We start from the raw sequence: 121,200 nt of genomic DNA, 5'->3' as shown, positions 1-121,200 counted from the left end.
CATTATAAGTCAGCGGTCCCCAACCTTTTTTGCGCCACGGACCGTTTTATGTCCGACAATATTTTCGCGGACCGGCCTTTAAGGTGTCGCGGGTAAATACAACAAAATAAAACCATTACCGGTACCAACCAAAAGAAAATTTACTTATAATTCATGGGAAAAGACCCAGGGAAACAGATTTAACGATAAAAACTGACAAAACCCTTGAAAAACATAAGTTTCACAGCTAAGCCTCAACTCTATCGGCCCGGTACCAAACGACTTACGGAACCGACCGCTGTTATAAGTGCCTTGAGCTGACGACTGTTTTAAGTTGGCGCTATATAACAATAGGGGAATTTGAATGTTTCTATTCAAATTTATATGAATACATTTTAATTGAAAAGACAGTTTATAGTTTAGTGAGTAAATTCTTAATGTATATTTGTATGACACCATTAGATATAAATTATATAAAATATCTGACCGTGATGAAAGGATAATTAAAGCTGGACCATGAAAATGTATACATAACTGATAAGTGGCAGGACTTCTTTTCAAACCAAATATCCAATACTTTGTCACCACTTTTTCCTCCATTGTTTTTCCACACTAACCCTTCCCAAAATACTGAGCTATAAACAAATAATTAAAAAAAAAAAGTGAATTCTAATTAAATAAATGCAAATCAAGTTTGTAACTTCAACTTTGTTGATATAATTACACATTACAGTTTAGATACAGTATGAGATTTTAGGTCTACGCTTTTACAGTATTTGTGTGTGAGGTTATGCTGTTTTAATGTTAAACCCAATTTTGAAAATGTTTTTTAGCCTTAGATAGAAGCTTCTATAATGAAGAATCAGCTGTTAAATAATGATTGTGGCATCAATATCATCGATCACTAACATCTTTGCATCAAAAATGTCTACAAGCTTACACAAACCGTAAATAAAATATCCATAGTCATACATTTTATTTCATATCCTTTGAAACAAATACAATGATCAGAAAAACAAAATAAAAACCACGTGGCCCACAGTAAATAAGACAAATAAGTTTGCATACCGACCACAGAACATTTTTGAGAGGAAGAAGAAAAAAAAAAAAAAAAGCTGGTGTGCTGTATGTGTAAACCTGTTCCGTGTCCACATAATGGTTACGACATTTAAAAACCTAAGAAAATCTAATTTCTGACAACTGTTTTAATGGCTACATCCTTGCCTCCCCTCCTTTAGCCTTCAATTTGGCAACACATATATTTATAATATCTTTTCATCATCCTCTAAATCATGTTTTTTGTTTTAACTCGAGTAAGGCTTTTAATAACACGTTCTGGCAAAGGCATTTAAGTGTTAAATGCTTTGAAGATGCCCATTTCTTATCTGCATCAGATTCTCATCCTCAAAAGTAAAATCTGAAGTTTCCTGTGTTCCATTAAAATCCACAGTTGTGACAGTTACACACTTCCAGCACGAGTGAACATTTTCTCTGAGCTCCCGCCTCCAAAAAACATAATTACAATGAAAATCTGTGACAAACCAGACCACAAGCGAATTCCATCAACTGAGAGCAAGTAAAATACACTTAGTGTCAACACACACAGAGCAACGTGTATTGCTTGATTCCCTGACTTTCTGTCTCAGCTGGTGATTGTTACAAAGCAAATGAAACTAAAGTTCAAAAGGATGCTGGTTTAACTTCAGTTTTATATTCGACCAGGAAGTCACTGTAAGTATCTTACACTTTTACCTACCTAGTATCAGACTTGAAAGTTATAACCCTTAAGCTTTTCAGGAAATTGAACTCTTTTGGTTTTTACACTTTTAGCATTTTTGGACAACATTTTGACATCCAGTTTATTTACGTTCTCTAACTGCTTTTCTACATAGCCACCTTATTAGGTAGTCTAATGTAATTAAACACAGCTCTGCCATAAAATTCTACACAGCTATTCAATTATAATCCAATCAGTCACAACATTAAAATCACTGAGAGACCAAGTAATTAGCATTGCTCATTTTATTAACGTGAGATGATCTGCTGGGCACCCGGGAAGATTGGCATTCACATGGCTGTTACTTTCCCATGTACCACCCACTTAAATGTTACAGCAAAACAGCCTCCACAAACATGCCAACGTGCCCGAGCCCTCTGTAAAAACCATTCAGGAACAGCTTGATGAACACAACAAAGAGCCCAAAGCATTGACCTGGAGTCCAAGCTCCCCAGATCAGAAGTGGATCAAGCATCCAATCATGTGACTGGAACAAGCCCAATCCATGGAGGCCACACCCTGAAACCCAACAGGACCCAAATGCTGTCCTGCCAGACGCCACAAGATCCACCTTAAAGGTCATGTATTAATTCCTCAATGGGTCAGAGCATTTTTGGCAACACGAGGAGGACCTTCACAATATTAGAAGGTGATCTGAATGTTTAGTTTAAACTTTCGGCATTCATTACTTGTTCAAAGAAAGGGGGGGAAAAGTATTTAAAAACATAAATTTCCCAATATTCCTCCTTTAAATCTCATCTCTGTAAGACACATATTGATGATTTCTATGAAGGTCATCAAAAAACAAAAGGCTTGAAAGGTTAAGGTAATATTTACGGCAGAGCTGCAGATTTTTTGTTAGTCTTAGATTACGCAATTAATCATGCACAATTTAAACTGCCAGCATAAGCAAGTGGAAGTGCTTAATTCAGTCAGTGCTAGCATCTGTACCAGCTGTTTAAGATGCATCTAATGCAACATTTCTTACATGCTCTGCTGGCCAAACACAAAGGAAGTTTTATTGTGAAGCTAACGCAAAGTGATTGTCAGAGTTTAATCTTCAAATTGCCTTTGGCTTAGCATTTTATGATCTAACCTTCACGACCCGATCAGACTTTTTCTAGATGTTGTGACGCTGGATTGGTTTTAAATTTAAAAAAAAAAAAAAAATCATAAGAAGATAGGCGCTGCAAGACTCGGGTTACTTGTGGAAAATGAAAAGAAACCTTGTTTTACCTGGATGCTCTGTGGGCACATACAAACACTGCTCAGTGAGCGTTTAGTGCAATATAAACTGACCAAGTAGCACAGAAATCTTAAGGGTTATAACTTTAACCAGCCACCGTGAGGTTATTGCTGTTCTCCATTTTCAGAGTCCTCTTGAAAAACACTTAAAACTTTTCCAAAATGTGATTTCTTGCCAGAAAGGTTAGGCGTTACATTTGTCTTTTGATTGCAGTAATGCAAGAAAAAGAAAAATGAAATGGACAAACCTACTTTTCTCTGGCATCAAAAAGAGGAAACAAGTAGCATTAACAAGTGTGAGCCTGAACTGTCACATTAAGGCAAATAAATAGAAATAGCTTTACAAAAAGCAGATTCCACTGCTCGCTAATGCTCTGTTCTAAGGCAAATCATCCGCAGCATTCAGCAAAAAGACTACCGCGACTACATTAATAAAGCAAATGAAGGAAAAAGGATCATTTTTTACAGGAAGACAAAACCAGGTGTTCATTGTGGCAACCATGCTGCGCTTCTTTGAGTAGAAACATTCAGGACTTGAGTTCACATTGTGTAGTCTTAGAAGTAGGAGATGATTGAAGATACTGCAGGCATATTCACTCCAGCGAATGCAAAACTTAGTCTCTTGTTGTGTTTTGCCAGAGTCTCATTAGATGCTTCTTGTCAAGATGCTGCTGCATAGCTTAAGAGTGCTGTATTGTGCAGCTACACCTCGTTAATCTCAGTCAGCACCAAAACAGGGAAAGGGCAACGGCAAAATTTAAAAAGGAAAAACACGTTTTACAGCAAAACACCCTGAAATATCAATAGTTCCTAGAAGAAAGAAAATTTAGAAGTGGTTAAGAGAAGTTTGTGCTCCAGGCAAGAGTGATCAGTCTATGTCCACAGACACTTAGAATCCAGCTTTCACACTATATACTGATACACATCTGCCTTTCCATGGTCAGGTGTTGCAAAGGGGCTCAGCCAGGCTATAGAGAATGGGTGGCCAAACACCACCTTCATGTTCATCCATTTAGACTTTTTGGCCCATCTCCTCTCCTCCTTCTTCAGCTGCTCGATACCCTGCAAAAAAGGTAAAGCAACGCAGTGCGAGTTAAATTCAGCCCTGATACAAAACATCAAAACATGCAGCTGCTGAATGAGGGATTAAAAATGAATCACAATTTGTATTCTTTTGTTTTCCTTTCACAGGTCTTAGGTGACTCACTCTCAGTGGTTCCTGACGATTAAGAAAGCTCCCAGGATAAACCAACACAGTCAACAAATGGAGGCCATATAACACTACAATTGACAGTTCTTTGTAGTGATAAGTCTGAGTCAGAGCTGTGGGTGTCTTGAGCAGAAAATGCATTACTCTGAACCCACCTGGAGGACGAACAGGTTTAGTTTATTTTGGTTCAAGGTTCTTTATTTGTCAAATGCATAGTTATAGGAAGAGGGGGTAGAGGAAGAACATTATATACATAATATATACATTGGGAAATCTTATGGAGGCTCGACCCCAAACTGCAAACTAAAACACCCGAGTCTGGTGCTGGTCTTCATACTGTTAAGAAACATTTTTTCTTTAAAGGACCAGACATGCTTTTCCTTATTTTCTGTACTCTTAAGAGTGACGGATATCAAACATGGCCAGAGTTTCAAATAATGAGGTCAGTTTACGCTCAGAGTTGAGACTGCTCTAAATCTCTGGTTTTAGTAATTTCTTTAAACTCTCATATCATGTCAGTGAGAGCAGATCTCCTCGTACAGTCCCTCAAGCACACAGGTCTGACTTTAAATTTTCTGTTTGCAAGGAGCAACCAATCACAAGAAAGTTAGCTTAAAGGGAAAAAAACTAAAAAAAACAACTGTTTCACAGAGGATGAACTGAGGGGCTAAACTAAGGTCCAGTATATGACAAAATAAACTTTGTATCATGAATTTATGGGGGTTTTTAAGACTAGTGTACAGTATTTTTCTAATTTCTAATATTACATTTTACAGATTGAGAAAATACTTCCTTTTTTAAGAGTATGGACAATAAAACCTTTTCTCTCTTCTTGAGAGTAAATGTACTGATCATAAGTAGCTTTAGAGAGCACAATCAATAAATATAATCTCATGCAATAAACGGTTGCTGTTTTTCTTCTAAAACATTACAATTGATAAAAAATATTCATGTTTCCTTAATAACAAAGATGTGGTCAATGAGGTCGCCTACACTTACATCAGTTGCGACTGATGTAATGATTACTTCCACTTAACTTTGTGAAGACAAACAACAAAATGTTTCTGGTTGAGTCAAACTTTAAAAAGAGTCTAACTGCAGTTTTATACAGAGAAATGTTCTCTGTGAGGTGAAGTAGAAACTGCAGAAACAAGGGTCAGAGCCAGGCCAGCACTTTCTCCACATCAAGCTGAAAAGGATCTAGTATCTTTCTTTTTAAAGGCTCTTCAGCAAGGTGGGAAGTTTCTGACATGAGAACTTAACCTCATGTCAGACTGCTGACACGGCAGTAGCTGAAATTCAGTTTTCAAGAGGTGTGCAGAGGAGAGGTAAGGTGGTGAAATTCCCTGCTGGATTTACTCACCGTTTCATCAGTGCAGATGGAGTGGACCTGAGTCCCAAACATGACTGCAGTGAAGATCAGAAAGAGGAGACCTTCAAAGCAGAGGAGGATGAGGAGGATGACAGTTGCTGGTGGAGAGAAGTTGCTGCACTCTGGAAAGAAAGGGAGTTTTTTTTTTATGTTAAACCAAGTAAATAACCTAAAATTTGGAAACCAGAAAGGATATTAAACAGACTTAAAGACTTAAGCGTCAAGGTTCCCTGTTCCCTCACTTAGCCCAATCAGAGGCTTGCCCCTCACATTTTGCATAAAAATAGAGAAGTCATAGCTTGTCAGTGCAGAGAATGTGTCAAGTTTGCTTATACAATAAATCAACTATGAAAAGAGTTCCACATTAGTCTTCTAATGCATAACATTTTACATCTTAGTCACAAGCTTTACTGATTGGATTGGTTCCTATACTAAACTACTATATTACAGGACACACACTTACTCGCCCAGTCTTCTTCAATGCAGAAAACGAAATGGAAGGCCGCCATGAATAACGCATGGAAAGATATTAGTGCAATGTACATCTGAAAACAAACACAAATGTAATGTCAGTCATCTCATTTTTATAATCTTCATATTCATTTATGGTCTTAATTTGGAAAGCCAAAATAAAATGCATTTAGGCGTACAGGCAAATTGGGGGAAGAAGAAGAAGAAAAAAAATCAAACTATGTTCAAAAAAAAAAAAAAAAAACCTGCCACAAATTCGTCTAAACAAAATTACGCAGTCAGTGTGAACAGCTGGATTAAGAAAAAGGGAGTCTGGATTTTCCGATGTCTAAAGGTCTTTAACTCAAATAACCACAAATGGACACCGATTGGTTACAACCAAGTTGTACAGAAGAGCATTTCTGAATGCACAACATGGGTTACAGCAGTTGAAGACCACACCGGGTGCCACTTTTATTAAAAACAGGAAACTAAGATTACAATTTACATGTCTTCATCAAAATTGGACAGACAGATTGGAAAGACTTTGCTTAGTCTTGGTCTCAATTTCTGCTGTCATATATGGATGGTAGGCTTAGAGCAGAGTTAACAATGTGACCATGTCACAAAGCTCATATCACCTCAAACTGGTTTCTTGAACATGACAATGAGTTACAGTGTGCTCAAATGGCCTTCAGTGCCATTTCCCACTCCAATAGATTACCTTTGGGGTGTGGTGGAGCAAGAGATACACATCACTGATGTGAAGCCAACAAATCTGCAGTAACAATGTGATGCTATCATGTCAATATAGACCAAAATTTCTATCCAATGTTTCCTATGTTTGCTGAATATGTGCAATGAAAAATTAGGCCAGTTCTGATGGCAAAACTGGGTCCAAGCCAGTGTACCTACTAAAGTAGCCGGTGGGTGCACCCTATATATTATGACATTCGACCCAAGAGCAAGTATAAGTGTGAGCATGATAATGAAAGAGGGAGTTATTATGAATATTTCCAAGTGGATTCTAATATTCGTTTTGCTGTTAAAGACTCACTGTGAAAAGGACAAAGTATTTCTGGTTGCTTTCTCCGACACAGTTATTCACCCAGGGGCAGTGATGGTCCATCTTCTTGATGCAGCGTTTACACACACTGTGGAGACAAAATAAATTAATCATAGGCACACCTGAGGGAGTCATGCAATAAACAAATGTGGGTGTTGGTATGTCACAACAACTGTCACTAAAAGACACACACACAAACACCTTAAGGAGCATAATTCAGTCAACTGTGAGAAAATGAACAGGCTGCTCTCAGTCATAGCAGCTGCAGACTGGGGGTTATTTATCTGTCAAAACTGCAGCAGGCTGACAACTCAAGTAAAAGCCAGAAACTCATAATTTATCATAAGACAAAGCAGAGAGTCACACTCGAGCTGCCTGGGCGCTTTGTTTTATGGGGAAATCGCTTTTTAAAAAGCTGCCATTCTGTGTGTAAGATACTGTTTGTTTGGGTTGTTAGAGATAACTGTGTCACTGCACTGTATCATCTGAAGCACCCTCAAGAATGACTCATAATATTCAGCTTGAAAAGAATCAAACTGACTGCCATTTTTGCTTCTGAGACGGGCTGACTCACTGGCTTCACAATTCAATTAATCGGAGGTGTTTTTGCACTTTTCATGCCTTGAGATCCCAGAGAAACCACTGAGCAACCACAGAGGGAAGTCCTTATTATTATCAACTTGCAGAGTCTGCAGGGAAATGCGACACAGCTGAAAGACGCAGGAGAGCCAGTCTAGGCACAAACACAGAGGAGGAGTGGCGTTCCCAGCCGGAGAGTCGCATCAGGACTTTCCTCTGTGAGGTGCAGACTTCAGCAGATTCCTGTTTGTTTTGTTCCCAAAATGTGCAGTCTGCAATGAGAAGTGTACCCTTTCTTATACTACACAGATTCATACAGTGCTGTACCTGCAGTGGTGAGCTCTGTCTGGCTTGATGCTGCAGCACTTGGGGCATTTGTACACCACCTGTCCTGGTTTGAGCTGCAAACTTTCAATGAACTCTTTGGTTGCGTTTCCTTTAGGCACAGCACCCTGAGGAGGAGTGGGATGAAAAGAGAAGTCAGCTCTGCTCTGTCACTCTACATGTGGTACATGATTTCTTTCGGGGGTACATGATTTCCTTTGACGGCAAGATGGCTTTTATTTTATAAAGTGCATTTAAAAAGTGCTTCTCCAGCCAAACGCACACTCTCTTTTATGTGACCGCACTTATAGCTAGATTGGGAAACCCTGGGCTGACTTATCGAGTTGGTAATCACCTTCATGTGACCCGCTTAGCCTGTCTGCGGATTTTAGGGGAAGTGAAACCAGATAAGGAATAGATATTGTGGCTATGTTGAACTTTCTTTGTATTACAAATGCTGGAGTTGACTCAAGAGGCTTCCAAGCCCAGGATAGACAAAACATGACAAACACAAAAGTATTTTTAAAAAACCAAAAAAACAAACAAAGCACATAGAGAAAACAAATCCAAATCTATGTAACAATTAGAAGTAAATTAAGAGTATGCTAAAAAAAAAGGTTTGCAGAAATAGTAAAGCTAGACTGAAAGGGATAAACAAAAAAAGCTGCTGAATCCATAAAGAAGAGTACAAATAAAAAATTACTAAAACACAGTAACGGAAGATTAAAAATGAGATTAGACTTAAAACAAAGCCCACCCCAGACTAAAGTGCATGCAAGCCCTCACGGGTGGGGCCTTAAACTCATTTTAAAGTGTCAAATTTTTCAGTAGGGCTTTATGGGTTATGTGAGACTATCCAAGAGCCTAATAAGGGAAACAAAGAAGAGTTTCCTCAGAGTCAAAAACTAGGAGAGAACCCAAGATAATTTATTTTGCACCTGATATCCAAGAAAGTCAATGGACTGTGATACAACTAAGCCAGATGGGCAACAAAAAAAAAAAGGAGAGAAAAAAAAAGGTAATGTTTGTGGGATGTTATAAGAAAAATGTATCTAATGACATTTTAGACATGAATGACGTGAATGACATTTTTATTATATCTGATATGACTACAGTTTAAATTCTGTTGAATAATTAAGGGGCTCACAACCTAAGGATCAGGGATCCACTGAGGGGATGATTAATGTGGTGGAAAATAAGAATTAAATTGGTTCTATAACAGAAATCTGATCAATTTTTTATTTTATTTTTTACTTCTATTTCTGCTGCAAGTTACAGGTAGTTTAGATTTTTTTTTTTTTTTTTTTTTTTTTTAAATAAAAGCATGTGAGTCATACCATAGGCTCCAGCTATACATTAAAGGATACAAAACCACAAAGTTTGGAGAGCGCTGCATTTCATAAGCATATATTATAAACTCCTAGCTGCCAGTGTACCTAATAAAATGTAGATATAATTTGCAAAGTACGTGTCAGAGAAGTGTGGAGGAATTTGTGGAAGTTTAAAGTAAAAGAGCACAGAAATAAAAGTTTAGTACCCCATGCAACTGTTGCAAGTCAAATATTTACTATGAGCACACCAACAGGAACACATTCTTAAATTATTGTAGTAATAAATCGAGAGAGGATAAATAGTGCTAGTCAGACAGTCAGTATCGCATCCTACAAGCAAATAAAGTGGACCAATAAAGCTCTGACTGACCGGGTCTGTGCACATCGCCTTGGCATGGGAAGCAAGGGCGAGGAAGGCGAGGCCGTTGAACAGCACCCCGTTGAAGAGGCTATAGGCCACGTTCTTGGCAGGCAGCAGCATGACGAACACCACCACAAACTCGGCGTAGAAGACCAGGAGCCAGGTGATGATGCCACACACGATGCCGCAGCTGTCGCGGATGAACCACATGGTGTCGGAGCCGGTGCGCGGTGGAGGAGGGGTGCAGTGCTCGCGCTTCAGGTAGCCAGCTTGGCGCTCAATGTCCCTGGTGCGGTGCGCCGGGCTCTTCATCCTAAAGCGCCTGTGGCTCCAACCACATACTGCGAGGAGTGACGAGACAGATGGTGAGGAAGAGGGGGGGACAGAGCGGTGGGAAGAAAATGAAAGAAGAGGAGGAATTAGGGACTTATGCGAGGGATGGTACACAGTTGCCATACAGTTATTTTCACTTTGTTGATTCATTTTCTATCAAACAACTATTTTTTTCTGCTCTGACTGTATTACTTTGATACTTCGCTGTAACAGTGGTGTCCCACAGCAATTAAGAGTCAGTGTAAACAGACTAATAACAGAATCTGCATGGTCCTCGAGGAATATAAATAAAGGCAGGAGCCATTAAGGCACAGTGAATCAGCAAATAATGTTGGAGTAAACGCTCAAGAGGATGCATTAACTGGAGGAGGAACAAACACTAACCGCTCTGATCCCACAACGCCAAGAAAATCCATGCATCCTCTCACAGCAAAGTTTCAGCATTTGGCCTTAAAGGTAACACAAAACAATGCTTCACCACAAAACAGACTACACTGCTGTCCTGCTCTGCTTGGGGCTTAAGCGTGTGTGTATCCAGATCCGTCTGGAGACGAGGCTCATAAATAAGTCATCAAGCAGGTTTGTGTGTGTGTGTAGACAAAAATCTGATGTGACTTGAAAGGGGCCAAACTGTCAAAAATAACTAGATCTCAGTATTACATGAAGGCTAAAATAAAACAGCTGATTCCTGTAGGATACAGGAACCTTGATGCCCTTCTCCTCACTGAAACTTAAGATTAAAATTAGAGCAATCAAACTGCTTGGGTGTAACTAAGGATTCGATCTATCCATTAGACTTAACTGAATGATAGTCTAATCTCACTTTTATGTCCACATTAATTAAGGCTTGTCCAATGATCCTGACAGTTACACAGGCTTCCCAGAGGACAGAAATTTAATCAGAATAAAAACATACAGCACATCTGGGACAAAATCTCAGATTCCATCACTGTCCAGAAGGAAAGCAAAATTAAATCAAAACCAAAATGGATTTATGATTTTTAACCTTTTAATAGGATCAGTTTTTACTACATTTTGGTGCCAAAGTTTCTTCTCCTATGCTCGTTGTTTCACCATGTCTATGTGTGAGGGAGGGTCCAGACAGAGCAGATCACCGTTTTCCCCAGTGTGACTGTAGCATTAGTTCTGTTTACATACCAAAAATGACCTAGTTCAGTTTAGGAAAGAAAACTATTTGATTAGGTTTAGAAAAAGATCACATCTGGGTTAAAGTACACAAGTCGGACGTTTCAAAAGGATGCTCAGTTTTCTAGGTTGGCATGGCGACACATGCTACTCAGGACGCTCAAAAACAGAGGCAGCACAAATGTGAAACATACTGGTTTCAAAGTTGATCCCGCTTACTCAGGACTGGCCAAAGTCTTGCTGACTGCAACATAAAGTAAAGTGGACAGTTTGTCTCCGTGCATGTGAGAAGAAAAAGAAAAACACTTACCAAAAAAAAAACAAAAAACAAAAAACCCCACACAAAATCATTTTCATGACCATTTTGCAATGAGCCCAGGCTAGAATTTAACATCACTCAAGTTGACAACAAGTCATTACATTACTGCAAGTGAAATAAAAGCTTCTTGGAAGGATCAATCCGTCTAAAGCCAAAGTTGGACAGATGTCAAGCGGCATAGATGGCATGGTGACAAACAAAACTCTGTACCCAACATTCACCACCATGTCAAGCTGTGGATCACAATAAAGGAAAGAATCCCAGCACATCTACATTTCCCAAGAATGTCACACAGCATCTATCAGCAGTGACATTTTTAAGCAGCACCAAGTATTTAAAACAGTTTTGTGCGCTCATTTGGGCTATTCTAATTTTTACTCTTTATTTGAATAAATAATTTTTTGAGCGATTCATTTCAACGTGGTCATCAGATAATACTAATCTGTCACCGTAAACTACCAGTCAAAAGAAGTCAATTTTTGTTCCAGCTGTTACTGAAAATTTATTCAATTTGATTTATATAGTGTCAAATCACAACTTTAAATTTTAAGGTAAAGACCCCACAATAATACAGAGAAAACCCCAACAATCAGACAACCCCCTTGTAAGAAAGCACTTGGTGACAGTGGAAGGGAAAACTCCTTTTTAGCAGCAAGAAACCAGTAACAGGAAGAACCAGGTTCAGGGAGGGGTGTCCATCTGCTGCAACTGGCTGGGGGTGAAATGACGAATACAGGACAAAAGACACAAAGTGTACACTGAAACTGGTAAATAATACAACTTTGTTCCGAAAAATAAATGAATTAATAAAATGAAATCACAGAATCTAAAAAGACTCATTCAGTAGCCAAATACACTTGTTGTATTTTTTCTATAATGCTACAAAAATTATGTTTAGCAGATTTATTCCCAGGGCTCTTGAGGTCAGCAAGAATTGACACAAATATGCCGTTCACGACAAACTGGCCCGATGTTCACTTAAAACCTACCATTCAGGTATTTCCTAATGTTCTGGGTCTTTAGCTTGCTCCAGAAACAACTCCAGACCAACCACTTGCTTTTTTCTCATGATTTATATTCAATATTCAACTTCCTATATTACAGTATGTTGTAACTGTGGCTGCAAAGGTGTAGCAACACAGTTTGTTCCAAAGTGACACACACAAAAAAAGCTGAAGCATTTTTGGGAACTGTTTGCTTTAAAGTTCAAGTTTCAGATTACTTCCCCCGCTGCAAATAAGCTGTAAGTTCACCTACTTCACTCTGGTTAGATGAACGATTGTTTTTAAGTGTTCTATTGGAGTACTAAATGAATTTTGAGTACACATGCTAGTGTCCCTGTAATAACCACGTGTTGTTTACTCGTGTGACTCACTTGACGCGTATTTGGCTCGACGGGTGGAGGAAGTCCACCTGTCGAGTTTCAAGTAAAACTTGCTTCAGGATGCAGGAAGCTTACACATGGCCGGTGTGTCACTGAAAACGACTCCCTTCATTAGAAACAACAGCTAGAAACAGCAATGAAACCAGTGTTGAGTGAAAATGGAGATGATGAAAAAAGACAGAAACTCAAGACAATGAAATAGGCAAGAAAGCCCTGGAGTGAAACTAACTACTGATGCTGAGTTCATTAACAATTAAGCAAATAGTTCCTCCTGCAGAATGAGTCTATAGATTTCTGTCAGTGAATAGCTGCTTGTATAGAGAGGAAAACCAACATGAATGGAACAGAAACACTTTACACAACAAAATCTTGTCTAAGATGATCCGGAAGATACAGTAGATACAGTATGTGAAAATGTTTAACACGGTAAAGGTAAGTTCATTTAAAATGCATGCAGCACACTAAAACACTCCACGATTCACAGGCATTTTTGATACCCTGCTGTAAAATAAATTACACCACCGAGTGAAGGAGGCAGCTGAGCGGGCAGGCGGCACGAGGACCTCCTGCTGCGATAAACAGCCAGTTAACATGTTGATGTTGTTCCACTTTACTGATAGTCTCATCGGGCCACTTAAAAAACTGAAAATGGTTGTTTCACTCAAGACTAATGTGATGCTTCAGGGATTATTATTGCAAAAACAAACATGACCTGAATATGACACCGATACACATTGTTTTATTTATCATCACATAGATACTGCTGTCCCTGTATTGAAGCAGAGTGGCAGAAGAGACACATTAGACACGACAAACTGCTCACGGAGTAGCTGTTGATGGTCTTTAAACTGACAGAGCGAACTCTCTACTGGCTAAAGCAGGTCCAGGGTCCAGTCTGGCCCACTAGATGGCTTTACAAAGAGTGAAAATTGCACAGAAGCCATTAATTTGTCCAGTTTTTTCAGTAAAAAATGAATTGTTAATCATTTTACTGATGTCATGTTTATTGTACAGGTGTGAAACGAATGGTGAGTTGAAAGTATTTCGAGATCTAGACATGGTTTAAACATAAAAACGTAGAACACTACACCCGTTTTTCTCAAGTTCACCTCAGGTTGTTTATTTGTTTCACGTGTGAATTTTTAACATGAAATGACCCCCTGTGTTGTAGGCTTATTTTTAAGGGAGTGGGGTAAAAGGGTGCCTTTCAATTTAGCTTATCATTTCAGATTTTTTGAAATATTGAATTCAGCTAAGGTGAACGCTTTAAAATGGACTTCTTTACACTAAAGAAACACTTTATTACACTTAAGAATTTAATTTTAATTACATTTGTAAACTGAATATGTGGCATGTTCACATCTACATTCATTAACACACACTGTTTGTGTTTAATAAAACATCTCTCCTTTGCACTGTAGTCCTATACTAACACTCAGGTGTTTGTGGCCACAGATCAGGATGCACTCTGTATTCTTTCAACTTTCTATCACAGCCCTCATTACGCTTGAGCACCTATCACTTGTTGTCCTGTTTTTGGACCACTTTTGGTAGGTAAAAGTCTCAAAACCTGCCCTCTTTGGATCTGGTGTGACCCAACTGCTTCAGAGCAAGAGGCTCCTGGGTTCAAGACTTCCTGGATGCTCTCTGTGTGGAGTTAACCTGCTCTTTCTGTTGTTGTGTATTTTTATTTAGCTGCTCTCATTTATACCTAATGTATGTTTAATTGGTGACTCTAAATACATCAAAGGCGAGGATGTGAGCTACGAAAAGAGTTAAAGGTGGAACAGAATAAGACCCTGGGTGAATGCGAGTTGTCAGTAGGAGTATAAAATCTCAAACATTTAAGTCAATCCTCCTTCCAATAAATCATCAAGAACAGATTGTTCACCAATATATCTGACTCCACGACAAAGTGCAACTCTGAGGAGATGATCACCTTTTTTCATTTCAGTCACCTGTCTTTGGTTTCACTCTTATATTATATCATTAATTTCTTATCTAACTGTGTTTTTTTGTATCTTATTGAGCTATCTTGTTTTATCATATGACATTGATTTTATTAAGCCATTCATAATGAAATAAGCTATTTTAATAATGGTTGCATTTAATGTTATGGCAACTGCAAGACAGCAGTTTCATTACTTGTTTATCCACAACAAGATTCACTGACTGGTCCTTCCAGCTCGTCTTTGGCCGATTTGATTTCGAGGATAAAAAACAGACATCTGCTAAAATATGTTGAATAACCTGAGAGGCACTAAGGAGGAAAAAAAAATAAGCGTGTGTTCTGGGCTCATGTATACGGCTGAAGTGCTTTTGAGCACGGTTTGCTGTATTTCAGGTAAACTAACCACCACAAAGATATGATGAGTATCGTATATGGTAACATATATGATGTATAGGACATAACTACTCATCTTTTGGAAAGTGCAGTAATAAACCAAACCAGGAAGTTAACTGGTAGCTGAAACAGAGCGGGATGACTGGTTTTCCAGTAGTTGATAAATGGAAACACTTAAAATCTACAAAACCATTTTCCAGAGTGAAACTGGGTTTTCACAGCCTACCTCGCACTCTCTTGCCTTTCTCGACGGACGCTTCTTGAACTCTTTGTGTAGTTTAGAGGCTTGTAGAGTTCAGACACCCCAAACTATCCACACACGCCTGTCTGCCCCTCCGCTGCGTCCGTTAGCTCAATCCCAGCTAACCTCACCGATCTTCGGACAGTTGCCCTCCACGGCCCCAGCGACTCGGCTCCCGCTCTCGTTGCTGTCTCGTTTTCAAAGAAGTGTTAATTATCCTCACTAACAGTCAGCTAAACGTGACCTGACACAAGGTGCTGTCGAACTGCCGCTCCTCCCGTCAGATCCAGAAAGCTCTGCGGGCAGCGGGACAACAAAATGCAGATCCAACCAGGAAGTCAGACACCCTCTCCTGTCTGTTATGGGCCGCTTAACCCTGAGCGTTGACTTCTAGGTGGTACTTTCACCCGGGCTGAGATCAAAACCTTGCAAAATCCTACCACCCCCCTTACGATGGTGAGGGCTGCTGAAGGTTAAAGTGAGTAAGTCTGTAAGGAAAATAGATAAATGAATGAATGAATAAATAAATAAATAAATAAATAAATAAATAAGGGATTGTACTAGGGGAGAAAAATTTCCAAAAAAAGTTACAAGGAAAAAATGAGAGGAAAAAAAGTGGCAAATAACCCCAAAAAATTACAATATTTTAAGCAACAAACAAAAACAAAAAAATGTCAGTCTATGACACAAAAAGTAAATTTACACGCAAAAATGGGCAGCTGTTGAGAAAACACTCATCTATTTATTAAAAAAATACCAAATTTCTTTAATAAAATAGGAAATAGAAACTTAATAATATAAAACAACAAATTTACAAGTAAAATACATAGGGTACAAAATTCACAGATTTCGTGGAAAAAAATCACAAGAAAAAAATTACCAAAAATACGTGGCATAAGTTAAAGCACGTGCAGAAAAATTGTTGTAAAGGGTTGTTCAAAGTTGCTTTTCGTGTCAACATCAGTGGAATATCTTTGTTTTTAGGAGGTCACTGTCTTGTGTTTGTTGGGTGGGGCGTTTACCTGTAAAGATTATTAGAAAACTCAAACAACCAGCATGCCCTTCGGATTTTTCCCCCATTGTCGTCTTCTGATGACGCAGGGGTAAAGCGACAGACATACACACACATGCTGAAAGTGTTTCTGAAAAATGGCAACAGTGCAAGTTAGTGAGGCTGAAAAAGTGTACATACTACACGGCATACGAGTAAGTTGTTAACAAACATGTTAAAAAAATACAGCACCAGACTTTTGTTTATTCTGTTAAAATCATTTTAAATGTATTTATGAGCTTTAGCGATAGGAAGCTAGCTGCATTAGCACTGTCTCTGTTGACATGTTTCTTCCTGGTCTTCAGGATGACTTAAGGGTGGATGGACGAGGCTGCGAGGACTACAGACACATGGAAATAGAGACCGATGTGGTTTCCAACACAGACGGATCCGCCAAAGTCACGCTGGTAATTAAATCAGGCAGCATGTGTGAACAGCTGAAAGACTGAAATTTAATGATCATTAAACGATTTACGCAAAAACGAATTCTTAAAATCACATCTAAATTTGACTTGGAGCCAGTGTAAGGAAGCCACAATGGCTGATATGTGATCTCACTTGTCACTTAAGAGGCTTCCCACAGGGTTTTAGTCCAGCTACAGTCAGCAAAGCAAAACCTGAATGACTTGGCAGATGAATGAAAACTGTTAGTAGTAAAGCTGAGATGAAGTGAAGGCATGAGTACGCTTTTCAGAAGTCAGAGTGCTGTTGAAGCTCATTTCCAGGTTCCACTGTCAGACCAACCTTTTTATATCACCCCATGGTTTGTCTCTCTTTCAGGGGCACACAGCGGTTCTTGTGGGTGTTAAGGCAGAGATTGGAAAACCAAGGCCAACGGTGCCAGCCGAGGGCTATTTGGAGTTCTTTGTTGATTGGTATGTATGCTGCTAAATGATATTTCTGTTTATGAGGGGTATAACAATTCTGAAACTGTGGCCAAAATAGGGATACAAACATCCACAATATGATTTCACTATTCCACTTGAAGCTGGTAATTCCACGTTAAAGCACATGTGTCTGGTGAGAGCTGTAATCAAGTGTGTGTTTGAGCCCAGAGGTGCCACTATGGATTTAACAGAGGGGGGAAAAGGTCCCACGGCATTTTCTACAATCTTCACAGTGATTATCGAAATTTGCTTTCTGTGTTAATCACAGAATTATTTTATTTTTATTTTTACGTATTATTGACGGGCACAAACTGTATAGTGTAGCAGCAGAGTTGGTGCTAAAACATGTACTGATTTTGATTACTTCTGATTTGATTAATTATTATTATTACAGTTATTATTCTCATTATTCTCATTATTTGCTGTAAGATTTATTTGGCAGCGTGAGAATAGGTAAAAGTGCAACAGCTGCTGTTATATAAAAAGAACTAGAAATACCCCAGAATAAAAACAAAAAAAAATACCCCAGAATAATTAAGTGTATTTTTTCTCTATTCATGAATGTGGTTTAAAAAAAACAACTGTTTTTTTGTTTTGTTTTTTGTTTTGTGGGGAGTTGAAAGGTAAGCCAGGCTGTGGCTCGGAAGAGTTGTTACACCCCGTTGGTTTAAACGTGGGTACGCGTCATTTTTTACAGTGTTTAGGTGAAAAATCTTGAATTCAAATCAAAATTTTTGCATCAGCAATTAAAGATTTTAAAGACATTGAAAGTAAAAAAAATCACTTGAAGTTAAGTGAGTGTTTTAATGGATGTGCTGCCACCAGGAGGTAGTGTTGCATTATCTGTTCCCTGGATTTCCACCATAGTCCACTAAAGAAAGTATTATCATATGACCATACATAACGTGTTTGTGTGAAGAGAGGTAGCAAGATTAGCAAGCTTTACTCTGGGATAAGCTCCTGCTGTACGACATAGCTGGGTTGTTTCTTCTTCAGTTCGGCCAATGCGACCCCCGAGTTTGAGGGCAGAGGGGGTGAGGAGCTGGGCACGAAGCTGAGTAACACCCTCTACAAAGTCTTCAACAACAAACGCAGCATCGATCTGAAGAGCCTCTGCATATGTGCTGGAGAACACTCCTGGGTGCTCTATGTGGATGTGCTGGTGAGTCGTAGTATCCAACGCTGCCTTTTGCTTCCTAAAATTTTTTTTCTTTTTTAATATTTATTTTTTCTAGTGTGCAAAAATAAAGAAAACGTGCACTGTACACTGCAGCTCCCTTTCTCCATGACTGCAGTTTTTTTTGCCCTCCATTTGAGCGTCATTGAATTTTGACTAGTGATCCAGCCAAAATCCTCTCCTCTGCTGCTCCACAGTTGTTTTCTGCAATAATAAATTTATTGTTTTTAGACAGAACAAGTTATTTTTGGACAATAATTTGACTGAGAACTTACTACACCAGTCATTTTCACAATTTTCTGACATATTTTAGCACAAAAAACTAATAAATAATTACAATTATTCCATCACAACCCTACATGTGATTCTTATGGGCTGTGCTTCTGCTTTTATCCTCAAAATGACAAGGCTGTTTTCCTGCATTTACGTTTTTCTTCCTGTTTGTATAGTAAGAGTTGTTAGCAGTGTAGAGGTGTTAAGATTTGCTTGAACATTTCCAAATAAATCCAAACAACTTGGGTCAAATCTCATGTTTTTATGCTTCCACAGCTCCTGCAGTGTGATGGAAACTTGTACGATGCCATATCAGTAGCTATCAAGGCGGCTCTCTTCAACACAAAGTGAGTCTCCGTTTGAGATTTTTTGGCATCTTACAGTTTATTTAATATTGCACAAATGAAATCTTACTAAAAGTCTTGATTACTCCACCGACAGAATTCCCAAAGTTCACATATCATCCGATGAAGAAGGAGGAAAAGAAATTGAGCTGTCTGACGACCCCTACGACTGTATGAGACTCAACGTAGAAAACGTTCCCTGTATAGTGACTTTGTGCAAGGTGAGCTCACTTGCTGATGCTCAGAGGTGATGACTGTCACCACACCATAGTGCTACATGCGGCTCACTGTGTTTCTGCAGGTGGGACACAGACATGTGGTGGATGCAACACTGCAGGAGAAGGCCTGCTCTGTGGCAAGCCTCATAATCTCCGTCACGCACAAGGGCACCATCACCTGTATGAGGAAGGTGGGCGGAGGCAGTCTGGACCCAGAGAGCATCTTTGAAATGACAGAGGTGAGCCCAGCTTCGCTCCTCAGCCATCTGGCCTCCTCTCAGCACAGCTGAAGAATTAACAAATTGTGCTTTTAACCTTATTTACATTTTAAAGCAGCAACATTTGACCTTCAGTTAAAAGGAATCCTTTATATTCTCACGTGGAGTTGGAGCTGCAGGTTGAACTTGAACCTGGGCTGCTGCATTTCAACCATAAGTCAATGGGCACCTGCTCACCCACCTAACTAAAGGAGTTCACTACTTTTATAGACAGAATTTCTAGGCAGAGCCAAGTGTCATCTTTGCTTACACTGCTGCCCCGTGCCCAAACCTGGATAAGTGGCAGAAAAATAGGTGGATTGTTTATTTCCTTTCTTTCTTTCTTTCTTTCTTTCTTTGCTTGTTTTCTGCAGGCGGGCAAAAGAGTTGGGAAAGCCCTCCACGCTCCTCTCATGAAGCTGCTGGAACAGGAAGAGAGTCTCGGAAAAAAGAGACAGAAAGTTGGTTTTTTGGGCTAAAAATCCGCTCCTGTTTCCAAGTTTGTGTTTACATGTATACATAATTTTCTAATAAAGTGTTTATTTGTACTCTGCTTATATTTGTTTTTTCAGATACGTTTTTGTTGTTGTTTTGTTTGCACACAGATTGATAGAGGAATTGTTTTATGTGGCATCTGAATCACAACAGATGAAGCTTTGTAGAAGATATGTCTGGTTGAAAGCTGAAGCTAGTGAAGGATTATTATTATTATTATTAGTATTATTATTATTATTATTTCACATTTATACCATACGTGCATATAGTAGGAGGCTCAGGGGAAGCACTTGCGGCCACCAGTATTCTTTTGCCCAAAACCAAATATATTCAAGTTGCTGTCAATAAAGACTGAATTTTTGGCATTTTGCTTAAAATAATTAATTGATTATCAAAATATTTTCTATGGGCTAATTGTTTGTCTGTTTTAGTTCTAGTCTGATTTCAAGCTGTTACAAAGTCAGGAAGAAGATGAAGTGCAGATTATTTAAAATACTTATTATGATGCAAATGGTTGGAAAAATGGCCTAATATGAACCTTGAACAATACTTAGTGTTTGTGTTCATTTATCTTTAAAGTTTGCTCCGCATCAGTGAATGGGTTGTTGTTTTTTAACTCCCCACAAATGCAAAACTTTCCATTCTTGAAATCTGCACTGCCCTCTCTCAGCAGACCTGCACTGGAACTGTCCAGTCTTTCTGCATCCTTTTGTGTTTGCCACGTGTCAGCTGAGGAATAAGTGTAGTGGAATCTTACAGAAGGACCAGATGTGACTCTGGATGATTTCCACTTTGTCCTCAGACAGGGTGAGGGTGTGTGCACAGGCAGGCAACAGACTGATCCAAAACAAGCTCTTGCTTTGGATCCGTCTGACATTTGGGCAAAGTTTGAGCCATTGCCTAAATCTTTCAGTGCGAAGTCTGAAACTAAAAAAAAGAAAATATCCTGCATCTCATCTACTAAAGGATCATAATGCACCTTCACTGCTGTCAAAACATCTGCAGTAATAAAACTTACAGGTCAAATTTTAGCCATATGCTGTGGATGAAACTATAATAATTTGAGCCAGTAAAACTACAGCTGAGTTATGCAGGGTCTTATGCAACAGAAGAGTCGCTCTTTGTTTGTCTTTTTTATACACCTTCATGAAAGCTGCAGAGGGCTTATGTAATAGCTGCTTCACACTGTCTGGCCTCAGTCTGCAGGTCTACACCTGCTTTCCAGGCCTGGCTCTGGTTAGCCCTCAACCTCCACGTGAAGAGTCTGGAGCCAAAAGAAACGCACACACGCCATCCTTAAAGGCTTCTGAGGTTGGACTGTTATTCCTACAAACAGCACTTTCAGACTACATAATTTTTCCATCTTCTGGGGGATGAGAGGGAGTGTGTGAGAGGGACAAATAGAAAGAGAGAGGGAGGGAGATGGATAAATTGCAAGCGTCCACGTTGATTCAGCCTCATTCGACAGGTCTAACCATGGAGTTCAAAGGAGTGTGTTTGCTCCTAGGAGTGCTGCTGCTCGTAAGCTCCTCGCTTCAGCAGATTCCAACAAAGAAGAAGCCCATGAAAAAAGGTAGAGAGTCTTAAGAGTCTCCTCTTACTTAAAACACTCTAAAGCTGTTTGATCACTGAGTTTGCACAATTAACCTTTTCTAAAAAAATTTCTTGTATGTCTGGAATCAGATACAACAAAGGATGCTGCTATTGTGCAATTACAGAAACAGATCGATGACATCGTCCAGGAGCTCAACCTACTGAAGGAGCAGCAGGCTCTGCAAAGAGGTAAACCTGGTGTTTAAAACAGTTCATAGTTAAAACAGTCATCAAGAGAAGGCACTACCTGCACCATCATGTGATAAAACCCTTAAGTGTACGAGTGTATGCAAGTTAACAGTGTATAACAGTCCTTGCTTACCTTGCTTTGGGGCCAGTTGTTAAATCTACCTTAAGACATTTGATATTTTATTTAAAAAATATGCATGCACTATAAACTAGCTGTCACATATTATTAATAAGACACAAAATATCAGAATTCTTGTTTTTAATCATTGTTTGATTTTTTTAGTGTGCATGCATCTTATATGTTTTCAGTCAAGTCAGAGTAAGAATTTCCAGTACACACTTTCACTCACTCTACCCATTTAGATTATTCAACACAATTTCTCACAGTTATTCATGCAACATCAACTTATTTTATCCATTTTAGCCCGTTTATCTATATAACACTTGTTGACGTGTCCTCCTTCATAAACTGTGCTTGGGCTGATCCTAGTCACTGGTGATTGAAGGTGAATGCCTTTAATATCACACCAGCAGAGTGGAGACAGACGCACTTCTTAGTCTCACTTCTGTCTGATATGGATTACAGTTGAGAGAACAAAATATGTATTTAAGTTGGATCCAATATCCTGAAGCATGCTTCAGTTAAACATAAGTGCAGATTAGATACATGTGGAGTCTTTAAAATGCCATATTTTAATCTGGAAAACACGTTTGCCCCACTGTTCTGAACAGAAAATCATATTGTTTCTGGAAAACAAACACATACATTCTTTTTTTAAAGTTGTGTTCGCCATGATAACAAAGCTAAATTTTTCCTGCATATCATTATCAAAAAAAGTCCTCACAAAAACAAGAAACATTAAAAAAAAAAAAAGCATTTTACTGTTCTTATTTAACCATCAGTTCCTTTTTTTCTCCCCTCTGCAGTCTGTTTAAAAGGCAAAAAGATCAATGGCAAGTGTTTCTTGAGTGACCCTGTGAGGAAACGTTATCACACCGCCAGCGAAGACTGCAACGCCCTGGGCGGTGTCCTTGGCACACCTACATCCAAGGATGAGAACGATGAGCTCAGAGACTACGTCCGCCAAAGCATCGGCCCAGATGAGCAGGCGTGGCTGGGCATCAACGATATGGTAACTGAGGGCACCTGGATCGACCAGACCAGCAGCAGCATCACCTACAAAAACTGGGACACGTCCAACTTTAGGTCCCCCCAGCCAGACGGGAGCATGTCCCAGAACTGCGCTGTGCTCTCTGCAGCCTCCCAGGGGAAGTGGTTTGACGAGAACTGCCGCGACGAGAAGCCATCCGTGTGCCAGTTCAACATCGTTTGACCACATTTATCTCACCAGTGACTCTGCGTTTGCTTGGTTATAGCTGCTTTGTGTGTGTGTGTTTACTCTCACTGCAATGCTGCTTTTTTTTGCTATCCTAAAAGGGGTTCAAGCCAGTGGTTCCCAACTGGCTTTGCATCAGAACCAAAGTCTGATGTAGAAGTCACAATCAGTTGCATAAGATGATGTTATTTTAGACAAATGTGATGCTGCTGGTATGTAATTTTGCAGCGTTCCTGGTGTTTGGAATAAAAACAAGAAGAAGACCACAGTCCAGTTTGGAGTAAGCGAGAGATTGTGTGGCTGTACAAAGAAATGGCAAAGAAAACTGCATATCATTTTAGAAAAACATAAGTTGAAATAACAATGTTCATGTGATTAAAAATAGTGTTTGGGTGCTGGCACCATCCACAAATTAAAAACTGCGTGTAACTCTCTGTTGTCCTCACACCGATCAACAGCAGTTCTGTGACTCACTGGCTGAGAACCACTGTTTTAAACTTCTTTTTAAATAGGACTTTAAAAAAGCCATAATTATGACTGATATAACTTTTTTATTTTTATAATAACTCAGTCTTCACTCGTTCCAGTTTGCTAGTCTTGTAGCCTGCGACCTGTAAAATTACCATCAATAAACTACAATGTCTATCCCTGTTTTTCTTTTTCCTGTTTTTCAGAAATTTGCTTTCCACAAAAAAAATTTGAAGATTAATTCTACAAAACTTGCAAGTCAGAAGACGTGCAGACTTTATTTAAAAATCGTCTGCAGTTTAGAAATGTCACATAAACCTGGCCTCTGCATTTGTTATTTCCGCTATGCTCCTTGGTAAACAGTAGCTGCGAATCTTCAGCGGTTCTTCCACACCCTCCTTCTCCTCACACTGTTTTTATAGTTGGAGTTCCTGCGCTGAAACAGCTTTTTTTAGTGTCCAGCATGCAAAGAAGCCCATGTTTAAGCACAAGAGGGAAAATGAAACATCACTTCAGATGAGGTAATGAGGTAAGGTCACGTAAGGCTACACCGCTTCCCCATCATACACTGACAATTTATTGCAAGTCAAAACAAAAACAAAACAATTCTGGTATGTACAGGCTAAGAAAAGGCAAATCTTAAAAAAATAAAATAAAAAAAATACTAGTCAACAAGATAAAAAACATTTACAAACAACAATAACGGATAATTTTCCATTTTCCATACTTTAAACAAGTTAAAAAAAAACAAACAAACAAACAAACATTCAAGAAATAGTAGTTGCTGCTTTTTCTGTCTGGGAGTAAGATGAAAAGATTGTGAGCCATATCTCTGGGATCAAGGATCCTTAATAAAAAGCTATGGGACAATTACATAAAGCAGCTAAAAAAAAAAAAGAACCAATCAACAGCTCATGTTGGAACTACATGAGCCAATCGTGTGCTTTCACACTGAGGTTCATGGCTGCCTCAACACTGCAGTAAGTACACTTTTTGCTTTTCTCTACTAACTGCATTTGTCTAGAGCTGCGATGGGTCGAGCCAGATGTGTTCCTTATGTCTGAGCCATTAGTGAGACCACAATGTTATGAAACGTTGCACAAGCATAAAGGAAAAGCTTTTGTACATGCACTCTTTGTATCCCAGGGACGTTATTTTCCAGACTTTTAAAAACAGGGCTCACTGCTTTCACTCTTGGATCTCTAGAGCAGACTGAGTTCTACCAAATACCGCTTAGACATATAAGCTCAGACTCCCTGAGTATAGTCACAGCACAGACACGTGCATGAGTACCCCTTGGCAGATACTTGGTGCTGTAAGGAGGATTTTGTAATAGCAGTTCATTGGATGGCTGTGGTCCTGACACACTACAAATAGTCATCCGGTATGGGCTCCATATCAGCAGCAGAGAGTCGGATGGTGTTTATGTCCCCTGTGGTCTTGAATGTGTATAGCTCATTGTCAATCATCCTGCGGTCCTGGAAGCCGAGGCTGTCCTGTCGGTTGATGGGAGTACGTGGACGGGATGGTATGAAAGTCTCAGAGGGATCCATAAACATTTTGTCCCCGGGCTGTGGATCTGGTTCTTTAATGACAGGCAGCGCTCCATCAGCGGGGCCTGTGAAAGTGCGGTAGGTGTCTGTCTGAATGCCGTTATACTGGTCTGGAAACGCCTCGCCGTGGCTGGAGTTACTCAGCAGATGGCCATAGACCATCGTTTCATCTATGGAGTCATAGACGTGAGATTCATTTTCAGATCTGGTTTTGGTGAAGTGCATGTCAGATGGCCGGAAGATATTCCCTTTGGGCATGTATATGGACGATCCCCTGTTCCTTTTTTGATTTTTCTTTTTCCTGTTTGAAAAGATGAAGACAAACCAAAGGTTTATGGTCTAATAATGCCACTATGAGAGACTATGCATAAAAATGTCTGTAAATTTTTTTGTTTGTTTGTTTAAACTTAAATTCACTGGTTTTGCACAGAGGCAAAATTATAAAATGTGTCCATATACTTTGGACTTAACTGTGTGTATATATCAGCAGAAACAGCAAATCAATGGTTTATCTTACAGCAGCTACATTGTTCATATTTATTTTACACTAATATGTCATGACTGCAAAAATAAAAGTTGGTATTAAAAATGGTTTGTGTTCCAATTTGGGCAAAAACAACTTTAAAAAATATATAAAGAAAATATAAAGTAGATAAAAAAGGATGAAAAACTAGGTAATTTTAAGTATGGCTCAGTATCTACTCTGAGATTAAGCACATCGTTACTGATAAATGTAATCACAATGAGAAAAAGTAGAACAAAAAAAATTGGGGTAGTGGATGTGGTTTATGTAAAAAAAAAAAAAAAAAAAAAAAAAAAGGGTCATTTTAGACAATGGTGGTTGCCAGGCAACAGGATGGCCATGCATAATTCAGCTTTTGTGGATTTAAATGACATGTTACTGTTATGAAGTAAAAGTGATATAATGCTTTTATGATGTGTTTTTTGCATAATTGCAAAAAAAAAGTAGTACTTTTAGCCATTTTGCAAGGTGGTTTCTAGGCAACATGATAACTGTGTAAAATCTGATGTAGATAAGAACCTTCAGCGGCCGAAGATGTACCTGTATGCTAAGTTTGGCTGCTCAACTCCTGATGGTCTAGAAGGAGTTTGCAGCCAAAGAAACGAACAAACAAACAAACAAAAAACCAGACACACAGACAGAGATTTCTTTCTAACTAACACAGCCTAGTCTCAGGCATTTTTTAGGCTACCAGTGTTTTGCTGCAGGTGTACTCACTTTGTGACAATGCATACAACAGCTAGCACTAGAAGCAAAAACAAAATAGCTCCTGATATCCCAAGGACGATGGGTAAGAAATCTGTGGAGGAACAAAGCAAACACTGATTAGATTTATGCCCCTAAGATGTTTTGTGTATGTGAATGTGCAACAGTGATAACTGCTTACTCTGCTTCCTCTGCAGATTGATTGTGGTCAGTGCACTAAATTGACGAGTCTCTGGTTCACAGTTGGACATGTTGAGATAGAAACTTTCACCCACCAACTGTTCCACCACCAGCGGATCATTTTCTGAAATACTTAGTTTCAGCTCTCTGTTCTCTATAGTCCTCACATCGATTCCTGTGTGTCCCTCTTTACATTGAGGCTGTGTGACGTTAAAATTGAGCTGTGCTTTGTACTGGTTGGGCAGCGTGACGATCCAGCTTAGGGTGCGGTAAGATTTCATACCCTGAGGCCAGTTGGGGGTCGCCAGCAGTGTTGGAGACATCGTGTCAGGACTGACCGTGTAAATAATGGTCTCTGAAAGAGGGAAGGAATTCATATCAAGTCTAAATCCTGGGTGTTTTATAAATGAAAATAAATAAATAAAAACCCATCTGTGGTGCAACACTGCCTCTGCGTGGAATTTTAAAGTACAATAGCCGCGTACTGCAGCATGTTGTTGTTTAGTCTCTCAAATAAATTATTTTGTTCATTAACTAATTATTGATTCAAATTTCCTTCATCTTAAGGTAATTCTTTAAAATGACTTCTTTAACCAAACTCAAACAACAGAAGACTACAGAACATACTGGATGATAAAACTAGTCACTTTTTACAGATTAGCTCATGATTCAGGTCATTCTCACTTTTGAGTCCTTTTAAATGTTGAATTTGGCTTCTATTATATTTACCAAGCACGAATGCAATGTTTTAAAACAGTCAGACAACAAATAAATGAAGCCATTATCGGGGGAAAAAATCATAATGACCAGTTATCAGCATTTCTTCTAAATAATATAACTGATACAATTAATGAGTAAATATGTCTGGGCCTGGGTTTTTAGTAAAAAAGAAAAAGAAAAAAAAACCCAGGCAGGAGCCCAACAATACATATTGACATTTTACCTGTGATCTCCTCGCTGACGCTGATATTGAGGAAAGACCCCGTCATCCTGCTTAACTGCTGTCCCGGAGCTGTGATGGAGATGTTGGCGTGCACTTGGATTTTTTGGATTACGCCATCAAAGCAGAAATTTCCAACAAAATTGCTACCCTCTTCTTCTGCCAAGTGCAGAGAAAAAGGCTCTTTACACTCCTGGCTGGGCAGGGACTGCCGCAAACTTCCTTTTGGTGACACCAGGTCCCACGTTTTGTTTTCGGGGATGTTGAGGTGCCAGGTGAAGCTGTTGAGGGGCATTGGCAGGCAAGGCTCCATTGTGGACACAGAAAGTGTAGTCACCGGGCACGACTCTGTGTTCTTGCAGTCTGTCATCCAAAAGCATGAAGTGAGATCCATGATATTAAGTTTCCAAATAAAGCACAACTTAAATAGTAAACTTTTTTGTTGTTGTTGCAAAAGTTCTTATTTAAACCAACAGAAGGACTCTTGATGAGCTTTTCTTTGAAGTCTCAGAAATAAAGCTAATAAACATTTTTCTCAAAATATCAGTCTATCCTTTTAGACTTTAAATTGACTATTTAACTTAGATTTAATCTTTTCTATACCCAGGAAACAGAGATAGATCTACTGTCATGTATAAGAAAACACATTTCAGGAATGAGAACTCTCACCAATAACTTTTTTGGCAGTCAGGCGTATGTCTTCATTTGGGCAGTCGAGGAAGGACAGTTTGGCTATTGATCCCGCAGTCACATTTATCTTCTCTTTAACCTCAGAGTTGATGCTGATCTCACAGTAGGAGTCAGAATTTAGATTCTCAATCTGCAGGGACACTCCCGGGTCTTTGGTTAGATCCACAGTGCACAAAACTAAAATGCAAATAAAAATAATACATATAGATAAAGATAAAGGTAATATATTCAATAAAAATAAATACAAATAAATAAAAACAAAACATGAAAAAAAATAATTTTTCCCCATCTAGATGTGAAAATAATGTGGGACATGACAAAGCAGAGACACCATACTTCATCTATTTTTCTTTGGCTTATCTGTGGTCACAGCAGGAGTTGGAGCTCATCAGAGCTGTCATAAGGTCAGATATGGGCTACATCTTGGACAGGGTAGCAGTCTATATGGCTAACATGGAGACAACCATTCACTCTCGCATTCACACCAATTTAGAATCACTAATTCACCTAAGACACATGCCTTTGGAGGCTGGAGTGCCCAGAGAGAACCACACAGAAAGTGCTCAGCTGACCGGCGGATTCAAAACCTCCTTGCTGTGAGGCGTCTATCAAATGGACACTAAAATTTGTTCTCTTCACATCCTCATAGGCATCGTAACATTTTGCCACATTGTCTCCAGACTCGTTTACGCTCATCTCATGTCATCTGTTGATGACACATATGAATGTACCATCGTGAAGGACTACACTGCACTACCTGTGTAAACCTGAACAGGCTGCAGATTTGCTGAAGAATTTTGTTCCCAAATTCACAATGAAAACATTCAGTGTGCAAACAAAATGCCTGTTTAGATTCGGACCCTTTCTACTATGACTTCACTGTAATGGGTTGTTGATAAAAGTGTTACACAGTCTCCATTTTATCTGTATTTTGGTGTTAACATGATACTTGCATAATGTAATGAACTTAAGTTTAAATAAATGGAATTTTTGCCCATACAAATTCCATAAACTCATCGAAAAACATAAATAATTACATTACAATATCTACCATAGTTAAAGGAAATGACAGTAGTGTGATAGACACATAAAATAGCTTGATGTTTAGAAAAACAAAACTGTGTGCAAGTCCCAGCTGTTTATGTTTTAACACTGTACCTGGACGGCCGCTCCTCACCACAGAGACGCTGTAGTTCAGCGTGAGACCTGGCAGCGTCGTGTTGGTTTGACAATTTGTCAGCACCATGTTGAAGTTGCCCTGTTGATGCTCTGGCTGAGGATCCTTTAGAGCTTTGGTTACCGTCTTGGCCCCTGCCTGATACTCCACCGTCACCTCTCCATTGTTGAGGCACTCGGGGGGTGTGACGTGATCAAAGAGCACGGTGTAGTTGTGCATCCCGGGCACCGTGAAGCTCCACTGCATCTGCATGTTGTTAGGGAAGTCTCGAGGAAAGTTAGCTGTCACGAGTGTTGTGTCCGATACACCTCGTGGTAGGTTGACCCCCACTATCGCGATCACTAAGAGTAAAAAAAAGAAAAAAGAAAAAAAAAAAGCAGTGGACACTGAAGTTAGAAAAATCAAGATTTCATAATATTTCATAAAATTTTAGAACACAAAAACTCAAAACATTAATTCTAACCTTTTCATTAATTTTTGCTGTTGTAGTTATGCATTCTTTATGATTAAACAATTCTTTATGGTTGTGAAGTAAAACAGCGAGCAACTGACACCTGAACTAAAACAAATCTCTATACAACACCAGGTCAGTGTTATAAATCCCCATTGCTTTGCAAGTTATTTGGACACTCCTGTGATTCACCTGGTAGAACAGGCAACCTGAATGCTTAAGGCCTTGCAGCAGTATTTTGGATTCATCCCAGACCATGCTGCATTTTTTTGTCTACTCTGTGCTGCCCTATATGAATTAATCTATAAACAAAAAAAATAAAAGCAATCCATTTAATAAATAAAAGCCCAGATTTTCATGGAAAACATAACATTTTACAAGTGGCAATATGAGACTATTAACTATGGTAATGTTTCTAAAAAGTGCTTCATTATAAGTTCTCTACTCAATGATTTATTGTGCTCTGTCTTGTCTGAGGTTTTTTTTGTAGATATAAAATGACTCACTGTTTGTCTCAGGCCCACCACTGAGTTTGAATTCAAAAGGATCCATCTTTGCATTCGCCGGCACCTTTAGAGACACGCGGCCCTTGTAGCGAACCTGGATGGTGGTCACAGATCCTCCTCTGCAGAAGGTACCAATATTTGCCTGCCCGCGTAAATAGATAATAAAAGAGTACTTGTGCTCATCCGGGCATGTCTCCTCACTGGAAATCTGTCTCAGTCCCTGTTCTGGGAAGTCCAGTTGGAATGTGTGAGTGAAATTAGTTTTCAAGTCCCACTTGAAGGTCCGGTTGAACTCTGGGAGCACCGAGGACTCGGCCTGAACCGGGTCACCAGAGAACGGGCCGTCTGTCCAGATACAGAAAAAACAAAAGAGATGGTGAGTTTCCAATGGCTTTTCCCCCTCACTCTCCAACCTTTCTCCAGGTATCTCAGGCTCTGGAGGTTAAGTTGATTCTACTACACGCTCCCAGTCTTTACCATTTCCATTGTACACTAGTTCTATTCTGATAAGCACACAGCAATGTTTAAATGTCTAATGCGACATATGTCAGTCATAGCACAAAGTCCATCCATCCATCTTCATCCGCTTTATCCGAGGCCGGGTCGCGGGGGCAGCAGCCTAAGCAAAGAGGCCCAGACCTCCCTCTCCCCAGCCACCTCCTCCAGCTTATCCGGGGGAACACCAAGGCGTTCCCAGGCCAGCCGAGAGATATAATCTCTCCAGCGTGTCCTGGGTCTGCCCCGGGGCCTCCTCCTGGTGGGACATGCCCGGAACACCTCACCCAGGAGGCGCCCAGGGGGCATCCTTGTCAGATGCCCGAACCACCTCAGCTGGCTTCTTTCGATGCGGAGCAGCAGCTGCTCTACTCTGAGCCCCTCCTGGATGGCCGAACTTCTCACCCTATCTCTAAGGGAGAGGCCAGCCACCCTTCGGAGGAAGCTCATTTCTGCCGCTTGTATCCGCGATCTCGTTCTTTCGGTCACTACCCATAGCTCGTGGCCATAGGTGAGGGTAGGGACGTAGATCGACCGGTAAATTGAGAGCTTCGCTTTTACACTCAGCTCCCTCTTCACCACGACGGACCGGTACAGCGTCCGCATCACTGCAGCTGCAGCCCCAATCCGTCTGTCGATCTCCGGCTCCCTTCTCCCATCACTCGCGAACAAGACCCCGAGATACTTGAACTCCTCCACTTGGGGCAGGAACTCATCCCCGACCCGGAGTGGGTACTCCACCCTTTTCCGGCTGAGAACCATGGCCTCAGATTTGGAGGTGCTGATCCTCATTCCCGCTGCTTCACACTCGGCTGCGAACCGTTCCAGTGCGAGCTGGAGGCCCTCACCCGATGAAGCCAACAGAACCACATCATCCGCAAAAATCAGAGATGAGATTCTGAGGCCACCAAAGCGAAAGCCCTCCGCCACTTGGCTGCGCCTAGAAATCCTGTCCATAAAAATTATGAACAGAACCGGAGACAAAGGGCAGCCCTGGCGGAGCCCATCACCCACCGGGAACGAGTCTGACTTATTGCCGGTGTTGTGCCAAAAAGTGATTGTCTGCCAAAAACTGATTTCCGGTATTTGCCAAAAACTGATTGCTCGTATTTAAACTGCTATAAGTAACTTGTTGGCCTATAATATATGAAACATATGTCAAATGCATCACTCATGGATGACACAAAGTCATATTGAGCCACAAACAACATTCGTGTAACAAGGTAGAAGCCGCAATCAGTTTTTGGCAGCAACTTTTATAGAACCTTTATTTATGCAGTTAAAAAAAATCTCATTAACATTAAAAATGTCTTTTGTAAGAGTAAGACATCAGAAATGGCAGCAAATATTACAATAGTTCTGTAAAAATATTGTAAGTGGGGAAAAAGGACCGGATTGGTTATAATGTGAGTACAATAACACAGAGTTATAAAGATACTTGAAAAAACAGATAATCTTTTAATTCTATATATAACCCCTTTGTAAACGCTGTTCACCGAAGTCTATTTACCAACATACATAAAGGTATTACACATAAAAAATACACGGAAACATTGGAAATCAGTTTTTGGCAGGCAATCACTTTTTGGCACAACACCGCCAATGCGAACCAAGCTCTTGCAACAAAGTCCACTTGCATTAATTTTTTTTAAACCTTCAGCTTTGTCTTTACCTGCAATCACTGTTAGCTTTAGCACCTCTTCATGTGTAAATTATGTCTAATCAGCTTATGACCGCTTTAAAAATTTAAACATGCATTTACTTTCTGTCATGTACATTTCTAGGCCACTTCATTAGATACACCTACAACTGCTCTTTAATGCAAATATCTAATAAGTCAATCACATGGCAGCAACTCAATGAATTTGGGCAAGTAGACCTAAACGATGATCAAAACGACTTGCTGAAGTTCAAACTGAACAGAATGGGGAGGAAAGGTAATTTAAGTGGCTTTGAATGTGGTATTATTTTTGTGTCAGATAGGCTGGTCTGAATATTTTCGAAACTGCTAATCTGCTGGGATTTTCCCACAAAACCATCGAAAAACAGATAATATACGGTGAGTATCAATGTCTTTTCGGTGCCAGAGGTCAGATAAAAATGACCAGCTTCAGTTAAAACGAATGCAGAAATATGCAGCAACTGTGTGATGTTATCACACAAATCAACTATGACACATCAATTTTGGGACTAAATCTGTTAGGAATGTTTCCAGCACTATGTTTCAGAAAAGCTAATAAGCTAATCAGCTCATCATGTATTTTGTTCACATGGTCATTTACAGGTGCAGAATGCTCCTTAGGCATCTCATGAAAACTAGATGATACCCCCATGGAGGCTTCCCCAAGCTGGCCAATCATGAGAAAGTGTCCTTTTAGATAGGAGATGTTAAAGAAAACAAAGCTAAACTGATGGATTGCACAAATTTACAGTCTTAGACAAATTAGACCTTAAGACCTGACTTCACATATTTTAACTCTACATACCAATTTCTCTGTTGACCTCCACACTGAAGACATCTTGAGGTCGAGGGCAGGTAAACTCTACTGAGACGTTGCAAGGAGCAAACAGTTCTAGGGTTTCAGGGTAGCATTTCTGGTAAGGCGCCATCTGACACACGTTGCAGTGGAGCTCTTGATTCACCTTCGTGATGATAATTTTGGTTTTCTTGATTTCAGAGGCCACAGACATCATTCTGCTAGCTAAAAACAAAAGGTGCACAAGATGGTGAGATGCTGATCCAGCTGAAGAGAATTCAGCTCTATACTAGTCTGATGAAATATTCATATTAGACAGACATGAAATAATTTACGGATGGTTTATAGTTGTGACCAGGAGTTTATATGCTCTCATGAGCATAAATGCACTGGCAATTTGGGGTTTTAATGATTTCTTGGAACAGTTCCTTTTCTAGGGTGGAATAATTGGACAACATACATCTTTAATTACTTTAAAAAAGAAGAATTGGGTGCACAAGTTTGAATTTATTTTGGATTTTCTCTCATCCACACAGGGTCAAAAGTATACTTATAAGATCAAATGTATACATACACTCCCACTAATATTTGGTTAAATTACTCCTTTCATCTTTAACCTAAACCAGATGCTTTTGGTTTCCATCAATAAGCTTCTGGCACAAATCTGTCTGGATATCTGACCACTGTTCATGGCAGAATTGGTAGAAGTGTGTTGGAGTGCATGAAAACTCCTAATCACAACTTTACATCATTAACACCTTTAAGTCAAATCAGTTCAAGAAAACACTGCTGGTCAAATATTCTTATAAAACGAAACATTTCCAACAGCCTCAGCAGACCTTTAACGAAATAAAATAGAAAACTAATATTATGCTATTTGTGGTTCAATTAAGAAGGGAGACATAAATATATTTATAGTTGATTTTTCATAAAAACATAATTAACATTCTACTTATTATTTATTTATTTGTTTTCACACAAAATTTAATCAGGTATAGCATATAATTTATTTTAGTATAACTTTTTAACATTTGGCTGGGGACAAGAAACAAAGCTTAGCTTTGCTTTCCCTATTAATCAATGTCCAAGTCAAATATATACAGATTAAAGTAACTACATTTGAGTTATAGGTCCTTAGCTGCAACTGTATAAAGAGGCCATGATTGAATCATTACCATTTTAAAGGATTTATCAGCCATTGTTAAGGATATGTCTCCATAAATATGTGCTATGATGTTTTTTCTTTATGTAAAATGAATAAAACATCTTCCTCTACGGGTTCTAGAAAGTGTTCAAACTTGCCTCTCTCTGTTGCTTTGACATTAAATGCTGCCGACTCCAGTTTTTCTCCTTTGGGCACTTCAATAGTCACAGTCGTTGCTCCAAGCAGATTCAGATCAGACACTGTTCCGCCTTTGCAGTACTTGTTACTTTGAATTTCGCCACTGCGTTTAATTGTACTCACTGAGTACTGATAGACATCTGGGCAGGTCACCCCTGCAGAAATCTCCTTCAAACCACCACCAGGAAAGTCCAGCGTTAATACAGTACTCTCTGGGACACTGATGTCCCACGTCAAGGATCTTTTGAAGGCATTAAGTTGGTCGGGAACAATTTCTGCTGTAGAAGGTTTGCAGGAAGTCTTGGTGCATTCTGGATGAAGAAATTAGGAAATATTTTAATTTCACGTGATGGCTGAGGAGGATGAAATGTGAAGTTTTCCATCAATGAGAGCGATGCCAAAGTAAATGTAGAAATACATGCAGAAAAAACATTATAGATAAATGCGCAAAAGTAGTATTTTTGCAACAAGCTGATTCCTAAAGTGCTATTAGTCAAAAACTTGGCAGCATGCTGCACAGTGTGTTCTAAAGAAATGTGAGGAAACTGGGTAACTTGGGATAAAATAAGTGGAAGTGGAAGGTCTAAAAAAAACCCCAATCAAACAAACAAACAAAAAACTACAGTGGATGAATAGTATCTGAAGGTCATGTCCAGCAAAGACCTGAAACAAGATTTGAGAGATCTGGCTCTCCGGTTGATCCGTCTACTGTTCAGAAATGGCCTCAGTGGAAGAGTAGCTATCAAGAAGCCATTCTTAAAGCAGCGATACAGGGATAAAAGGCTGAGGAATAACAAATTACACAAGCACTTGATTGACAATCATTGTAGGTCTTACGGAGTGATGAATCCAGATTTGAAAATTTTAGTTTAAATCGCTGTCAATATGTACGGAGGAGGTCATGAGGGCGGTACAACAGTGAGCATCTACAGCCATCTGTAAAACACGGCGGAGGCTCTGTCATGGCTCGGGGCTGGATTTCAGCCAGTGGTGTTGGAGATGTTGTCAACATTGATAGAATTATTAAGAGAACAAATGTTGATCCACCATGCAATACCTTTTGGAAAGCAACTGATTGGCTTGATTTTTTAACCTTTATTAGTATATTAATTTATTTGTCACAGCTCCAGCAGCTCTCACCTATTGTCTTTTTTATCTTCACATTGAACCCGTCTTGTGGTTTCGGGCAGCTGAACACCACTGACAGTTTCTCAACATTGTTCAGCGTCTTTTCCGTGCTGCAGGTGAGAGTGGGGCCTTCAGCGGTGCACACTTCACACACCGATTCCTTCGGGTCCCTGCTGAGGACCATGGTCGTGCTGGAATCAACGCTTATGACCTCAGTTTCTAAACAGAGTGAAACGCAGAGTGAGACAGAGGCCAGGGTTGAGTTGCACCAGCTGTTAGCCAATCCCTTCACAGGGTCCTTGTAATAGAGTCCACCATTAAAGCTTTAATTAAATTACTCACTTTTGCCTTTAGTGATGGATGGAAAAACTATGAAGTGTGTTGCCACCACTGGCCAGCTTGGCTCTGTCTACCAGCACCATTAAACCCCACTATAATCTAATATCTTCAGACCCACAAATGGCAAATTACAGGCTTTATCTTCTTTGTTCACACAAATCATCTGCAAGTAGCAAGAAACCTATTTCTATGAAAGACTGAATGCAAATAGGAAATAGTAAATATTTAGAGCAAATGCACACAGTTAAATCATTTTTTAAAATCTGACTGATTTTTGGTGACTCATTTTAAAAGTTTTAAGCTATAATTGGGTTACTTAACAGGTGGTGCAGCTCCAGTTAAACCCAGCATTAATCCTGTGGAGCTTCTAATTAAAAGAGAGTCTATATTTAGCAAACAGTTCTTACTCAGTTGTGTGACGGAGGTCTGAAACAGCTCACTGACCACCTGAGCCTTTGGTTTCACTTGCAGAGACACGACAGCTGGATTGATCAGATACAAACTTTTCACAGAACCGCCTCGACAGTATTGAGTTTGGGCCTTGCTGCTGGCTATGGATGTGGACACAGAGAACTGATGTCCATCTGAGCATGGCTGTGATGTGCCCGTCAGCCCTCCTTCGATGATGCTCAGGCGCACGACTGTGTCCTGAGCTGCATTCAGATCCCAGGTGAAGATTCTGGCAAAGTTAGTCAGGATGGATGGTTGAGTTTGCAGAGTTGGTGGGCTGCAGGCATTCTCAGTGCATTCTGGATTTCAGTCGAAGACAAGAAAAGATGCACAGATGGGTTAAAAAAAAAAAAAAAAAAAAAGGTACTCACACCTTAATTATGTTTAATCTGCATAACACTGAAAATGTCTTTAGAAAAATTAGTAAATGAAAACCCGAAGATGCCACTGCTATATCTAAGTGGATTTGCATACGAGCTTTGAGCTTCTATCACAATAGAAATAACCACCAATTGACTTGACTGGGGGAAAAGAAATTGTTTTCTGAGGATTAATTAGAAAATTAAAAAAAATAAAAAATAATAATGGAAAGTCTCAATGCAATAAAATGTCAGGGTAGGAAAAAGCTGTGAAAGTAGAGGCTCCTGAAGCTATGATTAGACCAAATGAATACTTACTCTACATTTGCCTTCAAAGGGATAAAACGCTTTAAACGAGGTCTAATCGAAGCTGAACGTGAGTAAACTCACCGATGGAGTGAGCAATCGTCACAGTGTAAGACTGCTCGACAGGCTGGGGGCAGGAAAACTCCAGTGTGGTCTCAACTTCAGGTACCAGAGAGAGAGAGGAGTGGCAGGGAAGCGGTGTGCTGTTCACCTTGCTGACGATGCACACAAAACATTTTGGCTGCTCGGTGGACACTGTCACATTCAAGCCTTTGTCTGGTCGAACGACCTCCTGCTGGGATTCTGGAAATCAGATCCAATAATGTGAATATGCTGTAAACTAATCTTAAGAGAAGATCAACAAATGCATAGCTCTACAGGGATAATTATATCAGACTTTAGTCACTTTGGTTCACCCTGAAAGATAAGATCCCATAAAATGTACACATTCATGTCCACCAGAAGATGTATTTTTACCTAAAAAGCCACAGTCAGATTCAGATTAGTTTATTTTTTATACCTGTGACCAAATACTTGTGGTCTTAATGATATATAAAAGAAACAAACACATCCTTAAACAGTCCAGCTGATTTTTCTGTTCATGCCTGAGCAAACACAGCAGCTCCAGGCACACCTATTCCCATGCACTGAAGTAGCAGACAAGCGCAAATTAACTGAATTTCAATAAACGTGAGTCACCTAGTGAGTAAAGAGAGGGTGAACCAGTTTTAAAAAGCATAATGAGGTGACTCTCCCGTTGTTTTCTCCTGAGAATGTTTTTCTAACTCTGGGAGAAGCAGTTTTTCTCCACAGTAGCAAGGCTTTTAAACCAGATGTGGTTACAGGTGTTGTTTTTGGTGGTCTTTTCTATTTAATCATCCTGTTTCCACAAACTTCTGTGCCATTTCTACAGTTCCTGACGTCAACATTGCATAATTTTGGCACATTCTTTGCCTGCACGTTCATGCTAGTCTATCCCAGAGGTTACTCTACTCTGCTGGAATTAGATCTGGTGACTGAGGATGCCACTTCATCATGACTGCTTTCATGATCGTGCTCAGAAGCTACTTTTTGTTGGTGACTTGGTGTGTTAACATGATGCAAGCAGCTACTGGAATATTGTAACCAGCAGCCATTCTGGTATGAACACAGTTGGCAAAAATACCATAAATGATCAAAGTGCATCAAAAACACCATCCCCACATCACCAGCCCGGACTGGTGACTAAAGGCAGGCTGGGTCACTGGATTCACGCTGCTGATGCCAAATAGTGACCTTACCATCAGCCATGTAAAGAGTAAAATCTGGAGACTGTGGTGCTGAAAGCCCCTGGAGATCAGTGAGCCCAGATGGACTCAAACCAGCTCGTTAGGCACCAACAATACTCTCTCATTATAAATGTTTTCCCCATTCTGATGTTTAAAGTTAACTGCAGCTCATGACCTACACTGAGGTGCAGCTACATGACTAGCTGGTTGATTAGATAAGAGTATGAATAGGAAGGTGTACAAGTAACACACTCCATGTGAATATTTTGTAACGTATGCAAATAATCAGGGAAGTTCACACACCCTCATATATTACAAAGCACACTTATTCCTACAGTTACAAACTTACTGCCCTGCTTCCCATCCTCTGCAAATATCAGAACTCTTCTCTTAACTTCTTTATTTTCTGCCTGTTATTTACTTTCACCAAACTCTGCGAAATGCGGATTGACCTACTTCCTGATTTATCCTTATTTCACATCAGTTCTATGAATGGAATTCAAGAAATTCCACATTTACTCACATACCCTCCTACTCTGAATGAGGTGAAACCCTCACATGTGCAATCACATAATAATCCCTGCCTGGACCATATCTGCTAAAAATATCAAGAAACCTAATACTAAACATACAATCTAGGATTTAAAACCAAAACAAGCGACAAAATAAATATATTTAATTAATCCTCACTCTCAAAGCAGTGAGCATAATGTTACCTCTTCCTCTCTCTCAAGCTAAAGCAAAATAAAGTCCTTCTTTAACCTGAACCTGTAACAACTAGTCCACAAAGGGCTTCTTGCAACCGTAAACAGTGGGTGTGTTGAGAACGTCACACCGTCCAAAGTTATTTAGAAGTCATTTTATAAATATGATAAAAACCCTTTTTTAAAGTTAAACTTGCTGATGATGATTTCAACCCACAAAACCGGGAAGTTTACATCTAGCATAAAACGATTATTTAAAAACAAAAAAACGAGCAACAGATTGTTGGTCAATCATTAATGAAGTCGTGATGAATTCATGCCTCCAGGAAGCTCCATAAATGCCTCATAAACCTTTTTGAAAATGGAGGTCTGGAAGTGGGAGCTATGAGTGGAAACGCGCTCCAGCCTCAGTCATGTCTGAGCTGCCTTTAATGCTCGTTATTATCCTATCATTTATTGACACGGAGCTTTAAGCACAGCTTCGCTTGAGTGCATCTTTACAGCAGCTCAGCGCGCGCTCCTCTCAGCTGTGTTTTTGACCCATTTGGCGCACGAACGCGAAAAGAAGCCACGCTTTTGACACGAGGACGTTTCGTGTTTTGTTTTGAAGATGCACGTAGATTCAACAAACAACACAAAATACTGAATGAGGTCGTTTTTTCCCCTCACCTGATGAATCCAAGACTGCCAGAAACAGAAGCGCCAGGAGAGCGCAGGTCCTGCAGAGCCGCATGTCCTCAAAAAAAAAAATAATAAAAATAAATAAAATAAAAGCAAAATAATTTTAAATGATTGTTTTTGTAAGTTAAAAAGATAATCTAAAATCGCCGCCTCTCTTTCAGATACAGCTTACAGCTGCATTTCCAAACGTTACAACAACAGCAGCAGCGTCGCTGACAGCCACTTCCTGCTCACGAACACTTGCGCGCAGCGGCACAGAAGAGGGCGTGGACCGCAGGTAGAGTACCTGTCCAAACTTGACAGGAAGAGCAGGCCCTGCCGCTGTGCCTTTAAGCAGGAACACTGCAGCGATAGCGCACGCAGTCCGGACTCTTAGATTAAGACGCGGGTCCTCTTCTGACTTCCCTTGCACTGTGTGGGACAATGAGCGCCCTATTTATAAGCAGCCAAACATGCCAAAGATTGTTGGCATCGTGCTGTGTAACCCCCCAAAATGTGGCAGACGAAGGGTGTGGAAGCAGAGCCCAGAGCATAAGCAAACCTCGTTGCATCATAGCTGATAAATATACTGATAGACGTCTGAATGATTAGAAATATTAAAGCTTCAGAAGGAATATTAGTGAGAAGCAAAACAGGCATAAATCAGGTTGTTCCTGGTCAGCTGGAATTTCCATTTTGTAAAATGGAGATGGAAATGTGATTAACTGTGCGTAAGACAGCTTCTGCACAGCACTCCCGCAGTTGCAGAGACTGCCTCCTGCCTCCACACGCCTCGTGACGCAGACATTCCTGCACAGAAACATACCTGAGGGCTAGACAGCTCACAAACACACATCCAGGTACTGCTATTTGAGTCAAAATGCCTGAATTCAACCTTCAGGCATTTTTGACGTATATGAACCCAAACCTCTACATCATGACAACACACTGGATTACACAAAGTTTTTAAAAAAAACAGTACACACGCGCGCGCGCAACCAACATACAAACGACATGCAAGTTTTTTGGTGAACCAGTCTGACAGCTAGGAGAGTGGGCGTTGTGATGGAAACAGACAGCTTCACAAGAGGACCTCAGTGAGGAATCAGCAGCTGTCAGACGCCCCCTCCCTCCATCCCTCCCCTGCTCCAACTGTAACCGTAGATCCAAAACACGAGCTGCATGAGTTTCTGTTCTTTATCCTCTCTGCGTGGAAGCTAATGGAGACACGCAAGCAACTTTAAATGACCTGCTGTAATACACTTACAATATAATAACAAGCTGTCATTGTCAATTGGAAAGATTAAAGACTTTAAAATAAAAGAGGAGGATTAAGGACCAAATATTAAAGGTTAATAAGTGTAAAGAGCCACTTAAAAAACAAACAAACAGATCTCTATTGTTCAGTTACAACCAGTCGGTGTTTACCTGGTGCAGGTATTTCTGGCTCTTTGGGCGTGTCTGGTTTTAGTGACCGACTTATGAGAGGAAGGTCCTAAGGCTTCCACATGAGGGCAGTATCACAAGACAGATGATCCCAGAAAAGGCTTCACTGCTCCTCCTCAATATTTAAAAATGCACATTTAGGCTGCCAAAATATAAGACTCAGGCATGTACTGTAGTACTTTATTCTTTTGGATTCACTTAAAAGTTGAGCTCTGAAGTTGTTTCTGAAGATATTTGTATTTTTTCCAGTTTCTAAATATTTAGATTACTCATATAAAAACATTCTTATTTATTTCTTTTCTTATTTTCAGTTTTTGATTAAAAAGGAAATCCATTAAGAAGTGCTGAAACTCTCAGCTTTCCTTTAACATCCTTAAAGGGTCATCTTACCATCACCAGCTTGTTTGTTCACTGCACATTTTATACATGTTTTTTATATTTTATACATATTTCTGTACATTGTTACCTGTATATACGAACTTCAGTTGCTTATGTATATAGGTCCACTTTGTGTCTTCCTTCTATATCTTGTGTTCCCCTTGCTATAAAAGCTGTGTAACACCGAAATCTTCTCATCTGTGGGATAATAAAGGTTTATTCTATTCTATTCTATTCTATTCTATTCTATTCTATTCTATTCTATCAAAATCTTATCTGAGTAAAAGTGGAGATTTTTTAACCAGCAGGTTTAAAGTAAAAGGAGTTCCTGTGAGTGTTAAATAATAATAATAATAATTATAATTATCAATAAGACTGATGGGAATTTTGCCTACCCTCACATCCTACAATAACACCAACTCTTTGCATGTCCTCCTTCACTCCATATTCAACATCCATTATCCAGTATTCACACATTGTTAGTATGAATGGCTGTTTTTATCTTGTAGCTTATAGTTTTTACCGTATAAACACGTAGGAGTCAGGTGTTTAAACCAGCGTCCTCACAATGTGAGTGCTGTGGTAGGCTGAATGTGCTGCAGGTTCTTTTTCACCTTCAGGCTCCTTCCTCTGCTGCTCTGACACATTTCATCTCTTAGCTTACCCGAGAATACAGTTTTCAAATAGAAAGCTGCTTAGAGCTGAAAGTTCTCACAGTAGCTGCAACAGAAAAACCTAAAAAACCTAAAAAACGGCACTTATTCTTTTTCTAATATGTACTCCACCATTAGACACTTTTAAAAACATTAAACAGCTACTTAAATACTGTATAAGTACAAAATTGAAGTACTTTTACTCGTTTATTTGTGTTTTCGTTCACACAAAACTACTTTCTGTCTAAAGTTTTTCAGCCGCCTCGGAGGAGTCATTTCTTAAGATTTTGCCCTTCAGAGAGCAAAGGCAGAGAGCAAATTCTCATAAACCCAACGAGCAGCTCCTCTTACAGCTGTCTGCACTGCACATAAAATTAGACCTCCAGACAGCCGTGCTGCAGACTCAGAGCAGTGGGCAAACTGGTGCTGAGATGAATCCCAGTTACAGTGACAGTGTTTACTTTGGTAAGAATGGAAAAGACTTAATATTCACCTTTTTTTGGCGGATTAGCCTTTTATTATTCAGACGTGCTGCCAGTTGTTCCATTTATTCTTCATGTTTATTCAGGAACTTGTACGAGATGCAATCAAGCTGTCTACAGAGCAGGTCGAGCGTGTCAGGCGATGGGACGTTTATTCCACAGCGCGTGCTTCATCTGCAGCGTTTGCAGTGAGCTCTCCTCGTGTGAATGCTTCTCTGATAGTACAGTGTGATGTATAACGGTCTACATATTTAAGCTTTTGCATGTTTTCAGGTAAAACGCTCAGTGGCAAGCCTTTCTACACAGTGTCAGGGATGATATACTGTGAGGATGACTTTTTGGTAAGTATGTTCTTTTAATAGGTTGTAAAATGACAGATTAACTTTATTGCCTAATCTATTTGGGTGGTGGTGTTTTCCTGGTACTCGTGGTATTTTCTGCAGTTCTCTGGAGTTCATCCATCCCCTGAAGTGTGTAACAGCTGTGGCTTTTTAATCACAGATGTGGTAACTATTAATTTATTTACTTAAACAGTACTGTGAAAAAGCATTTCCCCCCTTCCTGATCTTAGGTTTTTTTTCTATATTTGTCACGCACACATGTTTCAGATCATCAAATACATTTTAATATTAGAAAACGATACACCAAATAAATATGCAGTTTTTAAATTACCTTTTCATTTATTAACGGATTAAAAGCTGTTCAACCTTGCCTGCCCTACATTTGACAACATTTATTTGGGAAAACTAAGTTCATTTAATTTTTTTACACTCAGGCACACGCAGGCACACACATAGAAATGTTTTACTCAGGTTATCTTTGGCTAATATTAGAATTTGTTCGATGATCTGAAACATGTAAATGTGACAAATGTGCAAAGAAAATTAAGAAACCAGGAAGGGGTCAAATACTTTTTCTAAGCACTGTGAGTATATGTGTGGTGTCACATGCAAGAAACTGACATTACATTGGATGATCAGATCCTGCAGGCTCGTGGGAAACCCTACCACCCATCCTGCTTTCGCTGTGTCGTCTGCAGACAGAGCCTGGAGGATCAGCCTTTCGCTGTCGACTCACACCGCAGGATCTACTGTGTCAGCGACTACCACAGGTGGGTGTTTTATGTAGCAACAATAGTCCTTTTCAAGAGCAAAGGGGGAAACCCTGCCAGACAGGCTGAACAGGAGAAAACTCACACCTTTGTTGACTTCATGTTTTAACCTCTGTGAACTTTCACTGAAACTTCTTCTCGGTTTCAGGGTCCAGGCTCCCCACTGTGCTGCCTGCAGGTTGCCGATACTCCCAACAGAAGTGAGCTTCACAGAAACTATGCAAAATATTTGATAATTCAATTCACAGCAAATGATTTCACAAAGAAGCACTCTGAGTGCTTTGTTATCTCTTTTTTTTCAGGGATCCACAGAGTCTATTCGAGTGACATCCTGTGACAGAAACTACCATGTAGAGTGCTACAGGCCTGGTGTTAACCTCATTTAACAAAGACAGATTCTGTGATACTTAATAAGATACTCTAATAAAGTCATCCACTCCTGCTATTTGTTTCTCCTTAGTTTTGTGTGTGGATCTGTGTCTCCTCTGATGCACCTCCACCTGTAGGCAGCATTCGCCGCACACTAGCACCACCTTGTGTCTACATCGGGTACTACAACCACCTCCCATCTCCCGGAACTGTTCGCGATAAGCACTGATAATGGCGTCAGTCACGGTACGTGGCTTGGCTCTCTGCACTACGTCTTTGCTAAACTTTGCGTTTGTTTTCATATCCGGTGCAGATCTCATTCGGTTTGTCTCGTTTCGAGCCATTTACCATAACATCACGGGGGAGACGACACTCTGTCGAGGTAAGTTCCCGTAAGCGGCAGGCGGCCAGGAGCGATTACCAAACACTGGTGGAGGCGATATCTGTAAAACCGTTAAATACCTCATATACTTTTTGGCTATGGAAAAAATTACTGTATAGGTTTATATAAGTATAATTTAACGAATGTTAAATTCATATACGTCATATAGTTCAATTATTACGTTCTCCATATGTGCTGTAAATACCACTGGGCGGCTGTTTAGAACCAGCGCCCGGCTAGCTCAGTCGGTAGAGCATGAGACTCTTAATCTCAGGGTCGTGGGTTCGAGCCCCACGTTGGGCGGTGAGATTTTTTTTTCCTTATGTTTTTTTTAGGGCTGTTTTTATTATTAGGGCTATTTTATTCTGTTTACTAAAACAAAAATTATCATTACGGGCTTAAAAGCATAATTTGCTTATCGCCAATATCAAATATCGACCAAATGGCGAGTGTTTGAAAGCTGATTTCGGGTGAGCAGGAATACTGGGTTTGTTAATTAGATTAATTAGCTATTCGTGGTAACGTTCGATTTTCTGTTTTGTTTTTTGTTTTTTTGTGGCATTTTCAATGAGTGCTTAGGATTAGGATTGCCGTCAATGTTAAAGTGACGTTTTTTCCTCTGATTCCCCATGGCTAAGACTCCATACCATGGTCGGTGGCCCTGCGGGACAGCTCTGTTCTGAGGGCTCTTGCTGTGGATCTGGGGCTCCTGGCCCTCTTCATCGTGCAGCACAGCCTGCTGGCCTGGCTGCCTGTCAAACAGGCCCTGCAGTCAGTGCTGGGGCCCCTCAACAGGACAGCATATTGCTTCACCACAGCACTCGCCCTCCAGGTACAGCAGCGCCCTTTCTCTGAGTGTTTACTGTCACATAGAAGCATAACTTACTCCTACCTTAGTGTTAATCACACCTTTCAGTGTGCATCATTGCTCTGTTTCCTGTGTTAGATCTTGATGCAGTACTGGCAGCCTGTGACTAACGCCCCCTGCCTGTGGTCAGTGCGTCAGGCACCCTGGAGTGTCTGGTTCCCCCTGCTCTGCTTCTCGCTGCACTTCCTCTGTTGGGCCATCATCTGCAGCATCCTCATGATCTTTGATTACCCAGAACTACTGGGCATCAAGCAGGTAGGGATCAAAAACAAATGCACATGTTTGTGCTTTCAGATGCTGGAAAATCAGAGGTTGCTCAACTAAAAATACTAAAAAAAATCTATGATTACAGTTTGCTTTATTTGTGGTTGTTGATTACTGCTTGGTTAGTTGGTGTTCCTTAAAAGAATTAATTAACACCACTTTAAAATATCGTGCTGTTAAACAACAAGAAGCAAATGGATATTTACTGCACATATGCTCCCTGGCCGTTTCATTAGGTACAGCTTTTCAACTGGTCAATAACAAAAATATCTAATCAGCCAATCACATGGCAGCTCAGTGCTTGTAAGCATGTAGACATGAGCAGCTGACCTGCTGAAGTTCAAACTGAGCATCACATGGGGAGGAATTTCAAGGTTTTAATTTTCAGCACCCATCAGTATGAATCACAACCCTAATCAGAGTTTTCACTGTTGTGGCTGAGCAGGACTGAAAGATTTTACTGCAGTGAGAACTGAACCTCCGTCCCCAAATGTAAAGGCTCTCCTCCAGTAAAGCAGTGCTAGTGTGGTGCCAGTATTGCCTTGGTGCACACATTTTGATAATTTTTGAAAACCAGCGGTTATTAACATCTATATGTTTCACCTGTCACCTGGTGCTCTGGGCCTAACTCCGTATTTAATGACTCTGACCCTTTCCACCACCATCTTATAATTACATTTTAATGAAATGCCCTTTTAATAAATCAATAGAGATTACAATACTGACCCAAGTAATCTGCATTACTTAGATCAGTAACTTCGGTGCTCCCGGAGGAGAGTGTGTGTATGGGCATGAATAAACTCCATTTACTGACTAACCTCCTCCCTCAGGTGTATTACGACTGTCTCGGATTGGGGGACCCCCTCTCTCACAAGTCGCCCCGTGCTCAGCGCCTCCTGTCCCACCTGCGCCACCCGGTGTGCCTGGAGCTGGGTGTGGTGCTGTGGCTCCTGCCGGCCTTATCCCTGGACAGGCTCCTGCTGGCGGGGGCTCTGTCGGCCTACCTGGCTCTGGCGCACTCTCTGGACAAACAGGATTTAGCCTACCTGTGTGTGCAGCTCAACAGTAAGATGCAGCTCTTTGCGCAGCCACACGGAGGCAGCATCGACGCCATGCCCAACGAGGACACTGACGACCACAAGAAGAAGTGAAGCAGAGGTCTTCCCAGTGCTTTGATCTGAATCTGTCATAAATAATGTTTTAAAACTGACTACAAAAGAGTTTCTGTAGGCCTCTTGAGCCTGATGTCTGCTGATTTTGTCATTTCAAATGTATTTTATTACAGTTTATGCCATCGTGTGAAAACACAGCCGCCCCCCTGCTCGTACAGAGGTGTCACTTTTCTTAAAACTACTAATTTTGATACAATTAGGTTGAAACATTTTTATACTGAATATTTTTTAATACATGAAATTGTTTTACTGTATAGTCTTACTGGCTGTTACAGTGCCCAAGACAAGTACATTAACACTGTGTTTCTCTGGAAGCTAATTTCAGGTTTATCTTTCCTTTGAAAACCGACGTTTCACTGAGATTTTACACTGGTAAAAGCTTTTTTCTTTTTCTGCTCTGTGACAGAACAAAGTGACAATGTTTCTGCTACAATGAATGTATCTCCTTCAAAGCTTTTCCTCGATGGTGAGATCAAACCGATTGTTTAAAGACGTGAAGCTGAACGTATCGAACAAACTACTTTTAACGTTTATCATGCTTGATAAATAAGGTATTATCAAGGCAGCCAGTATTAGTATTAGTGGATTCTGTAATGTCTCATTTGGTATGTTTTTTTACACTAATGTTTTCCCCATGTGTGCCTTACTGTAATTACCGTGACAGCTTTCAGTATTTTTAAAAACATGTTCAATAAAAGTGGAAAGTTCACTTGTCCTGGTAAATTGTGTCTGTTTTTTAGGTTTATTTTTTATTTTTATGAGTCAAGTTTTAAGAGTTTAAGGAGCAGATGTTTGATTTAAATTGTTGTTTGTTTGTTTTTATTTAATTTTAAAGCTGATATATCACAGATGAACTACAGCTTTAATAACCGAGCCAGAAGATGTTTTTTTGTTGTTGTTTTTATTTTATTTTACAGGGTATAGATCGATATATATGCTCACTGGCCAACTTATTGGGTACACCTGAGGGATTTTTGTAATTAGGGGAAAGTTTCATATCCATCTAAACGCTCTCGTGTTGATGAATATGAATAAACATGAATAACATTTTTGACTGTATGTTTTCTATCAGAGACGCTAGAAAATAATTTTTAAAAATAAAAATGCGAATAATCAGCAATGAAGATATTCCGGTAGTTTGGGGTACACACCTCTGTCAGTGGAGCTGATCGTGTTTGATCTGCTTCAATCAAGTCCCGCTGCAGCTCTGCATGCTGACACCACATCCCGTTTCACCGCCCTCCACCTCCACCGCTTTACCAATTAACCCTGCGGGACGCGGGGGTGAGCAAAGGCGGGGGAGGGCTGGTTGGTGGCCGGGCAGACGGCTGTGTGCTTTAAACGCCTTTTCTTAGGTCCGACAATATGGTGTGTGCCACTAAACTCTCCAGAGGGAATTGAATGTAATTATCGGATTAGAGCGCTGCAGCTCTCGAGCTGGAAATATTTACAACCGCACGGAGGACGGAGGTTTTTCTGCTCTGATGTCCACTCAGGTCCCGATATCGTTTGACTGGGTCACTGATCATTTTTAAAAGTTGGGTTTTGACAGGACAGATTAATCTGTTCGTTACAGGCAAAGGAGGTTTTCCATGGTGGAGTAGACCGCTTTACGCACAAGTGGAGATGTAAAGTCGGGGTGGATGCAGTGATATTTTTGCCAAAACAAGAGTTTGGGTGAGTTATATTCCGAATTTTCATTAAATATGTTACAACTGAGGTTATGCATTATGTGCTGCGAGTTAATTCGATTACATGTGCTCTTTTATTATCCTTTAACATGAACAGATAAATAGACTGCACTGTCAAACGTGTGCTTTAATGCCTACTTGGATGTAAATTAAACCTGCTAACATGTTACCATGAGGTGTAGTTGTTCCTCGGCTTTATGTGGCAAAACTTCCATTTTTGCATGTTTATTAGAAAGAAAATTGATAATATTTTATTCTTTGCAGAGGATTCCCAGAGGCTCTGAAGAGGAACCGTTTTATCCAAAAGTGGGCACCTTTTCTGTTATGTCTGTTTCCTCTCTGCCAGAATGGAAACAACTCCTTCTGGAGAAAAAGAGGAGAGAAGAGGAGGAGCGAGAGAGGAGGGAAAAAGAGGAGGAGGAGAAGTTTGCCAGCATGCCAGCTTGGAAGCGAGGGATCATCCAGAGAAGGAAGGCGAAGCAGGAGTATGTGGGTGACAGGGAGAAGGAGAGAGACGGCTGTCTGCTGCAAGTGGATGTCAGATCTCCTTCTGATGGTCTGAGTGACACAGACAGCTTCGTAACAGTTAATCTGGGAAGCGAACTGTCGCTCAGTCCAGATCCAGGCCAGTGGCTGGATGCAGATCCCAAACTAGTGAGCCAGGTGTCTGTAGAAACAATAGTTCCAGTCCATGAAAATCCATTTATTCTCACGCAGAGTGCATGGAGGAAGAGCAGGGATGGAGAAACAGGGAACGAGCCAGAAGTTAAGGAGAGAGATAAATTAAGCCCCAGGAGTCAAGATGGGGAGCTGGGGAGAGGACGAGATATAGAGCTGAAAAAAGAGAGGTTTAGGGACTTGAGTGAGGGGAGGGAAAAAGACAGGAGCAGGGATAGGAGTCAAGGAAGAGAAAGAGAGAATAGCAGGGAGGGGTGTGAAAAGGAAAAAAGCCAGCTGAAGGAGTTGGTTAAGGATGCAGTCAGGGAGCAGGAATTTCTTAAAGTTAGAAAAGACACAGAGGAAAAAGAAACCCCTTCACCCACTTCTTCGCTTTCCCCTCTTATTCCGTGTCTTCGGACCATCAGAGCTGACAATATCATCATCATCGAGCAGGACAGGAAGGGCAGCGATGAGAGAAAGGGTAGATGGAGGGAGGCAGAGCGGGAGAAGCTCGAGGAGGACCAGCCGGGGAAGAAAGGGGTGAAGATGGACCTAAGGGAGATTCTGGCTGGAGGAGGGAGTGTCACTGAGATCCGAGCCTCTGAAGTTCTTATTATACAGCCCTCAACCTGCCCTGAAGAAAGGAGTGCAGGGGGGAAAGGGAGAGAGGATGGGGAGATGAAGGGCAGCATGGATGCAAGAAGGGAGAGCATAGGCAGGGAGCTGAGAACAGATGTGTCCTGGCTGAGAGAGAAAGAAAAGGAGAAACCATGGGGCCAGGCAACAGTTATTAATAAAGACAGCAGAAAGGACAGCTTGGATGATAATGTTTTTGTGGAGAGAGGAGGGAGGGTCAGTCAGCTGCTGAGTAAATTTGGAGAGCACCCCAAGCCTCCATCCCGATCCAAAAGCTCCGATAATTTCCTTGAGCCAGGGAGGAGAAAATACTCAGGAGATCAGGATGAGCAGCAGTCCGAGGAGAGGAAGGCAGATGGAAAGAATACGCTGCTAAAAGGTGTCCCAAAACGCTCGTTTAGCTTCTCCGATCGAGTCATCTGCGCTAAGGAGAATGGGATAGGTGACGAAGGGTTTTACGAGAGAAAAATTCGTGAGAGGATTCACTCAGAGAGCATGGCGCCATGGGTAGATGTAGCTGCCTTAAGGAGGGAAACCACATCGAAGATGGGGTGTGCACGACTTCTAGAGAGAGACAGATTGGGAAAGCACAGAGTAAAAACCGAAGACTTTGGTATACAGCTTAAGAAAGTCGAATTTGTTGACAGGAGGGCCGCGGAGAAGGTCGGCGATGCAGACGGGGATGTGGGGTTCACGGTGGCCTCAGTTAAAAACACGGAGGGAATATCATTTGCTAGGAGAGTGCCGATTAGGCAGGATGGGAAAGCAAGAGCTGACAGAGAGGTGAAGCGACCGGCAGGTGAGAAGAGTTTAGAAAGGGAGGTGAATGTAGACAAAGATTCAGAGGGAGGGGGAGAGATTGAGGTGAAAGTTTGTGAGAAAACAGATTCTCAAAGAGAGGATGGACTAGAGAGCTCACCCGAAACAAGCAACGTTGATGCTGAGAGTCACTGCAGACATGATTTGGCTTTTACTGAGTGCTCCAGTTTAGGCTCTACAATTCCAGACAGGGCCCTCCATAAAGGTGCAGACTGGAGACTACAAGGACCTTACCTAACACAGTCTGTTTTATCCCCACATACTGAGGATCTAATAAGTAAAATAGAAAAAATAGGAGACACAACCTTTTATAGCAACAAAGACAGCAAAGAGGAGGTGCAAGCAGCAGGATCAGAAAACCTCAGTTATGATTCGACCCCCAGATCTCCGAAAAGGAGCGCACTCACCGGGAACCCTCCAGGCCCCGTGGAGATTCAGATTCCCAGGACTGTGTTTTATGTTGCAGAAGAAGTGGTGGAGAAAATAAAGCCCGGGTGTCAACGCAGCGAGGGGCAAGACTGTCATGGAGGTCGACAGGTCGAGAGGAGGGATAGCTGGAGGATTGGGAAGCCCTTAAGCCGCATAGAGTCTCTGCGAGAGAAAATCAGACAGAGAGAGCTGGAGAAACAGCGACAGGGTGAAGCTGCAGAGATTAATGCTACTCAGACAGCGGGGGACAGGTACGAGGAGAGGGGAACTGAAATAGAAAAACAGTGGGAAGCTACAGCACACATGCAGAAGAGGCCGGCCGAAACAGAGCAGGGACAGGAAGAAGCAGCGGCGCAGACATCCGCGGCTGCGTTTGACGTCACGCAGGAAGTCGGCGTGTTGAAAACCTGCCCTCAGCTTCCTGTTTCTGTCCTACTGTCACAAACTGTCAGAGGAGAGGAAGTGACAAGCGAGTGTACCGCCAGGGCCTCCGAAGCTACCTCCGAAGCCCTCCAGATATCTGAGGATGAGGACGACCCAGTGAAACATGTAGAAGAGCCACAAAGGCGCGACTGGGGCCGAAACGCAAGCACAGAAGAAGAACAGGAGGAGGAGGAAGGAAAGGAGCTCTCCGAGGAGGAGGTAGAGGAATACACATCACCTCTCGATTCTACACAATCTCTCTCTCCTTCGCCGCCTCTTCCCAACTCTCTCGCAGCCATGAGTCGGATCTACAACTTGGAAACCGTGGGTTCGAGGTCGGGCTTGTATTTGAGGGACAGGACAGTGGACATCTCATCGTCTGTGCACCTTGTTAAAGTGAAGCCAATCATATCGAACTCACAGCAGGGGGACAACAAAGCATTTACAGGCGATGACATTAGTGGGGTTCAGACAATACAGCAGCAGATTGAGCAGTTTCAGCTGAAAGAGCAGGAAGCGCAAAACTCTTCGTCAAATACCTCCCTGAAGGACAGAGAGACGAAGGGGCAACAAAGAGTGTTAAAGCAACAGAGAAAGGACGATTTTCGGACCCAGCAGATAAAGGACGACCTCAAAGCACATCAGATAAAGGACGATGTTAAAACCCAGGAGAAGGATCAGGAAACACCAGACCTCAACCCCAAAGTGTCTTCTCATCACGCTTGTTCTCCCACACCTCAGGCCAAACAAACTATCACAGTCACCCCCTCATATCTCAGGACCCAATCCCCAGACAACTCCCTGAAAGCCACAGATTGTGCCCCGACCCCGGCTTCTTCCCCAAGCTCGCCATCTCCTGCCCAGTCTCCGAGTGTGTCTCCGTCACCCACCCAGACACCTGTGCTCTTTTCTATCAGGAGTGCCTCCGGGGGCCAAGTGAAGCGAGGCGCCACCATCACAGTCACACCAAAAAGGGCAACGGGAGCCGCAGCACGGCCCTCGGCGTCCACATCAACCCCAGCGAAGACCCCACACCAGCAGCAGCAGACTCAGACGGTGTCAACCCCCGCAAAGACACCACCACAGCAGCAGCAGGGCCAGACAGTGTCAACCTCCACGAAGACAACACCACAGCAGCAGACCCAGACAGCCCCCGCTGTGACTGAGCCGGGGAAGAAGAAGTATCCAACTGTGGAGGAAATTGTGGTGATCGGTGGATATCAGAACCTGGAGAAGTCGTGTCTGGTCAAGAATAGAGGGACCCCAAAAAAGGTGAGTGGAAACTGTGTTGTTACTTTGTTACTTTGTTTTAACATGTCCCCACATGCTTTCTAAAGTTTATCAGACATACACCAACGTTTATCACCTGCTGTCACCTGCACGATGGGCCTCGCCATCAAGCCTTTTCACCGAGAGAACATCCCTTTCCACTGAGTACAGTTGCAGAGACCGACCTAAGCTGGTTAAGGCTTTATCAAGCACGACATCTTGATTCTTAGCCATGAAGTCCTCAAGTGATCTCCTTTGCCATTTGCTTATGCGGTCTCGTGCTGTGCAGATTTTTGACTTTCATCCTGTGATAACGGTTTCTACATATCACACTTTACACACTTAAGTAAAATTGTATTTGGGTGATTTATTATCATTAAAAAGAAGCATGCAAACCCACAGATGGATAAAGGAAAGTGCTTGATGATTGGTGTTAACTGGACTCACTCATATGCTTCATAGTCATCTGCAGAGACGGTTGACAGTAATGTTGCAGGATTCACTGGAGAGAAAAAAAAAGCTAAATAGGAAGCCGCAGTGACAGACATCCTCTCTCTATATAATTTTTTTTTTTGCATTTTCTCTACCTACATAACATGACCTTTTATCTCTGTGAATACATGCGATACCACACCTGCGTCCACAGTGGACCTGTAAATTAATTTTCCTGGAGTTCATGTTAAATGTTCTGTTTCCTCTTTTTAACTTCTGTGAATCCGAGCAGGAGGGGGAAGGCAGAGTTGCTAAGCAGGGCAGCAAATTTTTTTTTTTTTTCACCATCCTGTAATGATAAATCTGGCTGTATTGACAGTTTTCACTGCCTATTAGAAGAATGTGATTGGTGGTAACCCCCTTCAGTCTGCTTCCTCGTTCCCTTGTACCAGTTCAGTTGTTTCTGTTGAGTCAGCTTCTCACACAAATCTCCCTTTGTGTTTTCTTGGCTGTGTCCTAGCAGGGGTTTGGTAGTTAGACCAGAGTCTTGGCAGACAGTTTTTGACCACGCTGCCCTCCCACTGTATACAGCTGACAGCAGGCTGCCAACTACGAGCTCGATGTGCGTGAGATGGGAAAGAAAGCGAGGCAGGGTTTTGCAGACAGATCAAAGGGCGGCTCACTGGCAGAGAAGTCGCAAGGAAGGAAAACTGACATTTTTGACAGTCATACTGAGAGGATTAAAGTCTTGTTATTTGGTCTGATAGAAACTCCCTGTCACGCTGCATGTTTTTGCTCACTTCCTCTTTTAAGACTTCCTCCAAGCACGACAAAGAGCCTGACACAGGGAAGTGACGCGGTGCCCATTTTTAAATTGCCAAATGCGACTCTGATGCTCAACTGTTACATTACCGGACCACCTGTAACCTAAAGCATGAAAATGAAAGTTCCCAAATAGCATTACTGTGGCCTTTAATTAGATAAATAATCATGCATTCTCTGCATGCATCTCTATAATAAGTTGTGTAATCCCTGCCTGCATGTGTAAGCACCGCCCTCCTTAGCCTCTGTGAGTGATGACCACTGAGTGATTCTCTGACCACCTGTCGCTCTCACGTTGATGCCCTACAGACAGTTTGACGTCAGGCTTCCTTCCCTTCCCCCCTCCAAGCCACGCCATCATGTCACAGGGCAAGAGGCTCATCTGCTATCTCATCTAAGTTTTCTTTTCATATGTGCACTTTTTTTTTGTTTTCTAGCATAAAATATGTCCAGAAGTGGTAGATATCCTTCTTTATGCTGCTAAGATGTGGCCTTAAACATGGCTGTCACATGTTATCAAATGGAGCAGTGCACTTTTGAGAATCTGAAGTCAAGTATTACTTGATAAACTTTCTTCTTTATGGCTCTTTTTTTTGCTCTTTTCCCATCCCTGTGTCGCCGGGTGCCTCTGCTGTCCCGCTGTGCCTGGGTTAATCGGGTTCAGGGAGGAAGGATTAGCCTACTGTGCCTCAGCATGCCAGCTTCTCTAACCCAGAGCTGTTTTGTGCTCCGTCCACATTTAGTGCAAAGCCGTTATCGTGCACATCACGTCTGCGCTTCTGGGTGTGTTTGCTGCACGTTCAGGCTTCAGAGCTGAGATGCTGTCGTTATAAAACGTGCTGTGTGGGGATGCGCTGGCGTTTTACACCACACCGGCCTTCGAATAAACAAACTCAAACACCCGTCAGGCCAGGCGGGGGCCTTGTTCTCCTTTTCAGCAGTTTAAGAGAAGTGGCAAACCAAAACTTCAGTTTCAGCTTCTTAGGCTGAATATGCATCAGAATTAGTTATCAATGAGTGCACGAAGGGTTCAGCCAGTAAGTCCTTCTACAGACGGTGTATTTCTGCTGTGTTAAGCCCCGTGCTGTCACTTAAAATTACACTGACAGCATCAAAACCTCGCTGACACTGAAACCTTCTCCAGATCTGCAGTGTGTTTACATGACGAACAAACAGCTTGCTAAAGGAACACCAACATTTTCCCTGTAATAACCCCACTTTTACTGCAGCATTACTGCAAATCCGTAATGTGAAGGTTTTTGCTACAATACTATATTTTTTAACAAGCATGTAAAACCGTAAATATTAGCTTAAATGTAATTCATCAAAAGCATAACCACGCCTTTCTGTATTCACTTTTGCAGGGGAAGGTGTGTTTTAATGAGGTCAAGCTGGAGCAGGTGTGTGAGTACCCATCGGAGGCCCTCATGCAGTTCTTCAATCCCCACTCTCAGGACCTGGGGAGCGCGGAGAGGCTGCAGGATGAGGAGGTGCAGGAGGAGCAGGGTGACAGGGAGGGGGGGGCGGTCGTGGTGAAGAATACGAGGAGTACGGGAACTGCAACGGGACCGCGTGTAATAGATGTGAGTCACTTACCCCCACGGCTCAGAAAACATAACGTTTAGTGAGGTCTTTTTCGGCCTTACTGACACCCTGATAAACTCTGTGGGTTTGGATTTCATGAAAGATAACATGCTGAATTTTGGTTTATGGTCAGAAGAAGGCTGAGTACCTCAAGATAAGGCTTGAGCTTGTCTTATAACTCGCAAATCCCAAACCAGCAATGTATTGATCCTAACAAGAAAGCCTGACATTATGCTTCTTCATTGTTTACCACTGGCATAAAATTCATGATGTTTCCTCAGTAGGAAAAGAATGGGCACTGTAGTTTTTCTGAGAGACTCCAAATGTGTACAAATTCACAAATAAAAATACTTGTGTGCTAAAAACCACAGTGCCCAGCTTTTTAGGAAATTTCTGAAGGAAAAATGGTGACTAAATGTCTCTTCAGTAATGTAAAGATGTCTTTATATGAGTCTGAAACCAGATGCTCATTTGTTAATGTTTTGTCAGTCACATGTTGTTACCACAGGTGATGGTCCCTTCTGTAGCATCAGTTTGTTCAGAGCCATGTAATAACAAGATTAGTTATTGTAGGGTGACCAACCGTCCTCTTTTCACTGGACATGTCCCCTTTTCATGTTCTGTCCGGTGCGTCTGGGGGGGATTTTCGAGATTGATAAAAATGTCCGGGTTTTCCTATATTCAGACAGAGGACCCATGTGTGACGTGATTCCCGAACTGCTGCTTTGTGAGCGCTTGTTCTGCGCTCACAGATGGGACAGACAGCACGCAGCAATGCGCCTAATGATGTTTAAAAGATCCCAAAGCGCAAGTGCATCTTTTCAGACGAACTGCAAAAGAAATTTCCCTCGTACCGACCCAGTACTGGTAATTTTTCTTATGCAGATGAGGCGTTATTTCTGTACCATTATTTAATTCCAGAGGCTTTTAAGTTATTTTTTTGCACTTGTTGACTTGCAAAAGCCTCTATGACATATTTTATTTTGACAATTCATTAACCACACAGAGAAGGCATCGTTTAAATATGTTAAATATATTTCTTTAAGCAAGTTCTTCATGAGTAGCCAAGTGTCCTCTTTTTTGGAAATCAAAATATGGTCACTCTAAGTTATTGTTCTATTAAAATAACATACATACACATTCCTTGTAATATTGTTCGTCCATGTTTGCTGAATTACTACCCTTAGCATTTTGTCGCCAATATTTACATAATATTATTAAATAAGATTTACTGAAGGGGCAAAAAGGCTTTTCAATTTAGCTAGCTGCTAGCTTTGCTGCTAAGGGGAGAGTGACGTTAAAAATATACATTTCTAAACATTTAATAAATGCTGGCAGGTCATTCTTCTGTACTGGAGACATGTATATTTCTCCTGTCACTGTTGTGGATTTTACATAATTTCCCTAGAGTTATTGAAAAATGTTTCTAGGAGTTATTGTGCAAACTAGCAGTTAGCACACTAGCTGCTAGTCAGCGCATCTGTTAGCTTGGTTGCTAACCTAGCAGTATATCATTTTTGTTTAGTTGTTTTTTTTTTTTTTTTTTAAATATATGAACTGTCTGCAAGGGTAGTTAGTCCAACAGAAGAGGAGGTTAAATGAAGGTTAGAAAATATAGGAAATAAAAATATACCTTAACTGTACAAACTGACCAAATTTGAATATCTTGTAAACAGCAGCTGGTTGGAAATGAGGGCAAGCTTGGTAAAATGAAACTTTTGCAAATAAAAATTACAAAGAAATGGTTAAGATTTTTAAATTCAATGCTACTGTAAATACCAGAGAGCAAATGGAAAGGTAAAATTGCATTTATGGCTCTCACAAAGCTATAAATGTTACCTTTGGTGAATGGGAATACCTCAAAATACAAACTAAAATGACATAAAGATCCTAGATTCACCATATTTACCTTCCATCTCCGTCTCTATTTTTCAGATGAGTCTTGCCCTCGATAGAAGCCAGTCACCTTCGCCAAAATTACCCATCTGATGAGGTCACCACCATTTTATTGAACAATAATGTTGTTTTTTGGTCTGTTTTGATCATTTTTTAATTGTGTTTGTCATTACTTGTGGTGTTTTGTTTTCTCTAGTATCAGGATGAATAAGGGACCAAATAATTGTGTTTACTTCACGGATAAAGTCACCTAGTTTATTTTCAGGGAAACTGAGGGAAAGTGACATGAATGTAGTAGCACGTAACCCCTCAGCGGTGCACTGCTGGGTGATGAAGGATCACTTGTCTATGCAATATAATGAAACAGATAAGAGTTATATTTTCTAGGTAATATATATATATATGATAGTTTCTTTTATGTTAATGTCCTTCTTAATTTAAGTCAGCACTGCCTCATCACAGAAAAAGAAGAACTCTTGATGTTTGTATCATCTGACTTCATGTGCCTGCTGGAATTGCCCATACAGATGATCTGAAGATCTGTTAATGTGTTTTGCTTGAAGCCTTTCAGAAAACGCTCCTCTCAGCAGGTGTTATGTGTTGCATGAACGGGTTTTGGTGCAATGTGTGAGGTGATGAAAGTTTTAATTGTTTTTAAATTGGAGTTAAATGGAATTTTATTGTTGCATGAACAACCGCTGTGCAAAGAATGGTTTTGTATTGTTATTTTTCTCGGGTGGAGGTGGAGACTGAGAGGAAGTCCCTGAGAGGACAAAGAGCAAACTGAAACTTCATATTACAGCTGATATCTGACTTTCAGCTGTGCACCATTTATAATCTTGTTATCTTTTGTAATTGAGCGTTTTGATTGGTAAAAGAAGTTGCAAATTCTGTGATTCTGTGATTGAAGAACCTGACTTCAAAAGAAAAAAAACTAATAAACATTACTGAAAAGTGTGTTGGCTCCTCTTTTTTTGTCTGGATACAAACAGACTTTTTATCTGCTTTTCCGTGTCCAATCGCAGTGGTTCCCCTCAAAATGTTCTCAGGAAATCAATTACAATATCGCCTACATAAATACATAAGTTAATAAAAATATAGTATTAAGCATTTTGCTCAGTAAATAATCTCCTCTGTTTCACTTTACCTATGCTGGAGTTTCCAGTTGTATCACATGAGCTTGATAACAAATTTCACACTTTTCTCAATGCTGTAATTTCATTTTCATTTGGATTACACTCACTCGCTCCTTTGGTGTTAGTACTAGTGCCAGCACCTAGTTAGACCCCCTTTTTGCCTTTAGGACTGCCTTAATTCTTTCACTCAGTTGAGTTTGCACATCAGTGATGAGCTTTATGATATGGTCAGTAGATGGATACACTGTGGTCATAAAGGGACGGACATGGTTAGGAATAATGCTCAGGTAGACTGTGGTGTTTACATGATTCTCACAGTACCAAAGAACACAAAGTGGACCAAGAAAATATATCCCACACTATTGCACCACCATCACCAACTCAGCTGTTAACACAAGTGACACATTTTTATGTAGCCCACAATTTGACTCATGTTTCATATATTAAACTCGATCAATTTGGTTTATTTTATTTTAGAGCTGACTCCTTTGATACCACTTTGGTGCAGTTATTAGTCTACTCGTTTTACTTGCTGGACTCAGTTCAGTTTCTAATATCTGGAAATGTTTTCTTTTCTTTTTATTAGTTTCAGTGTTTTTTTCTTTTGGTCTTTTTAGTTATTATAATATGGAATATGGTATTTGTCATCGTTGTGGTCTCTGGGTCTTGAACCCAGGGCTTTGAGTTTGCTGTCAGTTCATTATTTCTTCTGGAATTTGAGAAGTAATTTAAGTTCATTGTTTTCTGTTAATAGTGTTTGTATTTCCTGGCGATATCTTCTGATGCCTGGTATCGGTTCCTTATTTGTTTTGGTTTTTTTGTGCCTGCCCATATGGAAAAGAAATAGTAAAAACTTATATGTGATTACTCATGAAAGTGGCCACTTTCATGAGTAAATCATATAAGGCTTACATGATTTACTCATGAAAGTGGCCACTTTCTCATTACTTTCATACATTGTTTTAGAGAGTATCCAAAACATACAAGTTTCATTATGTAATTTTTCAAGGGATCTTATATCTGTTTTCACTCTTATATGCTTTTCATACAAGTTTCACACAAGACAGATACAAACTTTATAAGATTTATATATATCTTTTCCATATGGGTGTAGTCCTTTGTTTGCTTATGACTTTTGGTTTATTTGCTCTCTTTTGGTGTTCCTACTCTGTTCTGTGGTTGTCTCTGTATCTCTCTGGTAATTTTACATGTGAGTCTGTCATCTTTTTAGTTACGTCCTGTCTTAGATCGCTGGTCTTTCGTATCGAGTTTAACATCCTTTGTCTTGTCATCTCTTATTTGTTCCCTTCCTTAGTGTCCCAGGCTTGTCTGCATTTGTCCTTTGCCTTCCCAGTTCCCAGTTTGAGTCCACCTGTTCTTTCCTATGTTAAGTTAACTTTTGTTACTCGTTCAGTTGTGTTTTCCTGTTTTATTGTGCTAACTGTTGTTTTCTGTGGTTTGTGTTGTATTTATTTCCCCTGGCTCATTATGTCTATAGTTTCCAGCCATGGATCCCACCCGTTGCCTCTCCCATAGTTATTCTGTGAGCACACATTTCAATTCCCTTATGGCTTCTTGAATTATGATTCCTTGCTCTTGCGTTTTTAGGGTTTGAAATCTTTTTGGATTCTTTGGGTTCTGCGCAAACACACGATTAACTGCCTTGCAGACACATTGTTCTCAATAAACTACAGCTGAGATTATTTTAGTTACCTAAAAAGAATAAAGAATCCTAAACAAGGAGTGAAATCAGCAGTCTGTTGGGCAAAATGAAAACTAACCAAAAGGATTTTGTGAGCACAAAAACTAAAGTCAAATTTAAAACACTTATGGAAAATGTCTTTCACTTTGGTCAAATTTGTTATTACATTTATGTCATGTCATGGTGCTTTTTATTGGATGTTTACATCAATGTGAACTTTTGAAAAGTGCACCTCTGAATAATATCCTCTGAAATATAATAATAATTAAAAATAAAAGTCAAACTAATGAAAAGGAAGGCTAAGGCTAAACTCAAATGACAAAACTTTGTGGTCTTTACTACATCCACCTGTAGTGAATAACTGAAAATGCTGTGTTGGGTTCAGACCACTCAAGAATATATCATATCTTTGCCTTGAGAAACCCTTGGGTTGCTTATGCGGTAGGAGAAGGAACTAAACCCGTGCTGCTCCTTTTAGCCTTGTGGCCTGTAGTTGCCTGCTCAAACATGTAATCAATAGTTTACACATTGTTGTAAACCTTCTGTATGTACCTTCATGACAGCATCTGTTGATTGTAGACCTTGAAAATGACCTGCATCCCTCTCAAGATTTTGTTAGATGTTGTGATGTTGCCAAGCTTCTTTCTAAAAACAAACCAGACTGTTGATTTGGTCACTCATAAATTTTCGCTGTTTCTCTGACAGGCTCACCCTAATGATGGCGTCCCTTACTAGCATTTTTTTTATGATTAGGATACCCGATTACGACATGGTACCCAAATTCAAGAGTGGATTCAGTGTAGTCTGTTCAAGCCATGTATGCTATGTCGGTGTCATGAAATCACCTCTTGATCGTAGTCTTATTTATTAATGACCTCTGTATGAGTGAGTGTAACATCAGTGACATCAAGAACACTGCATTTAACCTTGTTCTTGTAGTTACCTGCACTACCTCCAGTAGATAAAGTTAATAAAATACGATGTTAGAAGACGATTCAGAAAATAATACTAAAATACACGATTATTGTTGCATTTTCGCAGCTGTAAAAAGTGGTATCAGGTATGTTTTTATGTAGTCTCGGGTTACAATGTCGAACAAACCCGCCCTTTGTGAGGTCATCAAGCCTAACAGCGACACCCCGTGGACGGGGGCGGCAGTGCGCCCTTTGTCTCGGTCACGTAGCTGTTTACGGAAACATTTTCACGTCCGCACGTGCGCCAGTTTGTCACTTCTGCACGGTACGTGAGGGTTCGCGTGCCCTCGGCTCGAAGGAAGGGGCAGGCTGTGCTCGGTTTTTCTCCCGAAATATAAACGAGTTCAAACTTAATGCGTGTCGAGCGATGAGGACTGTGCTCTGCAGCCATCGTGGAGAAGTAGGAGGAGGTCCGGGCTTCATTTTGCCCGTCTGACCTCGCGCGAACTGTGCAGAAGTTGTCGTGAGCTAAAAAGGCCCATCTGGGTTTTTTGTGTGTCACACCTTTGAACACGGAGCGGATTTGTGACGCGAGGAAAGATGATTTTTAGGAACATTCACTCAGGGACCTGCAGAGCATGGCTGTCCCGGGTGAGTCGACGTTTGTTTTCACACTTGCTGTCATGCTAAAACGCTGAAGCCTTGTTATACTCTCTCTGCGTGAGCAGAAACGGATGATAAACGGACAAGAAGCAGCGGGTGTTGCTTCCACTGTCATATCTTTGACTCCTTTTCTTGAAACGCCTTGCACTCTCTGGCATTTGGTCAAACCTCTGAGGAAGTTCCTGCACTGTGCTCACATGCACTTACTGCTCTTTCAGCATTTTCAAATGAGGAACTCTATTTCACCTCTTCACCTTCCACCTGCAGGTTTCCCTGAGGCAGGAGCTGTGTTTCTTCTCCTCGGTGCCCCCACAGCCGGTGCCTCCTCTGGCCCAAACCCTACAGGGCTACTTGCGGGCGCTGGAGCCCCTGCTGCCCCTCGAGGAGCTGAGCCACACCCGTAGGATAGTGCACGATTTCGGCCGGCCGGCCGGGCTTGGTACACAGCTGCAGGAGGGTCTGGAGAAGAGAGCCAGACTCAACAAGAACTGGGTGTGTAGCAGAGTAGCGGAAGGGGAAAGAATCAATGAAAAATCAATTGGTGACTCCCACACGAGCCCCTCAGAATCAGTTAATTAGAATAACTTATTCAAAAATGCCCTGATTATTTGATTATTATTGACCACTTGTTGACCACTTGTAGACAAAACATTAATTTGGTGATGTTTTGATGGTTTGGACGTTTTCTCTCAATAAATAGAGAAAAAAAATCAGTAAATTAATAATGGTTGAGGAAAAACAGCTTCTGTGCAAGCCTAAATGTGTGATCTGATGGTTTATAAGCTGGGTAACTGTTTTCAGAAATGAACTTATTAGACCAAGCAGCATTTTTCCAGTCTTCTGTTGCCCAATGTCAGTGAGGCCATGTGAATCACCATTTTCCCCTCAGTGTATACCTACACTACGTTGCAAAACAGTGTTTCAAAATAGTTTTTTTTCCCCCTATCGATTAAAAACAATCACTAAAATAAGCATTACTTTATGATATTGTATGTATTTAGCTCTTGTTCTGCATTAAACAAACTTATTATTTCAAAGTTTAGGGAATGTTAAAACGTATACCCTATTGCTGAGAATCAAAGAAGAGTCATGTCTTGCTTCTTGTCTGTGACTTAACTTTGCAGCAAAAGTCTGTTAAAAAGCTTTGAGGCACACACACACACACACACACACACACACACACACACACACACACACACAGACTCCAGTAAAAACAAAAATCAGTGCCTTTGTGGTTTTGGTCCTTTTTTTGAACTTCAGAGCTGATTTCCGTGCCCTTCCTTTGGTCTCCCCTGCAGATCTCGGACTGGTGGGTGCAGCGGGCGTACTTGGAGAGCAGACAGCCTCTGCCCGTGCACTCGAACGCGGCTATCTCTCTGCCCCGCAGAGATTTTAATGACTGGAGGAGCCAGCTGGTGTGAGTCTACATAAACTGATGTAGAGAGACGGCAGAGAACAGATATGTGGAAGTGATGGTGCAGAAACCCGTAAAATTAAACATTAAAGGGTGAGATGCTGATGTTAACTCACAAAGTTAACATCAGCATCTCAACGCTGAAGATGTGTTGGCCCGCGGTGTATGTATTTTGAACACTCAAAGCCTCACAGTTCATAGCGTGTAAGCCATTTTTAGATTTCAGTACAACAGCAGCAACAGATCTTTGTATTACTTTGAGTGTGTAAACACAACAGAAGTGTTAAAGGACACAGAAGCAAAAGGGTTTAGTTAAGTGTTGCTGTGTCATCATGCACTTATGATCCTGATACTCACACCTGCTGTTTTTATTTTTATCATTTAAAGCTTGCAACATGATGTCCTGCTCCTCTGTGTGCCAAAGTCGTTACTGCCTCTGTTGACTTCTTTCAAAAGACAGACTCATAAACCGAATAGGCCGCATCTGTGAGACTGAAAAGGGGGTCCGTTTCACTTAAATTCTTTAGATCTCATCGCCTGAAAAGGGGGGAAAAAAAAAAACATGAATCATGCCATTAATGATCTCTGAGGTTTCATCGTGCTGCTTTGTTTAGCTGAATATGATTTGTGTTTATAGAACCGCTTCGTGTCTGTTTCCCTGCAGGTTTGCGTCCAGACTGATTGCAGCCGTTCTGGACTTTAAGGCCAAAATAAACACGTGAGTCTTAATTTATGGAACATATTTGGAGCAGATCAGTGATCAGTATGGACATGGCAGGACTTCCCTTTTCTGCTCTAAAGGCTAAAAATGATGAGGACACTAGTACAAAAAGTAACAGCATTGTCTCCAATGAAAATAGAAAGTCAAAAGTTTTCAGCGAGCATTCACTGGCCGCTTTATTAAATACAGCTTGCTAGCTGCATTAATGCTTCACAGCACAGATTGAACAAGGAGCTGGAAACATTTCTCTGAGATTTCTGACCATATTGATGTCGTAGCATGCCATGTGTGATCTTCTGTTGCTTCAAGTTCTCACAAGGTATGCTCTTCTGCATACCTTGGTTGTAATGAGTGGTTGTCTTGAGTCACTATCAGGTTAAACCAATCTGGCCATTCTTCTCTGACCTCTGCCTTCACAAGGCATTTTCTCCCAGAGATCCGCTGTTCGCTGGATATTTTCTTTCTTGGGAAACCTTAGAAATGTTTGTCTGGGAAAATCCCAGCAGTTCAGCAGTTTCTGAAATGCTCAGGCCAGCCATGTTGAAAGTCATTTAAATCACTTTTCTTTCTCACTCTGATGCTCACCAAATCGTCTTCACTGTGTCCTCATACCTAAATGCGTTGAATTTCTATCATGTGATTGGCTAATTAGATACTTCCGTTAACAAGCAGTTGAACAGGCGTAACTAGTAAAGTGGCAGATGAGTGTGTAGCTCAATTGTTTTTGTCGCAGTTGAAGTTGAATACATAACAATCACGTAAAAATATTTCTATAAATATGACTCTCAGACTCATTTCTTTCATTGATAGTAATTTAACTAATGTTGTGTTAAAAACAAAAAGCTGTTTCAGGCTTTTTGTTAATGTTTGAAAGAAAATGAAAGTGAGAACTTAAAACTTTCGTTCTTGTAAAAGAGGAACTTTCATTTGGTTGAAACCCATGAACCAAAGTCTGTAAAATGGCAGTGACTTTTACACAGAGGTTCAATCAAACACCTTTTCTTTTGGTTCACTCTCCCACTCTGTGTTCACGTATTCTGTGTTTAGCCTGTAAGCTATACACAGATGCCAGATTAAATCAGTGGAATAAAAACGAAAATATGTCACACTTTATAGTGCAGATCAAGTACAAGCTGCTATACAAGTCATATTTACTGGTGCCCAGTCTCTCTGCTGTGTGGTGGGGTTGGGGGGTTACTATAGTAAAATACAGTTATTCCCTTTAGAGCTTATGGAGCTGGTTATTACCTGGGGGAATCACAGGCTCTGTACTGGTGTCAGACTTTGCAGTAATCCTCTGACAGCGTTTAAGCTGCGGTGCTGCAGTTGGTTTTATTCGCTTCTATTTTTGTGCCGTGACCTTTGACTCGGCTGGCATCGCCTTGTGTTTTCTCTGGTGCATGAAGTTAATCTGCGTCTAAATGTACTCGCCTGCACATATTGTAACAGAATCTGCAGCTCAGTGCTGCAACGTCTGCTGGAGTCTCTGTCTCCCCGAATGAAGCATGAAAAAGGTGTTTCAGTGTCGGCGCATTCAGCATAGCTCTGAATTTTTAAACTCCAAAAAGTTTTTTCCTCTTCCTTGTCTTTCGCTCTCATTTTCATAGCTACTCTCTGCTCTATTCCCACTGCACAAACTCTGAACTATTGAGTATAGAAAGTTTCTGCTGCTGTGCATTTCTGATCTGAACTCTTTTATCACATTGCACTTTATTTTGTTGTCATGCATCCTGTAAGATTAAAATTGGTGTTACAGTGCTGAGTAACAATCAGGGGGCCTTGTGTTGATCAGTGAGGGACGCCTTTATCATAGTCTGTGGACTTCAGCAGCAATAGTTTAAACTCTAACAGGGAGATAAGATTTAAACTAGCTGGAAGAGGAACGTTTTTAACTGGCTGATTTAGGAAGAAGTCGGGATCAGAATGACCCGGCCTGAACCGGGAAGCAGAATTTGGGTTTTTCCGAATAACCTTAGGGTCAAGCCTGGTTTTCTGTATTATGAAGGTAGTCCACTTAACAGGGTGCATCAGCATGGTAACTTGTGCTGTAGAGAGGTTACAGTTTGGAGATGAACGGGTAGAAATCACTGTCCGCTGACCAATCGATTCTCCCTTGGATCTCTGTTTGGAAGAGCAGGAGGGTCTGAGATGTTTTAATATTATTTAACGTCTTTGCATTTCCCCCGATGAACATCAGTAAAAAAAATCTAGATTTTTTCTTTTCTAAAAGTATTTTACCTTTTTTCTTGCTCTATAAGCATTCATATATAATCCTAAAACAGGACCTACTTGTACTTTGTCACCTTATACAAAATTGGCTTTTTGTTTGTTTGTTTTTAATTGAATTGCTCTGATTGTTAAACACCACTGTGGCTCCCGCTGAAAGAGTGGACACTAACAATGTCTGTTATACATTACTTTAATTAAATAGTCAGTTATAAGCCATCAGATTCTCCAGTGTCCTAATGAGACATGTTAGAAGTCTGTAGACTTTCACAGTCTGCATTTTTGCCTGCTGACAGAGCTACAGTAGGTGCAGCGTCTTATCAGGTGAGGTCCTGTGCAATGAGCAGGTCTAAAACTGATGGGTGTCTTTATTCTTTGCACAGTTGTGAGATGATCAGCGATCCCGCACAGAGATGTTATTCATTGTCCCTCGGTGTATTTAACTAGTGCAGGGTGCAGTCAAGAAGAGGGTAACCCATGTCTTTGTAGGTGCAGGCAGTCATTAAGTGACTGTCTTGAAGAGGCGGCAGCTATAAGTATACGCTCATTGTTCAAAACATGGCTGAGCAGAAGGGGCGGATTAAGGGTTTCATCTTACTAGGGGAAACAACCAGAGAGGGTGACTGAGGAAAGCAAAGGATGGGGGGGAAAAAAAACAATAATGACTGACGTGTTTCTCTTTGTCTGTCAGCGGGCAGCTGCCAGTCGAGTTCATGCGAAGGAAGCCCCTGTGCAAGGAGCTCTACCCGCTCCTCTTCTCCTCCTGCAGGATCCCCGGCCCCAAGCACGACTACATTGCTCACTACGGCCGCTCCCGCCGCTCGCCGACGCACATCACTGTCGTCAGGAACTACCAGGTGAGTCGTGCCTGACAGGTGGCAGAAGATGGATTTAGATAGTCTCTTTTGTTCTTTTCTTGTGTTGCCAGTCAAGTCGAGTCTTGTGCAATCACATCTGAAGCTGCTTTTTGTGTTTCTTAAACTCCAAGTTGATTGTTGATACACCAATTTTTGCAAACAGAAGTCACGTGATCGTACAGGAAGCTTTCTTCTGAACATTGAGTACTCTGGCAGCACATTATCCCACGAGATCGTTGTTTTATCTAGTGATTGCTGGCTGTATGTGGATATTTCATCTACATCTTGATTAAAAGAGAAGCTTATTTAGTTTGTAAAGTATCTGCACATAAGTGGAGAACCAGTCAGCAGATGTCTGATTTAACATTGAGTTCAGTTGGGTAATTAGAGAAAGGAAGAGAAGTGTTTAAAAGCATGCTTCTTAGCATTTCAGACATCTGTTACTTTTTATCACAGGAATTCTTAAACCATGAAAACATGTTTGATTCTGGAAAGGAAAAAAGCATGAAATGAGATGTACTAAATCTACACAGTGTTTCATAATGACTAAGGACTACTGCATACTCACATCTACTGTACTTTTTATTGTAGGTTAGTAAGTTGTTCATCTTTCAGAAGACGCAGCGTCCAAAATTAACAAAATATCCTGGATGTTCACCTCTGGCGCTTCCTGTTGTGGCTCAGTTTTTTTTCAAAGGTTAACAGATTTACTGAAAAGGCCTTCTGCTGCCAAAGTGACTTTAATTGATGTAGGGCGTGACTCATTTGCAGTGCGTCAAGTTTGGCGGAGCTGCAGCAGAGAAGTGATAGAAATAGTTTGTTTTTTATTTAGTCTGTTTCTACAGGGTTTATTAGCCACAAGTACAACATCAGCTCTCACTCTGGACTGATGACAGTAAGCGGAGTTATTGTATACTAGTAAGCCAAATGCTAGTTTGTGTTTTTAAATACATTTTGTAGCTCAAGTTAAAATCTATATGTATATGCACACCATTTAATCTGAGGTATGACTGAATGTGATGCAGTCAGCATTATTTGCATGGACTCTGATCTGTCGAGGAATTGTTCTCCTTTCATGGACGAGTGCAGCTGTGCTGTGTTGTTGTGGCGCCCTCTGATGAACACGTCGACCCAGAGTATCCTAGAAATGTTCAGTTGGAGACACAGTGTGACTAAACGCTGGCCAAGAAAGTCTCTGGATATAAATACAGGACCCAGAGAGTCCTGTGCTGCTCTGCACGTGTGGGGCTGGGCATCGTCTGCTGAAACAGCTGCTGGGCGGGGCGCAGTACAGACTGGAGCGCCCCGTCTCAGCACCTCAGCCAAGAACAATCGGGTCAGGGGTCAGAGATGTTGCAAGGTTACAGCTTGGATACATGAGAGTCCCGGCAGGAAGTAGCTCTGCCACTAGTCAGGCGTGACGCTGATGACAGTGGTGTTCAGAGACTGCTGCCTGCAGAAAAGAGTAAACTAAACCAGCTGTGAGGTGTAACTTCATTCATATGGAGATTAATAATCCCAACAACAAGCAACCAGAACCCAAAAGTGCTTTCTTAGAGATTAAAATGATGCAGTGAGAATTTTTTATTTATTTATTTCTTTAGAAATGTACTCGTCAAAAAAAAGTGCTTTCATCCACTGAGCCTCGGTTTTCTGATGGACTTTTGAGGATATTTTTCAGGTGACAATTCTTTTTGTTTTTGTAAAAGGCAGAACAGGAAAACCCTCAAAGAACTTAAACTGCTTAACAGAAATTCAGATTTTATCGTCTCAGCTCTGAACTTGTTTGGTTTTTTGATAACTGTAAATGTTGGTGTTTCTGTGGATTTGAAGGGTTTTTTGTGACTGTAAAAAGCACTTAGTGCAGCTTAGTAATCGAAAGATGCCCCCGCTTTTAGTTTTGTATTGCTTTTAAAAACTTTGATCTTACTGACATGGTTTTCCTCTTACTCCCAGTTCTTCCAGCTGGAGGTTTATAACAGCGATGGCTCGCGGATGACTGAGAGTCAGATCCACGGGCAGCTGCTCAGGATCAGGTCTCAGTCTTGGAAGACGGACAAGGAGCCGATGGGCATCCTGACCAGCGAGCACCGCCACACATGGGGAGAGGCTTACAACCGCCTGCTGAGAGGTAGATCACCACACACGCAAGCCGGTGCTTACTACTTGACTGCTATCTCACTGTAAGCTGCTGCTGTTTTCGGTTATTTTAAGAGAGCAAACAAAACTGATCTGTTAATGGCTCAGTTTAAGAAAATACAAATGTGAGAAACGTCTACATGCCAAGCTCTGACTGTAGGATTAACATCCCCTGATGTTGGTGAAGCTTTGCTGGTGTTAGAGTAGCATAGGATACGCCCTCGCATCCATTTTTCTGATGTGCTTGAAATGACGTCACAATATCTGAGGTTCCTTTAGAGCAGCTTGAAGGTGGTGGCCAAAGGAGGCGTTTTATTAATTTTTACCTAATTATAGATTTTAGATAATGAGACCTTCCAACTCAGTGGTTTTATCATCTGCTTTGTAGAAACCTAACTACACATAGGAGACAGGAGAGGGTGCTGTGTACTTGGAGCAGCTCAGTGATCAGAACTCTTCATGTTTTTAGACCTAACACAATGATGGATTGATTAGTATTTAGTATTTATTTATTTATTGTCATTGTCAAGAACAATGAAATTGCGTTTGGGGCTTCCATACAACCCAAAAAAAAGAAGAAAATAATAAATACCCCTTAAAACCCAAGTGTACATATTTAACCCAGTGTGACTCCAATGCAATAAGACAATCCTTAGCAATAATGTTCGTAGAAATTCAGACAAAGACCTGAGAAACATGACAAAATACAACAATGCAACCCATTCAATATTATTGTACTGTGAGATATGATATCAGATATGATAGTTATCTATTTAAGAAAGAGGGGGGGGCAGGAGGGGGAAGAGAATAAAGATATGATGCACCAATGCAGACCAGTTCATTGCTATTAAGAAGTTGGATATGGTTATTGTCTGTGAGAGGGGGGCAGAGAGTTCAGGAGCCTCACAGCCTGTGGATACAGGCTGTTGGCCAGTCTGGATGTTTTGGCCTGTATAGACCTGTACCTTCTCCCTGAGGGCAGCAGATGGAAAAGGTGGCGCGCAGGGTGATGTTGGTCCCGCAGGATACTGTGCACCCTCCTCAGACAGCGAGTGGGGAAGATATTACTGATCTCTGGCAGACTTGTTCCAATAATTCTGCCAGCTTCTTTCACCACCCGCTGGAGTGCTTGCTGATCGGCCTTGGTGCAGCTGGGGAACCACACTAGAAATCCATACGTCAGAACGCTGCTGATGGCACAGTTGTAGAAGTTCAACATCAGAGATCTGGGAATGTGTGCGCTCCGCAGTCTCCTCAGGTAGAGGCGCTGTTGGGCCTTCCGTACAACTGAGGTGATATGGTTGCCCCAGGACAGGTCCTCGGTCACAGTTACCCCCAAGAATTTAAAACTGCTCACCCTCTCCACCGCCTCACTGCCAATGAAGAGAGGCAGATGGTTGTTATGACCCCTCTTCCGGAAATCTACAATGATCTCCTTGGTCTTTTTGGTGTTTAAGACCATTACATGTCTCAAAGCAGTTTTAAGTGTTAAATGTTTTATGCCTGCATCAGCAGAAACCCAATAATCAATCTTGGTTGGAAAAACTGAAATGTTGGTGATGGACGAAACTCTCAGACACTTAAAATGACCGAAAGTTGGAATCATTGTGTTTCCATCTTGTTATTTTCATACTTGGAGTCTGCTGAAGTAGTTTTGCATGATTCACAGCTCAAAATTATCCTCATTTATTTAATACTGTGGTGCAGCCCCTCAAAGGGAAAGAAATTTATTTTCAAGTAAGTCATTAAGTTATAAAACAGTAGTTTGGGACAGAAGAGGCAGAGTGTGTACGGACAGTGCAGGAGCTGATAGAGGAGAAATGTTAATAACCGTACGAGCTGGCAAAGGACAGGAGGAGTGATGATGTCGAATAGTTTGACTCTTTTTATTTTAACTCCTTTTAATACTTGATAAATGCAAAAACAGAAAAATGTGAGATTGTTGTGTCAAACTCGGAAACCAGATGGAACTGTAGAAAGAGGAGTCAAAGGAGCTTGCAAAGAAAAGCGTCTGGACTTCTTTAAGTTGCTTGAAGACGTTTCACCTCTCATCTGAGAACCTTAAGGCAGCTCTCTTCTCATTGGCTGCCACGCACAAACAGCAGGTCCTCCACAATGACTTCTTTACGTCTGTGATACAATTAGTCGTTGCTTTCACTGAAGTTGTAGATTGTTTTGGTGCATACAAATATAAACATACCATTATGTATGAGAACAAGTATGAAAACGTGTTCTATAGTATAAAATAAAAACAATAAACAAATGGGGAAATAATCCTAGTGATAGCAGCACCAACAAACAATACTTAACAGAAAATAAGGAGAAGCAATCAATAAGCAGGAACAATTTTTGGGCATCATATAAATAACGGCTACATGTGGGAGACGAGTTGATTGGGTTTAAACGACACGGTCTCTGTGTGTATCAGATAAACTGAACCAGGAATCGGTGCGGATGATAGAGACGGGACTTTTCTCCTTGTGTCTGGATTCTCCAGTCATGAGGATATCAGATGAAAAGTATGTGTACACACACACACACACCGAGTATTTCTGTGTTTGCTAAATCAGTTGAGTAATGCTGTCTGTGCAGATATTATTGTTTCTTATGGAGGTTTGGAAACACTGCACAATTATCACTACCCGTATTTGAGCTATTGCTCCATTTAAATGTTGTGCACTCTCTGTGGTTTTCTGCGTGTGAGCTCATGAAGAATCGCTTGTGCAACCACTTTAATTGACAGGTATGCGAGCCGCAAGGCCGCGCAGGTCCTTCATGGCGGCGGGACGTTCTCCAACAGCGGAAACCGCTGGTTTGACAAAACGCTTCAGGTGGGAATGCGCACGTGAATGGCGAGAGATGGCTTGTTTAGAGCAGCTGATGCAGAGTGCTGACTCGTGTCTGTGTTTGAACAGTTTGTGGTCGGCGAGGACGGCTCGTGGGGTCTTCTGTATGAGCAAGCCACGGCCGAGGGTCCGCCTGTAGCGACGCTGCTGGATCATGTGATCGAGTATTGGTGAGATGTTGGAATGAAACTGCAGATGTGCTGAATTAGTCAAGAAAAATTGAGCTGAGGTGGAGAATGATGGGGTGTCTGCTCTGAGTGTTTACGTTTTTTTTTTTTCTTGTCTGCAGTGAGAAACCGGACACAAAGAGGGCGCCGCTGCTCCCGCTACCAATGCCCAAGAAGCTTTACTTTCACATAGACCGAGAAATCAAGAGGGACATCGAGCACGCCAAGCAGAACCTTGACATGTAAGCTCCCAACTTTTTTTTTTTTTTTTTTTTTAAACTTAAACTCTGAGCTGAGCTCTGCAGCGCGCTGACCTCTCCGCACACCATCAGCTGCATGTTTGTGTTTGCTCTGAAATCTGACAGAGGTGGAGAGAACTTGCTCTAAAAGAAGGCCGCAGGAGTGTAAACAGATTTATCTTTGCTGTGTTTATGTAACCTTGATGGAAATAATGCCTCTGTGGATAACTGTAAAGTCATTCTTCATAATCCACTGCTGTCCTGGTCAGATGCCAAGCTTTTTATATGGTCCTGTGCAATTTCAGAGCTCTCTCAAATCATTCAGATGCCAAAATATGATTGAGGAATAAAGCTTTTTCTTACGTGCAGTGTGGAGTTCAACGGGACTTAAAAATATTATATGGAAATGTTTAAAATAGTGAGTAAAAGTAGGTAGAAGTAAACTTTGTTTACTTTCTGTCACATAATCTAGTGATTTCCCACCTCCTCTCTACACTGCTGTCTGAAAGCTTATTTAAAGCTGCTAATTGAACCTTGACTTTAAACATAAAATCAGCACAAATGCAAATGTTTGTCCTGAATTTGTTGAAGCCTGATCAACGACCTCGACGTTAATGTGTTCAACTTCAAGAAGTTTGGCAAGAATCTTCCAAAGCAGCACCAGATGAGCCCAAACTCCTTTATCCAGGTCGCCCTGCAGCTCGCCTACTACAGGTCAGTGCCAGCAATCTGCTTTTCTTTTCTTTTTTCTTTTTTTGTGTGTTGTTTGTTTGTTTGTTTGTTTGTTTGTTTTTAATCTGCTGTTAGAATTTCCTGCTGTGCTGTGGTTAGTCTCAGACTGGATCAGATGGCATTTGTAGTTTTTTACTTCAACCCCGTTGCATTAGAGAGGGAAAGTTACTTTATTAAATAACTGGTAATGTCCAAAACTGACCCATTTAGCTGCTTTGTGAACCGACTGATCATAAAATAGATTCCTCTTCACTCACACCAGTCCACCTGGTAATCTAACGCCTTGTTTGATACCTGGACTTGATCGGATGAGTTCTGTTGGAGTAATTGGAGTGACTGATTTACACTGATCGGCCACTTTATTAGGTATAGTTTGCTGTTACTGGATGGATCCATCCCTTCATGTTGTTTAAGACCCTACTACCCAAATGTTGCATCAGAAGATTAGACTCATCAGACCAGGAAACACTTTTCCCATCTTATTGTTCAGTTTTGGTGAGCCCCTGTGAACTGGGGCCTCAGTTTCTGTCTCTTAGCTGACAGGAGTTTCACCTGGTTTGGTCTTCTGTTGCTGTAGTCTGCCTGCTTCTGAATGCATGTTGTGTGTTCAGAGATGCTATTCTGCATACCTTGGTTGTAACACGTGAGTTCTCTGTAAATTCTGAATGTGCTAACTACAAGAGTGAGAATCATTAAGTTTTGTTTTCTGCTTTGTCTTTAAAGTGCAGCACTTACTTGAGATGAACACCTACCTGTTAGCAGCATTGTCTCTGATATTGGCTTTATTTTTGTCTGCAGAGTTCACAGTGAAGTCTGTTCTGCCTGCGATATCGCCACTCAGAGGATGTTTAGAGGAGGAAGGACCGAGTACATCCGCTCACCCACCAAGCAGGGGCTCCAGTTCATTCTGGCCTTTGATAATCCGTCCGTATCGGTGAGAAGCACAAACCCTGTGAGAAAGTTCTCCCGCTGAATGGGAACAGAACTGTTGGAGGATTTTTGTAGCTTGGATTCAGAATGTGTTTATTTTTTGGGGTTTGCAGCGGGAAGCAAAGCAGGAGCTGTTCAGAGAAGCTGTTGATGCCTACTCGGCTCTGACCGAAGCGGTAAGTGTTAAATAAATGTTAAAACATTTATCTCAAAGCTGCTGATTAACTGATTCAAAAACACTCAAACAAGAGTTTCATTTCTCTTTTGTTCAGGCACTTAATGGACACGGCATTGACCGCCACCTGCTGGGGCTCAAGCTGCAGGCCATCGAGGAGGGCATGAGCATTCCCAAAATCTTCATGGACACGGCTTACGGGCTAGCAACACACTTTAAACTCCGGACAGGACAGGTGTGTGTGTGTGTCTTTGTTCGAGGTGTTATTTACACTGTTGCTCAGTAGGAAATGGGAATTTTTTTTGTTGTTGTTGTTTTGTCAAATGATAGTGGCTATATGAGAGGGAATTTTCTACCAGATAATCTCCTGTGAATTTCTTGCAGCACACGCATACATGGATGCTTGGAGTTTCCTCAAAATGAATCTGTTTCTCTTCCTCATTTTAGGTGTTGACAGTCAGATGTGTGGAATTTTTGTAGGTTTTTTTTTCTTTTTTGCCCCGGGGTCAGCTCCTGATTGTTTGTGGGTTTTTTTCTGGCATGCCTTAGTTTTCAAATGACAGTATATATCAAAGCATTTGTACAGTATAGCTGAATGTTCCAGATTCGCACAGTTTTAAAGGGGATCTGTGCTGCTTGGTTGAACTCAACGATGTAGTTGTGTTGTTTCTCCTTCTTATCTTTGACAAAGTTGTGTTGTCTCATGAGTGTGATTCAGGAAAAAATACCCAACTGGCTGTTGAGATAATGACAAGTTTCCAGTTAGCAGCTATGATCACCGGTTATGTGGATTTTGACCAGTTGGAGCATAAATTGTGACGGCAAATTTTCATTTAATTTTAGTCATAAAGGAGGTAGTTGATGATAACTGTGATGAATGTTATTGGTCAACAAAGTTAACACGGCCCAGCTCGCATTGAAATGTAGGTGCTCGTATTTGATGTTTTATGAGCAATTAAAAACACTGTAGATATGAAATGAGAACAGCAGAATTGAGCTCTTGGCATCTGTACAGATCATGTGATATAACTGGAAGCTCTAGATCAGCTGTCTGGTGAGCCTTAGTGTTCTCGTGATGAAGAGTGAACTTTGAGACTCAGATTTGAGGATTTGTGTGTTTTTAATGACGTGTGCCCAGCTTTAAGGCCCAGTTCCATTATTGATCTCCCTCCTGTCTTGTCTCTTCAGATGCCTGCAAACAACACGGACAGCGTGATGTGTTTCGGTCCTCTCGTTCCTGACGGCTACGCCGTCTGTTACAACCCTCAGGCGGACCACATCCACTTCTCCATCACGGCCTTTAACTGCTGCGAGGACACTAACGCAGAGAGACTCGCTCGCACTTTGAGGGACACCATGTGTCATCTGCAGGAGATGTTGCAGCCTACTGTGTAGAGCTGCTGCTACAGCGTCCAGCAGCAAGATACCAAACATTATCTCTAAAGAATATTTTGTACGACTTTTGTAGGGGTGCTTTTTTTGGGGGGGGGGGGGTCGGTATGCTTGCTACTCACGCTTCACTCGAGCATTTAATTGTGTGAGAGCCTGGAAAAGATCTCTGCAGCTCTCGGGTTCTTTTGTTGCTTCTTTAAAGTTTGGGTGAAGCGATAAATCTTTTTCTAAGCTGTCAAATTTGCATCGTCATCGTTGCATTTCGAAGCATCAAATTCCACAGCGTCTCTCGATGAAAGCGAAACGACTCAATGTGACACTCCAGCATTAATCGGAAACGTCTACACGTGCACTCCTTTGTACAACTTGTGAGATGACCTGTGTCCTTCAACCTTTCACATTTCACTTTTTCATCAGAATTAATGGGAAAGTTGGATTTTTTTTTTTTTAATAGGTGAAAAAGGTGGTTTGAATGGACCAGAGGAGAGGAATTATTGAGGGTGATGTGGTGTTTTTGTGTCTGAACTCGACCTGATCGTGAGATGAATTTTGAATAAGCATAATTTTTGTTGTTTGTTTGTTTGTTTATTTGGAGGATCTTGTTCTGCACTCAACCTGCAGGACTGGTTAATAAAGCCTGTGCTCACATAATTTCTCACTCAAATTATTTTGTCCATGTTAAAGAAAGTATGAGAGTGAGGATTTCCATTAAAAATCTGACACTTTTTCAGCAAAGTGGCATCACAGAATCGCAGTTTTTCACCCAATCTGATTTCTGCTCCAGTGCGCCCCCTCCAATGTTCAAATCTGGACACAATGAGATCTCAACTTTTCAAACCTCATCAGCAGAGCATCTGAGCTGCCTACTTTATGAAAGGTACATTAAATAACTAGTGTATGCAACCCGTCATAGCAGACCACTACCTGATGAATAACAGGAAAAGCTGACCCTTCAGTCTAGGCTAAAGGGAGGTAGTTTGCTGACGTGGTTCTCCTTAGTGGTAAGGGTCACTGCAAATCAATACAACATTATCTGGAGTGATAAGTTTATCTCATTGTGATGTGAGTGTTTTCTACAAGGATGATGGTACTCCTGGCCAGTGTCAGGGGGGAAGGGGTCTGTGGCCGTATAATAGATGTTTGAAATTAAAATTAAAGTAGAAAGACCTGTCAAAGCTGCATGCCATAAGTGATCCTGCACAATTAATAAAGCTGCTCAGTGGGTGGCCTGTACAGGCTGCACAATTTTAAGGTAATGAAACCTGCTTTAAATCACAGAATTATATGCATATAAATGGTACGCTCAGAAATACAGATCAAAGTATAAAAGTGCAAAAAAATATTTGAGAATAATGGGAAACATGAAGTTGCAGAGGGGATACAGCAACCTTTTTGAACAGGCCTGGACTCATGAGGCTTTTCCATAACGCCAAAGCTTGGAGGTCACTGAATGGGTTGAAGAGTATGAAAATGATCTGAGTCACCAGCTCTTAATCCAGCTGAGCACTTTTTGAGGATTTGGACTGGCTTTGTGGAGAGGTGTATGAGAACTGGTCATCGTCCCTCCACACTGCATTAGAGTCTGTCAAGCAGCACTGAAGATGAAGCTGTATGTGTGGCCTAACATCCAGATTATTCCTCTTTGTTATCTATTTCTATTTATGCTTATGTTGTGACTGAGATTTATGTCAAAGTTCAAAGGTCAGACTGAATAAACATGCCTGTAAACTGCAGCTTGACTGACTGTCAGAGGAATGCAACAGTAAAATTGTAATTTCAGTTTACAACGGAGTATGCACCAAAGGAGCAAACACCATTGAAAGAGGGAACTGCTTACATCATATTATTATGGCTCTCATGATCAGTAGTTTTATAGTTACATAAAGTGAAACATTTTCCCAGTTTTAGCTTCGTATTAACTACCAAAGTTCTTATTTGGTTCGGGTTTTTGAAACTTTGTAAGTTTCTGTAAAAATAAAACAAAAAAGTTGACAAAATGTATTAAACTTTTTTAGTGAAATGCTTATAAAACATTATTTAAAAAATAAAACTTATTTAAAACTTGTTTTCCCTGTCACTTTTTTTTTTTAATAATGTTACAATATTTATAAAGGCAGACGGTGTCTGAGATAGATAGCATGGCCTTCTGTCCACCAATCTAAGGGACAGCGCATGAACAACCCTTGAGCACCAGATCCATAGAGGCAGGGGTCAAGCTAAAGACTGATAAGGTGCCCTGGAGACTATCAAACATATAGTTGCAGAAGGTTAGACGCAATTGGACCCGTGTAAGTTGAGAGGCACAACCAGGTGGCTGGGGCAGCGTACAGGAACATCTGTCCATATACTGACTAGAATTCCCTGATGGGAAACACCACCAAGGTGGTTGAAAACAACAGGGCTGAGGTCCTGTGGGACCTTGAGTTCTAGGCGTACAAGCAGCTGCTGGCTAACTAACCTGATGGCTGACAAGGAGCAGAAGACCGTATTTGCATTTTATTATAACATTATTGGCAGCAACAAATAAATACACTGTGTTAAAAGCATTAAAATATTTGAGTTGCACAGCCCAGCATTAAATGAATTTGATCAAAATCAGAGAGACACTGTTAAAGCTGCACATTAAAGAGTAAACAAAGCTTGTTATGTTACATACTCGCGTCACGGTGTAACAGTCTAACTGTTTATGTTGTATCTGCGCGTGACCCTGTGGGGCAGCGCTCTGCTTCCCGCTGATTGGACGAGCGGAAGCAGGAAATGACGCCAGTAGCGGCCGCTTCACCTGTAATTTAAAACCGGAACAAACGAAAACAAAAAGCAGGGACCAGCTGTGGAGTGTTTCTGCTTTTCCTGGAGTGTTTTGAGCACTCTCACGGAGAAGCGCTGGCCGTGAAACAGCATCGTCTAAAGGAGCACAACTGGACCCAGAATAATGCCACATTAGCAAAAACCCAACAGTTTAATGCTTTTATTTTTTTACAACACCTTTTCTCGCCTTTATTACTTTAAGTTGTGATGGAGGGTTTCGGTTGTGCCAGCTTGAGGATGAGGAGGAGGAGAAGCAGCAGCGGGGCAGCCGGGCTGCTGTGGCCGCTGCTCGGTGCGTGTCTCTGGGCTTCGGTGGTCGGGTACAAGCCGGTGATCATCGTGCACGGTTTGTTCGACAGCTCAGGGGATTTTATAAACTTACAGCGGTTCATTAACGAGGTGAGTGTCGGGGCTAACGGAGAGGCTGATTCAGGGGATAGTTAAGGTGTATTTTACAGTAAATCCTGCAGGCCTTACAGGTTATATCACCACATGTTTATCAGCAAAACGTGGACCGTGCAATATGCATCTGCTGTTAGCGAGCTTTATGGTAAGGGTAATACATTATTTAGTGATTTAATATGAAGTACTTTCTGCTTTGTTGATGTAGAAATAAAGCAGCAATCATACAATTAACGGGCTCATTATAGAGAAGTTATTGTGCTGTAATATAACACCGATCAGAGTTGTATTATTACTGTATTATTACTATCATTAAGTTACTTTCCAGAGCTGTGTTTGGTTTTCCTGTAATTTTTATTGCATATGTCTGGGGTAAGATTAAATATGTTAAAAACAGTCTCCTCAGGCTGGCTTTGCTCACAGATGGGGAGAAAATGACAAAGACTAAAGCGTTCTGCTTTATTTTAGCGACTTTTTGTAAGTGCATAATATCCTGTCAGTTACTTTACCAAATTGTATTTTTGTTTCTGTTAAATTTCTCATGCTTAGTTTTAATTATTGAGGTTTAGTTAACTGAAATAAACCTGTTCTGGACTGCGAGTGTAGAAGAAAAATAATGTTCTTTATAATAGATACACTAAAGCACCTTGAAGTCTCTCAGTACTCACAATGATAAAGTGATTAATTACTACTAATCTTCTACTACAACCTCCTCACACACACACACACACACACACACACACACACACCTATAGAAACTGTCAAACTCTCACCAGATGATCTGGCTATGTATGCTTGTTTCTGCCTCAGAAAAAAAGTGTTATCTAGTTATCTCAAAATTTCAACTGATTTTCAAAAAATTTTCTCAATTTTGAGTTATTTTCTGAGAAGTTTGAAGTTTAGATTTTGAGATAAAAATGATTTTTTTTTGTTTTCTGTGTCAGGAACAAGCTTCCATACCTGGCTGATGTGACTTGTGTGTTGATATTTCTGGAGTTTCTGTGGACATGTCAGGAGAGGTTTAAGAGGTTAAAACCAACATTAGGTTCCTCTTTATTTATTTTTTCTGGAAACCACAGAAGAGACCTTTGTGGTTGGCTTAAAATACCAAAAGCGGATCTGAGGCCTTGTTTTTTCTGCTTTAGTTAATTTGCAGTTCAGTGATTCAGAAGCTTAAACATCCTCAAGGATAACTGACAGCACCGGCATCTGAAGTTACTGAGGGCACGTTGCTGATTCTTGTAGCTGTTCAATGCTATAATATGACAAATCGCTTAGACGCTGTGCTTCCTGTGAGTTTTTCCTGTTAAATGATGCGAAACCATCTCCTTCTTCCGTCTCCTGCAGTCTCATCCAGGGACGAACGTGACCGTCATCGACCTGTTTGACAGGGGCGCGAGCCTGGAGCCCATGTGGAAACAGGTGGAGGGATTCAAGGCAGCTATCTACCCAATAATGCAAAACGCAGCAGATGGGGTCCACTTTATCTGCTACTCTCAAGGTGAGCGAGTGCAAATTGCAGTTATGTGTCCATGGTTTCTCTGGCAATCTCGCTGAGGGAGATATCAGAGCGACACTATTAGCTGTGAAGGTTTATTTTCAGGAAGAGTGTTTAATGATCTGTTTGCTTTAGGATTTCTGCTTCAGTCAGCTGCTGGAAATTCCTACCACGCAACGCCATATTGTATTTCAATGTAAATTTTCCCCCCGAGGAACAAGTAATGCAAACAAGATTCTCTTCACTCAGCATGTTTCTGTGAAAAGAGAGCACACCAAAAAGAAAAAAACATGGACTTACTCTGTGTGCTTCTTGATAAAATAGTTTGTCTTTATGAGAAAAGCATTATCTTGATTGTGGAATGTTTACTTGTCACCGTCGCATGAGTGGCTCAGTGGTGTAGTGGTTTACACATTCGATCCTGGGAGGAGACGCGCATTTCTTTGGGATTGTGTAAGGAAAAGTGTCTCAAACATGTGGGCCTACCTGCTGTGACGAGCCAAAAGTAGCTTCTACACCTCGTTCGAGTATTTCAGAACTTGAGCATCTTTGTGAGAGGAAATGACAAAATGACACAAAGTCTTAGCGCCACACTGACTAATGTACTGCTAGCTCGAGTTTGAATTTCACTCTACAGTACAATGAGATGCATGTCAGGTTAACTGGTGAGTCAAAATAGCCCATAGGTGTGAATATGGGTGTGAATGGTTGTGCAACCTGCCCTGGGCGAGCCCCCTCCGTGTCTGAATAGGATAAGCCAATCCACGCTCATTAAAACTAATTGACGCTAGAAATAACACGCATAACCTGGTGGACTAACTGGGAAGACGGGTTCTCCAGACTTCAACCGAAACACATCCACCAAGACAATTGAGCCTAATCAGATGTTCACTGAGAAATCACAGACGATGGAAAAAACTCCTGGCTGGTGGCAAATGGAGGATCGGGATAGGAGATCAGATCTTTAAAGAATCTCTGGACACCAGACGGAGTTTCACTGGTAGAAGCTCTGTCTGGTTAACCACAATGTTAAGATTTGTGTCAGAAAAATGTGATTATTGGATTTTATTGGTGAGACGGGTTCTAAATCCAAACTGTGCAATGCGTTGAATATTTCAAATAAACCGGTTGCGAAAACAAAAACTGTGGACAGGAGTAAAACCTGATATCACACAAGATTTCACCCCAAGAACTGAAAAATCAAAAAGCTCAACTTCAAACTTTATTTATTAACTAAATTATTAATATTGATTTATTTTCAATTTTCACATTTCTACAGAGGAAAAGCTGCTCTTCATCAGACCAGTGAAGAGTTAATTTATTTCTGCCTGTGTTCAGACAGCAGCACCTTATTATTGCTTTGTGCTACTGCGATGCACCAAATATCCCTGTAAAACCATCTCCTCTTCTTTCTGAAACTGTTTAAATTTTGACTCTAGCACAAATGGTCACAACATTCAAGTTAGCTTAAATAAAGTCCTCAAAAGGAGCTTATGTAAACATATTTAAACTAAAATTCTAAATAAAGTACAGAACCTGATGCAAAAAGCTGACTGTAACACAATAGAGTGTCTCTATAAAGTAAAATGGCTCAATAAATTCAACAAAGTGAAATAAAACAGACTAAAAATAACTTACTGGATGCAGTGAAATGCACAATAAACGACAATAAAGGTGTTGTTAGAATTTAAAACGTCACAATGATACAAGGTTAAAACATGTGTTAATACGAGAGAACAGATGTTTCTCTGCTAAACAGATGTGTTGATTTGCAAAGAGATTTTGACTTCCTGATTTGAATTAGCCTGTCAAAAAAAATTGAGGTGGGTTGCTAACTCTCTTCAGGTTTGTTTGACGAATTAATGATCAAAAATGGAGTTTGCAATCAAAATAACTGGATATAAGACCTTTGAGCACTGGGAAATTGACATACGCACAGTCAGCTGACCAGTTATCTGTCTGTCACTGCTCTGTGAGGCATTTTTTTATCTAAGTGGGTTATATAACATTCAATGAGAAGGTTGGAAGGTGGACTTGCTCTCTGAAAAGCTACACAAACATGTGTCTTTATTGATGTTCTTACAGGCGGTCTGGTTTGCAGAGGGATCCTCTCCACTCTGTCTGACCACAACGTCCACTCCTTCATCTCCCTGTCCTCACCTCAAGCCGGGCAGTACGGAGGTGGGTCCAACATGGAGAGCTTAGTTCAGCAGCGTGTTTTAAATGCAATCAGTATTTCTCTGTTGAGAATCTACTAATACCCTGTTAGTGAACCAGTGTCAATATCTGACAGCTGTAAAATGAAAACTCTCATGATCTCACGATGAGAAGCTGCCTGATAATTATCAGCAAAATCGTAAATTAGGGAGTAAAAACCCAACAATGAGTTAGTAAGACTGATGTTGTTGGACCTGTTTTTATAAGTTATTGTTTTTTTTAAGAGAATTTTAGCTCAAAGCCTTACTGCTTCATATCACTCTTGCTGCTCTGGTGACAAGCCAGAGCTCGCAGCTATTTCCAGCATCAGTCAGCAGACTGACACAGTTAGCAGAAAGCTGTGAAGCAATGTGAAGAGAAAGACTGCAGAAATACTTTATCGTGCTGTGGACTGATTTATTCTCTGACTTGGTCATCATTCTCGCTCCTCTTTCTTTCCCCTCAGACACAGACTACTTAAAGTACCTCTTCCCTCAGTTTGTGAAGTCAAACCTCTACCACTTGTGTTACACCGCATTAGGTCAGATGATATCCATCTGCAACTATTGGAACGGTGAGACTCCAGGATTACTTTTTTCTCACAGATTTTGAAGTCGTCAAATTTCTTTTTTTTCCTGCCTTTTCGGACTTTAAAATCATAAACGAGCAGTTTGATATTGTGTTTGCTTTTCACCTGTCTGCAGACCCCCACCACAGAGACCTCTATGTCAACAGCAGTGATTATCTGGCTTTGCTCAACAGTGAGAGACCCAACCCAAATTCAACAGGTCAGAAAAAGAACAATCAACAACAACCCTTATCAAAAATTACTCAGTGTAACGAGTAATTACTTATATCAAAATGACTCAGATAAAGTGCACAGTAGCCATGAGGTGTGTTTTATTTGCCATCTGCAGAATGGAAGAAGAACTTCCTCAAAATCAAAAAGCTGGTACTGATTGGAGGACCGGACGATGGAGTCATCACGCCCTGGCAGTCGAGGTGACAGCATCCTCTGATTTTATTTCCCTGAAATCTCACACACATGGATATCTTTAAAAAGATTTTTGGACTTTGTGAAAGTTGCAACAAATGAATTTAGATCGAAATTTTACAAAAATAATATATTTAAACTCATTGTGGTGCTAAAATAATTAAAATAAGACTTTAGATCAAACAAGGCTGCATCATATTTTCTGCTTTAAAGGGATTTCAGTTTATTCTTTGTGGTCACAGCTGTCAATGACATCTTGCTTCGTGTAACTGTGGATGATCTGATGACTCTCATGTGATGCTAACACACTGCTTTCATGTCTTTACAGCCAGTTTGGATTTTATGACGACAACGAGACGGTTGTTGAAATGCAGCACCAAGATGTGAGTGAAAGTCAGAATACATTTTTTCATTTATTTCTATCTGTTTTTAGGTCATTTAATTCAATTCTAAATAAGTTATATAACACTAATTCACAATAACAGTCCTCTAAGGGCGCCCAACAATCAGACAATAAGCGAGCACTTGGCAACAGTGGGAAGGAAAAACTCCCTTTTAAGAGGAAGAAACTTTTGGTAAAATCAGGCTTAGGAACCGTGACCAGCTGGGATGAGGGGAAGAAGACAGGAGAAAGACATACTGTGGCAGAGATCTAATGATGAATAAATATATAAATTATAAAAAGGAGAAACCATGATTCTTACCAGAATAAATCATGAGAAACTAAAATGTTTTTCAGTTTAACACAAAAACAAAACAAAACAAAAAAAGATCTTTGTTCTGATGTCTTTGACACGTTAATGGGTTTGTCATAAAGCAGAGCCATCTTTTATCTATGTCTCATTTATGGAGGTGCTCCTCCCAGAGCAAGGCATGTGCTTTGTTTCTAAAGAATAGAAAAATACATGCACAACCCCACCAAAAATCTGAGGCGGTAGATTTATTAATGACTCCCTTGTGCTGTGTTTTCTTTTTCCAGCTGTACTTGAGAGATGTTTTCGGGCTGAAGACGCTGGCGGCTCGCGGAGATCTGATCCTCTGCTCTGTTCCCGGCGTTCAGCACATCTGGTGGCACTCCAACAAGACCGTGTTCCACACATGCATGGAGAAGTGGCTGGTGTAGCACAAAACCTCTTCACAGCACACACATGCAGACGGACACACAGAAAAACACACAAAAACGGTCGACCTCTACAGCCTCGGTTATAGTGTCTTCTGTAGGACATGAGCTGATATTTTGGGGGGATTACAGCTGTGAAAGATCATTTGGTGATGTCAGGATTTATTTTAAACCGTCTTTCATTTTCATCTTATTTAACATTTAAGGAGAAAGTTTAACATTAGGGGAAAAATTTTGTTACCTCTCTCTCTTTTATGTGTACAGTACATGTTAGGCTATACCAGAAGCAGGTTAGCTTAGCTTTGCACAAATAATGGAAATAAAGGGAAACATCTAGCCTGCTTGTGTGTGACAAGGACAAAACCAGCACTTTTAACTTCACTCACTAACTTGTTTATTTTATTTGTCTGAATAAAGTAAGTGTAAAATGACATTGGCAACTATTAGTGGCGACTACTAGTGGGCTAAGAAGGTACTGCAGGAAGGCTACAGTCATGATTGACAGATTGATAGATGGATACTTTGTTGATTTGTATTCAAATTTTGTTTTATAATAGCATAATAAAGAGTACAAAATAGTTCAGTCTGCAATAATTAAACAACATAGCTAAAGTAAAAGTGGTAAAAGTATCACAGGTGCCTACTGAGGACCTTATGCTGTGAGATTTCACACATAGACAGTGATTTAAAAAAAACAAAAAACAGAATACAAAATAAAAATGAGGTTAAGGAGAGTAGAAAGTATCACACTGCAGATTGCTTTAATAAATAATATGTACTCTATAAATGTAAGAAACATTTGGAGGAATGGTTAATCTGCAGATATTTCCTGGAGTCCAGCTACCAACATAATGTTGCCAGCATTTTAAAACCCCAAAAATATCACCATCACAATTAGATTTTTGGGTGCATTAACAAAAAAACATTTAACATGTTATTCAGTGGGCTTAAGAGTGCTGGTAGGCAGATTTAATGCAATTCATTAATTCATTTTTAATGATAACACAGATCCAGGCTAGTGGCTTTCAGCTGCTATGTTGAGCTAACGCTCTCCATTTATTCCCACTGATGTCACCTTTGCGAACAACGTGAGTCCGGCCCTCACCGTCATACGTAGATGGTATGAAAGATGTACGTTTCTAAGGTTGTTATAACTAAAACTAAACTAAAAATTAAAACTACATATTAATAAAATAAAATGAACTAAAACGAATTAAAAAAATAGAGGACATGATGATGGACGGACATGTTTACTGAGACTGTGGATGTCTACATAGATAGATCTAGAATAAAACCTTCAGAACTGAATTAATTTATCCAACCCTGGAGATACGTCCATGTTTTATACTGTCTGCGGTGTAGTTTCGGCTTGTCGTGCACGTCTTGTTCTTGTTTGGGTGGGTTGTATCAGTACAGGGATCAGGGATTTCCATACATCTTTTCAAACTGCTTGAAAGGATGAGATTTTCTGGAGAAACCTTTACCATAATCTAACCTGTAGCATTATCTCGACCAAGGCTTGATTCATAAAGGGGAAAAAAAGCACATTTCCCAAAATGTTACACTTCTCCTTCACGTATTTATTTTAAAAAACCCACATTGTTGCTTTTGGAGAAATCCAGCACATCGCTGCCTGTTTGCTGATGGCTGTCAGAAGGGGTTTTAGCTGCTTTTCTGACTTTAAAGGAGCACTCCAACAATTTTTCATTGTACCATTGCAAGGGACAAGAGTGCAAGCAGTCATCGTAGCAGAGGATTAAGGATATGTTGAATTTTATTTACAAGTGTGAGTCCAGTTTGTTGTTACGTTCTTCCTGCCTGTTTCATGGCAAACCTCCAGTTTTAATGCGGGCTTTGAGGTAAGTGAGCTGTAGTTGTCCAGCTGAGCTCACCAGTGTTGCTGTATCAGCAAAGTTGGCGGCATGCCCCTTTTTATTTGAATAAAAATATTAGTTTATCACTTTAAAAGCATGCAGTGTATCAGACAGTGTGCGTCTGCTCCATCAAACATACCTCAAAGCCGCCACACAAACACGACAGTGCCTGAGCGACGTTAAGTCGTCTACATGTTGAGACTTACTGCCCCGCTCGTCTCGCGTTGAGTCATTTATATGTTTTTCATTCCCCCATCTTTAACCCCGGTGTCTAATTCAGAGTGAGCCTCCGATCTTATCATCAGTTTATTGTAACTATCATGCAGTGCTTTGGAGCTTTACTCCATCGCTTTTGTAGATGAAGCCTTAATTTTTCCCCCCTACATGCCTCAGTATTTCATGCCCATTACCAAAGTGCTACAACACACTGCCTTTAGTGACGGTGCTAAAAACAATGATAGGGAGGGGTGGCATTAGGCATAATAAGACTAGAGAGTGGCAGTGATATGTTAGTGTTTACTGGTCCACCGAACCTCCCATCACATTTAGATATCTCAGGCCTTTTAGCAACCTTCATGTTCCTTCTTTTCTGTTGTTTAAGGGATTCATTTGTAATACTTTTAATTTATACTTGTCGTTCTTATATTTCTCAAAAGGACAAAAAGCGGAGCGTGTATTTGAAAGATAAAACAGAAAAGAAACTTAATGGTTAAGGATGAATTGCACATTGTAAAGAGAAGGGATGTTGTTGAGATAGGGATGGTTTTATCTGTGTTCAAGCTACTATGTTAATGTTATTGCATCTGTTGTTCATGTATGCTCGTGCAAAGCCAGAGCTGACCTGACCGCATCAGATGTGGATAGAAGGGATGTCCCACTCTGTTTAGTTTTCTTATTAAACAAATAATAAATGTGGATATGGACACTTTTTTAAATCCTAAAACATAAAGTACTATTTTAACAGTTTCTACCGTGTTTGTGTTATAAATGAACAGGTGTCAAATGCTGTCAGGTCTTCAATAAAAGACGGTTTTGAGCATTGTTTGTGTTTGTGCTTTGTCCTGTCAGTTAACAACACACATAAATAAAGCCAAAACTGGTCTTGTGAACCAGATGATTTTTTTCTGTACATTTTGCTTCCAAGGACCCAGACTTTATTGTAATTTTTTAAAGGCTCTTGAACAATAGTTCTCCAGGCTTTCTGAAGGACTTGCAGAGTTTTTCTTTGGACATCGGCTGCTTTTTGACTCATTTGCAATCCAGTCCTTGTACCTGATCATTTCCAGATGAATGTTTTTGTTTGTTTTTTGTTAAGCTGCTTAATCCTGACCTGTGAGTTATTCAAGCACAAAAATGCGCAAAATTTACTGGATGAACCACTGTTATTCTCGCACATAACAGATGAGTCAGTAAAAAAAAAAACAATTTAGATTTCTTTTGGGTTCAAATTGTTATCTGTATGGAGGTCAGGGGAGAGGTACTGCAATGAGTGTTTAAAGCAAAGTGTAAAGCCAGTGGAGGCTCTGTCATGGTCTCGGGCTGCTTTTCAGACAGTGGTATTGGGAATCTTGTCAAAATTGATTGAATATGAATACAGAACAGTATGGTCAAATTTTGATTGTCCATCTGATTGTCAAGAGCTTCATTTTTCAGCATGTCAATGATCCCCCAAAAAACTGCCAGTGCATTAAAAGCATACTTGTTAAAAAAAAACAAAAAACAACAACAACACACACAGTGGAACATTTTCAGTCATGGACTGGCCTCCCCAGAGTTTGGACCTCAACATTGAAACATTGTGGGATTCTCCTGACAGAAAACAAAGGCGTTGCTGCCTTTGTTTTCCAAAGAAGAGCCTTCAAAAAACCTGGAGAAATATTCCTGAAGACTACTTAAAGAAATGACAAGAAAGCTTGTCTAAAAGGGCTTCAGGCTGAGATGAAGAATAAAGGTGGTCATATCAAATACGGACTTTTCCAGTTTGTTAAGACTACAAAATGTATTTTTGCCTTACGTACACTCACTCACGCACACACACATACATACATATATATATATATATATAATTTGCCATTTTACTGAGCAAAATACAAAATATAAATGTAGTGATCACTAGCTGAAGAATATTCTAGAGTACACGACTGAATCAATCAAAATTAATTTAAAACATATTTTTAAACAGAAAAATAACTAAAACTAAATAATATTAAATATGATGTAATATAACTGCTTGTTTTTACAGCAATTGTGAAAGTTAAAAGGCCAGCAGCAGCTTTATTAATGTATAATGACATAAAAAAAAAGACTACGTTTCCCATAAGCTTTTGTACGCCGGAAGCAGCCAAACGCCGGACCGGATATCTGTACACGGCGCCCCGAAAAGGCCCTTTTCCGTCTCAGAGAAGTGTGGTACAGAACGGCAGACACAAGTGAGTGAAAATTTTACTTTTTACTTGCTTCATAAATCGTGAAAAAGGGACGGACGCGTATCCAAAATCACTGTGGATTTCCATTGTCCTGGAAATTCGTACAGAAAACTTCAGTTTAGTCGAAATGGCGTTTTTATTCCCTCCGAATGTTTCCGTACCAGCACAACAGCGCTGAGCGTTAGCATGCGACTAGCTCTGTAGCACATGTGGATTCTGCACGTTGAGTAGCGGCTCCGATAGATGTCAAATTCAGGACACTAATTCACAAAATATGTCTATATTAAACTTAATTTCTTCCCTACTAATTAACTGATGCTGAATTTAAACGCGCACCTACGCCCGTTTATAGACGTTTGTAAGCTTAGAATCCGCTGTGGCGCAAGTTTGCTAGTGTTAGCGTGATGCAGGCTTCATCTCCGGCCTCGCTGTACTTGTGACTGTCATTGCTTCGCTAAATCTGACCAAACAGTTACTCAATCTCCTATTAATATGAATAAATGTGCTTCCTATTAAAGTGTCAAATCGTGGGGTTTTCTGCTTTTTGCTGGAAAGCTAACGTCACTTTGTTTGAACGTAACATTGAGTAGCAGCTCAGTCAAGCTACAGTAGTTTTCATTCATTATACACAAATTCGTTAAATAAAGTTCCATTTATAAGACTTATGTCACATAGAAATGTAATAGAGAGGCCACAGATTTGCAGTAAGGTCCACCTTCACAAACCCAAACTCTTACGTGTAAATGTTGGGGGGGGGGGGGGGAAAAGACATATTTGTCATTTATAGTCCTGAAATTATAATTTTTAAAACAATGTGCCAGTAATGTTGTGGTGTTTCCTCAGTGACCGATTGGGAGACTGCCCCCGCTGTGGCTGAGACCCCAGAGATCAAGCTCTTCGGCAAGTGGAGCACCGATGATGTCCAGATCAACGACATCTCCCTGCAGGTGAGCGGCAGTGTGAAAGATTCACTGTTGTGCTGTTAAGCGAGGCTAGAGTCACGCCTGGACACTCACCTGTTGTCCAGGTGTGCTACAGTGCTCGCAGAGGAAAAGTCTTTGCTTATTCATTGGCTGTAGTCTAATGTGGCCCAGTCAATCACCGGCTCAGACACAATATCTGCCTTTAACGATGCTGTTTTTCAACTTAAAACAGAAAATGATGCTTAAAGATGTCATTCTTCGCTGCAGGATTATATTGCTGTGAAAGAGAAGTACGCCAAGTACCTGCCACACTCTGGAGGACGTTATGCCGCCAAGCGTTTCCGCAAGGCTCAGTGCCCCATCGTGGAGCGTCTGACCAACTCCATGATGATGCACGGCCGCAACAACGGCAAGAAGCTGATGACCGTTCGCATTGTCAAGCACGCCTTCGAGATCATCCACCTGCTGACTGGAGAGGTACTTTCATAGCACTGCTATAGTATGTGTCACTGTTAAAGAGATTCTTAATTATAACTACAGAAAATAAATGGTTCCTTATGCGATGAAAAACACTATTGAAAATTACAGAGAACAGGATCTTACTGTGGTATGAGCAGTTTTCAATAATAACTAAAATATAAATAACTTAATTTAGACACGGCGTGCTGAGAAAATGTTTCAAATTTGAATTCCATCTGGGTTTTAAGACAGTATTTCAGCATTGAAAACATTTTTTTTAGACAGTTGCTGGATTGTTTATTATTTTTAGTGAGTTTTGCAGTGGTTGTTGCCAAGCAGACAAGGGTCCAGAATTAATCTGCATATTTAAGGGTAAATGTGATATTGGCTTTAAACTTTGAGTAAGAAAATTGGGAGCAAACACAAGGATTAACAGCAGATTGTGTCAGCTTTCAGATGGTGTCCAGACTAATGGATCTCTGTCACTACATGTTATGGATTGATTTTAAAAAAATTATCTTCTTAACCTCTTTGTTCCCAGAACCCCCTGCAGGTCCTGGTCAATGCCATCATCAACAGTGGACCCCGTGAGGACTCCACCCGTATTGGTCGTGCTGGTACCGTCAGGAGGCAGGCTGTTGACGTGTCACCCCTCCGCAGAGTCAACCAGGTAACAAACGCACAATTTTTTTTCTACCTCCACGTAATTGTTGATGTCTAATCATGTGACTAGATGACTTTAATGCATCTTTTAGGACATGTAAAGTTTGATGCATGTTCAGTTTTTTTCCTGGTTTGCACATGACCTTTATTACTGTCAGGTCTGCATACAAGAGTGGTTCTCAAGCGGAAAGATCAAAACAGAAAATATGAAGCGAAGCTAAACTGAGAAGTTCAGTTTGGCTTCACTTAGCTGAACATTTTAACCCCTCCTATTAGTGATCGTTAGAAATTGCGAGGTTCAGTCTTTTCTCACCTTGTTGGGCATATAGAATACAGTAAAGGCAGTTAGTCTCTTAGATTGTGGCAGTCTTATTTTTAACAATTTCATTAATAGCCTCTCCAGTGTAAGTAAATAAATACTTGATTATCATCAGTGCCAGTGTCCTTCTGTCAAAAAGGACAGAAGTACCAAAAAAATGCTTCCATGCTGAAAAACCTCTTTGTCCAACACCATCTTCATCAGTTTTAGCATGAAAATAAATTAGAAAAGGTTCACTGTTTTTTCATGTATTTGATGTGTTAAACGAGGCTAGAGTCACGCCTGGACATTTTCTGTTGTCTTGGTGTGCTAGAGTGCTCGTAGATTAAAAGTCTTTGCTTATTCATTGGCTGTAGTCTGTCGTGGCCCAGCCAATCACCAACTCAGATACATTTCACTGCTGGCCTGTGGTCATGTCTCTGGAGTTTAACCCGTTTCACCTCACTAACGTGTGCTCCGTCTCGTCTTGCAGGCCATCTGGCTGCTGTGCACGGGAGCAAGAGAAGCTGCTTTCAGGAACATCAAGACCATCGCTGAGTGCCTGGCTGATGAGCTGATCAATGCAGCTAAGGTAACAGACTTAGTGGACTCTGATTACATCCTGCCAATTATGTTGGAACCTTTTTAGTGATCAGAGCTGACACATATGAGAAACTGTTGTGAGGCGTGTTAAACTTAAGTTTCTCTCTCTTTGCAGGGTTCATCTAACTCTTATGCCATCAAGAAGAAGGACGAGTTGGAGAGAGTTGCCAAGTCCAACCGTTAAACATGTTCACTTTCTAACAAAACAAATAAATCAAGAAATTTCTGTTGAGTTTGAGTGTTTTATTGGACATCACATACACAAGCCTTTGATTCTGTGATGGAAAGCTGGAGTTCTGAGTTAAACTACAAGGTAAAATTATCTTATTGGTTAGTGCTGTGACAACTTTTCCCTTAATCAAGCTGTAATATTTTAATTTTGGATGGGTGGCACTCCTGATAGCTACTGTTTTACTGGCTCAAAAGTACTGTTCAGTTATAGTGGCACAGTTGGTCAGCATTGTAGCCTCCCCAAAAGGTGCCAGATTTGATACCATTGATTAGCTGGTGTCTTTCAATGCATGCGTTTGTTTTCTGCAAGTCTCCCATAATTGGTCCTAGGTGTGAATGTGGGGTTGCACGTCTGTACTCTCCCTGCGATAGACTGGTGATCAATCCAAGGTTTCGCTAACAGCTGGGATAGGCTGCTGCCCCACTGAGACTCTGAATTGGACAAGTAGAAAATAAATGAAAAGACTGGATTTACATTTATTTTAGCCGGATGTACCTAAAGAACTGGCAGTTGAATTACACAGGAATAAAAGTATCACTAAAAGTTAGAAGCTGGATTTTAATATTTCTACACTTGGGACAAATTCATACACTGCAAAGCTAAATCAAATCTGAATCATCACCTAGCAGCTACAGATGGTCTGCAATTTAAAAACAGTTAATACCCAAGTACTGAAATGTGGATATGAAAGCTGTACACTGTAGTAAATGTGGGCACCAAGTCTTAGGTTAGCCAAGAAAACATTTAAAGGGGACTATCACAAGCAGTAATGTTAAGAGACATCAGATTTCTGGAAAGCAGACGTAATGCCCCTTTACTGGATCTAGATTACATCAATTTGGTGAGAAAAGTTAAAAAAATGTTGGGCTGATTGTTGCCTTTGGCTTTTCCTTCACACTTTGGTCTAAAAACGTAATGAACATCTGCATATATACAGAATGAAACTTGCAGTGAAGACTCTTTCCTGTGGGGTTACTGTTTTACTTTGGTGAACTGTGAAAGAGTTGGAACAGTGCAAAACTACAGCTTCATCTAGTGGTTTCATGAGTAGATTTAAGGACATTGTGCAGCGCTGTTCGTTCAGCAGAGGGGGTAGTGGTGCAGTAAATTAGGTGGCTGGTTCGGTCTCAAAATACTGCACATTAGTATCACTACCCCCACCACTGCGAACACCTGCAGATAAATGCTGAGTGGCGTGGGCGTGTTTTCAGAAATATGTATGCTTTCTGTTGACAAGGAGGCAGAGTGAGGACAGAGACGCTCCCAGCTTGGAGGCCTCGCTGCAGGCTGTCGGCAGGAGGGTGTAGTCCTGGAGCTTCTGGAAGGCCTGCAGAGAGAGAGGAAACAGTTCAGTCATTCAGACCTGAGCTAGTTGTTACAGACTACACTGCAGGGAAAACTGAAAGGAAAGGAGGAAGGAAAATTTGCTTCACTGGCTGGAAGTTAGAACACCAGATCTGACTCATGAGTGTCAGCGATTAAGAGTCTTAGATCTACATGACAGTTTTGATGTTTCCCTTTTCTTTAGAGACCAAAACTCTAAAAAAAAAAAAAAAGTAAAAAGCAACTTCAATTTTGTTACATTTCTAATGGTAATGTTGATTTATCAAACTCATCTAATGATTTATTGCCACGCTAGCGTTATTTTCCATTTCCCCCCTGATGAGTTTCCACGTTGTCTGGATAACATTCACATTTCTTGATGTGATTTGTACAGTGTACAATTCCAGCAACATGTGACCTGATGCTGCTTACAAATTTACCTGTTACACTTGATGCAACTGGAACTTTTTTGTAGGCCTGTGCAGAACCAGCACATGCATCTCTCCTGGTCAAGCTGATGGCAGCAGTGACAGCTGATGAACTGACCCCTCAGCCAAGCTGCATGCTCATCTTCAGCTGTGAAAGCAGCCAGGTGCATATACACACTAACAAGTGACATCATTTCAGGACAATATGACTTGGCCCGGTTGCACAGTGTTCTACTGAAAACAATTAGTGATTCCAATAAAACACCAGCCATCACAAAAATGCACAGATGTGCATCTCAGATTAAATTGAAGGTTGTGGGAGTGTTCTTTAAGAATGAAGCTGTTTTTTAATCTGGTGTACAAAGATAATAATCTACAAAGATTGTGTGATCCTATTATAAGATGGTTGTATGGGTGGGTTGGTGGACAATATTGGACATTGTGAAATTTTTTAAATGCAAAATACTGACTTGAGGGCAAACTGCTTGAAGGGAAATCATGCAAAAAACAAGTTATCAGTCTTTAAAGGAATTTGTTGCTTTTTCTTTGTGAAGTTTATCTCATTGTGAAAAATCAAAGTTTCCAAATGTTCAAATTAACTCCTCTAATTGTAAGTTCGGTTTTAAATCTCGCCTGATATAATTTTTAGCAGTGGCGCACACACAGTTTCACAAAATACAATCATTATTTTACTTCTGATTTATTTAATTTGCCTCAATCCTGAAACAAACTACAGAAGTATCTGAAAATGCTGATTTATTCTCACTATGCTGGACTCAGCTTCTGTCCTGCCACCTACTTACATATTTAACGGGTCAGAGACGGCACCGTGAGCGGGATATCGACTTCACTAGTCTCAAAAACATTTCAGCTCTTGGAACCACAAGCACAACTGTGACCTTCAACTGCAATGTAACGAGTAAAGAAATGTGAAAAAAAGAAATCTGTTCACATCCCAGATCTTCTTTAGAGAACCTTTTTTGTCTAATGATCAGTTTAGAGCGAGTCAGTCACATTTAGGTCTGATTTAGGATTAACAGAGGCACTTGACTTCCAGGTGGTGAAGCAGCACAAGACACAGAGGTAACATCTGAATTACAGATGCATTAGGCCTTAAAAGGGATAATCACTAATAACAGACAGATTTATAAATCATAAAAGCACTTAGGTTTAACACACAGGACCAATCACACAAAGGACCGGATGCACACGGTTTATTACAAAAAACAAAACAAACAACACGAGCTGAGCAGATATCAAATTTCTTATAGGAGCCTGATGGTTGATTTTGATGTGTGATACAATGCATCTGTAGATCTTCTATTATATTGTTGATGCAGTGTGGCTTTGATGTTAATGCTGTTGCATTTCTTTTTATATTTAGATAAAACTAATAAAAAGCTTTGATCACACCAAAGAAGAAGCCATGTATTTCTGTGGTGCAGCGCAAACACATGTGAATCTGCAGCAATACTAGTTATAAATATTTGATCTTGGGCGGTAAGTTTACTTCACTCCGTCTTGAAAGAAGCTGAGATTCTCCCACAGACTTATCAGAAACACACAAGCTAATGACTGCTTATTTATTGCTATTAGCACATACATGAACATGACATTATACTGCAATAATGTGCAGTTTATTTAAAAAAAAGAAAAAACCCTCTGTGGTACTCACAGAAACGCTGTCAGGGCATTCGTCTGCTGGTCGGTGCAGCAGGAAGTCCCGTTTGGACAGACCTTTGATGTAAATGCAGTTTGCTGCCAACTCCTCTGGGACGGTGAGCACATCGTAGTGGTGATCAGTCAGCTGTTCCATCATCTGCAGACAAACACGCACATCCAGCATTACACACAGTCGCCGAGCTCCAAGCCAGCACTAATGACATAAACAGATGTGTGCAGTTCAAGTGAGGATGGAGAGATTATATATTTATGACTCATAATGAAAAACAGTATTGACCATAGAGAGATGTTGGGCCCTGCCTAGCACAATGCTTTAAAATCCTTGTCTTAAAAAAGGTTCATTTTAAATGTTGTCATTTCTCTCTTTACATTTCAATAAACTAACTGAAAACCAGCACAAAGGCTTGATCATCACGATGCTTAATACAAAGTCACCAAAAAAATTAACTAAAGAACCCTTTTCATCAAGTCATGTAATCTTCTGGGATATTCATCTGGTCAAAGTAGATGAAGAGTTTGTTAATCAGTTCCAGCTGCTGTTGTTAATGTAATTAACATAAGGTGCACTAGTCAGGCAACAACGAGACAACCCCCCTAAACATGAAGGATGGTCACTCATTTCTTTTCCACTAGTTCTCATCTGGCTAAAGTCAGTGTCACTGAGTTCATGAGGGTGGCATGAGGGCCCAGCATGCTTTACTTGGGCCCTGCCTGGCACTCTGGAGAATGGGCAGGTTCACCCCGAGTACATGTGACAGACATCAAAGGGTCTGGAGAAGATGTGGAGAGCATTCTGCGGCCTGTAACATCATTCAGCATGACTGCTTTCATAGTTGGCCAGGGACTAACAAAAAGGGAGGGATGCACAGACCGGCTGGCAATGGCACTGACTGCCATCAGGTACCAGGATGAAACCCTTGGAAACACTGTCAGACTACGCTGGTGCAATGGGTCCTGGGTTCCTCCTGGTGCACGATAACGCCCAGCCTCATGTAGCGAGAGTGTGCAGAAAGTTCTTGGAGGAGGAAGGAATTGATATCATGCTTGCACTGAGCCTAATCCAACAGGACACCTCTGGGACATTATGTTTGGGCCTGATGCTGCCAGGTTGCACCTCAGACTTCACCAGGAGCTCAGTGATGCCCTAGGAGGAGATCCTCCAGGACACCATCCATTGTTTCATTAGAAAGCTTACCCGACCTTGTCTGGCCATACTAACTACTGAGTACCATTTTGAGTTGGTATGAAATTATTTCAAAATAGACTAGCTAGCTGCATAATTTTTTCACTTTGACTTTATTTTTTTTTGGCATAATTTCATTCCAACACATTGCCCAATCCATATCGATCTGGCATGACGCCCCGCAGGTGAGATCTAATGTGCTTTCAAAATGTGACTAATTTTTTTAAGTGGTGCATTTACAATTAAAGTTGAAAATGGCAGCTCTAATTTACATCAACCTCTCAGTGTTTTAGGGACACGAGTCATAACGGCATAAACTGATGTGTCAAGTAATTTTTAGCTGTTTTGGTCATTACTGAGGTCAAATTTATTATTGTTTATTATGATTTCTCACAGACTTCTTCCTTGATTAGGTGGAAAGCCATCCTTATCATGTATAGCATCTTGCAGTGCCGTTCATTGCCCCTTGGATTTCTTTTCAAAGGTGCAGCTGTCGCAGAGGATTGTGGGTCATTGCTGCTACCAATGTGGCTGGATATAGCAATACATCCAGGTGTTTGTAATCACACTAAATAGTATCATGACGTGGAACCATCCTTTGTTTTCTGACTAAACGTAGTGCCAGGATAAGGGATTTCCAGCTACTGAGACTGATCACCCCTCATATACAGCCGCACAAGCTGTTGCTCACAGCCATTTCTGTTCCTTTTAGGCAGAGCCTCCAACTTGTTTGTTATAAGGTCTCCAGCACAGGCACACAGACATGCTAAATGGAAAGCTATGTAGCCTGTGTAAACAAACTGGCATGAATAGATGAATGTGCAGGGTCAGCTGGCAGGCTGTCACACCTGGATTTCTATAACACAGTCAGCAAATGGACAAAAACAAAACTTTAATGATTGAAGTTAAATATTATGCTCACTTCCAGCTCCATATTTTTATTCTGTTGTTGTTGTTGTTGTTATTGTGTGTTCAGAATAATCCCTTTTCATCTAATTTTGGACTTTTAATACGGTCTTGAGTTAATCCAAATAAGCAGGCAAAAATCCTATTTTCATAAAAGCTACAGGGAGTGTTTTCTCCTTGGTATGCGCTTTTCCCTCAATTGCTACAATGCCACAATATTATTAAGGAATTACCCTTTGGGAAACAACACACACATACATACCCGGAGTGTCTTCTTGGCCCCATCACTGTTGCTGAAGATGATGGTGTTTGGGCCTCCCATGGAGCAGATGTTTTTCAGTCGGGCTCCATCACAGACGGGGACAGTCGACACGGCAAAGTCCTGAACACATGTGGGGGTGAACGGTTACCAAGCATACTGGAAACTTCTAGAAGTTTCCAAGCAGGTTTGTTTTGTCATCACAGGTGTAACTAATAACATTAAGATTGGCTTTTCACACATCCCAGTAACTGATGCCTCGACTCCAATCGACTCCTAACTTACTCTCACACTATAAAGTGGTTCCATCTCTGCTCTACACACTGTATATGTAAGGGTGATATTTATGAACGAAAGTTAAATGGAGCCAGAGTGACTCCTCTGAAACACAACACTGATGAAATCATCTCCTGGTTTTCCCCAGTCCCCCAGTCGAACACTTAAACCCTCTCATCCGCTGACACCATTTCACACCACACCCCCACACTCCCACACCCAAGGGAAGAGCGAAGAGCAAATTCAACTCCAAAATATGCAAAATATGTGTGCGTGTCAAACAGAAGTGCATCTATAGTTCTTGAAAAGAGTCAATACTAATGAGCAGCTTGAGCCCAGCCCGAGTGAGCACGCTGTGCTGTGCAGCGTTGTGATTATTTGGGCAGTGGAACAACCTCATTCATCAGTGTTTATACACAAGAATTCCCCAAATGCAATTCAGCAAATGGCCACCTGCTCACATTGGCACCTGGGTTTCATATCCGACTGTAATCTTGGCACCGAGGCAATCTTTGTTGTGCAGGCTAAAAATATAAACTCTATATTTTAGTTAGTTGTGTATTGATAATCCTTAGCTGGGCTTTTATGGAGATACACAGACATACAGCGGTCCATACTAAGACACTTTTACTGTAAGGCAAAGATAATAAGATGTAGCAGTTGTATATAAACGCATCAGGATAAAAAAATAAATTAAAAAAAAGGGAGTGAAGAAAACATGCTCAGTGCATCATGAGAATTTCCCCCAGCAGCCTGAACTATAGCAACATAACCCGAGGATTTGATCTAGGCCTAACTATAAGCTTTATTAACAAAGGAAAGTTTTCATCTTAAAAGTAGAGACAGCGTCTGAATGCCTGTAGGTTTGTGAACCAAAGGCAGAGAGGACTCAACCTTTAAAGTTTCTCTGATGTATGGCTTCCCTCTATATGCATTTTTCCTTTTTATACCTAAAAATCAATCCCACTACGCTATGTGGAAGGATCCCTCAGCTTGAGCTGTAATCATGGATGCACAGGTATTATTTACCTTTAGTGTATAAAAGAGGCATGACACACCTGGATTATCTAATCTCTGGTGAAGACCCTACACTAAAGTCTTCCTTTGCATTTTTAAGTTTCACATACTTTAATTAACTGCTCTTCAGTTTGAGTGAATTAACAAAGAAGCCAGGGCTAAATCCTCCAGTACTGTGCCACACACTGAATTTAATTACAAGTAGCCCTAAATAGAAAAGCTGTCATAAACATTTAAGTTCAAATGACATCTGACATGATAAACTACAGCAGCAGGCTGCAACAAAACACTCGATGGATGATGCAGCTGTGCCACGTGTCAAAATGTGTTGACTGACATCCCTCTTAAAAAGACGACTCTGAGGCAAAAATGTCAGATTCTGTTAAAAGCATGCCGCCCTGACTCCTCAAATCAGAGACAGACATGTGCCTTCACGACAGGCAGCCCCAAACTAGGGAAAGTTTGAAAAAGCTTCCTCCTGCTCACTGTACCCTCTTCCCTCTATAGCCCTTACCCTGAAGGTGTCTGCCAGAACCTCCGCCCCTCTGCGGTTGGTGTGGGAGGAGATGCCGACAAAGAACTCCCTCCCCGTGAAGAGGATGTCGCTGCCCTCCAGCGTGGCACCTACAGAGTCGCCCTGCTCTCCGTCCATCTCCACCACAGTCAGGTTGAGCTCCGACATCACCCTCCTCACCGCCTCCACCTGAGGGAGGAATAAACTAGACTCAGTACGAGAGTTGGAAGAAAGCAGCTCAGGCAGGTGGTCTCCGTGTAACATCATCAGTTCTGTGTTTCACTGGCAATTAATATTTGCAATAAGAAGCTACAATAATTAAAAAAACAAAAACAAAAAAAAACAGACTGTCAGCTGAGCATTTTAAAATGTGCTTAAAAACAACAACTGTCTAATAAAAGAACATTTGCGTATAAATCCAGCTGTTGTATAATTTAGTCATTCATTTACATTCTGATTATTTACAACTTTAAAGATTTCTTTCAAACAGCTGAGCTGGTTTCCCTCCTCTTGTTAATCCAGGTCTCTCTTCCTGCCATCTTAGAATAAGTGGAACTGAAACTGTTGGAGTAAGCAGTGAAACCGTTGCAAAACCAGATTTCTGAAAAATCATTTAAATAATTCTCGATCAGTTATCTCGGGCTTTTTTTTTTTATCACTTGTGGAAGCCACAATTGTAAATAAAAACTACATTTAGATTAACTGTGCAACAGAACAACTCTCTTATCATGTTATGGTGACACATTTTGCAATACGCGCGACACTGCAAAACAACGGGGTTCCAGCAGTAGAACATCTGGGATGTGTTTGAGTGTCTACCAATGAAAAGGTTGTGGGATCGATCCCCGGCTCCTCCAGACCGCTTGCTGAAGCATCCTTGGCCAAGATACTGAACCCCAAGTTGCCTCCAATGCATTCACTCGGGCGCGAGTGTGTGAGAATGTTAGAAAGAGCTTATGCTTAGATAAAAGTGCTGTATTAATGTGTCTGTCTGGGTGAATGAGACTTACAGAAGAAAGTGCATTGAGTGCTCAATGAGTAAAAAGGCGCCATATAAGTAAAAGTCCATTTACAACCAGATAATACATTATAATATCTGGAACTAAAGAAGAAAAATACTTCCAAAAAGGAACTGTGCATTTACTGTCACCCAAAGGGTCTGGGTGTTTATCTATTAATTTATTTTAATTAATCAGCTCTTTGATTTGCTTCCTGGCTTTTGATTCATTTTCTGTCCGAGCCATGTTAAGTTCCACTCTAAGAAACATGTTAAGAAAACATTAGGACATTAAAAAAAAAAAAAACTGTAAAATGGTGTCAACACTTATTAACTGGACAGGAACCATTTGAACCGCATCACTGTTGAGAAGTTTCTTTCCCTAAAGCTTTTTCCAGCAAACCTCCAAGTAGTTTAGGAAAACTACAAACTCTCTCTTAACATTTTTCTTAAAGTTGCATTTTTAAGTCAGTCATAAAATAACATTTTGTTTATCAAACAGCCAAAAATAATAGCCGATGAATGGACTCGTAGCCAGGAAAAACCCTGAGATCTAACTACAGAAGTATAACTGGAACTTTGGACACTCCCAATAAGTCTGCCAGCATCTAAAACACCAAAAAGAAAACCAGTATCAATCAACCAATATCACTGTTGCTTAGAAACATTGTTTTCAGGAGTCTAGGGGGGATATGTCTGAAAGGCCAATGATCATAGCAACAAGGAACAACAAAGATCAGTGAGACCATGTTACAAACAGCCCATACTATGTTTGTCAAGTTCATTTTTATACCGTACTCATACAAACCATTACCCAATACTACATAGAAGATTAAGTGCACTCTGAAAGGCTTTTTCTATGCTGCATTACCTCGCTTTGTCTCTGCTCTTTGAAGGGCCTGGTGATGAGCGCCGTGTCTCCCTGGATGACAGCCACATCCTCTATCTTCCAGCTTTCTGGCAGCTCGGGGTCAGGGGGGATCTCGATCAGCTGCAGGCCCACCTTCTGCCTCAACGCTCCAGTCAGGCAACCGAACTGACGCTGAGCTTTGGCCAGGTCCACCGAAACCTCCCCGTTCTCCTGGCTGTCCCCTGCTTTCTTTCCAAAGGTCTCTGGAATGCCCCTCACCACGGCGTGGGTGAAATGGCCATAAGGGCACATGTTTGCCATGGTTTCAATAATGTGGTAGCAAATATTGGGGCTGTGCCAAAAATCTCACTAAGATGGCTCTGCCAGGAGAGGAACAAGAGGCAATAAAAGGATGTGAACGTTTATGTGTTTCTGGTCTCCTCTCTTGCAGTCTCGGTATTATTAAGACGCTGGAGGAAAAATGCTCTAAACTAAGCTAAGCTTGTGAAGAAGTAGATCCAGGAAGAGAATGGGAAGCATCTTCAGCCTGGTCTTTGCCTCTTCTTTAATTAGGGACTTCACCATCTATTATCCCAAACATGGGAAGCAAATACTACCAGCCTAAGAAAGAAAAAGATGGATACATCAAGGCAAGAACAAACAAAAATATCAATTTCTATAAAACATTAGAGGGTCACATCCCTGCCTACATGCTTTCATTGGCACTGGACTAAAGTGAAATATAGTCCTAAAAATCTATAATTTATTTACTCTGTAGGGGAATAAAAAAAAAAATTGTTTATCCCCCATTAAAACATCCAAGGACAGCTGAAATAATACACAGACAAAGAGCACGGCTGAAAGGAGACAAAGGAGCTTTGTTCAAGGTCAGATTATAAGGAATAATTATTCAATAGCCCTCCAATATGCTGCAAAGCCTCTTCATATCTGGCCAGTGGGTTAGATTTGGGACAATTGCCCTTTTATCATCTTCCCTGTAACTGGCAGGAGTCACCCACGGTGAGCTGCACACAGGATGTTTCTTAAATCTGCTTCATAACTTATGCAACAAGTGCTGGGCTTTGATGTTCACTTGACTTTGTTTTAAAAGGCTGCAGCACATGGAGAATATTAATGGGTACTTGAACACCGAATATTTACAAACTACATTATAATCACTACTTATATGTTGAATTTTTCTACCTCGTATAGCTTTTGTTTGAGTTTTACCAGCTGTATTAATCAGTACAAACTTCAACCACAAGCAGAACAAAACATCCTGAGGCTGTGGGGCTGCAGGAGTGCACCGCCCCAGCAACTCAACTCTCTTCCAAAATACTTTTCATGATGTTCCCCATCTTTCTTAAATCGGCAAAATAACAGCAACACCCTCACCCCGAGTCGCACAAATAACAAACAGAGCTCTACACTTAGGCCTGCTCACCTGTTTTAGGTCCCGGGTATCCGCTTTCGTCGCCGTTTTCCCTCTATTTTAATTTAATTTCCAAAGCAGCCGAGTTCCCGTTACTCTCCAGCTCCTTTCTCTCTGCCGAATGGCTATCGCGTCAAGACGGCGAACGTGAATTGGCATGTTTCCGGTGGCAAATTTCAAAATAAGACAGCATTGGTTTACATGAACTGTGTCGCGTCGTTTGTACCATATTGCAACTGCTATACAAAAAATAGCGCGCGATAAAATAGCGCGCGATAGTGTGTATACACTATGTATACACTGTAACTGAAAAAAAAAAAAAATTTGCCAACGGTCGTGCTCATAGTTTTTAACGCCACCCCCAAGGAACTTCCGGTCTTATTTTCGACCATTGACGCTCACTTCCCCCACCACCTCCCCTCCCCATCCCCCACACGTCCTACCCGGATTCAATCAGCGGTGATTTATCGCAGGCGCTGCTGTTCTGGCGCTTGGACTTTTAGTGGCAACTGCACTGCAAAGTTACAACCGTTTTAATTTAATTTACACTGGTTTCGAGTTCGTTAACAAAACAGAATTTAATTTGTGTGAAGTTAATATAAACATATTCTTAATTTGTGAGTACATTTGTGACCGCCGTTACTGTTAACCTACGTAATTGCTACATTTAGAATACTTGTTCAACCTATCTGGTGTTACTAACAAATGCGTAATTTAGACTAGTTTAATATAACATTAGGCGGATGCCTTGTTGAAAAATGCCCAGAAAATTCCTATTTTTGCCACACTGGTGCTCCTACGCATTAAAACAGAATTTAAAAAATTAAATTTTTCTAGGATTATGGACTCCCCCTTTCCCCCTCTCCCATCCCTGCTGTAATCCTGATGAATTGTTTATGAAGGGTCAGGCTTGTGCTTTATATACAAATATAAATGTGGTCTGTCTGAAAGCGAATCAAAGATTTATATGCTGAATTACTGAGCCATCTTTGTTTTTATCCTCCTGACATTTTACTTATTTACTTATTTATAAATAAATAAATAAAATAATCTGGCTTTCCTCAAAGTGGGTCAGTGATGTGATTGCTGGATTAACAGGTTGTCCCATCAGACACCCCACCTCTGAAAAACTACCCATGATTTGTGTTTATAATTAATAATCCAGTATTTCTAAAGAAACTGGTGATGTTCAGAGGTGATGTAAACATGCAGGCCTTCTGTAAACATGTGACTTTTCTGTCTAACAAGGCTGCACAATATTTCCTTCTAGTGACTAGATTGAGTTACTGCAGAAGGAGGACCAGGAGCCAAATTTTCTGCTGCAACGAGGAAGACGAGGGAAGCTGCAGGAGCTCGTCTCCAGTGTGTAGAAGAGGCTGAAAATGAGAACCTGGATGTAAACGGCAGAATGAATAGATGTAAAAAAGGGTGGAGGATGGGAGGTAGAGGGCACAGACAGACAGGATTAAAGAACACCATCTGTCCACTGAGATCCTTCAGCCAGGACACACAAAAAAAACATCCCCATCAAATGCAGGATTAACACTGTCTGCACAAACATGAATGGACTCAGTTGTGAGTCGCTTTAGGCTTGTATTTTTAAGTTTTACAACATGAATGCTTGCTTATTTGAACAAAAGAAAAGGACCTTTAATCCCATAATACTTTTATTTGGCACTAGTTCTGGGGATTCTTTTGTAGGTTATATGCAAATCATTTAATAAAGACACAAATGGACAGAAACAAAGTCACACCAAACTCCATGCAAAAATCTATTGCTTTAGTAGCAAACATACATGCCTCCAAAATGCATCACAGGTCATAAACTCTCAATGTCATTTATGCCTCAGCAATGCCCATGGATTATTTCTGCATACAGTATTGCATCCAGACAAAAGTAACTGAAAAAATACAAGAGAAATGAACAAAAACCTCAATATTTCCAGGAAGATTTTTTTTTAAGCTTGTAATTAATCAACTTGTAAAGAGCTTATTCAGTCTGAGCCCACTCGTTTCGCTCCATCACAAGACTTGCTGTCAGCAGACCGTCCTGCTTGCTGCCCTCACGTCTCCCATTAGGCCCTGAAGGATAATTTGTTTAAACAGGCTCGCTGTGGAGCTCACTGACCCGCTGTCTCTGAGTTGCTGGCTTTCTCCCTCTGTTTGTCTGCTGACTCTTTCTGCACCGTGCTGACTTTATCGGTGCTCATCTTTTCTCTACAGCAGCTGCTGTCTCATGCAGTTACACATAATGTCTTTTCTTTTATAAATGGCTCAGATAGAGGCCAGAATTTCTAACTAAACAAAACTGGCACAAGAATTATGGAGCTAGATGACAAAGAGTATTTAACAAAACAAAATCACTAAAAACTTTAAGTTTTCACATTATATTTCTTAAGAAACCCTTTCCCCCCTTTTTATTGCAGTTTTTTTCAAATGTTTTTTTTTAGCAGTTGCATGCTCGCAAACCGCGCAATTTATGACACTGCACATAAAAATAGATTACAACTTGACAGGAAAATTAGGCTTTTAAAAAAACCTATTTATACACACAAGTACGGCAAGAAAACAACCAGTTTATAACTAATTATATCCACACAATGGTCCATAAAACTGATTTTGAGCTAACTAAATCAGTCCTGCAGGGTTTTATTGTGGGACCTGCATTAACTGTGAAAAACTTTTCTAAGGTAAGAACTCTCAGACAGCTTCCTTGTGCAATTAAAAGTAGCAGGCAGTTTGCTAATCATCAAATGGACTTGGTAACTGATCATCAGCAACTGTAAGCATCTCTACAAAAAGCTGTTTTGGCAGTTTGCTGGTCTGTTGGTCAGGTGTGTCTTCTGTGTGAACGCGGAAAATTCACCCCAAGGTCAGAAAAAACCCACAAATTTCTACAGAGTCCTGACTGAGGACAGCACAGTTTAGGTTTGCAAAGTTACATCTGAACAAATCAAAAGATTTCTGGATCAATGTCTTTGAATCCAGAGTGGAGATGTTTGGCCATGATGCACAGGGTCACAGGGTCATACTAGTTGTGAAGGATGGTGGTGGAAGGATGATGAGTTGAGCTTGTTTTGCAACCCAACTCTTCTATATACCAAAGTATTAAAGTAGTAAAATATGAGGCCATTGCTCTGACAGCTAAAGCTTGGCTGAAATTGGGTTGTGCAAGAGGACAATGATCCCAAGTACAACAGAAAGGCTAGGTTTCCCAATGGGTTCACCTGAAACCTTGGCTGATTGTGACCCACATCTGTTTTCACACCTTGGCTCGTGTGATATAGGCGGTTCATTACCCTCTTGGAGGACACTCCCATAGGGCTTAAAAATCTGGGACTCTTTACCATTTGCTCTTAGAACTGAAGAAGCTTCTCGACGAGACGTGAAATGTCTTCAAGAAAATTAAAGAAGTCCAGACGCTTTGCTTTCCAAACTCCTTAGACAACAGAAAGGCTAAAAACAAAACAAAACAAAACAAAAATGAATCAAGGTGATGAAATAGCCCAGTCAGCGTCCAGAACTTAACTTGACTGAAATGCTGCGGCAGAACCACAAGAGAGACAAATGCCTGCAACCAGCAGTCACTGAATGAATGAGTGAAGATGTTGTTCTTGTCAAAAGCTTCCTGAGCATCGTTAGTATATAAACACTCACCAAATTCACTATATAACTCTTCATTTTCCCACTGCCTGTAACCATGCTGTCCACAATTAACTCTCCAGATTGAATTAGAAGTTTCAGGGAGGAGTTCGCCTCATGACAGCACAAATCAGCAAAGACTGAGGGAAAAACTCAGGTGACACGCGGGTGCTTGCGATATAAAGAGGGACCTTTTATCAGCTCATTGGGGACATAGAGAGAAACAGAGATGAAAATAAATGTAATTTGCAAATGAGCTGGGGGACGCACCACATAAAGTAGTTAGGGAGTTGTAACGCCCTGGGACAAGAAGTGTTTAGAAAAATCCAGCTCGAAACATCAACCAAGGGACTTTTAAGGAAGCATCATGCCTCGTTCACAACTTTTATTTATTCTCATGTGTTGTCTTCCTTTGGCAGGTATGTAAAAACATTCAATTGTCTTCAGGTGCTTTTGTAATGTAAGGGAAAAAATCGAATACTTTTAAATACTGGACATCCATTACTTAAGTCAGTGAGAGGGACAAAGTCTGCAGAGCTTGGTCGGTGGAAACAAAACTCTGTGATGTTTGACATTTTTCTGCATGCACATTTGAGATTTGACTCTCTTAAAGCTGACATATTTTTTTTAATGCATTTTAGTGCAAGATCTCCTGTTACAGGAAAAATGATTAATGATGGATGCTAACATGCTTGATTTGATGAGTTCAGGTATACTTTTCACATAAAGAGAGTTTTATCCCTTTAATTAGGAAGCTCTTTTTGCCAGGAAATACTACACAGAGGAGATTTGTAGTGTATGCTTATATTCCACTACTGTAGTTTGATTCAAATAGTGTAGATTGTTGAAGAAATCCGTTCAAGTAAGTTCAGTATGTTGGATTTGTTGTCGGTAGTGTTTTTAATTTTTCTTATGTGACTGGTAAACATGAAATAAGTCATTTAGTCCAGTACACATTTTGTCTAAGACTTTGAAAGTTCAAGCACTTTTTCTTGTTTTTCAGTGGTGGAAAGTACAAATTTAACACGGTAAATCGAGCGGTTATTATATAACACTTTTCTATTACACAGTGTTTTATACACACTGCAACAAAGAGCAACTTGGTTCAGTATTTTGCTCAAGGACGTTTTGGCACTGAGACTGAAGCAGCTGCCAATCAAACCACCAATGTCCCAGTTAGTAGATGGCTCGCTGTACCTGTTGAGCTACAGTCACCCCATAACACACTTACTTTAGTTACAATTTTAGTTACATATTTAAACTTTATCGTACACAACATGTGAAGAGTTTAAAAGGTGCTGACTTGAGTTAAATGTAAAATCTACAAGTACTCTGATATTTTTAAACTAAAAGTGAATTATAAACAAACATTTCATATTTATTCTCCAATGTCAGGCTTTTTTTCTAATGAGTTTGTGTCACAGGCTGGGTCTCTGACCCAGCGCTCTGAGTTCATGTTTGTATTTGTCTCATTTTGTTATGTGATTTAGTTTGTGTTATTTCCTATCTGCCTTTAGTTTAGGCAGTTATTGTTCCTGGGTTTTCTATGTTTTGGGGTTTTGTATTTATTCATCACATATTAGGTCTGTTAAGTTGTGTTGTCATGTTTTAGTATTTCCTGTTTTATTCTGACAATGTCATGTGTTCTTTGTTTATTGTATTTAGCTTTCCTCTCCTGGTCCTGTCATTAAGTTTATGTCTGTCAGCTGTTTTCCCCCATGTGTCGCCACTTCCCCTGATCACCTCATGTCTGTATTTAAGCCTTTTGTTTTCTTCATGCCATTGTCAGGTCGTCTGCTCATCCATGTCTCATCTCCAGGTACCCATGTCAGTTCACTATGGTTAAGGTTTTTCATGTTTTGTTATTAGTTCACCCAGTTTAGGTTATTGTTTAGTTTTCACCGATGCCCTATTATTTTGTACCCTCGTTGCTAACCTCAATAAACGGCTTGTTTTGTTAATCCACACCACATTTTGGTCTGCGTTTGAGTCCTCCTCTGCAACACATACGGTCTGCCCCAGTCAGACTGTGACAGTTTGACTATTTTAATTTAAAGTTTACTAGTTTTACTCATAAATATAAAATAAACTCAAAATGAAATATTATCATAACAATAACTTACTCAACTACAAGTGTACATCTTTAATCATATACTCAATAACTCTGGTGAAGGGTGGTGCCCGAGTAGAACATGCAGAAGGAAGGACACATGACTTCTGCTTACGCTGTCTTAAAGCTGCTTGCCAATGTAATTTTGCAGTGCACTGTTTGCATATTTACATTTGTTGTGTACATATCGTACACTTGGAAATACGAAAAGTAAAGAGAGTGTAACCTTTAACCCATTTTACAGTGTTTTTACTGTTGTCTTATGAATAGAAACATGTTGGCATCATAAAATGTATAGCTAGTAAATGAAAAGTACTTAGAGTTTCTGTTATGACAGTTGTCTGCCGAATCGGTGATAGAAAAGTAATTATCAGATGTTGCTGAAGTGCAGAGAAGCCAATGTTAGAAGAGAAGTTAAAAAGTGTCTCAATTACAAAGATATTCCACCAGGGGGCACCAACAAGTCTATTTTTCAACATCAAAATATGCATTCATCTTCTACGAAACAATTTGGCTTCTTGTGGAAACAAACATAATTGCAGTTACTGTTAGTTCGCAAATATCATGTTTCAGAGCTAAATCTTTTATGTTGTGACTGTCAGCTGATACAATATTGGAGTTTTAAGCTCTTGTTGTTGCAATCCCTGCCAGAGCTGTACAGCTGACAGTGCCTAACAACCACTGTTTTTGCCCCTCAGCCTGTTTGCGCTGTTACACCTGTATGTTTCCATCCATCTCTCCTCTGGACTGCTTAAAGTTTCCTGTGGAGTGTCCAGCTGGCCAGCGCTGCCTCTCCAGCGTAGCGACAGGAACACGAGGTAAGAGCCAGATTTGTCTGCATTTATTAGATTAGATTAATTTCAGTGAGTCTCAAGCATGATGGCCACAAACTGGAAAATAAAGCCTTATTTTATAAAAGATTTGTGAGAAACATTTTTAGAAATGCACATTACAGTGAACAGACAATAAAGACACCATTAGGACCAAGTCTAAAGTTCTTTTTATAAACAAAACCTTTCAGCTTGTGGTCACATATCATACATAAACTGTACAATAAGGACTGTTTCATGTCTTTGTAGGCTGCTCTTTGAACTGCTTCTCAGGGCCTTGTCTTTCGTCAGTGACCTAAATGTGAAAACAAAACCAGGTGAAAGAATGATTCAAACTTCTGTACCATTTTCTCATCAGGCCGGTTGTCAGCTCAATAGCACCCGTGATGTCAAATTATGTCTAAAAATAACACTCCGGGCTATCTGGGTGGGGCAAAAATGATCACCATGTCTCATCAGGGGACAAAGTTCCCACAATTACTCTCAGTTTGCAGTATGAGTAATTTTAAAACAATCCCAGTGAGGAACTAGTTAAATTTGCTTGCTTGATGAAGAGTCTGAATGAATAATCTGCTGTCTCTTGTTTTACTGTACTTCGTTCTACTGCAGTTTTTGGACTCTGCTATCCTTTCTGTTTATATCTTGTTGTTTTTTGAGTTTTGGATTTCCTACACTCACCGGCCACATCTTGCTAGTTCCTTGCTTTGATCTCCTTTTGCTGTTCAAACTTCCTTAAATCTCTGTGTCATAGATTCAGCAAGCTTTTGGAAAAATACCTCAGACATTTTGGTCCATATACGCTATATTGTCATGACAGCGTCGCACAGTTGCTGTAGATTTGTCGGCTAAACATTCGTGATGAAAGTCGCTCGTTCCATATGAGTAATGTGAGCTCGGTGTCATGTTCAAAAACCAGTTTGAGATGATTTGATGACATGGTGCATTATCCTGCTGGGAGCAGCCATCAAAACATTGGTACACTGTGGGCATAAAGGGATGGACGTGGTTAACAACAATACTCGGGAACAATATGGTGTTTAGACAATAATGAGCTGGTAAAATATCTCCTACATTACTGCACCACCGCCAGCAGCAACCTGAACCATAAATACAAGGAAAGATGGATTCCTTCAGTGTAGCCTCTGGTCTCTATGAGGCATTTTCACCCAGAGAACTGCTGTTCACTGAACAATTGATCTTTTCCGGCCATTCTCTGTAAACCTTGCAGATGGTTGTGTGGGAAAATCCCAGCAAATCACCAGTTTGTGAAACACTAAGATAAGACTGCCTGGCACCAACAACTATGTCACTTACTGCCATGCAGTTGGCTAATTGGAGATTTGCATTAACGAGCAGCTGGACAGGTATACCTAATGAAGTGTCTGGTGAGTCTATATTGCTAACATCCAGGTGCAAAAAAAAAATCAAGAAATAAAACTAATCAGGCATTCAAAGTTTTCTTTGCTTTTACTGTTTTTGAAGCATTCATAATGTTAAATTTAAAACGATCAAAAAATGTATAAAACACAATACACTTCAGTATCTATTTAAGCATAAACACATCATATCATCTCAATTAGTCATGATTCCATTTATGTTATATAACAATTAATTGAAAAATATATTGGATTTGCTGAGAAATGAGGATATAAAACGTCATTCTGTTATATTTTGGTGGGAAAGTTTGACAAAACAGATTTATGAATTCATGAGTTCTGGTTAAACGCATGCTTTGTTAGGTTGTTGTGACCTTTGACATTCAGATTTTCACAAAATCAGATCATCCTTGAGTCCAAATAGATGCAAATTTCCAAAACTGAGAGACATTTGGAAACATAATACTTAATCAGTGCATCAAATATTTTTTTCCTCGCATTCGACACTTGCTGAGTGAACTAGTCCTAAAAAGGCACAGTGTCCTGTGTCAAGAACCATTAAAAGTGTAGAAAAAGGATTGAATGCTCTTTAAATTCCATGTGAATAATAATAACAATAATAATATCCTTCTACTCCTCTGCTCTCACAGGCCCACTACAGCTGACGTTGTACGAAAAAAGCTGCGCAGTTGCCTCCCAGTGCGACGTGAGTGGAGAGAAATACACGTCAGGGGTCTCCTTCAACTACACCAACGTGTGCTGCGATACCGACCTGTGCAACGGTGCCGTGTCCGTTACTGCCCCCAGCTTGGTGGGAGTGGTGCTCTGCCTGCTGCCTGCGCTCGGGCTCCTGCTGGCCTGAGCAGCAGACGAGACGATGCAGTTTTATCCTCGATAAAAAAATTTTTTTAAAAATGAAACACATCTGTCACCGACTGATTTACTATGAAGATGTTTTATTGGGACATTAATAAACCCTACTTCGTAAGATGTTTAAAGTACAAAATACATTTCAGCTGCGCTAGTAGTTTGCCTTGATCGATGATTTAAGCCAGCTGATTGTGTGTCAGCACTTTTACTTTTGATCAAGTGGACTTTGAAGTTTAGATGTTTTTGACTACATGATGGCAAAATGAGTGGAAAAAAAGACAATAAAAGGCTAAAATAGTAAAAGATGGTTAAGAAACAAAGCAAAAAGCACAGTTTGGATAACAACGGACATGGATGACATATATATATATATTCTTAAAAAAAAAGTTAAAACAGTTAATTGAGAAACAAACTATGCATTTAATGATTTGTCTAATTTAACATATTAAGTGGTCCCTGAAATTACATCAAGTCCTACAGTCTTCCACACACGGAGAGAAGAAATACTACAATATATTAGCACTAAAATTATTCAGACTCTGTCCCTTTAAACATCATTCCACTTTAAAAAATAGATAAAAATCCAACAATTCAGTCAAGTACAATGCATCATCTACTTGATCAATACCAAGCATGTCATTGCGGAGGGATTACAACCTCTGTAGAAAAATAATTGACTTTGCTCCCGCTGTTTTTCTAATAAAGTTTAACTCAAGATTGTCTTCTTAAATATGCTTAAATTGCACTTAGGTTTATTTTGTCAATGAGTTTCACCCTGATCTGAGACACACAACAAAGATGTTTGCAGCACAAACTGTAGCCCGGTCCACACGTACATGGATGTTCTTTTAAAACTGGAATTTTTTGCTTTTGTTCAGAAAAAAAAATCGTAACACAAAAATGCAAAAAAGAAATACGTCAAGGGTGCTTGACATAATCGCAACAAGTGACCCTAACTGTACAGGAATGCTGGCCAATTAGAAGCCAGCCTGTTGTCAAAAAAGGAAATAAAGGCGCACACCTTTTCCTCCTGTTTCCCTATTGAGAGTCTTCACTGTGGACGGAGGTTTTAAAAAGCTTCCATTTAAGTTTTTTGTGTGAAAAAAAGGGAAAAACACAACTCAGAAACTAATTTTTACTACTGCACATGTAGACAGGGCCCATCCCTGAGAGCTCTCTATAAATGTTAGTTCATTATTTCCTTCACAAGCTGCTCCTAAAGTCAGAAAAGGCGTGCTGTCCAGTAGTTCCAGTTCCTCGCAGCGAGTTCATTTCAAGTCACTTAAACAGGAATTTCAGACCAGAGGACTTCCTCCCAGGAGTGGATTAGTCCACAGCGCATCTCTGAGGACACAAGGCTTTTAAAGGATCAGGCTGGTTCAGGTATATTTTTACTGTCAGCAAGTCCCGTGAAAACACTAACAATGCATTTAACCTACAACTGGTTACAAGGCCAAAAATTCTTGGTTTCTATCAAAATGTAGACGACATTTGGACAGGAGATACTAGCAGTTGACGTGGTGCACTAATCTCAAAAAGTAAATTCACATATTATAAATGTTCAGACTCTATTTATATCAACCTGGTTGTTTTATAACTGTAGCTATGTTGATGCTTATCCTTCCTCTTTTTAAAAAAAAATGTCTATGTTTAGCATGTTTTATAGCACTTTAACAGGCTCATGGTAACTGCAGACTATTAAAAAATGGATGTAACTTCATGGTCTGAAGAGTGAAACCAATAGGGAAGTGCCTTAAATGGCCACCCTTTTTCATGGCCATTGGGGTTGGACTTCTCTGCTTGAAAAGACCACCTATGGGGTAACAGCCTTTGGAGTTGTCCTGTGTAAACAGTTTCTGGAAGAGCTTAAATAGGCTGAGTTACTCATTTTGGATCATACTGAATAAGAGAGAGTGGTTCAACAGCGTAGCAGTTAACATAATCGCCTTACATGTGAAAGATGCACCGTTTGAGAATAAAACCCAGCCTCAAGGGACTATAAGCTAATGTAGTCCCTATATGTGTCAGGTTTGAAGGAGGTGAAAGTACCATAAATGGATAAAACAAAACATCGGGTCCATTTTATACATTTTGGTCAGTCCAAGGTGTATCTAGGATGCACATTGGCTAACGGCAATGACAAATTATTGACAAGTCATAAGCCAATGAATGCAAAGTTTCAAATCGGCTCTCGTTTGTCACATCCGGTTTCAAAAGATTGTTTCAAAAAAAGGAAATGATGTCATGGTGGCTACAAACACCTTTTATATAATCCGTAGTTTTGGCTTCTTTTGGTAGCATTCAATGGCAATGCTTACACAGTGCTTACACCAGATAAGCAGTCGAAGTAATTCATCGTGTTAGCAAGAAGACTAAATGTTATATTTTGTGCAGCTGATTTAATTTGTACAAAGCGTTAGAATTAGAAAGCATTTTCATGGGAGTAACTGACAGTGAGAAACACAAATACGCTTCATCCTGCACCTCCTTCAATACCCACTGGGCAGCACTGAATAAATTACTGGCAATGGGCCCTCACAGCGGATCACATAGACGCTTGGTAATCTTAAATAATCCTTCACGCCTGCTGTGTGGGAGCACAGAAAGGGGAAGCCCGCCTCTATTGAAACAGTTTCCTGTCTCTGTAACTGTTTTCAGCTCTTCAGCGAGACCCGGTATGCACCCCTTTCCTCTCTGAGGTGCACTACAAAGAATAAGCAATCTAACACTTAGACAAAACTTGGCTTTTAATTAAAGGATAAAAAAGATTTTGTACTGTAAAAAGGCCTTGTACCCTCAGTAACGAAATAAAGTCCATGTGAAAGGCTCAGTACAAAAGACTCTTTGGCAGGTGATCTGGAGCTGATATGCAAATTTCACTTCCTTAACCAGAGAAACGAGAGCTGAATCTGCCTGGGGGAAGCCTGCAACGTTACATATGAAAAGTTTGATCTGTCAGGCAGCTTTGTGTCTGTTGAAATTACTACCAGGAAAAATAACAAAAAAACCCAAAACATACTGTAGCAACTGTCTTGAAGAAGAAAGGAACAAGAAGCGTCAGTGTGTATCTGCTCATGGTGAAACTGTACATAAGCAGGGCTGTAGTTAGACGAGTGCGATGACGATGTGGATGTGCGCTCCTGCGAGCAACGTGGTCGGCAACCGGAGAACGTGACCCGTGAAAGAACCAATCGGAGGAGGAAGTTTAACGGGGTTAAAAGTTGCACTACTTGCATGTAATTGCTTTCACTTGCGCTTTCCCGAGCTTCCTTGTTTCCCTTGCTGATGTAAACCGACCCAGTTTCAGGTGAGGAAAAACAATGTAAACTAGCGCCAACACTGCGAAAGGTGATACTGGCGTATAAGGGTGCAAGAAATTAACCTGCAGGCGTAACAAATGATTCCTGCAGCGCTCCAGTTTACAAAGAAAAGGATCGACCATGCTGCTTGCAGAGTGAATATTCATGAGTGTGTGTGTGTGTGTGTGTATTTTGTGCTTTCCTATGTTGCTCTGCTGGTATATTCAGAACATGTAACCCCCTGTTCTATCCCTACTTGAGAGCTTTAGCTACAGAGGAGTAGGCGAAGTAGATCTCCTCGTCAACCGGGCAGGTGGAAGAGAACTCCTCCCTTGCATAGGCGGCGTTCAGGTACCTCCAGAGGTTTGTCAGACTCTGAGGGATGGTGAATTGTCTGTATTTCAAGCACACCACCTGCAGAGATAGAGGGTGGGAAAAAATAGGCATAATTACAAAAAAACAAAGCAAAGCATTGACTCATTCTTATAACCCATCATCCTCATGCTGCACTGCTTTAAAAATCACAAGATCACCTTCACGATGTGGAGCTTAGGCAGCAGGTTGCAATCAGCCAGAGTGAGCGCCTGGCCATCCAGGAAAGGGCGTGACGAGGAAGTGAGCTCATCGGCGCTATTCTCGTCGATCTCATCAGGAAGTGGGGAGCCAAGGTAGTCGTCTAGCTTCTTCAGAGCCTTCAGGAGGCCTTTCTCTAGATCTGAGCACATGGGCACACACAGAAAACACTCAAGCATTAAGTATAAAGAGAGGTGTCTTGATATAAATATATTTAAACCAGCAGCAGAGACGAGGTAGGAAAAGCTGCACACAAACATCAGCAGGTGACGTGTTTACACTCAGAGCCTAATGTTATTAACAGAAGCTCCCTGCTGATTTTTAGCCCATCTGGGAACTGACAGAAGCAGCTCAGCACGATTTTAAACCAGGCACTACTCTAACATTTACTTTATTGCACCATAAGTCTGAGTGGAGCCGACTTACTTTCATTGGTCTGAGGGTTTGAGTTCTTGACGTAGGCAGAGAACTTGGAGAAGACGTCCAGGCCTGCCGTGTTGGACTCTGGGTTACGAGCAGCCAGACGAGGATACCTAGATGTCCAATCACATCATAGATCACATCAAGATATAAATCTTCAAGCGATTCGTGTTGATGTGCAAGAAGTCAACAAATACATTTCCAGCCAACGGTTTATTTTGTTATCATTAATCTATTCATTGCTGTATCTACAACGGAAACACCTGCAAAAATGTAGAATTAGATAGTTTAATCTCACAAAGATTCAGATTTAAATCTTGTGGTTTGGAGTTGGCGTGCAGGGCCTACTTTTTCAACTTGTCTACAAAATGTTGCCTTTTTCCTGCAAAATTCAAAACAATCAATCTGTGCTCAAAGCCTCCAGAGACATCTCTTTGTGCCCAACAAAGTTGCAATATTCAGATCATTATCAGATCAAACAAGACAGTTTGTGTTATCTGTATCAGCACTTCAGAGATGAAGGGAAAGATTACTTTGGAGGGCAGAGATGCTCTTCCAGGAACTCCTCAATCTTGTTGGTGTCAGTTTTCACCTCGCTGCCGTATAACAGGAAGGGAGGCTGAGCACCCGGTGCCAGGTCCTTCAAGATGTCTGGCTTCCTGAAAGCGGGACGGAAAAAGTCCAGAAGACAGATGGAGTAGAGAGTGAGTCAGAACAGAGAAAGACAAAAAAGGGAAAAAAAGGAGTGGAAAGATTTCCAACCGCAGGAAATTACCCATGTGAGCAGCTACAATGTGTCCAACTTTCACCTAAAATCAAAGCGTGGCAGCTTTTTATCTTTTAATGAATGAATGAAATACCCCAGGCTTTTTCAGTGCCAGCTTCACTTGGGGCCATTAAAACATTAAAAGTGTAGGCGAATGTTCCCTTGTTGCGCCAGCATTAGTGAGAGAGACAGAATAAACAAAAGTGGCCATACAGAGCGTGAAGGACGAGTGCTTTCACCTCTTCATATCCACTGTGGTAACGTCAAAGGTGACTCCCTTAAGCCACAGCACCATAAAGAGACGCTGAGAGAAAGGACAGTTGCCGATGCTCTGACCATCGCTTCCTGCCTGGGAAACAAAAACAGAGAATATTACAATATTACAGTAATGTTTCCATCTATTTTTCTAAGACTTTCCTCCATAAAATGCTGGAAAATCTGCTGTGTTTCTTCAGGTCAGCGATCCAAAAACGCAAAGAAAAGCCTTAAAATCTTGGCCGCACATTTGGTTACAGTACGCATACTGTTGATGCAGAAACGTGCACCTTAGTTTTTCACCCTTAAACCAACCTGCAAAGTCAGCACACAGGATGTCTGAGTCAAAACAAAGAGAAATATACATCACCACACATCACATTTCCTCAAAGAACTCGAATCGACAACTGAAAGTGAAGGCGTTTGAGCAGGATGGAATAGCTGCTGTTAAACAAAAAAGAAATTCGGGGTTTTTTGGTATGATGGAAATAAAGTTCTAATTTCTGCCTTTTAAATCGCAAATGTACAGAGTTTATCTGCTTGTCTGATTTGTCTTTACAGCAGTAATTTTCCCACTATCGGATAAATTGGAATATAATTATTGCATAAATGAAACAAACTATGATTATTTAGTCTGCACAAGGCTGTTTTAAACACTATAACACAGTTTGTAGACCCAATCATTAATCAGCTCCAAAAACAATCCCCAAAATGAAACTACCTGAAGCTTGAGATGCAGCATATGTTACTTCTGTTACTGCCGAGCCATACGGCAAATTTTGGTATCGATACTTAAGTAAATATTGGGTAAATATTGCCAATACTAGTACTGATACTAGGGGAAAACAAGGCATTCTGAAGAAATTAAAATTTTTAGAGCAACAAAACACACCTTTCGGTTTTCATGTCTGAAATGTAAACGTGGATTGACCCACCCACCCCTAACTTCTTTACTGCTGTAGGGCGTGCTAGTTTTGATCTTTAGGATCTGAAACGTGGCTCATCAGGCAACCGCCTAGTGTTGTTAACCACAGTTCACGAGAAACTACATTTAAGAGGTCAATTTAGAGAAGTTACAACAGCATCTTTCACCGTGAAGAAGGTGGGGGTGGGAAGCACAGGGTGGTGCACATGTTCACACAGAGAAATCTTTATGTGTGAAGTGAGCCACACTGGTTAGTATGTTACTGCCTGTTTTTGACTCAAAGAAAATGGGATTAGCCTGCCTGGCCAACATACTAAATATAGACTAAAGTCGGCTGGCTGTTATCTTAATGTGCGTTTAATTAGATTAGCCTTACAGTGGTTTATAAGCCCGGTGAGTCAGCAGAGGGGGGTCTGATTGACGTCACTATTACAACAAATACTGCGTGAAAATAAAAGATAAAATAAAGGTGGCTTGAAGTCAGCTGTAAGGACCGTGCAGGTGTCAGAGACAGGTTATCAGCATGTAATAGAAAACACACTGAGCGTGCTGATGAAACAATAAGATAAAAGAAGCCCGAGCAGACCGGCTCAGCCCACTAAATAAACTCAGGGCACATAATGTCGCCCGTGTGCGCGTCACTCTCTGGGTGTGATGCTTTCCTTCTCTGCGCCCATTCACTCTCTTACCTTCACGAAAAGTTCAAGTTTGGGCTGACCGGCGTCGCTCATCTTCACCCGTAGCTGCACGAAACCTATAAAGAGAGAGACACGGGCGTTAAAAAGTTTCTAACGCGAAGCCCGATCGAGCGCAAAGTCGCCTTTTCTGAGCCAGAAACAACCGCAAACGCGGGGAGCCCAGCCCATCTTCCGCTACACAATACTAAATACTAAAGTGACAAACGCGACAATGTAGCAGCTCCACGGGCGTCACAAAGTAAATCCACACATGCCGTGCGCTCCTGAAGCTCAAAATTCACATAATTTAGAGTCAGTAGAGCTTCTAACCTCACAGTGCTCGAAGTTCTCGTTGCCTGTTGCTGGTTTCTCCTCCCAGTTCTGCTGCGGAGTGCGTGTGTGTGTGCGCGCGTCCGTTGGCTGCAGCGACACAATCATCATCATCATCCTCCTCCATTTCCTGGTGGTGCATGACGGGCTGTGCTCTCAGCGAATAAAAGCGGCCGTCGTATGAAGGAGCGGTCTGTTTATTCACGTTAAAGAACGTTTATTTCAAAGCAGCAAATAAAAGCACAGAAAAGTCACCGCGGAGAGCCGAGCTTGGAGCAGGCGGCGTGTTACGTAACAGCCACCATGAGAAGAGCACTTGGCAGCTTTGGGGAGACGCGTTAAAGGCACTGGTTATGGGGCGGTGGCTGATGTGTCTGACTGTCCCATATACAGTTAGGGTTGTAGATTTTGTAGTTTTGCCTCTGTGCACAACCACAGCGGATTTTTATATCAAACCTTAAACATCTGATTAAAATGCAGACTTTATCAATAGGAAAAGCTGTAAAACTTACGAAAATACAGTTAAAAGTCCAAAAGTTGATCCCCTCTTTCACATTTTTCAGCCTTCCTTGCGATCGCCTGCCAAAAACTGATTTCCAATGTTTCCGCGTGTTTTTTACGTGTAACATCTTTATGTATGTTGGTAAATAGACTTCGGTGAAAAGGGTTTACAGATTTTTTATATATCAAATTTAAAAATGGCCTGTTTTCAAGTATCTTTATAACTCTGTGTTATTGTACTTACATTATAACCAATCGTGTCCTTTGTCCACTTAAAATATGTTTACAGAACTATTGTTATATTTGTTGCAATTCTGCTGCCCTCTCGACCAGATTACTCTTAAAAAAAGACATTTTTAATGTGAACGAGATTTTTTAACTGCATAAATAAAGGATATATAAAAATCCCTGCCAAAAAACTGATTGCGGCTTTTACTTTGTTACAGGAATGTTGTTTGTGGGCCAAGATGACTTGATATCATTCATGAGGGATACATTTGACATGTTTCACATATTATAGACCCGCGGCCTTATGTTTCAACACCCCTGGTTTAAACAAACGTGCTTAGTTGATGCTCAGTCTCTGATTTTAAGAGGCTCATACATTATTGTGCTCACATTGTTAAAAACTGCAAAGCATGCTTGTGACTGAGTTGGCCATTGCAAAAATATCCCAGTTCTCTGCCTTGAAAATTTCCTGGGTTTCTTTAGTAGTTTGTTTTGGCTCATTAACAATTTTCACTGTGAAGCCTGTCTGACCTGTTTTTCAGCACTTGGCTCAATCTGAGCAGAGAATATAGCCCATCCCGTTCCTTCTATCAGTAGTCACATTGTCAATAAACACAAGTGATCTGGTTTCACTGACAGCCATGCGAGCCCATGACATAATAATACCTCCACCATGTTTGACAGATTACTTGTGGTGTGCGGATCGATATTGAAATATCGATTCTTCCGATACCAGTAATTTATGTTCTAGAATCGATTCTCATCAATATCGATATTTTAGTACTTTGGGGTAAATTTGTAGTTTTTCATTAACAGGAACACCGTGGAAAGAAACTATGTCATTCGGATTGTCTAAATTGGAAGGAACTACTTCCTCTTGCCTTTCACGGTCATATGCAAACTACTGGCCTGCGCACTCACGCTGAGCGTGAACGAAGTCACGTGTGGACGTATTTTACCTCCACAAACGACCGAGACGTGGTTTGCGATAC

The 121,200-nt window shown here is 40.7% G+C and overlaps 13 protein-coding genes and 3 non-coding genes across 17 annotated transcripts; 12 read left to right on the top strand and 4 right to left on the bottom strand.

The window, feature by feature from the left end:
• Positions 1–940: 940 nt before the first annotated feature.
• On the bottom strand, positions 941–15,827 carry zdhhc3b (zDHHC palmitoyltransferase 3b). 2 transcript variants are annotated; one of them, XM_085262622.1, is made up of 7 exons: positions 15,447–15,827; positions 9,704–10,035; positions 8,006–8,130; positions 7,091–7,187; positions 6,047–6,128; positions 5,575–5,705; positions 941–4,063 (listed from the first exon to the last, which is right to left on the bottom strand). In XM_085262622.1, the coding sequence occupies exons 2-7, from the start codon at positions 10,004–10,006 to the stop codon at positions 3,905–3,907; spliced, it is 897 nt and encodes a 298-aa protein (XP_085118748.1). In that variant the 5' UTR covers positions 10,007–10,035; positions 15,447–15,827; the 3' UTR covers positions 941–3,904. The 2 variants fall into 2 exon arrangements, with proteins under 2 accessions (XP_085118748.1, XP_085118749.1); XM_085262623.1 differs by lacking the exon at positions 15,447–15,827 and adding an exon at positions 11,368–11,727.
• Positions 15,828–16,534: 707 nt separating this feature from the next.
• exosc7 (exosome component 7) lies at positions 16,535–20,221 on the top strand. The gene is made up of 8 exons (XM_085261941.1): positions 16,535–16,667; positions 16,818–16,919; positions 17,293–17,387; positions 18,396–18,561; positions 19,126–19,196; positions 19,291–19,414; positions 19,495–19,650; positions 20,043–20,221. Exons 1-8 carry the CDS (start codon positions 16,611–16,613, stop codon positions 20,145–20,147), a joined length of 876 nt encoding a protein of 291 aa, XP_085118067.1. The 5' UTR covers positions 16,535–16,610; the 3' UTR covers positions 20,148–20,221.
• A 145-nt stretch (positions 20,222–20,366) lies between these two features.
• Positions 20,367–23,927, top strand: LOC146548974 (tetranectin-like). Its single transcript, XM_085261942.1, has 3 exons — positions 20,367–21,736; positions 21,847–21,945; positions 22,873–23,927. Exons 1-3 carry the CDS (start codon positions 21,586–21,588, stop codon positions 23,277–23,279), a joined length of 657 nt encoding a protein of 218 aa, XP_085118068.1. The 5' UTR covers positions 20,367–21,585; the 3' UTR covers positions 23,280–23,927.
• Positions 23,928–24,267: 340 nt separating this feature from the next.
• On the bottom strand, positions 24,268–40,085 carry cdcp1b (CUB domain containing protein 1b). Its single transcript, XM_085261943.1, has 13 exons — positions 40,013–40,085; positions 37,456–37,674; positions 36,664–37,005; positions 35,930–36,136; positions 34,750–35,100; positions 33,457–33,672; positions 30,476–30,820; positions 29,500–29,859; positions 28,321–28,518; positions 27,655–28,014; positions 26,713–27,066; positions 26,544–26,625; positions 24,268–25,604 (listed from the first exon to the last, which is right to left on the bottom strand). The coding sequence occupies exons 1-13, from the start codon at positions 40,074–40,076 to the stop codon at positions 25,118–25,120; spliced, it is 3,585 nt and encodes a 1,194-aa protein (XP_085118069.1). The 5' UTR covers positions 40,077–40,085; the 3' UTR covers positions 24,268–25,117.
• A 2,803-nt stretch (positions 40,086–42,888) lies between these two features.
• Positions 42,889–44,511, top strand: limd1b (LIM domains containing 1b). The gene is made up of 7 exons (XM_085263208.1): positions 42,889–42,945; positions 43,049–43,150; positions 43,236–43,303; positions 43,406–43,468; positions 43,943–44,073; positions 44,222–44,273; positions 44,376–44,511. The coding sequence occupies exons 1-7, from the start codon at positions 42,912–42,914 to the stop codon at positions 44,457–44,459; spliced, it is 534 nt and encodes a 177-aa protein (XP_085119334.1). The 5' UTR covers positions 42,889–42,911; the 3' UTR covers positions 44,460–44,511.
• Positions 44,512–44,643: 132 nt separating this feature from the next.
• nrm (nurim) lies at positions 44,644–47,837 on the top strand. The gene is made up of 4 exons (XM_085262112.1): positions 44,644–44,824; positions 45,463–45,656; positions 45,771–45,947; positions 46,787–47,837. Exons 1-4 carry the CDS (start codon positions 44,674–44,676, stop codon positions 47,105–47,107), a joined length of 843 nt encoding a protein of 280 aa, XP_085118238.1. The 5' UTR covers positions 44,644–44,673; the 3' UTR covers positions 47,108–47,837.
• Positions 45,055–45,127, top strand: trnak-cuu (transfer RNA lysine (anticodon CUU)). Its single transcript has one exon. It is a non-coding gene; the product is annotated as a tRNA-Lys (tRNA).
• Positions 47,838–48,365: 528 nt separating the features above from the next.
• On the top strand, positions 48,366–58,746 carry ppp1r18 (protein phosphatase 1, regulatory subunit 18). The gene is made up of 5 exons (XM_085262111.1): positions 48,366–48,624; positions 48,705–48,805; positions 49,084–53,058; positions 55,674–55,892; positions 57,829–58,746. The coding sequence occupies exons 3-5, from the start codon at positions 49,144–49,146 to the stop codon at positions 57,880–57,882; spliced, it is 4,188 nt and encodes a 1,395-aa protein (XP_085118237.1). The 5' UTR covers positions 48,366–48,624; positions 48,705–48,805; positions 49,084–49,143; the 3' UTR covers positions 57,883–58,746.
• A 3,039-nt stretch (positions 58,747–61,785) lies between these two features.
• Positions 61,786–76,137, top strand: cratb (carnitine O-acetyltransferase b). The gene is made up of 15 exons (XM_085262166.1): positions 61,786–62,192; positions 62,472–62,696; positions 63,503–63,621; positions 64,283–64,336; positions 67,257–67,422; positions 69,379–69,553; positions 71,990–72,080; positions 72,305–72,392; positions 72,477–72,577; positions 72,697–72,816; positions 73,405–73,527; positions 74,344–74,479; positions 74,589–74,651; positions 74,748–74,885; positions 75,839–76,137. Exons 1-15 carry the CDS (start codon positions 62,142–62,144, stop codon positions 76,043–76,045), a joined length of 1,857 nt encoding a protein of 618 aa, XP_085118292.1. The 5' UTR covers positions 61,786–62,141; the 3' UTR covers positions 76,046–76,137.
• A 2,681-nt stretch (positions 76,138–78,818) lies between these two features.
• On the top strand, positions 78,819–87,975 carry ppt2b (palmitoyl-protein thioesterase 2b). Its single transcript, XM_085262566.1, has 8 exons — positions 78,819–79,249; positions 80,600–80,753; positions 82,836–82,931; positions 83,413–83,520; positions 83,651–83,734; positions 83,864–83,948; positions 84,269–84,323; positions 84,920–87,975. The coding sequence occupies exons 1-8, from the start codon at positions 79,058–79,060 to the stop codon at positions 85,061–85,063; spliced, it is 918 nt and encodes a 305-aa protein (XP_085118692.1). The 5' UTR covers positions 78,819–79,057; the 3' UTR covers positions 85,064–87,975.
• A 1,293-nt stretch (positions 87,976–89,268) lies between these two features.
• rps5 (ribosomal protein S5) lies at positions 89,269–92,538 on the top strand. Its single transcript, XM_085261777.1, has 6 exons — positions 89,269–89,363; positions 90,204–90,307; positions 90,551–90,760; positions 91,284–91,412; positions 92,197–92,295; positions 92,422–92,538. Coding segments are annotated over exons 1-6 (612 nt in total). The 5' UTR covers positions 89,269–89,362; the 3' UTR covers positions 92,491–92,538.
• On the top strand, positions 90,346–90,478 carry LOC146548966 (small nucleolar RNA SNORA3/SNORA45 family). The gene has a single exon (XR_014890585.1). It is a non-coding gene; the product is annotated as a small nucleolar RNA SNORA3/SNORA45 family (small nucleolar RNA).
• Positions 91,988–92,119, top strand: LOC146548965 (small nucleolar RNA SNORA3/SNORA45 family). The gene has a single exon (XR_014890584.1). It is a non-coding gene; the product is annotated as a small nucleolar RNA SNORA3/SNORA45 family (small nucleolar RNA).
• On the bottom strand, positions 92,529–103,807 carry ddah2 (DDAH family member 2, ADMA-independent). The gene is made up of 6 exons (XM_085261776.1): positions 103,419–103,807; positions 101,996–102,595; positions 100,128–100,316; positions 98,324–98,443; positions 95,965–96,108; positions 92,529–93,865 (listed from the first exon to the last, which is right to left on the bottom strand). Exons 2-6 carry the CDS (start codon positions 102,293–102,295, stop codon positions 93,746–93,748), a joined length of 873 nt encoding a protein of 290 aa, XP_085117902.1. The 5' UTR covers positions 102,296–102,595; positions 103,419–103,807; the 3' UTR covers positions 92,529–93,745.
• A 3,398-nt stretch (positions 103,808–107,205) lies between these two features.
• LOC146548962 (uncharacterized) lies at positions 107,206–112,324 on the top strand. Its single transcript, XM_085261820.1, has 3 exons — positions 107,206–107,467; positions 109,857–109,976; positions 112,015–112,324. The coding sequence occupies exons 1-3, from the start codon at positions 107,416–107,418 to the stop codon at positions 112,224–112,226; spliced, it is 384 nt and encodes a 127-aa protein (XP_085117946.1). The 5' UTR covers positions 107,206–107,415; the 3' UTR covers positions 112,227–112,324.
• On the bottom strand, positions 112,304–119,669 carry clic1 (CLIC family member 1). Its single transcript, XM_085261819.1, has 7 exons — positions 119,480–119,669; positions 119,162–119,226; positions 117,532–117,641; positions 117,060–117,185; positions 116,533–116,639; positions 116,067–116,248; positions 112,304–115,947 (listed from the first exon to the last, which is right to left on the bottom strand). Exons 2-7 carry the CDS (start codon positions 119,201–119,203, stop codon positions 115,786–115,788), a joined length of 729 nt encoding a protein of 242 aa, XP_085117945.1. The 5' UTR covers positions 119,204–119,226; positions 119,480–119,669; the 3' UTR covers positions 112,304–115,785.
• Positions 119,670–121,200: the final 1,531 nt, after the last annotated feature.

This window comes from Mchenga conophoros, linkage group LG22 (genome assembly GCF_057382185.1).
Source record: "Mchenga conophoros isolate Kocher_MC1m ecotype Shallow Benthic linkage group LG22, M_conophoros_male_GT1.1, whole genome shotgun sequence".
Taxonomy (NCBI): domain Eukaryota; kingdom Metazoa; phylum Chordata; class Actinopteri; order Cichliformes; family Cichlidae; genus Mchenga; species Mchenga conophoros.
The sequence above is the reverse complement of the archived record's forward strand: the minus strand, read 5'-3'. Positions and strand labels throughout refer to the sequence as shown.

What these genes read in the sequence shown, in the direction of transcription:
- zdhhc3b (XM_085262622.1), bottom strand. Translation starts at nt 10,006, where the DNA reads ATGAAGAGCCCGGCGCACCGCACCAGGGACATTGAGCGCCAAGCTGGC. An exon ending in AATACTTTGTCCTTTTCACA is followed by an intron (nt 6,129 to 7,090) that starts GTGAGTCTTTAA and finishes GTTTGTTTTCAG; the next exon opens with ATGTACATTGCACTAATATC. An exon ending in CATTGAAGAAGACTGGGCGA is followed by an intron (nt 5,706 to 6,046) that starts GTAAGTGTGTGT and finishes CTTTCTTTCCAG; the next exon opens with AGTGCAGCAACTTCTCTCCA.
- exosc7 (XM_085261941.1), top strand. Translation starts at nt 16,611, where the DNA reads ATGGCAACAGTGCAAGTTAGTGAGGCTGAAAAAGTGTACATACTACAC. An exon ending in GATCCGCCAAAGTCACGCTG is followed by an intron (nt 16,920 to 17,292) that starts GTAATTAAATCA and finishes TCTCTCTTTCAG; the next exon opens with GGGCACACAGCGGTTCTTGT. An exon ending in GCATCTTTGAAATGACAGAG is followed by an intron (nt 19,651 to 20,042) that starts GTGAGCCCAGCT and finishes TGTTTTCTGCAG; the next exon opens with GCGGGCAAAAGAGTTGGGAA.
- LOC146548974 (XM_085261942.1), top strand. Translation starts at nt 21,586, where the DNA reads ATGGATAAATTGCAAGCGTCCACGTTGATTCAGCCTCATTCGACAGGT. An exon ending in GAAGAAGCCCATGAAAAAAG is followed by an intron (nt 21,737 to 21,846) that starts GTAGAGAGTCTT and finishes GTCTGGAATCAG; the next exon opens with ATACAACAAAGGATGCTGCT. An exon ending in GCAGCAGGCTCTGCAAAGAG is followed by an intron (nt 21,946 to 22,872) that starts GTAAACCTGGTG and finishes TCCCCTCTGCAG; the next exon opens with TCTGTTTAAAAGGCAAAAAG.
- cdcp1b (XM_085261943.1), bottom strand. Translation starts at nt 40,076, where the DNA reads ATGCGGCTCTGCAGGACCTGCGCTCTCCTGGCGCTTCTGTTTCTGGCA. An exon ending in GACCTCCGTCACACAACTGA is followed by an intron (nt 36,137 to 36,663) that starts GTAAGAACTGTT and finishes CACTCTGTTTAG; the next exon opens with AAACTGAGGTCATAAGCGTT. An exon ending in GACTGCCAAAAAAGTTATTG is followed by an intron (nt 28,015 to 28,320) that starts GTGAGAGTTCTC and finishes TTTGGATGACAG; the next exon opens with ACTGCAAGAACACAGAGTCG.
- limd1b (XM_085263208.1), top strand. Translation starts at nt 42,912, where the DNA reads ATGAATCCCAGTTACAGTGACAGTGTTTACTTTG. An exon ending in CAGTGACAGTGTTTACTTTG is followed by an intron (nt 42,946 to 43,048) that starts GTAAGAATGGAA and finishes ATGTTTATTCAG; the next exon opens with GAACTTGTACGAGATGCAAT. An exon ending in TGTGTCAGCGACTACCACAG is followed by an intron (nt 44,074 to 44,221) that starts GTGGGTGTTTTA and finishes TCTCGGTTTCAG; the next exon opens with GGTCCAGGCTCCCCACTGTG.
- nrm (XM_085262112.1), top strand. Translation starts at nt 44,674, where the DNA reads ATGGCGTCAGTCACGGTACGTGGCTTGGCTCTCTGCACTACGTCTTTG. An exon ending in GGAGACGACACTCTGTCGAG is followed by an intron (nt 44,825 to 45,462) that starts GTAAGTTCCCGT and finishes CCCATGGCTAAG; the next exon opens with ACTCCATACCATGGTCGGTG. An exon ending in CCACAGCACTCGCCCTCCAG is followed by an intron (nt 45,657 to 45,770) that starts GTACAGCAGCGC and finishes TTCCTGTGTTAG; the next exon opens with ATCTTGATGCAGTACTGGCA.
- ppp1r18 (XM_085262111.1), top strand. Translation starts at nt 49,144, where the DNA reads ATGTCTGTTTCCTCTCTGCCAGAATGGAAACAACTCCTTCTGGAGAAA. An exon ending in ATAGAGGGACCCCAAAAAAG is followed by an intron (nt 53,059 to 55,673) that starts GTGAGTGGAAAC and finishes TCACTTTTGCAG; the next exon opens with GGGAAGGTGTGTTTTAATGA. An exon ending in CGGGACCGCGTGTAATAGAT is followed by an intron (nt 55,893 to 57,828) that starts GTGAGTCACTTA and finishes TCTATTTTTCAG; the next exon opens with ATGAGTCTTGCCCTCGATAG.
- cratb (XM_085262166.1), top strand. Translation starts at nt 62,142, where the DNA reads ATGATTTTTAGGAACATTCACTCAGGGACCTGCAGAGCATGGCTGTCC. An exon ending in TTACAACCGCCTGCTGAGAG is followed by an intron (nt 69,554 to 71,989) that starts GTAGATCACCAC and finishes TGTGTGTATCAG; the next exon opens with ATAAACTGAACCAGGAATCG. An exon ending in GATCATGTGATCGAGTATTG is followed by an intron (nt 72,578 to 72,696) that starts GTGAGATGTTGG and finishes TCTTGTCTGCAG; the next exon opens with TGAGAAACCGGACACAAAGA.
- ppt2b (XM_085262566.1), top strand. Translation starts at nt 79,058, where the DNA reads ATGGAGGGTTTCGGTTGTGCCAGCTTGAGGATGAGGAGGAGGAGAAGC. An exon ending in TACAGCGGTTCATTAACGAG is followed by an intron (nt 79,250 to 80,599) that starts GTGAGTGTCGGG and finishes CGTCTCCTGCAG; the next exon opens with TCTCATCCAGGGACGAACGT. An exon ending in TCAAGCCGGGCAGTACGGAG is followed by an intron (nt 82,932 to 83,412) that starts GTGGGTCCAACA and finishes CTTTCCCCTCAG; the next exon opens with ACACAGACTACTTAAAGTAC.
- rps5 (XM_085261777.1), top strand. An exon ending in TCCACCTGCTGACTGGAGAG is followed by an intron (nt 90,761 to 91,283) that starts GTACTTTCATAG and finishes CTTTGTTCCCAG; the next exon opens with AACCCCCTGCAGGTCCTGGT. An exon ending in AGCTGATCAATGCAGCTAAG is followed by an intron (nt 92,296 to 92,421) that starts GTAACAGACTTA and finishes CTCTCTTTGCAG; the next exon opens with GGTTCATCTAACTCTTATGC.
- ddah2 (XM_085261776.1), bottom strand. Translation starts at nt 102,295, where the DNA reads ATGGCAAACATGTGCCCTTATGGCCATTTCACCCACGCCGTGGTGAGG. An exon ending in TTCTGGCAGACACCTTCAGG is followed by an intron (nt 98,444 to 100,127) that starts GTAAGGGCTATA and finishes ACATGTGTTCAG; the next exon opens with GACTTTGCCGTGTCGACTGT. An exon ending in AATGCCCTGACAGCGTTTCT is followed by an intron (nt 93,866 to 95,964) that starts GTGAGTACCACA and finishes CTCTCTCTGCAG; the next exon opens with GCCTTCCAGAAGCTCCAGGA.
- LOC146548962 (XM_085261820.1), top strand. Translation starts at nt 107,416, where the DNA reads ATGCCTCGTTCACAACTTTTATTTATTCTCATGTGTTGTCTTCCTTTG. An exon ending in GTGTTGTCTTCCTTTGGCAG is followed by an intron (nt 107,468 to 109,856) that starts GTATGTAAAAAC and finishes TTTGCCCCTCAG; the next exon opens with CCTGTTTGCGCTGTTACACC. An exon ending in CGTAGCGACAGGAACACGAG is followed by an intron (nt 109,977 to 112,014) that starts GTAAGAGCCAGA and finishes CTGCTCTCACAG; the next exon opens with GCCCACTACAGCTGACGTTG.
- clic1 (XM_085261819.1), bottom strand. Translation starts at nt 119,203, where the DNA reads ATGAGCGACGCCGGTCAGCCCAAACTTGAACTTTTCGTGAAG. An exon ending in AACTTGAACTTTTCGTGAAG is followed by an intron (nt 117,642 to 119,161) that starts GTAAGAGAGTGA and finishes TTTGTTTCCCAG; the next exon opens with GCAGGAAGCGATGGTCAGAG. An exon ending in AAACCCTCAGACCAATGAAA is followed by an intron (nt 116,249 to 116,532) that starts GTAAGTCGGCTC and finishes CCATGTGCTCAG; the next exon opens with ATCTAGAGAAAGGCCTCCTG.